Raw genomic sequence first — 144,179 nt, forward strand, 5'->3', positions numbered from 1 at the left:
TTGTATTATACAAGACGTGCTGTCCTCCTAGTTGTTTATCAATTGTGTGAAGAGTGGTGAATCCAAAGCAGTGGCGTAGGATCATAGAAACTTACAGCACAGCAGGTCAGCGAGCACAGGGGTGATGGGTGAACAGGACTCGGTGCGGTCTGCCCAGTAATTCCGGTCCCAACGCGCGAGTACGGACGGGGTACTTGCGTGGGCCCATTGGAAGTGCCGGATTTCAGCATGCACAGCGCATGCGTGGGAAACCGGCATTTCCTCCAAGGGGTTCAGAGGTCCAACGCGTGCGCGCAGGACTCTGCGCGCACGCGTTGAACTTCCTTCTTTTTGACAGGTTTGCCCGTGTGTAAGGGCCTCAACTTTTTAGAAATGTAAAAAGGAGACGTAAGGACTTGATTCTTTAAGGTAAGTGGTCTATTATTTAAAATTATAACATTTTTTCCACAGCTTTATTGTTTTTAAGGACTTTACAGTAAGGTAAGTGTATTTTTAGACCCGATTTCTTAAAAAATTATTTTTTTCAAAAATTTGATTAATTGTTTAAAATAGTTTTTTAAAGTTATTTATAGTTCATTTAATTAGTGGGATGTTTTTTAAAATTTTATTTAAAGTTTAAGTAGTGTTTTGGGCGCCCGTAGTTTTCATGAGTTTGACAGTTCTTACTATCAAACTCATGAATGAAGTTTCCCCTCCCCTGATTGGCTGCACAGTGCTCACCTGATCCCAGCCGGCACATCGAACTAACTACGCCGCTGGATCAGGCAAGCACAGCGCGCCGACAGCTGAACCGGGCCAGTGACAGGAATTCCAAGCAGGCCCAGGCTTCAGCTGTTGGCGCGCCGGGTAAGTGCACATCGGGGGCTTGCACGCGTGGCAAGCACCCGATCCTAATTTCTGGGCCATTAAAGTTGAAGGGAACTGAGAAACTACTATAGACTGCATTTTTGAATAAGAGAACTACATTATCTATAACGATTAAGCTAGTTTATTAAACAACCACATGGGAACTGATTTAGACCTTGTATAGCAGCATACAGTAACTTAATTGACTATGTTTAATAGCATACAGTAACAAATTAAGAAGGTTAAAGCATTTACAACATACTATACCCTGTATTTATAATGTTACAATGGGCAACAATTAAGTCAAAAAAGTCCATTATCATTGCTTGCCTATAACAGCCATTTTTTCTTGTTCCGTGTCACTTTTTTGTGTTTTTACGGTAGATATTTTTACAGGTTCACCTTCACTAGTCATTTCTGTAAGTGAACCTTATGTCCTCTATGATCTGGAGCTCACCTTTTCAGGCCAATACAGTACCTAGTAAAGTGGTAATGAGATCCTAACAGTAAACCGTTACCCTGTATACCAGCTACTGGAACACACCATGATTCTCCACTGTATAATTCTCCTGTCTTTGAAAGTGACCTGGATAAGCACTCTTACCAAATTGAGATGCAGGATTCAGAACAACAAATAGATTTATTTACATAAGATAGCTGAATGAACAGTAAAAAGTATAACAGTGAAATATATATTTCTGTACACAAATACCAAACATAATGAAGGCACCATTCACTTTCCCTCTAAACATAGACTTTAAGCAGTCGTCTTACTATAAACTGAGTCCAGCCTACCTCCCTGGTTAGGCCCAGCATTAATTTAAAAATGCACAGCTTTGCAGCTACAACATTTACGCACTGACTATCCCTGGCTGTTAGCTGGCTCCCAATATAATTCTGTAATATGAGAACTCTGACCTTGAGCTGTCAATCAACAAGTACTCCTTGCAATCAATGACTCTGTTCACTCCTCAAAGGTCTCAGAATGAACTGTCAATCAAGACCACTACATCAGGCTGGGGCCTATCCTTTGATCTGTGCCCAGATGGCATGGATGACCTCCGCAGTCATCCTGACACAAAGGCAGTAGATAGCTGTGTGCCTTTCATAAATACATTAGATGAAACAGCCATTCATCAATATTGAATGTAGGAAATCTTTGACAATGGCAAAGATGTTTGCGATTGCAAATAATGGCTCACTGGAATTAACACTTCAGATAACCATTGTCTGAGCCATGAACAACTTGCACCTTGTAGAAAACCTTGCAGCAAAACTGTTTGTCTTCAAGATTGCTCCTCCTGTCCCCACTAGGGGAAACCTTGGGCCTCCCCTTGCCTCAGCTTTTCCTCCCTTCGGTGATCACAGACTTGCCAACCCTCCGCCTCACTCCCCAAATCCTTATTTACCTTCGCTGACCGTTTCCATGGCTCTCTTGACAGCGGCCCGTCCCCTCCCACACAAATTTTGACCCTCCCGCCGGCTTTGCCGTCATTCCCACCGGCTTTGTGGGGGACTACCTGTCGGGCATGCAAATGAGGCCTGGGAGCTAACATCTCCTGGACCTCACGCTCTGGGGGGGGGCCCGAATGGTTCTCCGTCCACTTCGGCCTCTGCAGCCCTGATTCCCGCCCGAGTTAAAAGTCGGGAGTGTGCAGGGCTTAATGACCTGATAAGATGGCTTCTTTTGGCCTCAGAAATAGATGCCTCAGGGTAACCTTATAAATAAGGAACTTTAATGGGATAGAATTACATAGAATTTACAACACAGAAACAGGCCATTCAGCCCAACTGGTCTGTGCCGGTGTTTATGCTCCACGCGAGCCTCCTCTCACTCTACTTTACCTCACCCTATCAACATAATCCTTCTATTCCTTTCTCCCTCATGTATTTATCTTCCCCCCCTTTAAATGCCTCTACGCTATTCACCTCAACTACTCCTTGTGGTAGCGAACTCCACATTCTCACCGCTGTCTGGGTAAAGAAGTTTCTCCTGAATTCTTTATTGGATTCATTAGTGACTATCTTATATTTATGACCCCTAGTTTTGGACTCCCTCACATAGAGAAAGCAAACCTACAACAATACGTTCAATTGCTTCAAAGTGACATAAAAATGCTGATTTTCGGAAGTCAATAGATCTACAAAATCATGTCAATTAATTTTTGAAGTTGAAGCATGCTTCCTGAGTTATAAGTAGAATGTCATTCTAAATAGGTGATATTAATATATCCATTTTTAAGACTAACAATAACCCACTCGTGACTTTGTCATTCCTGAGTTATCAGGTCATGCTCACTTGTAGATTCGGTGGCCCATCAACAGATGACAACAGAGACAACTGTAAGAAGGAGAGATGTTTTGAAAGTATAAGGCTAGCAATGATGTTTGCTTTATGTGTGGATTGCACAAGTACGGGACCAAAGTCTAAATCCAGATCTACAATACCTCTTGACTTTCCCCAGATTGCTGAAGGCTTCAATGCAAAGCTTTCGAAGGGCTTTATTTTTTGCTACTTGTTTTTTGAACAGTTTCAAGCGCTAGGGTCACAATGCAAGGCCCAGAGTGCGGACAGGGTGTGGTAACTATGGCTACCCCTCGATCATTCAGTTTCCCTCAGCTGAAGAAATGAGTGGCAGTGACATTTAATTTAAGCTCAAGTTTCCCAGGTTTCTTCTTCTTGCCATTCCTGCTGGGTCAGACTGCTGGTGTCTCCGGTTTAAATATTCAGGGTCTACAGGGGAGCACTTTTTGTGTGGATGTGAGTGTTTGTGTGCAGAGCGAATGTCATGATAATGTACAGCCAGTGCAAAACAATAAAGTGGGGACTGGGGGTGGGGGCGGATTGAGCAGGAAAGGGCCTCAGAATTATTGTCAGTTCCACACGATTTATCACAGTGCCAGCCTATATCTTGTTAGAAAGCCTAAAAGTAATAAGGTGATCAGTTGAAATAATCTGACAGAAAAGTAAGACACGGCTTCCTTAAAGTTCTTTCTTTCCACCCGTAGTTCTAGGAACAATTGTTCCTGCACAGTTGAAAGACTAAGAGCAATATCAATTCTGAAAGAAGGGTTAGACTGTTCCACTGCTAACCTATGCAGTGAACATGGAGTACGAGTGCAAGTTTTGTGCTGTGATTGTGCCTGCTTATTACATTGTCGAACGTACAATGATTTCTTTCAGTGATAAGCACAGCCTTGTCAACATTCTCATCCCTTAGTAGAAGAAATCTCTTGGTATTAAAAGAGAAATAAACTCTTGTCAGAAGTCTAACAAATGATAAATACTTACCCCTAGATCAGTGTCACACAGTTAGTTTATTACCACATTTTTTCCATGACTACATTTTCGGTTGTCTCCCTTCTCACCATTTCACCAGACCAATAGCAAAAGCCAAGGCCATTCTTTTGAAGCAAGTCCACTCCTTAACGTAGATATCGACGTGACTGGTCTGTTTTCCTTTTCCGTTTTCCTCTTCACTGACCATTAGCCAAACACCAGGAAATCGGAGACTGAACATAAGGAGCCTCTGACTGGATTAAAGCTCTTGACACTAAAGCTGAGCAGTGCTCCAAGGGCTCTCCTTGTAATAACGTCAATCTCCTGCATCTGCTCCACTGTTTGCTGGAAGGAACTGTGAGCACGAACATAATAAAGTAGTGGGGCCGTCCAGCGTTATCCACCACTCAAATTCACCTATGTGGTCAGCCAATGTGACCATCTGCAGAGAGTTAACCAGTTAAAAGCTGGCAGCAGCTTTGCAGTCTGACTTTCTCTTGTTTGCTCAGATGGTAATCGAGTCCTGGTATCAAAAGAACTCCGTCCATACTTTTCTGCTTGTATTCAAAACAAAGTTTATACAAACATGATCCAACAACACCTAGTGGGCAGCTAGAATGGCAACTGCAACCTCAGCTTCTGAAAATGGGGCCAGGGAGCAAGTATTGTCCAGTTACTTCAGGTAGTAATATCGGGGCAATTACCTCCTGCTAATACCCGGCGTTCACTAGTAAAAGCTATTGTGAAGTCATATCACAGCAGCCAAACCCGCACTGTTTAGGACCTCACCATTTTAGTCCCAGCTGAGTGATCAGTGCACACTGCTTGTTTAATGCATCATTGTTTTCCCCATTGATTGGTAATGTGATGATGGGGAGAGGCGAAGCATGGTGGCCTATTTGTGTGCCTGTTGTTTCTGGAATGTTGTGGGTATATGGGTGTCGACAGCTATTCTCTGGCAGTGTGAATGTGATTACACGGGGGTGAATTTCCTCAGAGTTCAGAATCATAGAATCATACAGCACAGAAGGAGGCCATTCGGCCCATCTTGCCCGTTCCGGTTCACAGAATCACAGAAATCACAGAAACCCCACAGTGCAAATAGAGGCCATTTCGGCCCATCGAGCCTGCACCGACACATATCCCACCCGATCCCCGTAACCCCACGTATTTAATCCCCCTAACACTAAGGGTCAATTTATCATAGCCAGTCAACCTAACCCGCACATCTTTGGACTGTGGGAGGAAACCGGAGCACCCGGAGGAAACCCACGCAAACACGGGGAGAATGTGCAAACTCCACACAGACAGTCACCGGTTCTTTGAAAGAGCTCTCCAATTAGTCCCACTTCCCTTATTTTTCCCCATAGCCCTGTAAATTTTTCCACTTCAAGTATTTAACCAATTTCCTTTTGAAAGTTACTATTGTATCTGCTTCCACCACCCTTTCAGGCAATGTATTCCAGATCACAACAACTCGCTGGGTTTCCTCCTCATCGCCCCTCTGGTTCTTTTGCCAACTACCTTAAATTTGTGTCCTCTAGTTACCAACCCTCTTGCCAGTGAAAACAATTTCTCCCCATGTACTCTTATCAAACCCCCTCAATTTTGAACACCTCTATCAAATCTCCTCTTAATCTTATATAATAGCAAAATACTGCGGATGCTGGAAATCTGAAATAACAACAGAAAATGCTGGAAATACTCAGCAGGCCAGGCAGCATCTGTGGAGAGAGAAACAGAGTTAACGTTTCAGGTCTGGGACCCTTCATCAGAACTGGAAAAAGCTGGAGATGTAACAGATATTAAGCAGATGCAGAGACGGGGGGGGGTTAGGAGGGGAGGAAGGAATAGAAAGAACATCCTGTACTTTTGTAAGAGGCGGGAAAGATAAAATGTTGCAAATGGGAATGGCAAAAATCATACTGCATGAAAAATGGGGGCAGGGATAATTATCTGAAATTGTTGAACTCAATGTTGAGTCCGGCAGGCTGCAAAGTGCCCAATCGAAAGATGAGGCGCTGTTCCTCGAGCTTACGCTGAGCTTCATTGGAACAATGCAATAGCCCGAGGACAGAGAGATCAGAGTGGGAGTGGAGCGGAGAATTAAAGTGACAGGCGACCGGAAGCTCGGGGTCACCCGTACGGACTGAACGGAGGTGTTCCGCAAAGTGGTCGCCCAATCTGCGTTTGGTCTCCCCAATGTAGAGGAGACCACATCGTGAGCAGCAAATACAGTATACTAGATTGCAAGAAGTACAAGTAAATGTGGTGCCCAGAATTGGACACAATACTCCAGCTGGGGTCTAACCAGTGATTTATAAAAGTTTAGCATAACCTCTGTGCTTTTGTACTCTACACCTCTATTTATAAAACCAAGGATCCCGGATGCTTTTTCAACAGCCTTATCAACTTGTCCTTCCACCTTCTAAGATTTGTGTATGTAAATCTCCAGGTCTCTGTTCCTGTACCCTCTTTAAAATTGTACCATTTAGTTTATACTGCCTCTCCTTATACTTCCGACCAAAATGCATCACTTCTCCAACTTCAGCAGAAGGTGAGTTGAGACCCCGTTTAAGGATACAAACGAGTTTTCCAATGAAGTTCTGGGGGTGGAGTGGGAGAACCTCCAAGGAAATTCACCCCTTAAGTATCTAACGTTCCTGGTGTGGCAGGACGGGAAAGATAGAGGCAAGGCCAGGGAGAGCCAGATATCTGGCTTTGGTTTTTTATGGCTGGAATGTTATACTGTGGAAATGCTTCTCCAGTTATCAACGGTTAAGGGTGAAGGGTTAAGGCGCTGCTTGAAGCCGTAGCACCTCATGATTGCTACTGTTACATTGGGTGTATCAGTCACTATGTTTTTTGAACTGTTAGGATGTCTAAATGCAGACGAGAACATGTTTGATTTGTGCCAATTAGTGGATTTCCAGGACCGCACCGGACTTTAATATATCGAATATTGAAGTGTTTCTTGGAAATGTCAGGAAAAGTATTACAGTTGTAGTGAAATCCTTTTTCAAAATGATGGCACAGGCTGGATAATTCATAGATGTACTCCATTGGTGCTTGGACAAAGAAGTTGACATGAGGGAAATTCTGATTTGGTTTAAACTCCGTTATTTTTTTAAAGTGGGCTGTTGTCATGTTGATTATTGCCAATTAAATAAGTCTACAATTGTCCTTAAACTGGTGGACTAAAGAGCTTTATACTGGACTATTTTCATGGAGATGACAACAGAAGAAAGATTTTCAACTGAAGTTACTCCAGTTTTCACCACCCATTTTCTGACCTGTGTCAGCCGTAACATTGTCACTCTCGCTGGACACAGGAAGTATATGCCCTAAATATAAGTATGCCTCCGCAAGATCCTGCAAATTCATTGGCAGGATAGGCGCACCAACGTCAGTGTTTTCACTCAGGCCAATATCCCCAGCATCGAAGCTTTGACCACGCTCGATCAGCTCCGATGGACCAGTCACATCGTTCGCATGCCCGATACGAGACTCCCAAAACAAGCGCTCTACTCGGAGCTCCGGCACGGCAAGGGAGCCCCAGGTGAGCAGAGGAAACGCTTCAAGGACACCCTCAAAGCCTCCTTGAAAAAGTACAACATCCCCACTGACACCTGGGAATCCCTGGCCCAAGACCGCACAAAGTGGAGAAGAAGCATCCGAGAAGGCGCCGAACACCTCGAGTCTCTTCGCCGGGAGCAAGCGGAAGCCAAGCGCAAGGAGCGCACGTCAACCCAAGCACCCCACCCACCCGCCCCCTTCAACCACCATCTGCCCCACCTGTGACAGAGACTGTAGGTCCCTCATTGGACTCATCAGTCACCTGAGAACTCATTTTTAATGTGGAAGCAAGTCATCCTCGGTTCCGAGGGACTGCCTAAGAAGAAGATGCCCTAAAAGAAGTGGATGTAACCACAAAGGGCAGTAAAGAAGGAGTGATGCCCTGCATCACATTTTCTGTCATTACTGCCATGGCAACGCTGACCGTCAGGACCGCCTGCATAGAACAGGCTCTCTGTGTTGCTAGGGCCAGCAAAGGCCTACTCCTCATACTGGCACTTTGCACCAGATCTGTCAGAGGCCAGTAACGTTTCCCTGGCCTGGAGGCAGATGATCCCTTTTAAGCTGTTGCAGATGCCAGAGTCTTGCAGTAGCAGGGATTTTCTATCGTTTCCCCCCACCCCCACTCCCCCGCGCACTCTGGTAGGATCCCTGGCACAGATGGAAGCCCTGTTAGAGCCCACCAAAGAAATATAAATTAGGCCGAATCTGGAAAATGTGCAGAGATTAGCCGCGCATCTGTTGAATGGAAGGAGGTCCCACCCTGCCACACTTACGGAAGTGTAGCTGCCACATAGAGCTGTCTAGGCCCATACAGTCAAATTACTAGAACTACTTTTATTTGCAGAATCATTAGAAGAGAACATTTAGCACTGACCAAAAGTCATTCCTTCTCTGGCAATATATATATGCTATATAATTCCAGTGTGTGCACATTAATTAAAGTGAGAAGACGAGTATTCATTTAGCAATACTAACATGTGCACCATGCCACCAAGCCAAATTGGTTTTAAGCACAATACCACTACAGATTACACTTGCAGTGATGTGAATATCAAAGAAACATTTCAATCTAAAATAAAGCATTAACAAAGTTAATCATAATCAACTTTATTGTCATTGTTAGTGCACAAGTGCAGTACAACGAAATGTAGGCTTGCGGCTCCCGAGAGTGTACATTTAGATTAGTTAAGCATGTTAGACAACATATGCAGCACAGTGGCATAGCGGTTAGCACTGTTGCCTCACAGCGCCAGGGACCCGGGTTCAAATCCGGCCTCGGGTGACTGTCTGTGTGGAGTTTGCACATTCTCCCCGTGTTTGCGTGGGTTTCCTCCGGGTGCTCCGGTTTCCTCCCACAGTCCAAAGATGTGCGGGTTAGGTTGATTGGCTATGATAAATTGACCTAGTGTTAGGGGGATTAAATACGTGGGGTTACGGGGATAGGGTGGGATATGTGTTGATGTAGAGGTTACGGGGATCGGGCGGGATATGTGTCGGTGCAGGCTCGATGGGCCGAAATGGCCTCTATCTGCACTGTGGGGTTTCTGTGATTCTGTGATTGTGATATGCACTTCTAGAAAGAAAGATTTCTATAGCACCTTTCACAGCCTCAGAGAGCTTTACAGCCAATGAAGTACTTTTTGAAGCGTAGTCACTGTTGTAGTGTAGGAAACGTGGCACCCAATTTGTACACAGCAAGCTCCCACAAACAGTAATGTGATAATGATCAGATAATCTGTTTTAATGATGTTGGTTGAGGGATAAATATTGGCCAGGACACCGGGGAGAACTTTGCTGCTCTTTGAAATAGAGCCATGGGATCTTTTACATCCACCTGAGAGGGCAGACGGGACCTTGGTTTAACGTCTCATCCGAAAGATGCCACCTCCAACTCCTGAGTATTGCACTGGAGTGTCAGCCTAGATCTTTGTGCTGCAGTCTCTGGAGTGGGATGTGAACTCACAACCTTCTGACCCAGAGGCAAGGGTGCTACCACTAAGCCACAGCAGACACCTGGTTAGTTTAAAGGATATGTGGAAAAATAACAAATACAGAGAAGTTTGGCTTAGTAGTGTGGGCACATAAACAAGAACAAAACAGTGGACACGAGATATTTCCAATGCATTGACCTAGATGTTGACATGTTAAATCTGAACATGGTTTATGTAACCTGCATTCCGTTTGAGATATATGCTCAGCCGTTTATTTATACGCAAGCCAAAATAAAACAGTTCTGAGATTCAAGGTACTTCTGTTTCGGGGAAATAGTTGGTTTCAGAATTTTAATTTTTAAAAGGGAGAGATGTGTGAGACTGGACACTGCAGAAAGTGCCAGTTAGAAACTATTGCTTCGCAATGACATTGGACAACTACTGCGTACAAACACACAATGGTAGATCTTAAAAAACACTGCCAAAACAAATTCCTACTTTTAAAATTATTGTATTTATTTATTACACTGACATTTAAACATTATTTTTAAAGTGATTAATTACGTGGTAGTGCTTCATAACACTTCTGACTGCAATGACAAAAATAAATAAGGAAGAAATGTTTCCTGACTTGCTTCCATAGTACCACTGTGGCCTCCTTGATGAACAAGCAGCTTCGGAGCTTTATTGTAAGCGACAGCAGAGGACTGTGCTACCTGATTTCTGTCTGCACAAGACACAGATGAATGGTCGCTTACAGTGCATAGGTCACATGTGAGGAGTCCAAGGTCACATGCTTTACATGCAACCTGATGTGTCTGTCACCCTGCAGCAGAGCTGTCCTGTGGTAACATGGCGGCATGACGAGCTGATCACTAAGGCACCAGGTCTGGCATTTAAACTTGCTGCATCGACTCCCACAGTGTCAAATTATCAGTAAATTATTGTAAGGAGTGTAACAACAGCAACAGACTGCCACGACCATAGAGTCTTTTCCAAATGGACCCATGGGTGGCGCCATATTAAATCTTGTGCTGCAATCCAGCTGAGCTGAGTGGGATTCCTCCAGTACTTTACAACAGCAGGAGCTTAATTGGGCAGCAAAGAATTTACATAGAAAATACATTAGCCGCACACTGCTTTCTTGGACCAGGCTCTGCCAAAGGTGACAAATGTGAAGAGTTTCTTGGGCAAATGCAGTTCACAGCGCTGGCTAAATTGAAAAAAAATTAATGAAGATGTCGCCAACTAAAGTTATCGCGTAGACGTTTTGCTAATGGGAACTTGAGTGCTGCCAAGGGGTAAGGATAAAACGGTAGGAATTAAAATGCCATTGCAGGTTCTCGTGAATGCGTGGAGCAAACACGCAGCAATAAGTTGAATTTGGCAGAAATTTATAGAGAATTAAAGGCGGGCGGCGATGCTATACCGGGCCGCTAACTATGGAGGGATTCTGATCACGTCTAAAGCCACAAAGACCTTCAGAATTATGTCCTAATTTTATTCATTGGTCTAACCCACTCACTGCCACCCCCCCTCCACCACCCCACCCGAAGAGAAATACAGATACTCTGCAAACTGTTTATAGTTTGTGTCCGTGTAACCTGACAAATAATTTTGTAATAAAATAATCTAGATAAATACCATACAATATTAGTGCACTCAAACGGTAATCAGAGCTGATACTATTGGAAGGGCTTTGACATGAAAGGTTAAGCTTCTGAGCCGTATGATACGATAATCCTGCCTATACACTCATGGGGTACATTTTGTGAGACTGAAGTCACGGTGCGAAATTACACTCAATGGGAGTGTGAATCAGCCATGGAAGTCAGTTTGCCCCATTTATGGGGTTCCTGATTTTCCAGTCATTAATCATTAATAATTGGCGCTTCACAAATGTTACCCCACCTCGTATTTATTCTCATCTTTCGTTGTGCTTTCATATTTATGGTCGATGCTTTCTGAAGTTCAAGTTCTTTTTCTCCCCCACATCAGCATTCAATTTTTTTTATTTGATGGCATAACTTCATCTTATGAACTCTCACATATCGCTGTTCGTACAGACGCATTCTGCTTCATCATCACTTTGTTTTCACTCCAGTCTTACAAACCTTAGAGCTCCCTCCAAGTGTTGAAATAAATGATTCCCCCACGGACTTGGTGCAGTGTTAGGCATCGACCATTCATGGTCATTCTAATCTAAGACAGGTAATGGGCTAACATTTTCCCCTGTAAAAAGTAGTGGTAAAGGCCCTACATGTAAAGAGTTTAGGTAGGCCCAATCTATTTTCTAGTGGGTACGGTCCCACAGCATAAAACTGTCCGAATTTGACACCAGTTTGGCAATTTCACTCAAAGTCCATGGGATGACTGTGAGAATGGTAAGATGTCAGGCTGGTGCTACAGGGCATAGCTGTTCTGAGGTTGGAACTGAGACTTATTATTGGGCTAAAGTAGAAAGAAAGAAAGTCTTGCATTTATCTAGCGCCTTTCACGACCACCGGACGTCACAAAGCGCTTTACAGCCAACAAAGTACTTTTGAAGTGTAGTCACTGTTGTAATGTGGAAAAGAGCTTTACTCAGCATCTAACCTGACCTGAGTGTGCTTGGTGCTGACACTGGGTGACTGGGAAGGAAAGCGTTCCATTCCCCAGTGCTTACACCTCTCGTGCTTCTGTTTGAATGTTCCCTTAAGGAAAAATACATGAGCAGGAAAACTCTACTTACTTTTCATTATGGTACAAGGGCATGGGATCAAATGCATTTTGCTATAAAGTACTTTTTTGGGCACAGTTCTTGTCCCCCCACCCCCCCAATCCTCAATTTGCTTTGACTTATTTAACTTAGTACAACCATTGTGAAGAAAGTGAAGTTGATGGGGTGATTAGCCAGAATCTTTTACTTATTTTTTAACTGTTGCAGACATTTAAAATGACCATAGTCCTTCTTGTTTGCATGATTCAATACCACGGTTACTTTTCCATAATGGGGTAGGAATGGCATCCATTTTTTTTAATCTATCACGAGAAGATACCAGCACCATGATGAAATGGAGTATGGTTATGTAAAGTGGTCAGGAAACATTGAAATGCCTCATTCATTAATATTTTTGGGGTCATGCAATATGCTACTTTTATTTGCTGAATTAGAATAAGCGCTTTGATTCTCGTATTACAGAGATACATTAAATGTAAATAGAATTCAGCCTCATATTGCTACTGTCACGCTACAAAGCCTGCAGATTCCTCCCTTCACTTCTGTTGTACTAATGTCGCCGTCTTTGCGTTGATACAAAGTGCGACTTGTAACAGGCAATCATATGGTTGGCGTCCATGCTAGGATCTTCGGTGTTTTCATTCCTTTGCCAGCATCAACGCTCCAGTGTTCACCTTGCTGATTCACTTCCATTATCAGCCTATCAATATACACTGACAGATCAACAGTAACGTCATGCAGTGGTGCCATATTGTGCAGGATGTGATGGGCAACAACATGTTTGGAGATCTCCCTTCCCTCCACGACATTGAAATATTAGTTTCTCTTAATATCTGTGGTATTTGACCCATCGGCCTAGAAATTCACTATGGCCCCGCCAGCTGGCTAACGGCCAAAAGTTAGCGCTGGGCGCGGAGCCATGTGCGACCGTCCGATATTCACTTTTTGCGCCCCAAGTCGGAACCGGCCGCTATTCCAGGGTGTGCCCGCCCCTGCTTGGGGCGCTGAAACTGAATTTCAGTGCTCTAAGTGCCGCTGTGCCACCCGATGCGGTGCGGCAGGCTGCGGTGCGGCAGGCTGCGGTACTGCAGGCCTCCTCCTTCTCTTAAGGTGGAGGTGCCTGCAACGGGGAGATCGCCGCTGGATTGTGCCGGCAAATGAGCCCGGCACCACGGAGAAGTGCCGGGCTCACGGAAAGCAGCCGGCAATGCCGCGGGGGGGGGGGGGGTGGTGGAGGAGGCCGGGGAAGGAGGTGCGGGCAGGTGGCCACCGAAAAAGCGGCCGGCCGCACCTCCACCTTCATGCACCCCACTAAGGCTGCAGTAAGGCCCTGGTCTCCGGATGTTAGTAGCGGCCGCCACGGAGGAGGCGGCGGCAGCTGAATATGGGCGTCGGGGCGGAAACGGGGCACTGCGCACACCGATGACGTCATCGGTGCCGGCGCAGCGCTACCAGCTACCGCCGCCATTACCGCTGAGCTCAATATCAGCGCAACCTCCTATACTGGCGCAGAAACCCTCTTTAGGCGGTAACTGGGCGCAAAGCTTGCAGCGCCTTACTGAATTTCTAGGCCATTATACCTTAATTGGCTGCGGAGTTCTGGCACTATAGTATTGAGACATGACAGAAAGGAAGAAAGTAAGAAAAAAAGAGAGAGAGAGATAGATAGATGGATAGATTGATTTGCATTTATATAGCTCCTTGAATAGGCCAATGAAGTACTGTTCTTTAACGTTTTGACATATGTAAATGCTGCAGCCAATTTACACACAGCAAGGTCTCACAAACAGCAATAAGATAAATCACAAGATAATCTGTTTTGGTGATGTTAGTTGAAGATAAATGTTGACCAGGAGACCAGAACTCCCCATCTCCTCTTTGAATAGTGCCATGGGATCTTTTAAGGCCACCTGAGGGGGCAGACGAGACCTCGGTTTAACATCTCTTCCGAAAGGTGGCACCTCCGACAGCGCAGCACTCCCTCAGTACTGCACTGAAGAGCCAGTGTCAAACACAGACAAAGACATTATTATCTTAATTAGCTGCTGTCCGGTAGTTATTTGTCATTCTATAAACCTCCTGCACAGATCCGATTCACCAAGGATACATGACTGTTGCCAGGGAGATTGCCACACAAGGTCACAATGATATTTTTGGTATCTCAAACTGCGTGCAGATTCATAAAATGAAAGTTGCTCCATTATAGTAGTTATACAGATGGACACATGGATTGCAGCCCATGGAAGCCAAGGTTGGGAGGGGGGATTTGCACTGCCAGCAGGTTTCTGGCTGGAAACCAACTGGTTTCAGTTGGTTTCCTGACTACCCGCGGCAATTTTAACTGCTGGGCCTCATCAAGCTGCTGCCGGTTCACTTCCTGCCTGGAATGGGCGGGAAGCAGCTGCCAACCCCTGGAAAATCAATCGACCCTTGGCCGCCCGCTCGCCAGCATTCGGGAAAGTTTAATGCTTTGATACCCAGACTCAGTTCACCATAAGGAGCACATTAAATGATGGTGCACAGTATGATGCACTTTGGTGTAGAACTAGGCCTACTTTTAGCCCAGCTAAGATGGTGCCAATCAGCAACGGATATCAGTCACCAATTTATGGCTGGTTTAAATATATAGGGGGAAAAATTCAGTTGTTTGCGCCTCCTGTTAGCGCCTTAAGAGGGCGCTATTGGGGCGCAAAGCAACTAGCGCCCGGGCGCGGCGATGTTTGCGCCGCTCGCGAAATTAACTAGACATTTTGCGGCGGCGCTAAACACTACCGCCACGATCTCCTGCGCCGGCAGTTTGTGACGTCAGTCGAGTGCGCAACGCCCCGTTAGCGCCCCGGACCGGATATTGAGTGGCGCCCCCTGCCTTACCGCCTGCCGCTAGCAACGACAGGTTGAGGGGAGCGTTTTGCTGTCAGAAAGGGTCTGGGGGAGCGCTATTTAAAGGCGACCGCTTCCTGCCTTTTTTTGTCGGTGACATTTTTGCACCACGCATTCTGAGAGAGAGAGAGAGAGACTTCTGGAGAGATTCAACGCTGTGCGAAGGAGTTTTGTGTACTGAGCAGCACTTTGCAGGTTTATTTTGATTTGCCCTTCCTTGCTTCACCAGCGCTCTGAGGTAGCGCCTCGCTCCTCGGCCTTTAGCGCCTTAAGACAGGTGTGAAGCGCCTGATTTAGCGCTCCAATCACCTCCAGGGGCGATAAAAGCCAAGTTTGCTGTCAGAGGCGATAATTAGCACCAGGCGCTAAACTTTGCGCACAGCCGATAATGGCGTCCCAAACGGGGCGATACTGAATTTTCCCCCCATATAATCCCAGCCCATCTTGTTCAAGCCTATGTTTGTATTAATGATTATAAATACAACACATGTACCACCTGCATTTGCTTTATTTCAGGATTATTAGAAAAAGAACTGAACATTACCATTAATACTCTGCCCCTCCCCACCCCACAACCAAAAAGGTTCTGTCCAATTTAAAAGAGACAAAATTGCATCGCAGTGCCAAATTTCCCCAGGTGATTATTTTATTTATTGGCACAGAAAATATGCTCAGAAGTGTGATCGTTATGTAAGGCGGCTGCAGTTTGCTCCACAAATTGTCATAAAGTAAATGAGAAAAGATGCTGCAAGCTACTTGCATGATATTAAAAGTCTGAAACTAGAAGTTTTCACAAGGCATATTCCACTTGTAACTGGGCGATTTGCAACAAGAATGAAAACTCGGGGTGCGAGATAAAATGGAGTTAAATATTTATGTTCAGTTTGGGTGGTAAATGTATAGAAGTTTATGCTATAATAAAATATATTATGGATTTATGCTACAAATAAGTCATGTTGCATAATTAAAAGTTCATAGTTACAACAGGTTACTATCATCAGAAACACATCATCAGTGAGAATGGAGATTAAAAACCTCTACCTTACCCACAGTGCAAATTAAAAAGTGCAAAGAGCATCTTAAAACTACGCAGAGCAGCTCGAATGTTGTTATTGTCTCTAAGTTAGAATTTCTTTTTTTGCTCTACAATTTGCATAGGTTGGTGGTTGGCTTATTTGGAGACGGGAGTCTTTGAATCTTTTTTTCCCCCCCCTTGTTTCCTTCAGACTCGGATGTCACTGGGGAAGGATAGCTTGGAGGCACCTCGAAGCTTCTCACAGCTGGTGGTCACAGACCTGGACTAATTCAGGGCAGCGCTGTTTAATTAAACCGCAGCCCAGTTGTTTCCCTGGTAAAATGAGTGTGGGAAGGGAATGTGTGTCAAAAGAGACATGCTCCTCGCTGTGTGCGCTTATTGTCATACCAGGCCTAATATATTGTGGGAATTCCCAGAGCTCAAATGATAACAGTATTAAAAATGCCACATAAAAGAGGCACACCACAGCACAGGTTACTGTAGCTCTGAATTGCATTAGTCTGTCCCATTTATTTTATTATAGCTGTATTCAATGTGCCATAAGTGCATTAAACTCTTTTCATTCTGCCGTGGAGCGTTTATTGTTTACCTCAAATTAAGTGTCTTGCTATTTTTTGTTTTTTGTTTTGGACTCTTAAGTTTGGACTTGCACCTAAAACGAAAATAGAATTATTGGGCAAAGAACATAAAGTACAGTTGACAGTTTTTGTTCCAAAGGAACTAAAAGATCTTATGAAAGCTGACAGCCTAGGTGGCGAATTTCTCAGCAGCCGCAATCGCTTCTGTTCCATTTACTTGAAAATTCAGTTTGACTTGGCCGCACTCTAAATAAGTTAATTAAAGCTGAAAAATGTCCAAAATGTCCCCGGTTTTGAAAAGTGCAGAGCCGCTTTTGCAATGTACTTAATATGGATTATACCACATCAGGAATTGTTCATTACTTATCAGAGGAACGCTCTCCAATACTCAGCTTGGCAGGATGACAGCAAAGATTACAGTACTGTTCTGTCAGAAAACAAGAACTGATTGTCAGTGAAGAAATTGTTCAGAGTATCAATCTGCGCATCAGCCCTCCACACACTTTTGATAATGGTTGTGTAGAATGTTTCTGGCTAACAGGACTGAATGTATTGAATAATGTTTTAGTTACTTAGTAATAGTTTTGAAATAGTATTAATGGCTAAGTACAGACACTGTGAATTTTGTATATTCCCATTTTTGGTTAGCAATCGGTTCAGAATGACTGTATCACTGACCAGTGCAAACAACCTCTCGCTATTTACCTTAACACAATCCTTCATAATCCCAAAAACCTCAAGCCACCCTTAATCTTCTGAGTTCAAGTCTCTCTTTATATAACTATATAATAATCTATCAGCCAGGTAACATCCTAATAAATCCGCGCTGCATCTTTCCACGGCTTTTATATTCTCCCTATATTGGGTTCCCATAACAGCACACTGAATTCTAACTGTAGCTTAACTGAGGTCTTGTATAAGTTCAACATTACCTCTTTGCTTTTGTATTCTGTGCCTCTAAATACAAAACCAAGGATTCCATCGCCTCTTTTTTTAACCCTCACTACTTTCATTGCCACCTTTAATGTGTACCAAGATCCCTCGGCTCTTCTATTCCATTCAAAATCTTACCATTTAAAGTATATTTTCTTTCTCTGTTCCAAAATGTACGACTTCACATTCTTCTACAGTGAACATCTGCCACCTATCTGTCCATCTTGCTAGAGTCTGTATGTCCTCCTGCAGTCTTGCTCAGTTCTTGCCACAATATGTCATCCCCGCCCCGTCCAATCTGGTGTCATTGGCAAGTTTTGATATTATTCACTCAATTCCAAAGTCTCGATCAGTTATATGTACTTATATAGTAAATAAAAGCGGACAAACAGAGACTGCTGTGGAACACTACTCATGCCCACTAGGAACAGATGTAAGAAGTCACACAACACCAGGTTATAGTCCAACAGTTTATTTGAAATCACAAGCTTTCTGAGCGCTGCTCCTTCGTCAGGTGAAGTGGAGAGATGCATAAAGACACAGTTTATATAGTCAGAGAATAATGCCAGATAATTACAGGTATTGAGACTGCTCAAACCATTATACCTGGCAGAGAAAGGACACTTTTATCCCATCACTCTGCACTGGACTCAAACTCAAACCTGAAAGGAAAGTGTGCTAATCCACTGCAACACTCAATTCCTATGAAGAATGCTACTTCATGATCTTAAACAGGTAGCAAAGTATACTCTGTTATGACTTGGGCTTCTTCCTTACACTTTTGTCTGGCGTTTACAACTAGACAGTGGTTTCCATAAATAGACTGAATCTCCTATGAACGGAAACTTGTGTTCATATGGGGTTAGTGTTTAACAGTTAACCTTTAATCAAGGTATATTGCTCATTGGAGAATTACCCACCGTGTACTGCAGCTCTTTTCGAAAAGCAGAGTTTTGAGCCTTTAATGGAATCTGTAATGGCTCAGTGGTTTGTGTAGTTTAATATGCGAGTAAATACAGTGTATGAGTAATTTGAGACATGACATGTAGTGAGTGCATCTTACTTAGGGGAAACAGGCAGCGATGGAACCTATGGTTCCCAAAGCTCTCCACCACTGGGGTTTTCCTCACCTCATGTCTGGGTGTGTTGTAAACTGTTCGATAGAGGTTGATTGCTGTGATAAGTCAACAACTCCATTATCGTTGTATCGTGTGATGACCAGGATGGTAGATGGCCTGTGGTCTTCTTTCATCTAAGTATGCTTATTTATCCATAACTGTTATGTCTGTGTGTTGTCATAGTCATAGAGTCATAGAGTTTTACAGCACAGAAAGAGGCCCTTCGGCCCATCGTGTCTGCGCCGCCCATCCATTCCTGTCCAGTCTAATCCCATTTTCCAGCATTTGGTCCATAGCCTTGTATGCAATGGCATTTCAAGTGCTCATCCAAATGCTTCTTGAATGTTGTGAGGGTTCCTGCCTCTACCACCCTTTCAGGCAGTGAGTTCCAGATTCCAACCACCCTCTGGGTGAAAAAGTTCCTCCTCAAATCCCCTCTAAATCTCCTGCCACTTTTCCGCCCATCTGACCAACCCATCTATATCGTCCTGTAGCCTGAGGCTTTCCTCCTCGCAATTTACCACCCCACCAATTTTCGTGTCATCTGCGAACTTACTGGTCATACCTTTTACATTCTCATCCAAATCATTTATGTAGATCACAAACAACAAGGGACCCAGCACCGATCCCTGAGGTACCCCACTGGACACAGTCACAAAAGCATCCTTCGATCATCACCCTCTGCCTCCTGCCACTCAGCCAGTTTAGGATCCAACGCGCCAAGGCACCCTGGATCCCATGGGCTCTTACCTTCTTGACCAGTCTCCTATGCGGGACTTTGTCAAAAGCTTTACTGAAGTCCATGTAAACCACATCCACAGCATTTCCCTCATCCACCCCCCTAGTCATCCCCTCAAAAAATTCAATCAGATTTGTCAGACATGATTTACCCTTGACAAAGCCATGCTGACTATCCCCGATTAATCCTTGCCTCTCCAAGTGGAGACTAATTTTGTCCCTCAGAATTTTTTCCAATAATTTCCCTACCACAGATGTTAGGCTCACTGGCCTGTAATTCCCTGGTTTATCCCTGCTACCCTTCTTGTATAATGGTACTACATTAGCTGTTCTCCAGTCCTCTGGTACATCCCCTGTGGCCAGAGAGGTTCTGAAAATTTGTGTCAGAGCCCCTGCAATCTCCTCCTTTGCCTCCCACAGCAGCCTGGGATATATCTCGTCCGGGCCTGGGGATTTATCCACTTTTTGGCCTGCTAAAACCGCGAGCACCTCCTCCCTCTCGATGCTAATATGTTCAAGTATGTCACAGTCCCCTTGCCCGATTTCTATGTCTGCATCGTCTCTCTCCATAGTGAACACAGATGCAAAAAATTCATTTAAAACCCCGCCTACATCATCTGGCTCTACACACAGATTGCCACTTTGGTCCCTAATGGGCCCTACCCTTTCCCTGGTTATCCTCTTGCCCTTAATATACTTATAAAACATCTTAGGATTTTCCTTTATTTTGCTTGCCAGTGTTATTTCATGGCCCCTCCTCGCCCTCCTAATTTCTTTTTTAAGTATGCCCCTGCACTTTTTATACTCCTCTAGGGCTTCTTCCGTCTTTAGTCTTTTGTAACTGCCAAAAGCCCCCCTTTTATTTCTAATGCATTTTTGTATATCCCTTGTCATCCAAGGTTCCCTTTGCTTGTTGGTCCCACCCTTGACCTTTACAGGAACATGTTGGCGTTGTACTCTCTCTATTTCCCTTCTGAAAGTCTCCCACTGTCTTGATGTGGATTTTCCTATAAGTAGCTGCTCCCAGTCCACTTTGGCCAGATCCTGCCTTATCATATTAAAATCGGCCTTCCCCCAATTTAGAACCCTTATTTCCGGGCCGTCTTTGTCTTTTTCCATGACCACCTTAAATCTCACCGAATTATGGTCACTGTCGCCAAAATGCTCTCCTACTGACACTTCCACCACTTGCCCGGCTACATTCCCCAGAATTAGGTCCAGTATCGCCCCCTCTCTTGTAGGACTTTCTACATGTTGGCTCAAAAAGCTCTCCTGGATGCACTTTAAGAATTCTGCACCCTCTAAACCTTTCACACTCTGACTATCCCAATTAATATTGGGGAAGTTGAAATCCTCCACTATTATTACCCTATTATTTTCGCACTTTTCTGAGATTTGCCTACATATCTGTTCCTCTATCTCCCCCTGACTGTTTGGGGGCCTATAGTACACTCCCAGCAAAGTGCTTGCCCCCTTTTTGTTTTTAAGTTCTACCCATATGGCCTCATTAGAGGAACCCGCTAATATATCATCCCTCCTTACAGCAGTAATTGACTCCTTAATTAATATTGCAACACCCCCTCCCCTTTTACACCCCCCTCTGTCTCGCCTGAAGATTCTATACCCCGGAATATTGAGCTGCCAGTCCTGACCCTCCCTCAACCATGTCTCCGTGATAGCAACAATATCGTACTCCCATGTGTTCAACAACAACTTCAGTTCATCCACCTTATTTGCAAGACTCCTTGCATTAAAATAAATGCCTTCCAGCCCTGCCATATTCCCTTTTGCCTTCGCATATTTGCTCTGCCTTGTTTTTTTCTCTGTATTTGGCTGTAGATCACCCCCTGCTATAGCTCCACTCTGTACCCCATCCCCCTGCCAAGTTAGTTTAAACCCCCCCCAGCAGTGCTAGCAAACCTCCCCGCAAGGATATTGGTTCCCCTCTGGTTCAGGTGTAAACCGTCCGACTTGTACAAGTCCCACCTTTCCCAGAAGCAGACCCAGTGATCCAGGAAACTAAAGCCCTCCCCCCTGCACCATCCCTTTAGCCACGCATTCATCTGTTCTATCTTCCCATTCCTATACTCACTAGCACGTGGCACCGGGAGTAATCCAGAGATTACAACCTTTGAGGTCCTGCTCTTTAATCCTTCACCTAGCTCCCTAAATTCTTGCTGCAGGACCTCATCCCTCTTTTTACCTATGTCGTTGGTACCAATGTGGACCACGACCTCTGGCTGTTCACCCTCCCCCTCCAGAATGCCCTGCAGCCGCTCAGTGATATCCTTGACCCTGGCACCAGGGAGGCAACAAACCATCCTGGATTCACGTCTATGGCCACAGAAACGCCTATCTGTTCCCCTTACTATAGAATCCCCTACCACTATTGCTCTCCCACTCTTTTCCCCCCTTCCTGGGCAGCAGGAGCACCCCCAGTGCCAGGAAGTTGGCTGCTGCTGCCTTCCCCTGGTGAGTCATCCCCCTCAACAGTATCCAAAGCGGCATACCTGTTTGAGAGGGGAATGGTCACAGGGGTCTCCTGCACTACCTGCCTGCTTCTATTGCTCCTCCTGGTGGTCACCCATTTCCTATCTTCCTGTGCAGCCCTTCCCTGTGGTGTGACCAACTCACTAAACGTGTTATTCACGAACCTCTCAGCATCGTGAATGCTCAACAACCCATCCACCCGCAGCTCCAGCGCCTCAATGCGGTTTGCTAGTAGCTGCAGATGGATGCAGATGGATATTGAGAATTAATACACAGACCACAAGAGTAAAAATTAACAGGTCTTTACTAGTCGAAGGTCAGGGCGGAACTGCCCAATAAATCATTACACAGCACTTATATACTGGTGTGGTCACCACCGGTATTACCGTATACAGCAGCCAAGATAAAGTAGTGCAACCCCTAAAATAGTTCTCTTAAAGGTGGAACGGTTACATACACTACAATCCTCCCTTTTTAGCTTAACAGTATATGTTTCCCATTAAACATAACATCATAACATATATACACAACTTCATGTAAAAACAGTTCACAGATTCAGTCTCTGCGGTGGCGCCTCCTGCGCTCCCTGACTCGGTCCGGATAACGCCTCGGTGGTGTAGTAGTTTTCGATGGTGTAGTAGGTTCTTGTTGCTGGGGTGACTCATCTAATAGTCCTTCACTGGACTTAACAGCTTGAACTTTCGTAACTTCAGAACCAGCATTGCTGACTTCTAAAGGCTCGAGTACCTTGGGAAGTTTTTCTACTTCCAGACTGATTTGGCTCAGTTCGGAGGGACCACGTGCGTGACCTGGTAGGGGTGATAATGGTTCAGATGAGTCATCATCTTCTGCTTCTTCTCTATTGTCTTCTATTTCCTCCATGCCCAGCTGGACGTTAGCCAGCTTTTGTTCCAAATCCAGACATCTCTCCTGAAGAGACTTCCTCATGTGTTCAGCTTCATCCAGCTTTTTCTGGGCTTCCTGCAAGTCTTTTACTAATGACATCATTTGTGATTTCAATACTTCAACTTCATTCGGAGATTGATGGTTTGGACTATTCAATCCCTCTACTGGAGCAGCTGTTTCAATAACTTTTGAGAGCTCCGAACCCCTATCCTTTGAAGATTGAAGCTCGTGTTCAAGTTTTTCCAATTTTAGAGTCTTGTCCCTCAGCATATGAAGGAGTTGGCTGACCGTTAACTCTTCTGACATCAGACGTTTCCCAGTATCGCCGTCATGTGTTTTTGACGTATAGGCTGCAGGGCTGTTTGTAACCTTGCACTGGGGCTCCTTTGTTGCTTTTAATTCGCCATCATCCGCAGCCTCCACCATTCGAATTTCAACAAATGAATCGTCCGGTGATGCTGCACCCAACTTCAGTAGGAGCTCAGAATTCATGGCAACCAAATCAGCCTTTTCTGCCTGCAACCTGCTAACAAGCGCCTTCAGTTGCTGAACATCTTGCTCCACCAGATTAGAGCACGCACCTTCAGAAACCGAATCAGCTTTGATTCGTTTGGCCTCCTCGCGCAGACGGTTTGTGTGTTCCTGCTCCATTTTCTCCATCAGCTGCTTCTGCTGTCTTCCCAGATTCTCCAACTCTGTGTCAAAGAACTTTTTCTTTTCATTCATCTCTTGCTCAAAACGGCGAATCATTTGTTCTACTTGCTGTTGTAGTTTGAAATGGAGTTGAGTCCGAGCCCGGTGTTCCTCAGAAATGTGCATGTCTGTAGACTGTACAGACTCAGAATTCTCTGTCAAACTATGTTGTTGTTCAGTGGGATTCTGTTCTGATACTTTGTTCTCTTCTGAAGCATTTATGCACTCCTTCGTTTTTCCATCATTAGTCTGCAAATCCATTTTAGACTTGTCTTTTGCACATGGGCTGGTCTTACCATCATCAGTTCCAGAGTCTGAGCTGATTGTCTTCACCGAGTTCTCACTCTCTGCTTTGTCACTGTCACTGCTGCATATGCCCTCATCCAATATTCTGGACAATCGTGCAGGTTTGACAACTTTTCTTTTTCCGGAATCTACCATCATTGCTTTTAGGGAGTGCCAGTCCATATTTATTTTCCTGATCCACTCCCGTCCCAGAAGTGGTGGACCTCCCTCAGGTAGCACATATAAGTCCATTCCTTGGTGTTCTTTGCCATTGTGTCTCACCTTGACTTTTATCTTTCCGATGGGGTATACTCTTTGCCCCGTGTATGTCTTCAAGACAATCTCGGTATCTCTCAAGGGTATATGTGAGAATAGCCGCTTGTAGTCCCTTCGGTTTATGACTGTTAGGGCTGATCCTGTGTCCAATTCCATTTTCACTTGGACTCCGGCTATCTTGAGCGTGACCCAGATAGTTTGTAGGTCAGCTTCCTTACTCACATTGTGAATTCTCAGACTACCCAGTTCCTGGTTGTTGGAGTCTGAATCCGAATTCTGTTCATCCGAACTCTTCTCAGCCACCTTATGTACCTTTCTGCACTTTTTCTGCGGTGACTTTTTGTTGCTGGTCTTCTTTCCTGACTGGCATACTTTAGCTATGTGACCAAGCTTGCCACATTTTCTACATTCCTGTTTTTTAAACCAGCATTGGTTCTGGTCGTGTGTCGTCTTACCACAACGATAACATTTCGTTGTACCCAAAGCCATTTGATCTATGCTGAGTACTGCTGCCTTCAGCTGCATTTCTGCAGTGCCTCTCGCTGCGGCTTCGTGCGATGCTGCAATAGTGACAGCCTTATCAAGTGTAAGATCATTCTCTTCAAGTAGCCGCTTTTGTGTTCCTTCTTTCGACAATCCGCACACGAATTTGTCTCTCAGTGCCTCTGTCAGACTTTCCCCAAACTGACAGTACTTCGCTAGCTTACGCAGTTCAATTAAGTACTCTGCGTTGCTTTCCTCTTTCAGTTGCGTTCTCACATAAAATTTAAATCGTTCCGCTAACATCAGCAGTGTGGGGTTCAAATGATCCTTCAGGACAGCAACAATATTAGCGAAAGTCTGATCCGTCGGTTTAGCTGGTGATAGAAGATGCTTCAATAGCCCGTATGTCTTTGCACCCATTGAGTTTAGTAAGGTTAGTGCTTTATCTTCATTTGATATTTTATTTGCCTTACAATATATCTCTATGCGTTCTACATACGTGGCCCAATCTTCAACATCGGGATCGAAATCGTTGATGTTATCATGCTTAGGCATCCTCGCAATCTTCTTGAGAAAACACAAAGAAATTTTTCTTTAACTTTTTTTTTTTACATGGCGGTTTCCCGCGCTTGTCTTCTTCCCCGCCTCCGAAAATGGCGGTTTCCCGCGCTTGTCTTCTTCCCCGCCTCCGAAAATGGCGGCTTCCCGCGTTTGCCTTTCTCCCCCGCGGGCTGTCTCTTGTCACTCCCGCTTGCTCGGTCTCGGTCTCCCTCGCTCGGTCTCCCTCGCTCGGTCTCGTTCTCCCTCGCTCGCTCGGTCTCCCTCGCTCGCACGGTCTCCCTCGCTCGCTCGGTCTCGTTCTCCCTCGCTCGCTCGGTCTCCCTCGCTCGGTCTCGGTCTCCCTCGCTCGGTCTCCCTCGCTCACTCGGTCTCTTCTCTCTCTCGCTTGCTCGGTCTTGCTCGCTCGCTCGGGCTCTGTCTCTCCCGCTCGCTCGGGCTCTGTCTCTCCCGCTGGCTGTAACGGCGATTGCCGTATTGCTACGTTCGCCCTCCCCAGCAGTTTTCAATCGTGGCTCCCAGCCCCTCTTGCAGTCCGGTCCTTCCCCCCCGGCTGCGGCTGAGTTCTCCGCGGTTTTTTTTTAAAAATTTATTTTTTTATTTTCTCCCGCGCAAGCGGTTCTCGAATCGTGCCTCCCAGCCCCTCTTGCAGTCCGGTCCTTTCCCCCCTGGCTGCGGCTGAGTTCTCCGCGGTTTTATTTTTGTACTTTTTCCCGCCTTACGCTGACCCGGTCGCTGCGCCTCGTGGCCTTGGTAGCTGCCCGGCCTTTTTTTTTTTTTACCGGTCGCGGTCGAGCTTGCTCTCGACGCTGTTGCGTCTCCCAGCCTGCTTGCAGCCCGGTCTCTCACACCGGCTGCGTTTGCATTCGCTGCGGTCTCTCACACCGGCTGCGTTTGCATTCACCGCGGCTTCCGTGCCTTACGCTGCCCCAGTCTCAGCGCCTCTGGCCCCGACTTCTGTCCGGCTCTTTTCCCCGGCCGTGGTCGAATTCTCCGCCCTTATATCCTCCGTTTTTCCCTCCCCTACTTCACAGTCAACGTGGCCGACTCGTTGTTCGTCGTTGATCGGCTTACCCACCACCGTGATAGAAGGGATGATCCTGCCTGTTGCTGATGGAAGGCTTCGTGTTAGAATTCTTCCGTTGCTCTGCAGACTCGAGTCTTTTCTCAGCAGAATGATGAGGGCGGATGCCTCTTCTCGACGTCCGTCAAACTGCCTTGGATAGTCTCTGCCGCAGGGTAAGATCGTACTCGTCGCCACTGTTATGTCTGTGTGTTGTATTGAGAATTAATACACAGACCACAAGAGTAAAAATTAACAGGTCTTTACTAGTCGAAGGTCAGGGCGGAACTGCCCAATAAATCATTACACAGCACTTATATACTGGTGTGGTCACCACCGGTATTACAGTATACAGCAGCCAAGATAAAGTAGTGCAACCCCTAAAATAGTTCTCTTAAAGGTGGAACGTTTCCTTACACTACAATAACTCTCATCACAGAAACCACACAGTGCAGATAGAGGCCATTTCGGCCCATCGAGCCTGCACCGACACATATCCCACCCGATCCCTGTAACCCCTACATACCCCACCCTATCCCCGTAACCCCACGTATTTAATCCCCCTAACACTAAGGGTCAATTTTATCATAGCCAATCAACCTAACCCGCACATCTTTGGACTGTGGGAGGAAACCGGAGCACCCGGAGAAAACCCACGCAAACACAGGGAGAATGTGCAAACTCCACACAGACAGTCACCCGAGGCCGGATTCGAACCCGGGTCCCTGGCGCTGGGAGACAACAGTGCTAACCACTATGCCACCGTGCTCTCTTCGCAGAGGTCTCACTCACTCTGTAACCAAAATGGAACAGCATTACTTACTCTTCTTCTTCTTAGGCAGTCCCTTGGAACCGAGGATGATTTGCTTCCACATTAAAAATGAGTTCTCAGGTGACTGATGAGTCCAATGCGGGACCTACAGTCTCTGTCACAGGTGGGGCAGATGGTGGTTGAAGGGGCGGGTGGGTGGCGCGCTTGGGTTGATGTGCGCTCCTTGCTGCTGCTATAGAGGGTGTGGGGTTCAAACTCCAATGTGGCTGGCCTCAACTCACTTGGAGATCAGTTACAGTCAACAGTGAGGCCAGGATTCCGAGAAGTTGACAGATTCCCACTGCTCTGTTCTCAGACAGGGCAGCGGACATGGTGAGGAGATGCCCATGTTGTTGTTGTCAATAAGCAGTAGCAAAGATGCAGTTTTACCATCCACCTATAGCGGGAAAATCGTGCTAACACCAACACCACTGTAAGTGGTGGGGTCTGTATCAGCAAACTGTTTCTTATATAAAAGATATTGGCCCAGCAATTCGGGTCTCCACGGGTGAGTACGCACGGGGTACTCACCCGTAGGCCCAGTGGAAGTGCCGGTTTCCTGCATGCACTGCGCATGCGTGGGAAACTGGCACTTCCGTTCCTCTGAACGAAGAGGTTCAGAGGTCGAACGCGTGCGTGGGAGAGGCTGCGCGTGCGCATCGAACTTTGTTTTTTTTTACAGGTTTTCCTGGGAGGGTAAGTGTAGAATTTAGAAATGTAAAAAGCAGGCGTAAGGCCTGCTTTTTACAAGGTAAGTGGTGAATTAATTAAAATTAAAACATTTTTTCCACAGGTTTATTATTTTTAAATACTTTAAAGCAGGTACGTTTATTTTTAGCCCCGTTAGAAAATAAAATTATTTTTTTCAAAAATTTAAATTATTGTTTAAAATAGTTATTTCATGTAATTTATAGTTTATTTTAAAAATGTGATGTTTTAAAAAAAAATTATTTGAAGATTTAGTGCTATTTTGGGGCCGTAGTATTTATAAGTCTTGACAGCACTTCCTGTCAGACTTATGAATGAAGCATTCCCTGCTCCGATTGGCTCCCCATGGTCCACGTGATCCCAGGGGACGCATCGAACTAACTGCGCCCCTGGGATACGCAAGCACTGCGCGCCGGCAGCTGGACCAGGCCCCGGATCGGAATCCCACGGGGGCCCAGAGCTCAACGGCCGGTGCACAAGGTAAGTGCAGATCGGGGGCTTGCACCCGCGGGGAGCCCCCGACCCGAATTTCTGGGCCATTTAATGATGGACCGTGGCCAGAGCCTACAACTGTACTGTGACAGTTGAATGGGAAGAGTTGACATAGCAACTTACAAGGGTAAATGTTGACACAAAAGCTTGACTACAAATTGTGGTAACAGGGAATGCACACCCTGCACAAAATTTTTAAGAATATATAGATGCAAACCGATATTTTATATTTTAAATTTACTATTTAAAAGTGTTGCTCCAGTCATGTACTTTTTATTTGAAATGCCTGCCCATAGGTACTTACATCACCAGATCTGCAGACAGAGGAGCACCTACCTCACACTTTGGCAGAAGATTAACGCAAGCAGAGGCTGCTGTTCCAAAAAGGAAGCAGGCACAGGACACCGCTAACATTTTCTCCTTTTGTACATTTAATACACCCCAAAGGCACAACCTGCCAAGAAATGGAGCAATAAACTTCTATGTTTTATCCAAAAAGTACCTGTAGCTTCCTATGGTTTATATGCCATTAGTGTAAGGATGTGTTTTTCCATTAATTGCGCAACATTTCTTACATTTATACTTAACAAATAAACAGCATAAAGCTGCGTGGGTCAGGACAGATTAAAACATGGCAGAAGCTAAGCAAGTCAACATTTATTGCTGACTGTCAGTTGTGGCATGGTGGGTAGCACTCTCGCCTCTAAGTTGTGGGTTCAAATCCCACTCCAGAGACTTGAGCACAACAGTCTAGGCTGACATTCCAGTGCAGTGCTGAGGGAGTGCCGCACTGTCAGAGGTGCAGTGTTTTGGATGAGACGTTAAACCGAGGCCCCGTCTGCTCTCTCAGGTGGATGTAAAAGATCCCGTGGCACTATTTCGAAGAAGACCAGGGTGTCTCGGTCAATATTCATCCCGCAGTCAACATCACTGAAACAGATTATCTGGTCATTATCACATTGCTGTTTGTGGGAGCTTGCTGTGCGCAAATTGGCTGCCGCGTTTCCTACATTACAACAGTGACTACACTTCAAAAAATAATTACTTGATTGGCTGTAAAGCACTTTGGGACGTCCTGAGGCCCTGAAAAGCACTGTAGAAATGCAAGTTCTTTCTTTTTTTATGTTTCTCTCCTATGCAAATGCAGGGAACTGGATCAGGGGAGGGAGCACAGTGCCTGAACTGACTGTGGGAGTGATCTATTCCTGGGGAGGCTGGCTTCTTTGGCAAATTATTGCACTGTGGTCACTGACACCTGAGACGCAGGCTGCTTGAACCTTCACCTATCCAGTTAACTCTTTATTTGTAGGTGATCCTTCTCACCTAAAGCTGCGACATCTCTTCAGTTTCTGGACAATATGTGCATGGTATATTTACTGCTGTTGCTCGCCTTTTGTAATAACCAACACAATGACACAAATCTCCTTTAAATGTGTTATGTGCATGAAGATGATTTTCCCTCCAAAAAAAGTAAAAGGTTAATTTGAATCTCACTCACCGGGTGGAAAACCATCTCGGCATCCTCCTGAGGGCCTCACCATCACAGAAGCCAGTCTTCGGCCAATTCAATTCACTCCACGTGATATCAAGAAACGGCTGAGCGCACTGGATACAGCAAAGGCTATGGGCCCCGACAACATCCTGGCTATCGTGCTGAAGATTTGTGCTCCAGAACTAGTAGCCTGTAGCCAAGCTGTTCCAGTACAGCTACAACACTGGCATCTAACCGACAATTTGGAAAACTGGCCAGGTATGTCCTGTCCACAAAAAGCAGGACAAATCCAATTCCGCCAATTACTGCCCCATCAGTTTACTCTCAATTATCAGCTAAGTGATGGACGGTGTCGCCGACAGTGCTGTCAAGCAACACTTACTCACCAATTACCTGCTCACCGACGCTCAGTTTGGGTTCCGCCAGGACCACTCGGCTCCAGACCTCATCCCAGCCTTTCTCCAAACATGGACAAAAAAGTTGAATTCCAGAGGCGAGGGGAGAGTGACTGCCCTTGACATCAAGGCAGCATTTGACTGAGTGTGGCATCAAGGAGCCTTAGTAAAATTGAAGTCAATGGGAATCGGGGAAAACGCTCCACTGGCTGGAGTCATACCGAGCACAAAGGAAGATGGTTGTGGTTGTTGGAGGTCAATCATCTCAGCCTCAGGACATCGCTGCAGGAGTTCCTCAGGGTAGTGTCCTAGGCCCAACTATCTTCAGCTGCTTCATCAATGACCTTCCCTCCATCATAAGGTCAGAAATGGGGATGTTCGCTGATGACTGCACAGTGTTCAGCGCCATTCGCACTCCTCAGATAATGAAGCAGTCCATGCCCGCATGCAACAAGAACTGGATGACATTCAGGCTTGAGCTGATAAGTGGCAAGTAACATTAGTGCCACACAAGTGCCAGGCAATGACTTTCTCCAACAAGAGAGGGTCTAACCACCGCCCCTTGACATTCAACGGCATTACCATTGCCGAATTCCCCACCATCAACATCCTGGGGGAGGGTCACCATTGACCAGAAACCACATAAATACTGTGGCAACAAGAGCAGGTCAGAGGCTGGGTATTCTGTGGCGAGTGTCTCACCTCCTGACTCCCCAAAGCCTTTCTACCAACTACAAGGCACAAGTCAGGAGTGTGATGGAATACTCTCCACTTGCCTGGATGAGTGCAGCTCCAACAACACTCAAGAAGCTCGACACCATCCAGGATAAAGCAGCCCGCTTGATCAGCACCCCATCCACCACCTTAAACATTCACTCCCTCCACCACTGGCGTACCGTGGCTGCAGTGTGTACCATCTACAAGATGCACTGCAGCAACTCGCCAAGGCTACTTCGACAGCACCTCCCAAACCTGCAACCTCTATCACCTAGAAGGACAAGGGCATGGCGTTTGGGAACACCACCACCTCCAAGTTCCCCTCCAAGTCACACACCATCCTGACTTGGAAATATATCGGCCGTTCCTTCATCGTCGCTGTGTCAAAATCCTGGAACTCCCTCCCTAACAGCACTGTGGGAGCACCTTCACCACATGGACTGCAGCAGTTCAAGAAGGTGGCTCACCACCACCTTCTCAAGGGCAATTAGGGATGGGCAATAAATGCTGGCCTTGCCAGCGACGCCCACATCCCAGGAACAAGCAAAATAAAATTGGGTGCAATGCCGGTTTTAACACCCCACCTGAGTACTCTCCAGTGGTTTCAACGGGGTGTAAAATCAAGCAGGGGGTGTATAAGCAGCGCTGCGCCCGATCCCAGCAGTTTCCCGATGGATGGGCTTGGTTACAATGGCCCCCTTTAAGACCAATGCAGTGGCCCTTTAATTCATCAACTTTCAAAAGTTATTTTTGTGTTGCAACGAGGCGTCTGCTTTTGCCCTTTCTGCTCATTCTCCTGGGAGTCTTCAAACGGCATTTCAATCTGCTCATCTCTTCACTTTGCCTTGTAATGCCATGTGAATGATTCGTTCAGCATTCTTTACTGCGACTGGTTGTGAAGCAGCAGCAAATTCATTCAATAAAGGTGACTGTGCACCAATTCCATGTGTTTGGAAGCTATTTTCGATTGGTTGATCCAACGCATTCATTTTTTTTTACAAATATTGGACTTACAAGAAAGCACAATTTTTTCACAATGCAAAGTAATTATATTAAAAACTGCTGACGTATGAAATTATGATATTGGTTATGGTTAATTCTGTTTAGCAATAAGCAGCTTTGCGGTTAAATAAACATCACATAAGGCAAAATGATTCTACTTTACAAAACCAAAAATGAAAATCCTTCAGTTATTGAGGAAGCTATATTAACTTAGAACTATGGGGGGGAATTTTCTGTGACCGGTGGCGGGTCGGTGGGAAAAACATTTTTTGACAGCAGGTCGGGACCCCGCTGTCAACCTGCCTTTCCCAAATGTTGGGTCTGTCAGCATTGAGCAGTCCCGACATGCAGCGGCAGGGGAGGCAATTCAGGTCATTATGACCTTGTTAACAGAGGAGTACCAACTATTTTGCACTCTCCTTCAGAGTTTACCAGGTCGCCCACAGGGTCCACATTGCTCAGGGATCATGTCTGTTCAGCTGGGCTGGAGTTGAATGGACATGGAATCATCTCGTTACTTGACAGCTGGAAATGTGCTATAAAAGCTCCCATCTCACAGCTGTTCACTTTCCAAGCTCAGAAGCTGTTGCTTACTGCATTTGGATGACAGAGTGAGCTTTATGCAGGTTGCAAGTGTTTGTAGCAAAGTCTCTATCCAGTGTCACTTCATTGGAACAACCTCTCTCACCATTGACAGATTGCTTCTGTCATCTCAAGTTCACCTGCCATCTATTACATCAGAATGGGTACGGTTTATACTCTCTCACCTTGGTCCTCAGAATATGACCACGATCAGCTGCAACACCAGTAGAACCAGGCACACCAGCAGCACCAACAAGAAAGCCAACCTTCCCCTCAACCATCTGATGCTGTGCAGGGCTGGACAGCACCGGAGGCGATACCCTAACATAGGGTATATAGGCAGAGGATGAGCTTCCTCAACATGACTGAACACCAGTGTCAAAGGAGGCTCACGCCAGGTTGTCGCAAACATTTGCAGATTGCTAGAGCAAAACCTGCAGCCCAGAGGAACGGGTGGACACCCCTTACCAGTAGCTGTCAAAGTCACCCTTGCCCTCAACTTCTTCATCTCAGGCTCCTTCCAGGGATCTGCAGCAGACATTTGCGGCATCTCGCAGTTGGCCGCCCACAGATGCATTACACAGGTCACCGATGCCCTCTTTGACAAGTCCGCCAATTATATCAACTTTTCCACTGATGAAGCCAGTGTTACTGAGCGAGTGCTCAGCTTTGCCGCTCTGGATGGCTTCCCACGGGTGCAAGGCGTCATCAACTGCACACAAGTGGCCATCAGGGCACCCCATCATCACCCAGGAGTCTTTGTCAACTGCAATGGCTTCCACTCCCTCAATGTGCAGCTCGTCTGCAACCATAGGAAGATCATCATGCATGTGTGCGCCAAGTTCCCTGGCAGCCGCCATGACTCTTTTGCCCTGCGCCAGTCCACTGTCCCTCAGCTCTTTGTACCTCCAAACAGACTTACCGGCTGGCTGCTTGGAGACCAGGGCTATCCACTGAAGACGCGGCTCATGACACCTTTGAGGAGGCCAAGAAAAGAGGCTGAGGAACATTATAATCAAAGCCACATCTCCACCAGAAGTGTCATAGAGCAGACAATAGGGTTGCTCAAAAAGCACTTCAGATGCCTGGAGAGATCTGGAGGAGCCCTTCAGTATGCACCAGCCAGGGTCTCCAGAATCATCGTCGTTTCGCTGCACGCTGCACAACATAGCGCAGCAGCGAGGATTAGAGCTGCATGAGGAACAAGGCGCAGAGCGCACAGCCTCTTCGAAGGAGGAAGAGCAGCATGAGGTGGAAAACGAGGATGAGGAAGATCTGGAGGAGCCGGCAGTCCAGATTCCCCCAGTATGTGACCACATTGCTGCCCACGAGGCCAGGGATGGCCTCGTCATGGCCAGATTTACTTAACTTTACGTAGCACAGCCATGTGGCTTGCACAAGCGTAGCCAGGTTGGCATCACGCCACAGCAACACCATAAAGCATTCCTACAATGCCCAAGCCATTCCTTTCATACTCATGACCATTGCGGGGGGGTGGGGGTGGGGGACGTTATGTCTCACCATTCACTGCAACTCACTGAGCCACTTCCAAAGGTGCACACAAACCTGTCCAAGAATGCAAAATGTTGAAAATAAAGATTTCAATGTTTGACACCACATTAACAGAAATTTTACATGAACATTGCATAAAACACCAAAGTGTCTACCCTTGTGTGTTGTTAGTTGGTATGATTGCATTAGGATGAGGGTGAGTGTGAGGGGTGCCTAGTGAGATGGGGAAGTGATAATGTAGATAGAGAGGGATGGGTGGAGGTGCAAGGTAAGTTGATGTGAGTAAGGATGTGCAAGAGTAAGGTAGGGAAGGCAGAGTGATGGGGATGTGATGAGTGGCATAGCAGGGTGAGGTTGAGTGTGGCTTTGCAGTAACGTTTCATGATCTACTGAGATCATTTGAAAGGCTTGCGTCACTGCAGCCTGGTCCTCCTGACAACATCCCTGCCTGTGCAATGTGCAACCAGGCTGCGTTGGTCTCCTGGGGTGGTCTCTTCCACCCATTGGAACAGAAGAGAACCTCCCTGCGTGCTCAGACTTCTTCCATAAGCATATGGAGGGAGTCATGGGAGAGCCTGGGTGCAGCTGTGCACCTCTGTGCAGTGCTTGTCAGTGTTTGCAGCACCTCAATGCTGTAGAACACTGACAGCACAAATGTCAAAGTAAATTTGCGCACGGTCCCTTTAAGGAAACCGGCTGATGACGCACCATCAAATGACATCATCAGACCCGCTTCCTTCAATTGGCCGGGAAACGCGCTGGGCGGGCTTAACAAGCCCAATCAGGGGAAGATCATTCTACACATTGGGCTGAAGCCAGCAGCGAGGCTGGGACCCGCCACCGACATCGCCCGCCACAGACCCGCCAAGGTCGGTAAAATCCAGCGCATGGTCTTTCAGATGAGACGTTAAACTGAGGCCCTGTCTGCTCTCCCAGGTGGATGTAAACGATCTCAAAGCACTATTTCAAAGAAGAGCAGGGGAGTTCTCCCCGGTGTCCTGGCCAATATTTATCCCTCAATCAACATCACTAAAAAATGCAGATTATCTGGTCATTATCACATTGCTGTTTGTGCAAATTGGCTGTCGCGTTTCTTACATTATAACGGTGACTACACTTCAAACATGCTTCACTGGCTGTAAAGCGCTTTGGGACCTCTTGTGTATGTTAAAAGTGCTGTATAAATGCAAGTCTTTCTTTTTTTACATCATTTTTAGTGATGTTATAAAAGAGAAAAAGGAACACATTTTAAAAAGACCACGAAATAAATTCAGCATGGATAGGGTTAAAGTTACTTTAAGGGTTTTTAAAGAAATGTTTTTTTCCAATATACTTACTGAGGTTGAGCAAAAGAATACCTTCAGATCTTTGTTGCATTATTCTTATCTTTCAAATCACTTTTCATGAACAAGATGTTATTTTCAACTTGGCAAAAAAATACTTCCTTTGTTAAGAAACATAAGACACTCATAAATGAATGTGTGTAAACTCCATGTAATATTAAAAGGTTTGCTTATTACATCTGTTTACAACTTCGAAAATATCACGGGCTTTCCACTTATACCACGAAATTGCTGCATTTGAAAATCCAATAAGTGCAGGACTGTCTATATTTCTTGCTTTCTCCACTTTGTATATCTTTGCGCTTTGTTTATTGAATTGTGTAGGTTATCAGCTTCTCTGTAAATCCCCCAATGGAACGTTTAAAGGCTGCCACGGAGAACTTCACCCTGGCGGTCTGTCAGGGGATTGCTGGTCGACATTGATTATGTAAAATGGGCCAGGGTTTGGACACTTTTCAGGTTCACAGATGTCGTGTTAGATCAATTTGCCGTACTTTCCTCGCTGATGGGTTTGTTGAAGCCTCGGAGAAGTATGTCAGTGTGTTAGCAAGCTATCCCCTCTCTTTCTGGGATTTTTAAAAAGATAACTAATGCTACAGCACAAATGCTTTAAGAAAACATCGAAGTCATTTAAATAGCCTGTATTCAAGAACCCGATTGGCTACATCGCTTTTTCAAACAGATATCAAAACATGTCTGTGAATCCTAGAGGATTATTTATTATGAATTAAAAGATCTTACAAGGCAATTTGAAAATCTACGAAGGAAGATTCATTTATAAGAATCGATTTCTATTCAATGCAGTATCTGACAAGGTTTTTCAATAGGGAACCACGGTTTAATACATGGTAAATATCTAACCCAGTCGTTCTCTGTCTGAGAACATGTCTACAGTGTCTCTGCCCATTCAGACGCTGTTGGTTCTTCCCGACTGCAGAGTCAAAAGCATCCCAAATGTCAATGGATTCCTCCGGGCTCCCCCGCTGCCAGGGCTGGTATGGTCCTTGTCTGCACTGAAGCAGCCCTGCCAGGGGGTGGTGACAGCTCTCAGATGCAAACAGGAAAATAAAGAGGTACATGACAGGGGCTGCTGTCTGACATGGACCTCAGCAGCATGGGACAGGTTGGGGGAGTGCACTCTGCACAGCAGGGGACTGGGAGAGTCGCCATTTATTCTGGTTGTCAGACAGACAGTCTTCGACTAACAGACAGGTAAAGACAGACAAAAAAATCTGCATTTTGTTAGGAAATGCACATACATATTGGAAAAGCGAAATACAAAGTGCTTTGTCTGACAAAGGGAGGGTTCCTGTTATAAAGACTATAGAGAACTGACAGCCACTTTTTTTCCTGCCCACCAGACATATTCAGACTTTTCAGGGTGACAAAATACATTCTTCATACCTCTCGTTCAAAAACTTTTTGTAGATAAAAATCACATAAGATGTGTTAGGATATTTAGATCAGTCAATTTGCCCGTGATCCCTAAATAAACAGCTAACTGAGAAGTTTTGCATGATTCAGATATTGGTTGCATAATAAAATATAATATTCTTTATAACAAAATCTAATAGCAATGCGGAGGTTCTGAATATTTTAGCATCCAACAGTGTGCTACATTTTATCGAGGCTGAACGAATAATTGTCCTTTTTCATTAACTCTATACAGCGATTATTCTTTTGGTAAGTATTCTGGTTTATTAATTACTTTTTTTACACTCGAGATCTGGCTGTAATGATTGAAATGAAAATGATGATTGTTAAGAGCTGTTTAGAGAAGTTTTGCAATGCAGATGATCCCATACAGTGCGAGCTGCAACCTTTCGTCTTTACAGAAAAGTTGAGAAGTTCATACTAAATAGAAATGTGTAATGTTCCAATACATTCAGGGTTCAGTATTCAAACATACATTAATGTTTGTGACCCTGACTTTTAATAAGAAACCGGGCAGGATAGGATTTTAGTTTTAAGTTGTAGCTGTCTTCAACTTTATTTTTTTAACATAGATTTTAAACACAGTACAGAATAAACATGATTTTCTTTTTAGAAAGGTTCAACAGGGTACTGAATTTGGATGATCAGCCATGATCTCATTGAATGGTGGAGCAGGCTCGAGGGGCCGAATGGCCTACTCCTGCTCCTATCTTCTATGTTTCTATGTTTCTAGATCAACCATTGCTGGTTTCTGGTTTTGTACAATTGTCATGTTTTGGGATTTATGACCTAGGAGGAATTTTTGGGCCTAGGAGGAATTTTGGTTAATTTTGTTGAGATGTTTTAAGTTTATAAATCACTGGTTAGACCTCAACTAGAATATTGTGTCCAATTCTGGGCACCACACTCCAGAAAGAATGTCAAGGCCTTGGAGAGAGCACAGAGGAGATTTACCAGAATAGTAACAGGGATGAGGGAATTCAGTTATGTGGAGAGACTAGAGAAGCTGGGATTGTTCTCCTTAAGCACACTCCACTCCCTTGCCCTCGACCTTCTTCCTTGCACGCCCTGGCATTTCATCTTGCCACTTGGCTGAGGCGGGTGTCCAAAGTGGAGGGCTCTCTATGTGGGAGTCCCCCCCCCACCGTTCCATTGGGGATCTGGCATGGAGGGTGTTGTATGGAGCAGTCATGTGCAGTAGGGTTTTAGGCAGATTCACGGACTCCCAGGCTTCCTGGAACTTCTGCGGCCTGGAGGAGTCTGTATTTCATGTCTACATGGAGTGTGAGAGGTTGCAGTCCCTCTTCCACTAATTCAAAGGGGCTGCTCCTCAACTTCTGGCTGCACTTTAGTCCCACGCTCCTGATCTTTGGCCACCCGGTGCAGAGGGAGCGGGCAGGTAAGAGGACCTCCTAGAGGGTCTGCCCTTGGGCCTGGCCTAGGTGGCCATTAACAGGTCCAGACAGAGCACAGTCGAAGGGGTCGTTCGACCTGACTGCCTGCCTCTTCTCCACGGTTCTTGTCCGTGCCCAGGTGTCCCTGGAGAAGGAGCACACTGCGCCCGCCGGTATGCTTGTGACCTTCCACAATCAGTGGGCACTGGAGGGACTGGAGTGCATTGTGCATGACGTGCCTCAATAACTCCAAGACTCGAAGTTAGCAGAATAAAACAAAGGCTTTTATTAGCAAAGAAAAGATGCTGGTGGCTGCACCTAGCTTCACCTGGCGTGCTGCTGTTCTACTGCAGGACAAGCCTGGACTTGTCTTAAGTAGGGCCAGGTATGGGCGGAGCCGACACACAAAGGGGGCGGTGCCCTATACACAATACAAGGTACAAACACCGGAGCAGGCAATACAATATATACAGTTAACTACAGAGTCTGATGAATGACATATTTCATCACAGTGCACACTGCAAATAATATTATGATTTAATTTGATACGCTTCCTTTGTTTTTATTTATCATTTGGATTTTATTGTTTGTGCTCCTTTAAATAAGAGGCACTTTTGTTAATTTGATTTTTGATTGCTCATCCAAATCAATCAATCAGAAGAGGAGGACTCCCTTCTTCTGTTTAGTGTTGACTAGTTTCAGAGAATTGCTCATCAGAAAAGCATATTTGGCCCGCTAACCTCGGAACTGAGAATGACTTGCTTCCACATTAAAAATGAGCTCGCAAGTGGCTGATGAGTCCAATGCGGGACCTACAGTCTCTGTCACAGGTGGGGCAGACGGTGGTTGAAGGGGCGGGTGGGTGGGGTGCTTGGGTTGATGTGCGGTCCTTGCGCTGCTTGCGCTTGGCTTCTGCTTGCTCTATTCTAACTATAGTTAGGCTTGCAATCGGCTTTCATCCAATGTGGATAGGCTGGCAGTGAAGCAAGACCCAAGCTTTAAACTGAGAGTGGCTGTGCCTATGTGCTGCTGGGGGTTTTCTTCATGTGGGTAAATCCATTGTGGTTCCTTCAGCCTTAGTCGGCTGTTTGAATGCTTTTGCCCCAGAAACAGTGCTTGTCCCCTTGAAAACCATTGCTTCAATTCAGGTGTTAAAAGGCAGAAAGGCAATCCAGGACAGTGAGAGGGAGAAATAGCACAGTGTGCGACAATGCCCTTTTAAACAATCCAGACAGGCGCCCTGTTGCTTCTCAGGGAAGGAACTTGTTGCTAGAGAACCTTTTTGGGGGTGGGGGGGGGGGGGGGGTGGGGGGTGGGATCAGAGATCACACAAGAGAACTCCCGACTTTACCCACATCACTTCTGGCTTTGGATGGCTAAACATGACGGTGCATAAATCTCCAAGCTAAGAGGCTAATGTGGTGCATTTTCAATTGTCTGGAATGCTTCCCTGCATTGCCCGGCAAAATACAGTTAGTATCTATGCCTTTGCCACGGACTCCTCCGCACTACCCCTTCTGTGTTAGGAGTGAATGAAAGAAAGAGGGATATGGGGGAGGTGAAGGGAAAAGGAAGGACAGTCAGCTTTCAAGTTTACAGAGCAAATAGAATACTGTACTGTGAAAAGTGCCCTAGTCCTTTATAATTCTCAGTTTCAATTTCAAGGTTAGAAAGTTATAGTAAAATATGTTTTTTAGTATAATATCACTGAGGCAATTAAAAATAAACGTTGATTCCTCGATGGTAATCTCGGTAAACTGTGAAACAGCTTAATTACAAAGGAAAACTGACGAACATAGGAACAAGGGTCGGCCATTCAGCCCCTTGAGCCTGTTGGTGATGCGGGTGGAAAACGTTAACAGGACATGCAGACATGTAAAAAAAAAAATTAATATATGATGTAAGAAATTAGAGCAATTTTGGAAGTCACAATCAGGTTACAAGATCAGCTCAGATGCAGAACAACCTTCAGCCTATTAGAGATATTTCTGCCAGAATATCAACCTTGTTTAATGTGGGAATTTTTTTTTGGAATTTGTTGTTCTATGCTGTGTTGCGGTTTCCCTGCTGGTAAACGAAGGCTGACAGAAATGGAGATGAACTAACTATTCCTCTGGTGCTTTTGTTTATACACGCATCCTTGCAGGCTTTTATGGTAGGTTGGGAACTCCGAGCAATTTGGTGGGATAATCACAAGGGGGTGTTAAAGGTGTTTGGGAACTGGCTGGCTGCAGGCAGGCAGAGAAATAGCTAGCAGCTGATGAGTGGCTATCTCTTAAAGTCACTGAACAGCAATGGAAAAGCAGAAATTCAGGCACAACTGGATGGAAAAGGAGGAAGGTAAAGTGGTTCCAAAAATCCACAGCCCTCCGGATGTACTCCCGCCATAACTTTGATGGAGAGTCACTGGAAAGGCCAGACTTTGGGCTGAGACTCTTGGGTATCCAGGTCCCGACCTTGTTCAAGAGTTACCACTCGGCTTTGTAAGAACTTCTGTTTACCCTTAAAGCCAGCGGTGTTATATAGAGGGGACAGGGCCAAGCCAAGGGCAGAGATTCCAAATGTTGGAGTTCCCACTTCCCCGGTCCCCGTCAGTTGACAAAGACAGGCGAGACCACGCATACCAGGCCATTGAACATAAGAATATAAGAAATAGGAGCAGGAGTAGGCCAATCGGCCCCTCGAGCCTGCTCCACCATTCAATAAGATCATGGCTGATCTGATCCTAACCTCAAATCTAGTATCACTGTACATCCCTCCCGAACCCATGTGATCTCCCGGGAGAGGTGAAAAACCAGATAAAAAACCCAATGGCCAATTTGGAAGAAAAAAAAATCTGGGAAATTCCTCTCCGACCCATCTAGGCGATCGAAACTCGTCCAGGAGATCACTCTGTCCCTATATTTTCTACAGTACTTACCTTCTGTAAAAGGTGATCTCCACCCCAGCCAGGAACAGGAATAGAACCATCTCCTGAAATCTAACACATAATTAGAACACAAGAAGTAGGAGCAGCACCAGGCTACACAGCCCCTGGGCCCGCTCCGTTACCCACAGGGCCATGACCGTTCCGAACATAGACTCATGTCCAATTTCCTGCCCGCTCCCCGTAACCCCTAATTCCCTTTACTTCTAAGAAACTGTCTATTTCTGTTTTAAATTTATTTAATGATGTAGCTTCCACAGCTTTCTGGGTCAGCAAATTCCACAGACCTACTACCCTCTGAGTGAAGAAATTTCTCATCTCAGTTTTGAAAGAGCAGCCCCTTATTCTAAGATTATGCCCCCTAGTTCTAGTTTCACCCATCCTCACCACATCCACCCGATCAAGCCCCTTCACAACCTTATATGTTTCAATAAGATCGCCTCTCATTCTTCTGAACTCCAATGAGTAGAGTCCCAATCTACTCAACCTCTCCTCATATGTCCACCCCCTCATCCCTGGGATTAACCGAGTGAACCTTCTTTGTACTGACTCGAGAGCAAGTATGTCTTTTCTTAAGTCTGGACACCAAAATTGTATGCAGTATTCCAGGTGTGGTCTCACCAATACCTTGTACAACTGCAACAATACCTCCCTGTTTTTATATTCTATCCCCCTAGCAATAAAAGCCAACATTCCATTGGCCTTCTTGATCACTTGCTGCACCTGCATACTAACTTTTTGAGTTTCGTGCACCAGGACCCCCAGATCCCTTTGTACTACAGTACTTTCCAGTTTCTTGCCATTAAGATAATAACTTGCTCTATGATTTTTCCTGCCAAAGTGCATAACTTCACACTTTCCAGTATTGTATTCCATCTGCCAAATCTCTGCCCACTTACTCAGCCTGTCTATGTCCCTTTGCAGGTTTTTTTATGTCCTCCTCACTCACTACTTTCCTTCCATCTTTGTATCATCTGCAAACTTTGATATGTTACACTCGGTGCCCTCCTCCAAATCATTAATATAGATTGTAAAGTGTTGGGGACCCAGCACTGACCCCTGCGGAACACCACTAGTTACTGATTGCCAGTCTGAGAACGAACCATTTATCCCAACTCTCTGCTTTCTGTTAGATAGCCAATCCTCCACCCATGCCAGAATATTACCCCCAATCCCATGATTTTTATCTTGAGCAATAATCTTTTGTGTGGCACCTTGTCAAATGCCTTTTGGAAGTCTAAATACACTACGTCCACTGGTTCCCCTTTATCCACCCTGTATGTTACTTCCTCAAAGAACTCAAGCAAATTTGTTAAACATGACTTCCCCTTCATAAAACCATGCTGACTTTGTCCTATTAAATTATGTTTATCCAAATGTTCTGTTACTGTCTCCTTAATAATGGACTCTAAAATTTTACCAACCACAGATGTTAGGCTAACAGGTCTATAGTTTCCAGCCTTCTGCCTACTACCCTTTTTAAATAAGGGTGTTACATTAGCAGTTTTCCAATCTGCTGGGACCTTTGCTGAGTCCAGGAAGTTTTGGAAAATGATTACCAATGCATCCACAATCCCTACCGTCACTTCCCTCAAGACCCTAGGATGTAAGCCATCAGGTCCAGGGGATTTATCCGTCTTGAGTCCCATTATTTTACCAAGTACCACTTCCTTAGTGATTTTAATCGTATTTAGCTCCTCCCCCCCAGAGCCCCCTGCTTGTCCAGTGTTGGGATATTCTTAGTGTCCTCTACCGTAAAGACTGATACAAAATAATTGTTCAGCGTTTTTACCATCTCCATGTTTCCCACCATTAATTTCCCGGTCTCATCCTCTAAGGGACCAACATTTACTTTAGCCACCCTTTTTCTTTTTATATAACTGTAGAAACTTTTGCTATCTGTTTTTATATTTTTTGCTAATTTACTTTCATAATCTAGCTTCCCTTTCTTAATCAATCTTTTAGTTATTTTTTGCTGTCTTTTAAAGACTTCCCAATCTTCTATCCTCCCACTAGATTTGGCTACCTTATATGCCCTTGTTTTTAGTCGGATACTATCCTTAATTACTTTACTTAGCCACGGATGGCCAACTTGAGTTCCAGGCCGAATCACGGCCTGGACCCCTTTTAAACTCTACCTCCACCCCTTGTCCCCCTTACAAAGAGGGCTGCAGATGCAGCTTAGGGATATTTCAGATGCTGGGGAGTGGACAGACTGACACTCCCCACGCCCCCCCCATCCCCAGCGGGCCACTCTTTGGCTGGACCTTCTGGCATCTCCAGATTCCCTAGATGTGGCCTGAGTGGCATGCATGTCCGCCATTGCCATGCAACAAAGCAGGGCACCTTCATCTGACCCCGGGCACTTGGGCAGGGTCAGCTGCGGAGATCCTGAGTGGGAGCAGCTCAACGGTTACCCCTGAGACCCAGCAGATCTACGTGGCCGGTATCGTTAACTGATGGGAATCATAGTCGCTTTGGAAACTCCGGTTCCAGCTAGTCCGAAGGGTTAGAATTGCAGCAAGTCAGCAGATTTTAAAGGCTAACGGAACAGTCATGTACTTGAACTACTATCTGAACATTTAAGTTATTTTGGTGGAATAAGATCCAAATCAGCCATCAAGGATAAGAACATAAGAATTAGGAGCAGGAGTCGGCCATACGGCCCCTCGAGCCTGCTCTGCCATTCAATAAGATCATGGCTGATCATTGACCCCAATTTCACTTTCCCGCCCAATCCCTTGATTCCATTAGTGTCCAAAAATCTATCGATCTCAGCCTTGAATATACTCAACGATTCAGCATCCACAGCCCTTTGGGGTGGAGAATTCCAAAGATTCACAACCCTCTGAGTGAAGAAATTCCTCCTCATCTTAGTCTTAAATGGTCGACCCCTTATCCTGAGACTGTGACCCCTGGTTCTAGACTCTCCAGCCAGGGGAAACAACCTGTCAATCCCCCTCAGAATCTTCTGTGTTTCAATGAGATCACCTCTCATTCGTCTAAACTCCAGAGGGTACAGGCCCAATCTACTCAATCTCTCCTCATAGGACAGCCCTCTCATCCCAGGAGCCAATCTAGTTTCTTCACTCAATCACAACGTTAGTTAATGGCCCAGAAATTCGGGTCTCCACGGGTGAGTACGCGCTGGGTACTCACGCGTGGGCCCGATGGAAGTGCCGGTTTCCTGCATGCACTGCGCATGCGCGGGAAACTGGCACTTCCACTCCTCTGAAAGCAGGGGTTCAGAGGTCGAATGCGTGCGCAGGGGAGTGTGCGCGTGCGCTTTGAACTTATGTTTTTTTTACAGGTTTCTCCGGGAGGGTAAGTCTTTAGAATTTAGAAATGTAAAAAGCAGGCGGAAGGCCTGCTTTTTACAAGGTAAGTGGTCAATTAATTAAAATTAAAACATTTTTTCCACAGGTTTATTATTTTTAAATACTTTAAAGCAAGGTAAGTTTATTTTTAGCCCCGTTAGAATATAAAATTATTTTTTTCAAAAATTTAAATTATTGTTTAAAATAGTTATTTCATGTAATTTATAGTTTATTTAAAAAGTGTGATTTAAAAAAAAAATTATTTGAAGGTTTACTGCTATTTTGGGGCCGTAGTATTTATAAGTCTTGACAGGTCTTCCTGTCAATACTTATGAATGGAGCATTCCCTGCTCCGATTGGCTGCCCATGGCCCACGTGATCCCAGGGGATGCATCGAACGAACTGCACCCCTGGGATACGCAAGCACTGCGCGCCAGCAGCTGGGCCAGGCCCCGGATCAGAATTGCACGGGGGCCCACAGCTCAACTGCCGGCGCGCAAGGTAAGTGCAGATCGGGGGCTTGCACCCGCGGGAAGCCCCCGACCCGAATTTCTGGGCCAATCTTTTTTTTTGCTGAACTTTCATTTGCAACATTCGGAATTTGCACTAAGTTAATATTCTATTTTGCAAAATTTGAATGGTGAATAATAAAAATGTCACAATTAAATGAACAAAGGGCTATTTATTTAAAAAAGTAATTATTTTCTGCCACTAGTTTAATTTACCCTCCCCGCCCCGTCTTCTTGGACCATCTAACATTCCCAGGAGGATAGGCTGCTTACAAGCCTGCTTTGCTTTTGATCTGAACCACGGGAGTTAGTCAAGAATGTCAGGGGTGACTCGTCCCTCCCTTCTGCTTGCTGTATCACCAACCTTATCAACTGGTACTGGAACTTATCCCTCAGAGCACCTTGGGTATGAACCCATGTCCTGCCTTCCTGTCGTACGGCTTATTCGTGTCTGTTTTACGTGTGACGTACATTCTTTTACTTGCAAAAAACTCTTAATAGACTGAGAAAATTGCGGACGTCTTTTGTGTTTACTGTTAATGCCATAATTGCCGCATTAGCTGCTAAAGGGGTTAACTAGAGGCCTCAGAGTATCTCTTAAGCTTTGACACTTCCTTACTGCCCTTTTTGTGCAATAATTCTCAAGAAGCTGATCAAATAGAGAAGAGCAATTATTTGTCTAAATCAATGAATTAAAAACTCTGCGCACAGCACCCGTATGCATTACAGCTGAGGAGCCAGAATTACACTCTGTCTGAGCCCCATCGGAGTTCAAGCACTAACAGAGGACACTGATGCTAAACCTGAAACTAGAGCCTGAAGTAGGCTGCTCTTCTCTTGTTGTCCCTTCTCTTGTCAAACCGCAGGGTCACACATTGTGCTTTCCGTGGGTCATGCGGGTCCTGTCACAAAGCTGCCTCTGTCTACCTACTGTACTTGAGACTTGTACTAGGCAGTAGAGCGTAAACGCTGAAGAGAAGTAACCAACCAAAAGGCTTTTAGTCACAATGCCTGCTGCTATCGGGGCAAGACAATCCAGGGGATCTCGTGGTGGTGTATATTTTCCATCATATGCATGAAAGAAGCTCTAATGGGCCTTGTTAGTCTCTTAACTAGCTTTTAGTGGCCTCTGAAATGGCTCATTATCAGTTCTATCTGTGTTTCCAAGATGTCTACCAGAATGTCATGGAACTCCGGCAATAGTTCTGTTTTTATTCTCCCAATCGGCTTGGAACTGATAAGGTAATTAGCTGGGAAACTAGAGAGGAAAACCATTGGCTTGCCCCAGAATTACCATAATGTTACAAAGATAAACTCCCTAATGTTCGGCTTGTGAGCTCAGACACCTGAACATCTTTAGTTTTGCTGCAATTCAACTGAACCTGGGCAGAAACTCATCCCTCTCAAACCCCAATAAATGACAAATTCGAGAAAAATTCCGACCATGTCTTCAGATCAAGTACCAATAGTGCAGTATTTTCATGTTGGATCTTTTTTAATCATCAAGACACTCCTTATTTATCAGCGTTGTGTTCACTGTATTTCTAATTATATTGTTTCACCAATTGAAAAGTGTCAGCTGTGGCTCAGTGGGTAGCACGCTCGCCTCGGAGTCAGAAGGTCCCACTCCAGAGACTTGAGCACAAAAATCCAGGCTGACACTCCGGTGCAGTACTGAGGGAGCGCTGCACTGTCGGAGGTGCCGTCTTTTGATGAGACGTTAAACCGTGGATGTGCTCTCTCAGGTGGACATAAAAGATCCCATGGCATAATTCGAAGAGCAGGGGAGTTATCCCCGGCGTCCTGGCCAATATTTATCCCTCAATCAACATCACTAAAACAGATTGGCCCAGAAATTCGGGTCCCTACGGGTAAGTACGCGCTGGGTACTCACGCTTAGGCCCAACGAAAGTGCCGGTTTCATGCATGCACTGCGCACGTGCGGGAAACCGGAACTTCCGTTCCCTTAAAGGAAAGGTTTCACAGGTCGAACGCGTGCGCCGGAGAGGTAGCGCGTATGCCTGGAACTTACGTTTTTTTTGCAGGTTTCTCTGGGAGGGTAAGTCTCCAGCAGTTACACTTTTAAAAAGCAGTCACAAGGCCTGCTTTTAACAAGGTAAGTGGTGAATTAAGTAAAATTAAAACATTTTTTCCACAGGTTTATTATTTTTAAATACTTTAAAGAAAGGTAAGTTTATTTTTAGCCCCGTTAGAAACTGTAATTCATTTTTTCAAAAATTTAAATTATTGTTTAAAATAGTTATTTTATGTAATTTATAATTATTTTAAAAATGTGATTTAAAAAAAAATTATTTTAAGTTTTAGTTATATTTTGGGGCTTATAGTATTTATAGTTTTGACAGCTCTTCCTGTCAAATTTATGAATGGGCATTCCCTGCTACCATTGGCTCTCCATGGCCCACGTGATCCCAGGGGACGCATCGAACTAACTGCGGCCCTGGGATACGCAAGCACTGCACGCCGGCAGTTGGAGGAGGCCCAGAATCCCACACAGGCCCACAGCACAACGGCCGGCGCACCAGGTCAGTGCAGGTCGGAGGCTTGTACCCGCGGGAAGCCTCCGACCCGAATTTCTGGGCCATAATCTGGTTATTATCACATTGCTGTTTGTGGGAGCTTGCTGAGCGCTAATTGGCTGCCGCGTTTCCTACATTACAACAGTGACTACACTTCAAAAGTACTTCATTGGCTGTAAAGCACTTTGGGACGTCCTGAGGTTGTGAAAGGTGCTATAGAAATACAAGTCTTTTTTTATTCTCTGCAAAGGTGCATCTCACTACAGAAGTCATAGCATTGACCAGTGGGATATGGACAAAGGACTGTGAAAGTAATTAAATACAATAGAAACCCTTACTCCCAGTTTTCACCTCAACAGAATGAACTAGCAAACTCAGTAGGCAGCACTCTCAGCTCTGAGTCACAAGGTATATGTTTGAGCCCTATGACAGGATTTAAGCACGCAATCTAGGCTGACACTCCCAAAAATCGAGCCCCTTTCACGACCTCCAGACGACCCAGAGCAGTTTACGGTCAATTAATTACTTTTGAAATGTAGTCACTGTTATAATGTAGGAAATGCGGAAGCCAATTTGCACACAGCAAGATCCCTCAAACAGCAATGTGATAATGGCCAGATTTTAGTGATGTTGGTTGAGGGATAAATATTGGCCAGGACACAAGGGACCAAGAGTGGTGGGGGAAGAGAAATAAGTAAAGATCAAAAGTTCACATGTTGACTACTTTCAGTATTACTACTACATGAATAACGTCAGAAGATTGAGAGGGGACCTCATAGAAGTGTATAAAATTCTGACAGGTCTAGACAGACTGGATGCAGAAGGAATGTTTCCCTTGGCGGGTGAGAACAGAACTAGAGGACATAATTTAAGGATAAGGGCTAAACCATTTAGGACAGAGATGAGGGGGAATTTCTTCACTCAGAGAGTGGTGAACCTGTGGAACTCATTGCCACAGAGGGCAGTGTACGCCAGCTCATTAAATATATTTAAGAGGGAATTAGATATATTTCTACGGGCAAAAGGGGTTAAGGGTTACGGAGAGAAGGCGGGGACGGGATACTGAATTAAAGGATCAGCCATGATCTCATCGAATGGCGGAGCAGGCACGAAGGGCCGAATGGCCTACTCCTGCTCCTATCTTCTATGTATCTATGTATATCCTAACATGTTAAAAACAGTCACTAAGCTCAAGAGCGATGATTTTACCACAAATGCTTTATCATAGCATAGAATTGGCCCAATAAACTTCATCTAACTTGCGGGTCAAAAGTTCTATTCAGATGTGACTGTTTAAAGAAATGTCTGCTCAAAACAACACCAAATTAATAATGGCCTGGAAGTTGCGGTCAGCAGTGAAGTGAAGGTGTTCGCCGCAGGCCCCGACATACACTTCACACAAGGATCTCGCGATCCCTGTGTCGAGAACTTCGGGTTTTCCGACCTTCAATTCAATTCAACGGAAGTTAATGGGGATTCCCTTGTGCGAGCTGCTGTGATGTCAACAGGCTGTCTAAGCAGCCAATCAAAAGGCAGAATGCTCACAGACAGTGATCAAGGAAGTGAGTAAGCCCTTAAAATAATAACTCTTAAAAAATGTTAGAGAGAGCAAAACAAAGATTGAGGCTCTCACGGGGAAAAGGCAAACATGAAATAAAGTTGGACAAACTTTCTTTTGAAACGTTTCTTAAAAATGTTTATTTTTTGTTAAAATGGACAAATTTCACACTGCACAAAATTTTAATTAATTTTCTAGGCCCGTAACATTTGTTTAGCAGTAATAATGCTGTTAAAACCCCAGTTACACCGCATCAACAACAACAACAACAACTTGTATTGATATAACGCCTTTAACGTAGTAAAACGCCCCAAGGTGCTGCACAGGAGTATTTTAAGACAAAAAATTTGACACCAATCCACATAAGGATAAATTAGGGCAGGTGACCAAAAGCTTGGTCAAAGAGGTAGGTTTTAAGGAGCGTCTTAAAGGAGGAAAGAGAGGTAGCGAGGTGGGCAGGTTTAGGCAGGGAATTCCAGAGCTTGGGACCTAGGCAACAGAAGGCACGGCCACCAATGGTGGAGCGATTATAATCAGGATTGCTCAAGAGGGCAGAATTAGAGGAGTGCAGATATCTCGGGGGGTTGTGGGGCTGAAGGAGATTACAGAGATAGGGAGGGGCGAGGCCATAGAGGGATTTGAAAACAAGGATGAGAATTTTGAAATCGACGCGCTGTTTAACTGGGAGCCAATGTAGGTCAGTGAGCACAGGGGTGATGGGTGAACTGGACTTGGTGTGAGTTAGGACACGGGCAGCCGAGTTTTGGATGAGCTCAAGTTTACGTCGGGTGGAATGTGGGAGGCCAGCCAGGAGTGCATTGGAATAGTCAAGTCTGGAGGTAACAAAGGCATGGATGAGGGTTTCAGCAGCAGATGAGCTGAGGTAAGGGCAGAGACGGGTGATGTTACGGAGGGGGAAGTAGGCGGTCTTTGTTATGCTGCGGATATGTGGTCGGAAGCTCATTTCAGGGTCAAATATGACACCAATGTTGTGAACAGTGTGGTTCATCCTCAGACAGATGAATCCCTTTGGGTCTAACTTTTAGTGGGGAATTTAACAGCGTAATTACAGCGGAAGAGCTGAAGTTTTCGTCAGTTTACCTGATTTGGGTGATTACACTGATTGCCGGCTCTGTGAGGTGGGGGGGGGGGGAGGAGGGGGTGCATGGTGAGCACAGTGCAGCCTGTTTTGGAGCTGTTAATGACAGACCGCAAGTTCAGGAGTTCCGCATGGGCCTGCACATTCGCCCTCATTCCAACCGCAAATTCTGGGCCAATAAGTCACTTACTTACAACTTCAAGAAGATAAGAAAAAGCTCCTTTGAAAACTAAAAAATAGTCATGCAGCATAATAGCATTGTATTTCAGAGCTGTCGGATGTACTCAGCATAAAGCATTCATAAACAACTTAGCATGTGATCTTGTAGTAATTGACTAGTGGGGGCTGCGTATTACTTCATTGATTTGTCAGGTCTGTTCTGACATTAATTACATAATTATTGGTGCAGAGTTACAATTTCAGCATGTATTAGAATGGCAACAAACGATTTGTGTTGGGGAGATATCTGAACTCACATTAGTTGATATTACATACCCACTGACAAAATAGGTTTCCATGGGATTTGATGACATGAGGTTTGAAATACTCGACAATACAACCTTGTTAATATTTATGGAGCTTTGGCATATATTGAGGGCAGCAAACAGTGGAGGCAGGTAATATGGGAAAATCCAATGGAGGATTAGATAAGTCTTTGAAGGAGTGGGCCTTTTTTTAATTCATTATGGGATGTGGGCGTCACTGGCAAGACCAGCATTTATTGCCCATGCCTAACTGTCTTTGAGAAGATGGTGGTGAACTTCTTGAACCGCTGCAGTCCGTATGGTGAATGTACTCCCACAGTGCTGTTGGGGAGGGAGTTCTAGGATTTCGACTCAACGATGATGAAAGAAATGTACATTGAGGGGTATTAGTTTTTGGGAGTAGCCTGTTGGATGTCAGAATGCTTTGAGATGCTGCACTCTCTTGTGTACCTATACTATTTAGCAGAGCAAAGTGTGGCTTTGTATTAATCATGGGGAAGAGAATCATCTTAAAACATTGGCACTCCACTGTGGAGGAATAGGCGGTTGATATTCTTTTTGCTAGAGACTAGAAGGAATCTGGGTTTGGTTGTTTTCACTACATATTGAACAGCCATATTGTCAAACATGCAGTATCCATTTTACAAGGCCAATATGCCAAGAATAAAATGATGGTGGTCTAGATATGTAAAATGACCGCTTGGTTGACATGCCTAAGTACTGCATTTTCCAAAGAAGGCAGTGCCAGTACATTGTAGTGGATCTGCCAACCTCTAAGAAAGTGGTATATGTTATCTTGCTGGCACCAACATATGGGGGGAAAATTCAGTTGTTTGCACCTCCTGCTAGCGCCTTAAGAGGGCGCCAATTGGGATGCAAAGCAACTAGATATTTTGCGGCGGCGCTAAACACTGCCGCCACGATCTCCTGCGCCGGCAGATCGTGACGTCAGTCGAGTGCGCAACGCCCTGTTAGCGCCCCGGACCGGATATTGAGTGGTGCCCCCTGCCTTACCGCCTGCCGCTAGCAATGACAGGTTGAGGGGAGCATTTTGCAGCCAGGAAGGGACTAGGGGAGCGCTATTTAAAGGCGACCGCTTCCTGCCTTTTTTTGTCGGTGACATTTTTGCACCACGCATTCTGAGAGAGAGAGAGACTTCTGGAGAGATTCAATGCTGTGTGAAGGAGTTTTGGGTACTGAGCAGCACTTTGCAGGTTTATTTTGATTTGCCCTTCCTTGCTTCGCCAGCGCTCTGAGGTAGCGCCTCGCTCCTCGGCGTTTGCACCTTAAGACAAGTGTGAAGCGCCTGATTTAGCGCTCCAATCACCTCCAGGGGCGATAAAAGCCAAGTTTGCTGTCGGAGGCAATAATTAGCGCCAGGTGCTAAACTTTGCGCACGGCCGATAACGGCGCCCCAAACGGGACGATACTGAATTTTTCCCCCATGTTTTTTATACTGTATTTACATCTGTAAAGGTTGCCCTTGCCTGGTGATCGGAAGCTCAGAATGTGGCAATTATAGGTCTCAAGGGGGATATCAGTGGTCATGTCTTGTTGGACTTGTTAGTAATACTGTTATTTAATCTTAAATTCAGGATTGAACTGAGCCAAAATTCAAACATTTGATAGTTTAGTTTGGATTTGGCTCAATTTTTATTTTCTAATTCCTGGTAAAACATTACACATGTTTGGAGAGTTACATACGCTCTTGTGTTACCAGAATTCATTTGACTGTAAATGCATGGGACTCGCATGTAGACCTGAAATAAAAACTGTACAGGATGCCAGTGATTGATTAGCTGGTGACGGTTCCTGTTATATTTGGTGACAGACTTGTATATTTACCAGTTTCCATAGACACAGCATTAGATTATCTTGAAATAACTGATATCCATAAAGAAGATAACAAACTAGAAGATTAGAAAAGCATAAATTGGTACCTCCTTTATATAAATAATATCAGGAAGGAAAAAAAACAAAATTGCAAAAGCAGGTGAACGTGTAAATATAATAGGAGGGCTGGTGGCTTTCCACTCTGCTCAATGTATGAACCCATTTATTGTCAAATTGAAATGGAGTACTAGACACAGTCGAAAACAAAAGTAGTTTAGAGACACAGCGAGGAGGTTATCAATCAGTTATGCAACTTTTTCCCTGCCTACACAATTAAGCAAAACAGTTCGAATTAAATGTCCACTAGGTCACAGGAGCTACACAAGAACCCAGGATTGTAGTCACTCTTAGCCAAAGTCCACAGAGCACAGGAAACTGGAGCAGAGAAACCAAGGTCCATTTCTAGCTCCACTACAAAAGTTAGGAGAAGAGAAAGACCAGTTCTAGAGTCAGAAGTCAAGCGAGACCTACTTATTGGGAGGCATGGTTACCAACTATCCATATTTGGAGCTCATATCAGCTTTTCCGGCCCCCATTTGTACTGTTCACGTGGGGACCGCGAATACAGCTGATTGCTGAAGTTTCCCCAAAATGCTCTGTGACCAATGCATTATGGAGCAACTTCAACAACCTGTTAGAGTCATGCCCCACCCCACCCACACAAACAGGGAATGGTTGTGAACCATGCATCTACTAGTTTGACAATGGTTGAGATTGCTTCTACTTAACTGGGTGAGGAATGTGCAGTTTCCCCCTCATGAATCCTGCAGTCACCTTGTCCTAACGCACCTAAATCTGGCAGTCACCCAAGAAATGTCAGAACCCTAAAATTATCCATTTTGTTCCCCTTCTGAATTCCCCAAATGTATAAGCTAGTTAACCTACAGACTGCTGCTTAGCCATCTCTCAACACACAAATGGCTGACCACAGTAGGAATGGTAACTTCCCTTACTGTTCATTGTTCAATGAAGGTGTTGCTTGCTGTTGGACCGTGAGATCTTAGAAAGAAAGACTTGCATTTATGGCTTTCATGTCTTCAGGGCATCCCAAAGCGCTTTATAGCCAATGAAGTACTTTTGTAGTGTAGTCACTGTTGTAATGTAGGAAATATTGCAGCCAATTTGCACACAGCAAGCTCCCGCAAACAGCAATGTGATAATGACCAGATAATCTGTTTTAGTGATGTTGATTGAGGGATAAATATTAGCCCCAGGACACCAGGGAGAACTCCACTGCTCTTCTTCGAAATAGTGCCATGGGACCTTTTATGTCCACCTGAGAGAGCAGACAGGGCCTCAATTTAACGTCTCATTGGAAAGACGGCACTGCTGACAATGCAGCACTCCACTGGAGTGTCAGTCTAGATTTTTATGCCCAAGTCTCCAGAGTGGGACTTGAAGCACAACCTGCTGATTCAGAGGTGAGGGTGCTACCCACTGAGCCATGGCTGACCATTGGGACGTCCTGAGGTCGTGAAAGGCGCTATATAAATGCAAGTTTTTCTTTTTTTCAAAGGAAGCTTTGGGATATTTCTAGAAGGAGGACACAAATAACCTCCCAGAGATGTCGGGGAACATAGGGTCTGATGAAAGGGAGGAACTGAAAGAAATCAGCATTTGTAAGGAAATAGTGTTAGGGAAATTGATGGGATTGAAGGCCAATAAATCCCCAGGGCCTGATAATCTACATCCTAGGGTACTTAAGGAAGTGGCCCTAGAAATAGTAGATGCATTGCTGATCATCTTCCAACATTCGATGGAATCTGGAACAGTACCCATGGATTGGAGGGTAGCTAATGTTACCACACTATTCAAAAAAGGTGGTAGAGAGAATTATAGACCGGTAAGCCTGACATCGGTAGTGGGGAAAATGCTAGAATCTATTATAAAAGATGTAATAGCAGAGCACTTGATAAGCAGTGACAGGATCGGACAAAGTCAACATGGATTTACAAAAGGTAAATCGTGCTTGACTAATCTACTGGAATTTTTTGAGGATGTAACTAGTAAAATAGATAAGGGAGAACCAGTGGATGTGGTGTATTTGGACTTTCAGAAGGCTTTCGATAAGGTCCCGCATAAGAGATTAGCATGTAAAGTTAAGGCACATGGGATTGGGGGCAAAGTATTGACTTGGATAGAGAACTGGTTGGCAGACAGAAAGCAAAGAGTTGGAATAAATGGGTCTTTTTCCGAATGGCAGGCAGTGACTAATGGGGTACCGCAGGGATCGGTCCTTGGATCCCAGCTATTCATAATATATATTAATGATCTAGACAAGAGAACTAGATGTAATATCTCCAAATTTGCAGATGACACAAAGCTGGGTGGGCGTGTGTGCTGTGAGGAGGATGCCGAGAAACTACAGGATGATTTGGACAGGTTGGGTGATTGGGCAGAAGCATGGCAGATGCAATATCACGTGGATAAATGTGAGGTTATCCACTTTGGTGGCAAAAACAGGAAGGCAGATTATTATCTGAATGGCAATAGATTGGGAGAAGGGGAATTGCAACGAGACCTGGGTGTCCTTGTGCACCCGTCGCTGAAGGTAAGCATGCAGGTGCAGCAGGCGGTTAAGAAGGCAAATGGAATGTTGGCCTTCGTAGCGAGAGGGTTTGAGTACAGGAACAAGGATGTCTTGCTGCAGTTGTACAGGGCCTTGGTGAGACCACATCTTGAGTATTGTGTGCAATTTTGGTTGCCTTATCTGAGGAAGGATGTTCTTGCCATGGAAGGAGTTCAGCGAAGATTCACCTGGCTGATACCTGGGATGGCAGGAATGGCGTATGAGGAGAGATTGGGATGACTGGGCTTGTACTCACTGGAGTTTAGAAGAATGAGAGGGGATCTCATTGAAACTTATAAAATTCTGACAGGACTGGACAGACTAGATGCAGGAAGGATGTTCCCAATGGTCGGGGAGTCCAGAACTAGGGGTCACAGTCTAAGGATAAGGGGTAGGCCATTTAGGACAGAAATTAGGAGGAATTTCTTCACCCAGAGAGTGGCGAACCTGTGGAATTCTCTACCACAGAAGGCAGTAGAGGCCAATACATTAAATAATATTCAAGAAGGAGTTGGATATATTTCTTAGGGCTAAAGGGATCAAGGGGTATGGGGAGAAAGCAGGGACCGGGTACTGAATTTGGATGATCAGCCATGATCGCATTAAATGGCGGAGCAGGCTCGAGGGGCCGAATGGCCTACTCCTGCTCCTATCTTCTATGTTTCTATGTTTCTATGTAAGCTTCCCTGACAGCTATCTTAAGCCATCTTCTATTTGTGACTGTACAGTTGAAACCATTAGTGACTTAATTTGCGTGCAGCTATGAATAATCCTTTGGGCATATCTTTCTTTTTGCCTGCTATCAAGGAAAAGTAAGAAGCTGTTTGGAAGAGACATGCCAGGCAGGTGTGTTTGCACCTTAGACACGCCATTTGACCATGAGTTCATACTGCTGCTTGTTTGAACAAGGCCAGGCTCCTTTATCTGGAGGCACCTGCCTGTGCAGACAAAGATCCCTGTGTGGCGGAGCCACTAAGGGACTCCGATCAATTGTATATAATTCCCTTTAATAATATGTTAGCTACAGCCTGAGTCTGTATCTTTGTTTTCACTGTTTACATGTACAGAGCGCGATCACTTTAATAGCGCGGATAAACACGATGACATCACGCCGTTCATCACGTGATCCCCCACCGGTGGGAAGAACGTGATGACGTGATGACATCAGCCACGGGGCCATCCAAGCAGTCCTCGTGGAGCCTCCGAACTGACTAGACCTATATTCGATGTTCTCCTGTAGTTATCCGTTAAACTCTGTTAGTTTTCATTAAACCTCGTTTAATTGAGCGCCTGAGTGGACCTCAGTCTTTTGGATAGGAACTAGACATTCCTACACCTGAAGGCTATCAAAACAGAGTTGCAGCTGAACCTAGAAATTAGCACAGGGATGGCTGTGGCTGTAGCTATGAAGGTTTTTGGCAGCAAAATCTCAGTGCACCATTGCACCAAGTAGGCCAGCAATGCGTTGTCAGCCATGGCTCACTGGGTAGCACTTTTGCCTCTGTGTCAGAAGGTCGTGGGTTCAAGTCCCACTCCAGAGACTTGAGCATAAAAATCTAGGCTGACACTCCAATGCAGTACTGAGGGAGTGCTGCACTGTTGGATGAGACGTTAAACTGAGGCCCTTTCTGCTCTCTCAGTTGGACGTAAAAGATCCCATGGCACTATTTCGAAGAAGAACAGGGGGAGTTCTCCCTGGTGTCCTGGGGCCAATATTTATCCCTCAATCAAAATCACTAGAAAACAGATTATCTGGTCATTATCACATTGCTGTTTGTGGGAGCTTGCTGTGCGCAAATTGGCTGCTGCGTTTCCTACATTACAACAGTAGCTACACTTCAACAAGGTACGTCATTGACTGCAAAGTGCTTTGGGACATCCGGTGGTCATGAAAGGTGCTACATAAATGGAGTTTTTTTTTTATTGGTGGCCAACTAATGGAAAACAGCCAGCACCAAGAACAAGCTCTCCACCCCCACTGTGTGTCAGGACTCCCACAAGAGCAGAGCATCATTAACTGCACTCATGTGGTCACACATTCCTCAACCTTCATTGAAGCTTCATTCATTAATAGAAAGGGACACAGACTATGAATGTGTAGGGAGTCTGAGACCACAGTAACAGAATCAGGCAAAGCAGTGCTCTTTACCCTGGCCACTCTCATGATTCCATCCTCCTGCGGTAGCTAATGCCGCTAATGTTATTTGAAGGACAAAGAAGACTTCCGGAATGGCTGTTGGGTGATCAGTGCATCTGCAGCTCTTGATACTGCTATGTCACCGATGGACAAAACCTGAGGAAAGGTACGATGTGGTCTACTCGCCTAGCAGCATCATAGTGGAACACCTCTTCAGGATCCTCAAATAGCGATTTTGTTGTTCTGACAGATCAGGGGGGTTTGCTACACTATATCTCAGCCAAAGCCTCCAAAACCATTGTGCCTCCTGTGTCCTAATCGACTTCGCCGTGTAATAAGGGCCTAAATGTGGGACAATCGGGAGAAGAAAGGCAGAAGAAGAAGAAGAAGAAGATGAGGTTGATTCGGAGACAGAGTAATTGGCTGCCCAATGAACTGTTGGGTCTGCCTAGGTCAGCGGACACAATCTAATTGACCAAACCTTTAACTAAGTGTCTTACAAACACCAATGCATGACAGTAAACCCCATACGTGCCCAAACCCCTTTGTGGAAGAAGCTTCTACTCCACTGGGCCCGGTTGTACATAAATACATATGAATGCTGCGTCATTTCTCCCCAGCAACCTGAATCTGCCTCATTCCAGAGGTCATACAAAAAAAAAACAGAACTAAAGGCTGACTCCAGCTAAACTCGCTTCATAGCTGCCTGTTGACCCTGGTGGCCACTTCCTTCCAGGTACGTTGTGCTGCTGCCCCCTAGGGAGGGTCCCCTGTAGTACCATAAAGGACAACCCTCCTCATGCACTCACCAACCAAACAGGCGTTGGATGCTGCGCCATGCTATCACTTGCTCACCAACCCCATTTCCTGCCTCCATATTCGTTTTGCCAGACACTTTGTTTCCTCAACCAGCCTTGAGACAGTCAAATTCCCACGTGCCGCTATCTACCTTTAAGTGGAATGATTTAGCTGTTAATAAATATCATATGTCATGTGTCAGCCATAGTTCAGTGGGTAGCACTCTCACCTCTGAGTCAGAAGGTTGTGGGTTCAAGCCCCACTCCAGAGACTTGAGCAGAAAATCCAGGCTGACACTCCAGTGCAGTACTGAGGGAGTGCTGCACTGTTGCAGGTGCCGTCTTTTGGATGAGATGTTAAACCGAGGCCCCTTTTGCCCTTTCGGTTGGGCGTAAAAGATCTCATGGCAACATTTAGAAGAAAAGAAGGGGAGTTCTCCCGGTGTCCTGGCCTATATTTATCCCGCAGCCAACACCACCAAAACAGATTATCTGGCCATTATCTCATTGCTGTTTGTGGGATCTTGCTGTGCGCAAATTTGCTGCCACATTTCCCACATTACAAGAGTGAATGCACTCTGCTGCAAAGCGCTTTGCGATGTCCTGAGGGTGTGAATGCTATATAAATGCAAGTCTTTCTTTATAAGACATATATACAAAAGAAAATCAGAAAACAAAGTCAAAAATGATTGAAGGACAATCTATTAAATAATACAATCTTGGGTTCAGAAGATAATAAAATGTCATCTGAAGTTACTGACCAGGTTAATACCTTGAGACCCCTTCTCTGGTCTATTATTCCCTATTGCAGCCAATTTGCGCACAATTAACTACATAAGCTATTCCGTTAAGGCATTATGAACAAAATGTCTTTTGAATCAACACATCAGCTATGAGGCTGCTAGAAAAGGAACAGTTTGGAGAAAACTGAACACCGCTTTGGTTGGGTCAATTTGGCATAGACTCCTCCTGCCACTCCCTGGTGCTACAGGTAATATCAGGGGAGGACACAACAAAAGGAGAATCTCGAATAGATGGTCGCTGAAAGGCTGGTTTCAAATGAACTGTCTGTGAAGGAAACAAAACCCAAAACCCAGCATATTTCAGTGTTTCCAGGAGGAAATGTTGGCACAGTTTTGAAGTCTGGCTAAGCACTGGACAGGAGTGTATCCCACTGCACAGATTCTAGCTTACATATGTTATGTTGTAAGTGGGAGACAATCCTAAGTAAGCTAATGCCAAACAACCTTAGTCCTTGACAGGCCAGATGGTAAATGTATATTGTCGATAGACTATTTCCCGGTGTTAGGAATAAGACTCCTTAACAGTGGCTAAAATTAGTGCAGGAAGAACTGATGGCCCTATTATTAATATACTGGTGAGTGGCTGGTCCATTATTCGGCTATTGGTACTAAATTTGGCTGACCCCTAGCGTTTTGGGATGGTGTTTGATATAGCAGAATAGTTGGCTTTAAAGGAGATTTTTTTTTAACCTAAAAGCTGTAGCGTGAGATTTTCTTTCTGGGAAACATAGGAATATAGGTACAGAGGTAGGCCAATGAATCGCTCGAGCCTGTTCCATCATTCAATCAGGACATGGCTGATCTGTACCTCCAAGTCCATGTCCCTCGATACCGTTACCGAGTAAAAATCTATCGGTCTCAGTCTTGCAAATTTCAATTGACGCCAGCATCCACAGCCTTTCATCTCACCTCCAACAAAATACACACAGACACTCACGCACATACAAAGCAATGTATAAATAGGTAGAAAGAAAGAACTTGCATTTATATAGTGTCTTTCACATCCTCAGGACATTCCAAAGCACCTCTCAGCTAATGAATTACTTTGAAGTGTAGACACTGTTCTGTGGTTAAGCATGGAAGTCAACCTGCCTGCAGCCAGCAGTGGGATAAATGACCGGCTAATCTGCAAATGTGGACTCATAGGCTTAGAGCTCAATATTAGGAGTAACATGAAGACTATTTCATTTCAAGACAGTAAAATTGTAAATAGAAAGATAGGGTTTGATGAAGAGGGGTGGGAGGAGGCTCGTGTGGAACACCAACACCAGCATGGACCAGTTGGGCCGAATGGCCTGTTTCTGTGCTGTACATTCCATGTAAGAGAAGGATCAATGCATTAAAAAAATATATGACAAAATAAATGAAAACAAATAGTGAAGGGGTGTAAGGGAGATGAGCAGCGAGCTTTGGAAACGCTAGAATATCTTCACTTGAAAGCCTTCTAATGGAACTTTCATAATTTAATGAAAATAATCTGGGTTTGTTGTAGCAGAGGCTTCATTTGAGATTTTGAGACAGGCCCTGTGTGCGGACGGATAAAACAAACCGTACTGTCTTTCAACTCTTTTATTCACTTATCAGGTACACAGTTAATGTGAAATGTACTCTATCTGCCTCGGTCTGTATACATGATAGTACAGGATACTTAGATACAACCTTAACAATGAAGGTCTGACATTTAAGTAATTCAGCCGCGACTCAGTCGTAGTGTTTTTTTTTAACTTTGCTGCTGGGTCAAATGCAAAGCAACTACATTGTGAGTTGCACCTTATCTTGCCTGCCTGCAGCCTTGAAGGGTTTGTGGCTGGATGTGTCAGGTATCACCCAGGGACTTGGGCAGGAGGCTTTTGCAGTTAACCCAATACGATGACCTGAGCAGCGCCGGCTTTGATTTAAAGGGAGTTTCGTTAACCACTGGATCTGCCTGTTCCATTAAATGGAATCAAATTCTCTTCAAATGTGGGCTTACAATAATTCCTGTTTTTCTTTATAATGGCGTTGGCTTTACTGTGTTACACCTTGCTGCCTTGAGAGCATACAGCCATGCCAATAACAAACAAAAGACAGGTTTCCCATTCGCCTTTTAAAATTTAAAGCACGTCCTTACCATTTTTTTCCTTCTCCCCGCCCCCCCTCTGCTGATATCCTCGCGATATGGCATTTTTGCACTGACTGATTTCATTGTACCTCACGGAAAACCTTCCCTTCGGAGGCAAATATGCCTCTCAGATCACTGAACTGCCTTTCCACAATATGCTGTGTGCTGCAATTAGAGCCAATCGACTCCTTTGACCTTTTCACCATAACTATTACGGGGCGAAGCTTAGGAGTCCCATAACAACAAGGGTGGGCACTTGCCAACCACAATCCACAGAATGCTGTCAAAACAAAGACCTGGTCACTCTTATGTGTCTATCACTCATTAGCATAACAAAAATGCAGCCGTTACTGAGCAGGGTTTACCGTAGGATCACATGTTAATGGAAAAGAAAAAGAAAGACTTGCATTTATATCGCGCCTTTCATGTCCACCAGACGTCCCAAAGCGCTTTACAGCCAATGAAGTACTTTTTGAAGCATAGTCACTGTTGTAATGTAGGAAATGCGACAGCCAATTTGCCCACAGCAAGCTCACACAAACCGCAATGTGATAATGACCAGATAATTTTTTTTTAGCGATGTTGGTTGAGGGGGGGGGTGGGCGGTAAATATTGGCCAAGACACCGGGGATAACCCTCCTTCACTTCTTTGAAATAGTGCCATGGGATCTTTTACAGCCCACCCGAGAGAGCAGACGGAGCCTCGGTTTAACGTCTCATCTGAAAGATGGCACCTCCGACAGTGCAGCACTCCCTCAGCACTGCACTGGAGCGTCAGCCTAGATTTTTGTGCTCAAGTCTCTGGAGTGGGACTTGAACCCACAACATGAGTGCAATGATTGCTGTGAGGAGCGTGGCTGTTCCAATGCCATTGCTACATTTCATCTGCTGTGTTCCACTATCATCATAGAACCCAATCTTGCACATTCTCCCCGTGTTTGCGTGGGTTTTCTCCGGGTGCTCCGGTTTCCTCCCACAGTCCAAAGATGTGCGGGTTAGGTTGATTGGCTATGATAAATTGACCCTTAGTGTTAGGGGGATTAAATACGTGGGGTTACAGGGATAGGGTGGGATATGTGTTGGTGTAGGGGTTACGGGGATTGGGTGGGATATGTGTCGGTGCAGGCTCGATGGGCCGAAATGGCCTCTATCTGCACTGTGGGGTTTCTGTGATTTCTGTGATTTCTGTGACAATGGCCAGGATGTACTTGGGGCAAACCGTTCCTCAAACTGAACTGAAAGAAATAATGAGCAGGTAAGAATTTGTGATGTTTGTTTGAAGCAATTCCTTCAGGCTTGCTAAATCTCACTCCTGGCCAATATAAAGTAAGCATTTACAAGCTGTTAAGCTACAAGCTGCTTGGCTTGTACACATTCACAGGAACACTATCTGCACTGACCAGGCAAAATGAATCTCCCTCTATGCTTCAGAGCAGTGACATTCTTGGCATGGCCTGGCTGCCATTTGCTACTTGGCTCCCTTTTGCCCTCAGCAGACTCTCTGCTTCAGTTGATTCTCGGTCTTTATTCACAGCTTGCAAGCTGTGCGGTGTCAAACAATTGCGGGATTCACGACTGTTCTCTCTCCTTTTCTTGCTCTGCAGCAAAAGAGGCCGATTAAAATCGAATCATTTGCTGGAATGATGGTTTCTACAATTTCCACCACCCCGCCCCCCTTCCCCCCGCCCCAACTCTCTTCCTTTGGGGAAGCATCTTGGCAACTGGCCATTAAATTCAGGAGCTTGCCGTGTGCGGAATTGCTGGCATGGACCTGCATCCCAACTCTTTGTGGTACAGTGTGTCCCAACAGTCCTGAGAGTGGCCCTTGAGCAAGATATCGGTTGGGATTTTGACTCTGGAAAGAAAGTTAGTGAGTAATATCGACTTCAGCTATTCAACTTGTTACAAACTAATGTGGAGAAGAAAGGAATCATTCTTTTTTTTACCCTTTTAGTTGTGTATTTGCCTCCATACCAAATAATATATATTTTTAAAAGGGGTTAATATTCTTCCCCACCTTGTTTCAGTAGAATGAAAATCGGACGGTTGCTATAACGACCGGGTGATCTGCTCTGACAGATTACCACCCAGGCGTTGAAGATTAAAATTTACCCCATATTCTAATGGAGGATCTAGAACCAGGGGTCACAGTCTCGGGATAAGGGGTCAGCCATTTAGGACTGAGATAAGGAGACATTTCTTCACTCAGAGGGCGGTGAATCTTTGGAATTCTCTACCCCAGAGGGCTGTGGAGGCTCAGTCATTGAGTACATTCAAGACTGAGACCAATAGATTTTTGGACACTAGGGGACTGAAGAGATATGGGGATCGGGCGGGAAAGTTTATTTTATTAAAGGAATGTGGGCGTCGCTGGCAAGGCCAGCATTTATTGCCCATCCCTAATTGCCCTTGAGAAGGTGGTGGTGAGCCGCCTTCTTGAACCACTGCAGTCCGTGTGGTGAAGGTACCCCCACAGTGCTGTTAGGGAGGGAGTTCCAAGATATTTTTTTCCCAGCGATGAAGAAACAGTGATATATTTCCAAGTCAGGATGGTGTGTGACTTGGGGGGGGGGGGTAACTTGCAGGTGCTGGTGTTCCCATGCACCTGATGCCCTTGTCCTTTTAGCTGGTAGAGGTCATGGGTTTGGGAGGTGCTGCCAAAGAAGCCTTGGTGAGTTGCTGTTGTGGAGTTGATGTAGAAGTTCAGCTATGATATTACTGAATGGCGGAACTGGCTCGAGGGGCTGTATGGCCGACTCCCGCCTCCTATTTCTCATGTTCTTACGTTATTCAGAGATGCTTACTGCTAATTACAGTCTATTTTCTCACAACTGCCTCCCCCCCCCCCCAATGGGATAATGTAAAACAGTTTGGCTAAAGCCTTATAACGGAGCCCCAAAATGAGAGTAGGTGCCTCCAAAATTGCAGGACACTAGACCCAGGCTTTGTGCCCCTCCCATTGATTTCTCGGTGGATCTGGGGTGGGCAGACACACTTGCCCACTATTTTCCGTGGGCTGGTTCCATTAGGGGAAAGTGGGCTTGCTCATATGTGGATGAGCATATGGTAAAGAGATGCCATGTTTCCTACCACTCGCACCCTTGGAACTGAGCACAGGGGTTGTCCTATTAGGCTCCAGCGTTCAGTATCTGGTGGTCGGCGGAGGGGGTTCCAGGGCAAAAGCTGATGCGAGTTCCCGCCGATTGCGTTCATTCGGGGGGCGTTCTTCACATTGCGGCAAATTCTCAGGCGCACAGGCACCCGTGGTCACATGAATCCAGCTAGTCTTCTTTGAAGCTCATACAAGTGACTTTCTCCTATCTTCACTGTATCATGTCTGCTTTGGGGAGATTCGAACCATTTCCTCAGTTTAAAAAAAGGTCTCTTTTACATTAAGGCTGCAGTGTTACATTAAACTTGTTCCCACTTTATTAAATACATTTACGGTAAATTAGTAACAATGTCTTTGAAGCAGCCTCTAGGTCTCCCTCAGGGAACTACCAGAGACTTAATGGAATTGTGTTGATTTAAGGGCTGTATATAATAAATTCATACACTCTCTACGCGTAGTGCACTTTTTTCTAACACGCTGTTATTGCACAATATTGAGTTTGAAAAGTAAGTCCAAATCTTTAGTGATGTGATTGAGCTGTCCACAAACTAATATTGTGCATTGATTCTTTGATATCACACCGTTCTACCGTCAGAATATAGTGCAATTTCCTTTTTATTATGTTTTTGTTTGTATCTTTGCTGCAGAATTGAATAGAGCGCAGTTTTATCCTGAGTCTCAGAGGACTATCATTCCGAATGTTGACTTGTATTAGCCTGTTGGGACTTCACTGAATACGTTTCAGTTGAAACCTGTATTATTCCAGCTCACAAGCTGAGGGCACAGATACAATTTTTAAAGGTAATTTACTTAGGATGGCGGCTGAGAATTCAAAGTAGTCTTTACCCCTTTGACCTCACTATTCTTGATCTGTGAAAAGCGTTGAGACAACTTACATGAATGCGCTGTTAGCCAGCTTGCTGTTGAATTATATCTTAACTAAAAACATCAAAATATAACTGTAAACGGTATTGATAAGCATTGGTGCACATACACGATTAGGACAAGCACTTTTGAGATATAGAAAGAAAGAAGAAAGAAGTTGTATTTATATAGCGCCTTTCACAACCTCGGAACGTCCCAAAGCACTTTAGAGCCAAAGATGTACCTTTGAAGTGTAATCAAATTCAATATTGTCACTGTTGTAATGTAGGAAAAGCAGCAGCCAATTTACACACAGCAAGGTCCCACAAACAGCAATGTGATAATGACCAGATAATCTGTTTTAGTGATTTTGATTGAGGGATAAATATTGGCCCCAGGGCACTGGGGAGAACTCCTACACTCTTCATTGAAATAGTGCCACGGGATTTTTTATGTCCACCTGAGAGAGGAGACAGGTCCTCGGCTTAACGTCTCATCCGTATTATTATTATATAAATATGTCACATTGACCCTGTTTGTGTTTTCAATACTTGCATATCAGTTGGATGTCATATGATTTTAATAATTTCTTTTATATATCAGCTGCATTTACTGATGTGTTGGCAAAGGTTGGTTTTATCACTAATTCTGAAAAATACTTGCTAACCAGCATTTAGGTATTAATGACTAAAGAACTGTCGCCTGTGCCTTCATGATGCTGAAGAAGTGAGAGTTTATTGTTTAATTTTCTGATCGAATTCATTAATTGCTTTTCTGATCACTATGGCAGTGAGCACTAGGTATTGAACTGCATTGCTGCACAATCAGCAGAGATTTACCTAGACTTCACGTACATGGCCTAAAGTCAGAATAAGTTAGAAATATTGCAACGTTCAGATTTATTGATAAATTTCAGAATTTGTTGCTAAATCTTGGTTGAGAATTCCTTTTCACACTAAATATTAGCTCATATGCAAATGCTAAAAGTTAAGGGCCAAGAAATCAGTCTCGGGCGGTGGCACAAAGTGGCCGGTATCGGTTCGGCCGCCCGTTATACGCAGTGCCTGATATTTAATTCTATTGACCGCAATGGAACTGAATATAATGGCCGGCCGATCCGATACCACCGCCCGAGACAGATTTCAAGGCCAAAAAGTCTTGATATGATCAGTCTAGTCAAAACGCAATTGAAGTTATGAATATACGATTATTTTGCTGAGTTACTTAGCATGGTCACATTATTCCAATAGAAATTATGACAAGCCCTGTGATGTAAGAAAACTACTAAGCATTTGGTTTGAGTATAAAACAAGGCTTTAATCAACTGTTTCACAACCATGAGTTTCTAGTTACATCACTAGTTCCTAGTTACAGAAACATCCTGAGCAAGCTGGGCCCATGCCCGAGTATTTATACTTTCCTTGGACGGCGCCACCAGCTGGCCGCCCAGTGTTATCTCATGAGTCATTTCTACATGAATGGTAAAATTCATGACACCCTGCATATGAGGATGTAGTTTAGGGTGTGTGTGTGTGTGGGCGATACCAGTTTAGTCCACCTTCGAGGCAGTTGATTCTTATTTCCTGATTTAACTATTTAATAGAAGGATAAAAAGATTACATAAATAAAGGTGTAATGGTTTCATTACTTGTGTACTAGTAAGTAAGTATGTAGCATCAATGACAGCGTGGTGCTGTTATCTGTTTCTGGTATTTCACTGTGAGCTTAAGTACTGTACAGGACTGTATTGCAGCTATACTGCTTTAAGCTCTTGAGGATGAAGCAATAATGCTATGTTTAACAGTGTTAATTAAGTTACGATTATTGATCCGTATATCTATTTCTCACTCTGCTTTCTGACACTCGTTGATACAGAATTGCGGAAAATCAATTTTGCAGATCGCACATGAAAAGCGACATATTTAGAACACTGAAAATTATACTGAAACTGGGATGATTGGAATGTAAAAGTACATTCAGATTTTGCCTCTGACCTGTGAAAATAACAGGTTGGATCTCATTCTAACAACCAAATAAATATCTGGCATCCTGCTCAGTAGAAAACAACTATTTCTTCTTGTGCTGAAATCTTGGTTTAGAGTTTGAAGTAGAGAAAGTTACAGCTAACAGAAAATTACTGACCTCTTCAGTGAAATATTTCACTATTCTTTCATCCTGTACAAGTGAATAGACTAGAATTTAGGTAAGAAAGACTTGCATTTATATAGCATCTTTCATGACCACCAGACGTCCCAAAGCGCTTTACAGCCAATGAAGTACTTTTTGAAGTGTAGTCACTGTTGTAATGTAGGAAACACGGCAACCGATTTGTGCACAGCAAGCTCCCACAAACAGCAATGTAATTGACGTGAATCTTGTCATTCATGTGGAAATGACTTATGAAATAATACTGGGCGGCCTTCGGGTGGCGCTGTCCAGGGAGAGTATAAATACTCGGGCATGGGCCCAGCTTGCTCAGGACATTCTTTTACAGGAACTAGTGAAGGACACAACTAGATCTCCATGTTGTAAAACAGTTGATTAAAGCCTTGTTTAATACTCAGACCAAGTGCCTAGTAGTTTTCTTACATCAGTAATAATGACCAGATAATCTGTTTTAGTGATAAATATTGTCCAGGACACCGGGGATAACTCCCCCCTTGCTCTTCTTCAAACAACACCATGGGACCTTTTACATCCACCTGAGAGAGCAGACGGGGCCTCAGTTAAACGTTTCATCCGAAAGGCGGCTCCTCCAACAAGGCAGCACTCCCTCAACATTGCATTGGAGTGTCAGCCTAGATTTTTGGGCTCAAGTCTCTGGCGTGGGGCTTGAACCTACAAACTTTCTGATGCAGAGTGCGAGGGTGCTACCCACTGAGCCACGGCTGATGCAATAAGTAATGAAAGTAGGAAGTAACATAACGGGGAAAAATAGTCATAAGTTTAAATGTAACTATTTGTGACACCGTTATACTGTTAATTTTTTTTAAAGTCCCAAATGGTCTTATTGATGGTGCCATTTGGTTTAAAATGTTTTTTTTTGGAGACTCTTTAAATCCATTAGTGAAAAATTAACAGCCAGCTTTCATTTTCCAATTGGTGTTAACCACTGCCTGTAATGGCTGCTCTCCATTAGAAACAATGAAGGGAAGGGATGTCTGAGAAAGGACTATTTCCTGTTTTCCAACCCAAATTCTTGTTTTGAACACTGACTCTACTAAGGCTAATTTTAAGTTGGCCTTAATAGTCACAAGGCACCATCAAAGTCCTCTCACACAATCAGATCCCATTCAAACCTCACGTGAAACAGAAATTGTACGTGGGGGCGTAATGCACATTTGTGCGGCAAGGTCATCAGGTCATAGCGGAGAACATAGCTAGCATGAAAGACAAAAATTTGCATTTATATAGCGCCTTCATGTAGAAAAATTTCCCAAGCAACTTCACGAGGCATAATCAGACAAATATGGGCCTAGAGCCATAGAAGGAGATAATAAAAGGGTTGACCAACAAAAGCTTGGTCAAATAAATGGGTTTTAAGGAGGTTCTATAAAGAGAAGGAGGTGGGGTGGTGGCAGGATTTAAGGAGAGAATTCCAGAGCATCAAGGCAGCATTTGACCGAGTGTGGCATCAAGGAGCCCTAGTAAAACGGAAGTCAATGGGAATCGGGAGAAAACTCTCCACTGGCTGGAGTCATACCTAGCACAAAGGAAGATGGTTGTCGTTGTTGGAGGTCAATCATCACAGCCCCAGGACATCACTGCAGGAGTTCCTCAGGGCAGTGTCCTAGGTCCAACCATCTTCAGCTGCTTCATCAATGACCTTCCCTCCATAATAAGGTCAAAAGTGGGGAGTTGGGTTTTTCCAGCATTTTCTGCTGTTATTTCGGATTTCCAGCAACCGCAGTATTTTGCTATCGTCAGAAGTGGGGATGCTCGCTGATGACTGCACAGTGTTCAGTTCCATTCGCAACTCCCCAGATAATGAAGCAGTCCATGCCCGCATGTAACAAGACCTGGATGACGTTCAGGCTTGGGCTGATAAGTGGCAGGTAACATTCGCGCCACACAAGTGCCAGGCAATGACCATCTCCAACAAGAGAAAGTCTAACCACCACCCCTTGACATTCAACGGCATTACCATCACCGAATCCTCCACCATCAACATCCTAGGGGCCAGAAACTTAACTGGACCAGCCACATAAATACTGCGGCAACAAGAGCAGGTCAGAGGCTAGGTATTCTGCGGTGAGTGTCTCATATCCTGACTTCCCAAAGCCTTTCCGCCATCTACAAGGCACGAGTAAGGAGTGTGATGGAATACTCGCCACTTGCCTGGATGAGTGCAGCTCCAACAACACTGAAGAAGCTCGACACCATCCAGGACAAAGCAGCCCGCTTAACTGGCACCCCATCCACCACCTTAAACATTCACTCCCTCCACCACCAGCATACCGTGGCTGTAGTGTGTACCATCTACAAGATGCACTGCAGCAACTCGCCAAGGCTTCTTCGGCAGCACCTCCCACACCCGTGACCTCTACCACCTAGAAGGTTAAGGGCAGCAGGCGCATGGGAACACCACCACCTCCAAGTTCCCCTCCAAGTCACACACTATCCTGACTTAGAAGTATATCGACTTTTCCTTCATAGTCGCTGGGTCAAAATCCTGGCACTCCCTCCCTAACAGCGCTGTGGGAGTACCTTCACCACACAGACTGCAGCAGTTCAAGAAGGCGGCTCCCCTCCACCTTCTCAAGGGCAATCAGGGATAGGCAATAAATCCTGGCCTTGCCAGCGGTGCCCACATCCCATAAACAAATTAAAAAAAAAGTTTTGGTCTCCTTATTTAAGGAGGGATATACTTGCATTGGAGGCAGTTCAGAGAAGGTTCACGGGGTTAATTCCTGAGATGAAAGGGTTGTCTTATGAGGAAAGGTTGAGCAGGTTGGGCCTATACTCATTGGAGTTTAGAAGAATTAGAGGTGATCTTATTGAAACATATAAGATTCTGAGGGAGCTCGACAGAGTAGATGCTGAGAGGATGTTTCCCCTCATGGGGGAATCTAGAACCAGGGGGCATAGTTTCAGAATAAGGGGTCGCCTATTTAAGACGGAGATGAGGAGGAATTTCTTCTCTCAGAGGGTTGTGAATCTTTGGAATTCTCTACCCCAGAGAGCTGTGGAAGCTGAGACATTGAATATATTCAAGGCGGAGACAGACAGATTTTTGAACGATAAGGGAGTCGAGGGTTATGGGGAACAGGCAGAAAAGTGGAGTTGAGCCCAAGATCAGATCAGCCATGATCTTATTGAATGGCGGCACAAGCTCGAGGGGCCGAATGACCTACTCCTGCTCCTAGTTCTTATGTTCTTAAGAATAACAAGTTGGGCGAGATAGAAGAGGGTCCTTGGAACTGTACCCAAGCTTTAGTCATCGCCTTCAGGAGAGGAATAAAAGCTAATCTGACAACAACAACTTATATTTATAAAACGCCTTTAACGTAGTGAAACATACTGAAGGCGCTTCACAGGAGCGCTTTCAAACAAAATTTGACACCGAGCCACATAGGGAGAAATTAGGGCAGGTGACCAAAAGCTTGGTCAAAGAGGTAGGTTTTAAGGAGCGTCTTAAAGGAGGAGAGAGAAGTAGCGAGGCGGAGAGGTTTAGGGAGGGAATTCCAGAGCTTACGGCCCAGGCAGCTGAAGGCGCGGCCGCCAATGGTGAAGTGATTGAAATCATGGATGCTCAAGAGGGCAGAATTAGAGGAGCGCAGATATCTCGGGGAGTTGTGGTATATAGAGATAGGGAGGGGCGAGGCCAAAGAGGGATTTGAAAACAAGGATGAGAATTTTAAAATTAAGACTAGGGCAAATAAATTTATGCATTGGGCAGCCTTAGCTATCTAACCAATAATCTTCCTGTCAGGAGGAAGAGCCTGACATGCTGCTTATTTTAAAACTGTTAGGCAAAGGTATTAAGGGTTACAGAATCAAGGTGGGTAGATGGAGTTAAATTACAGATCAGCCAAGATCTAATTGAATGCAGAACAGGCTCGAGGCGCTGAATGGCCTCCTCCTGTTCCCACGTTCCTAGTCCGCGTATGCTTTATTTTCATTAATAAAAGAATCTGAGAAAAAGACTCACTCTTGTGTCTTCTCTCTTGTTCCTTAAACTAGAAACATTAGGATACTCTTGACAATTAGGTTGTAATGCATCAGTAAATTCACCCTCTTGTGGCTGTGGATTAAACAGTGTGGAAAACTTTGCACTAAACTCAGCCTTTGTTCGGTGGGAGATCGGGAAAACTCCCACGAGTCCCCGTCTCAAATTGAAATTGTTCAACACCAGAGCGTTGATGTGAATTCAAAGCCATTGTTTCCAGGACAGGATAGTTAGTGACACTTTCTTTTACTAGGGCTCCCTCTGATTCTTAGCAGACTTACGCTGCAGTCTCACACAGACGGACCAGCTCCTTTCTAGCGACTGCACCTTGACATCAGGTAGGCCATAGTCTCTTTAACAGCGCTGGATCCTTGTACTGAAAGTGGCATCTTTGTGAGGTGCAATACAAAGGGCAGAGGCAGAAACCTATTGGTCACAGCGGATAATGTGGTGACAAAGTAGAGCAATTCATCTGCCACTCTTGTGTCAGTAGTAAGTAGCTTTCAGTAGCAGTTCAATGTGAACACGATAATGACCCCACTTGAGGGACAGCGTGCGTGCATTTTTGCCAGTGCCCCTCAATAATACTGATAACAAATACTTAGCAAATGCAGAAATACAAAGGGGGTTTGAATGGCTCATTTAAGCATGGGAAGCCTTTAACTGAATTTGACTGGTTAAGAATCTAACTATCATGCGTTGGCTTTAACGCCCTTGAGTGTCGTGTGTTTTCTTGTTTTGGAATCAAAGAAAAGGAAATTTTGGGATTTCTACAGCGCCTTTCACGGCCTCAGGACATTCCAAAGCACTTTACAGCCAATGAAGTACTTTTGAAGTGTAGTCACTGTTGTAATGTAGGAAACGTGGCAGCCAATTTGTGCACAGCAAGCTCCCACAAACAGGAATGTGATAATGAGCAGATAATCTGTTTTAGTGATGTTGGTTGAGGGAAAAATATTGACTAGGACACCGGGGAGAACTCCCCTACACTTCTTCAAAATTGTGCCATGGGATTTTTACATCCACCTGAGAGAGCAGACAGGGCCTCGGTTTAACGTCTCATCCGAAAGACAACATCTCCAATAGTGCAGTGCTGAACTGGAGTAGCAACCTAGATTTTTGTGCTCAAGTCTCTGGAGTGGGACTATGAACCCACAACCTTCTGACTCAGAGGCGAGAGTGCTGCCCACTGAGCCACGGCTGACAAGAATCTAAAGCAAAGTTAGCAGATCAGTTTGATATCATCGTTATTCATTACTGATACAGGATTCTGCGTGTGTTCTGGTGAGGCCATCGCCAGACAACATCGTACAAGGCCAGATTTTTTTTTTCTCCCCTCCTTTTCCCTCCTGAAGATGCTGACCCTTGACAGTTCTGCCCTCTGGTAATTCTTCCATTTGGCCATTATTCCTATTTGAGCCCTAAGGGTGAGTCCCAGCAGGCAACCATGGGGAGAGAGGCATCACACGTGACCGCGATCCCGACCTCGCCCCATGCCCACACAGGCATACCTTCCAGTGGGGGGGTCAGTGGGAAAGTGATCGGCATCGGGAATCCTAGGCAAGCTTCCCTTCCCTACCGTAGCATTGCTGAGGCCAACAGGAGAATCCATCGATGTGAAGTTGGCCATTGGCAGAGAATGCAAAAACAGCCAGGATGGCATCGGTCACCTGCTTTACGCTCCGCCCCATATTCAGTTCCATAGACTTCAATCCAACTGAATATCGGGCGTGTCGTATAATGGGTGGCAAATGCGATTCCGCCTGCTTTGCGTTCCCGCCCATGGCCAATTTCAACCCCCATAATATAGAGATCAGCGAACTCATTTTAAAAAATTCATCACAAGATGTGGGCGTCACTGGCAAAGCCAACATTTATTGCCCATCCCTAGTTGCCCTTGAGAAGGTGGTGGTGAGCCACCTTCTTGAACCGCTGCAGACGGGTGAAGGCCTTATTATCATTTCTTGTAGCAGTTTGGTACAACTGAGTGACTTGCTAGGCCATTTCAGAGGGCAGTTAAGAGTCAACCACATTGCTGTGGGACTGGAGTCACATATAGGCCAGACCGGGTAAGGGCATTAGTGAACCAGATGGGTTTTTACGACAATCCGGTAGTTTCATGTCTCCAGATTTCTAGTCCAGTAACACAACCGCTAATGCTACCGTACCCCTGTTACAGGTTACAAAATTAAAATACCAGCTATTCAATGCATGGCTTAAAGATGTCTCAGGACATTAGTGAACCAGATGGGTTTTTATGACAATTTGGTAGTTTCATGGTCACCATTACTGATATTAGCTTTTTTGCCATATTTATTTAGCTGAATTTAAATTCCCCAATTGTCTGTGGCAGGATTTGAACTCATATTTCTGGATCATTAAGTCCAGGCCTACTGGATTACTAGTCCAGTAACATAACCACTATGCTACCGTACCCCTGTTACAGGTTACAAAATAAAAATACCAAAATAAAAATTCAATGCACTGCTTAGAGTTTAAAGATGTATCGGGGCTCATTGAATGAAATTTGATTCCTCGGGGGTGCATTTGATGATAGTGTAAAATGGGTGACAATGAGTCGGCTGCCCGCTTTAAACCTCTCCCAATTTTTGAAGTCAGTGGAAATAAAAATCAGGAGAGATTTGGGCTGCCGATTCGCTGTCAGCCGTTTTACACGATCGTAAAGTCAAAATTACTTCCCCCCCCAGTCTGTACTAAGCTATTTGAACTCAGCTGGGATATCAGTGGGGCCCTACAATTGATCACAGTGCCCCTGGTGTGGAGGAGAAAGTTATGGCTAGAGTTCCCGCTCCTGACTGTTTTAATTTTTTTGGCAGTGTTCAAGGTTCTCTGGTCTAGAAATTAGGTTTGCCTCCGCCAGGGCTTTTGCGCCCGAAATTTTGCGCCCGCGATAATTGCCGCTGCGCCCGCCAAAAATTCAGCTGCCCCGCGCCCAGACGGCAGCGGGCGCTAATGGAGGGTTTCAGCGCCTCGCTATGGGTGCTGAATGCAGGTTTGCGGCGCTAATCCCCCGCTGCGGCACCCGATGCGGTGCGGCAGGCTGGGGTACTGCAGGCCTCCTCCTTCTGTTAAGGAGGAGCTGCCTGCAGCCGACCGCTGACCGGTCGATTCGCCCGACAAATGAGCCCGGCACCTCGGAGAAGTGCCGGGCTCGCGGGCCACACACATCAGTGCCGCGGGGGGGTGGTGGAGGAGTCCGGGGAGGGAGGTGCGGGCAGGCGGCCGCCGGGAAAGCGGCCGGCCGCTACTCCACCTTAATGCGCCGGCGCTACGTGCTGCAACATCCCGTTGAACAATCGTTGGTTGCGGCTGCCACAGGCGAGGCGGCCGCAACTGAATTTGGGCGTCCGGCCGCGTTACCACGGCAACCGGGACGCTGCGCACACCGATGACGTCATCGGTGCCGGCGCAGCGCTACCGGCTAACGCCGATGGTAGGACCCAACGCAATTTCGATCGCGGCTATAATTCCGGCGCAAGGCCCTCTAACGCCTCTAATTGGGCGCTAACCCCACCGAATTTCTAGGCCTCTAAGTTTAAGATTGTTTATGCCTATCAGTCAGTCACTCAGTTGCAGCTGTCAGTACAAGTAGTTCAAAATAAGAGGGAATGTTCCTGTCCAAAAACTTCACGCATATCAGAATGGACAGAAATTAAACAAAATATCCCACTCTGCATGCGCTATAAGTGAGAACTAAACCACATCCAATATGAAAATTGACATGAATATGTTAATTTTGGTCAATTTGCAAATCGGCCAAATTTTGACCAGCATGGACACTTTTGGGTTCATGTTGTCCTATCCATGTGAAATATAACAGTGCGCCTGTAAACAGGAACGAAAGTTCCCTGTCTCTGGACATGCCATCATGGAGTATATCTGCCATTAATCTCCCACCACTGTGGTGGATGATACGTTGTGAGTGATAGTGAAGTGAGCACACCCTTAGTTGGTTCCTTGGTTGTGAGGAGATATTCAATTCCTTATATAAAATGAAAACAGAAAATGCTCAGCAGGTCAGGCAGCATCTGTGGAGAGAGAAACAGAGTTAACGTTTCAGGTTGATGACCTTTTGTCAGAACAATTCCTTATGGTTTGGAATCTGAGCGCCAGTCCCCTATCAGTGGGTATGGGTAAATTTTCACTTATGGCAGAACGCAGCAGTAATCCCTTACAGTCCAGTGGTGACTGGGTGTTGGCACTCTTTGGCGCACTGGTAGAAGTGTCTGTATTCCTTGTCGCCTTTGATGGAGCATGTGTCGCTGGCAATACTGGCAGACTGCAGTTGAATTTTCAGCAGAGACGTAAATATTTGTCCACATTTCTCTGTGGTACAGCGAGAGGGAGAAGGTGTTTGCTGCCCATGGCGGTGTAAGGAAATTTGTGCATTGGCTTGGTTGAGGTCTGATTTTTGACTCTGTAACTATTCAGATCTTCAAAGGTGAAGTCACATTGTGAATGAAGCTGATTCCTCATTTCTGATACAAGCACACCCCAACCGCATTCTAATAACTTGGCCAAAGTTTCGACTCCTTCAGATTTATCTGTACCAGCTAATTTTTGGAAGGACGGAATTCAAACTCATCCCCAGGAGATATGTTGCTTCAGTTTGTGTTAAGGGGAAACGGCACTCCATTTAAAACTGACAGACTATACTAACACAGCCCTCTGCCAGGTAACCTGAACCACATGTTGCTGTGTCACGAGGAGCAACAGTCCAGTTCTGCCTACTCTGCCTCCAGGGAAAGTCTGACTCAATGATATCATGTTTCCAAGGGGAGAAAAGGTCCCCATGTTATTCAATTTACTCCCTTTCAAAACACTGTCCAATGATTTGTTAATATTGTGCTCCCTTGTACGCTAGTCCATGTGTCCTGACTGGAGTCACACTTAGGAGGAAGGTGTCAATAATAGCAGGAAGACGACAAAATGCCACACACATATTCCTCCATACAGCACAATATCTGGAAGAGGCCAGTGTTTCTGTGTAAACTCCTGATTTCCTTATCAATTTTAAACAGGGTAGGGTTCCCCTTATGATAAATAGAATTCTTGTTTCTTTGTCATACATGGGTGTTCTGGACTAGGGAATTAAGCAAAACTAATATGGGGCTGTCTCTGTGAAGGCAGCAGAGCAGCTATAACTACAACTTGCATTTATATAGCGCCTTTAATGTAGTAAAAATTCCCAAGCGCGTCATCAAACTAAATCTGACCCCGAGCTACCCAAGGAGATATTATAACAGGTGGCCAAAACCTTGGTTAAAGAGGTAGGTTTTAAGGAGCGTCTTAAAGAAGGAGAGTGAGGTAGAGAGAGAGAGAGAGAAGGATATAGTAGAGTTGTGTCCCATTTCCCAGCAATGATATCCATAGAAGTTACAACACTGAAACAGGCCAGTCGACCCAAACGGCCTGTGTTGGCGTTTACCCTCCACGCGAGCAATGCACCTTTAATGTAGAAAGAACATCCCAAGACACTTCACGGAGGCACGAGGAGAACAAATGCACGCTGAGCCAAAGAATGAGAAATTAGGAGAAGTGACCAAAAACTAGTCTGAGAGGTGGGTTGTAAGGAGGGTCTGGAGAGGCCGAGGGGTTTAGGGAGGGAATTGCAGAGCTTAGGGCCTACGTGGCCGAAGGCACTGTCGCCAACGATGGGGCAAACGAGGGCAGGGAATGCACAACAGATGGGAATCAGAGAAATGGTGAGTTTGGAAGACTAGAGGAGGAGAAAGATAGGGAAGGGTGATGCCATGGAGTGATTTAAATACAAGGATAAGAATTTTAAACCTCAAGGAAGGGGGATGATGGGCAGGCAGGACTCGGGCGTGATACCACCCTGAACACAAACATTCACCAGCAATATATATATTTTTATAAATGTAATTTAAATGGGGATGGCAGGAATGACGTATGAGGAGAGATTGGGTCGATTGGGCTTATACTCGCTGGAGTTTAGAAGAATGAGAGGGGATCTCATTGAAACTTATAAAATTCTAACAGGACTGGACAGACTAGATGCAGGAAGGATGTTCCTGATGGTCGGGGAGTCCAGAACCAGGGGTCGCAGTCTAAGGATAAGGGGTAAGCCATTTAGGACAGAGATGAGGAGGAATTTCTTCACCCAGAGAGTGGTGAACCTGTGGAATTCTCTACCGCAGAAGGCAGTTGAGGCCAACTTATTAAATATATTCAAGAAGGAGTTGGATATATTTCTTAAGGCTAAAGGGATCAAGGGATATGGGGAGAAAGCAGGGACAGGGTACTGAATTTGGATGATCAGCCATGATCGCATTGAATGGCGGAGCAGGCTCGAGGGGCTGAATGGCCTACTCCTGCTCCTATCTTCTATGTTTCTATGCTTCATCCCTAATTGCTCTCGAGACGATGGTGTTTTAAGAATTTACATACGCAACCCAATTTTGAGAAGCCACTGTGCCTTTTCGGAATGTACATCAATACATTGGGTTGCAAGCATGACTATATATGCTGTGTATTTAAGGTTGTTTGATCTTGGGCCCTAGGGTTTAGGGAATGAGGAATTTTGCGTACATTAACCAGTGGTCTATTGGTTGGAAGGCATGTAGTCTTCATGAAAACATGTTTGGCAGACCTTCTTTAATTTGTTTATACATTACGCAATAACCAAAATCATGTCAAAACACAATCATTTAAATCATGTCAGGACACACCATAGCATCAATGGTATGAGATGTGTGGTTATGAAACTAATACTTCTTCAAACATGCTCTCCAAATGTTTGATTTGCATTTATACAGCACCTTTCATGACCTCAATGTCCCAAAGTGCTTTACTTTTGAAGTGTAGTCACTATTATAATGTGAGAAACACGGCAGCCAATTTATGCACAGCAAGCTCCCACAAACAACAATGAGGTAATGACCAGATAATCTGTTTTAGTGATGCCTATTGAGGGGTAAATGTTGGCCCAGGACACCAGGGAGAACACCCCTGCTCTTCTTCAAAATAGTGCCAAAATAGTTACATCTACCTGAGAGGGCAGATGGGGCCTCAGTTTAACCTCCCATCCGAAAGATGGCACCTCTGACTGTGTAGCACTCCCTCAGTACTGCACTGGAGTATCAGCTTGGACTTTGCGCTCGAGTCCCTGGAGTGAGACTTAAACCCACTACCTTTTGACTCATAGGCAAGGGTGCTACCCCTTGAGCTACAGCTGAGGCCAGTACCCCTTTTTAAAAATACAAGCAACAGAATTGCTGTTATTTTAATCTCATAGGTCCTGCAATTGCGACTATGAAAGCTAAACGTTTGCGAACGTACGAAAAAGACGGACAGGAATAGACCAGCTGGTCCATCGAGTTTGTCCCATTCAGTCACGTTGCAACTAGGCAACGGGTCCCTCAATGTTCTCCACCCACCAGCAGCCATGTGACCTCCAAGGAGAGGTGAAAAAACATTAAAAGAAAACCTAGGCCAATTCAGGGAGCAAAGAAATCTGAGAAATTCCTCTCCGACTCCCGAAGGCGATCAAAAATGAGTTCCAAGTGATAACAGTGACCACGAGGTACATTTCTCTAACCACCTAGAAGGACAAGGGCAGCAGGCGCATGGGAACACCACCAACTCCCAGTTCCCCTCCAAGTTACACACCATCCTGACTTAGAAGTATATCGGCCGACCCTTCATCGTCGCTGGGTCAAAATCCTGGAACTCCCTCCCTAACAGCACTGTGGGAGTACCTTCACCACACGGACTGCAGCGGTTCAAGAAGGCGGCTCACCACCACCTTCTCGAGGGCAATTAGGAATGGGCAATAAATGCTGGCCTTGCCAGCGACGCCCACATCCCATGAATGAATAAATAAAAAAGGTCCCACCTACTTTTCGCACGCACCATATCAGCCTCCTCTAGGAACGCGTACAGTTCTCGTTTCGAACATTTGCAGTGAATCTTCACCCACTGCCTGACCCAGCAACTTATTTCAAAGGTCAATGACCCTTTGGGATAGGAAAAACCTCCTGACATCTAACCTCGACATATGCTTGCGTGACTAGTGTGCATGTCCCCTCCTCTGTCTGAAATGTCTCTCCTTATTTCAGCAGATGTAAGAAGTCACACAACACCAGGTTATAGTCCAACAGCTTTATTTGAAATCACAAGCTTTAGGAGCGCTGCTCCTTCGTCAGGTGAAGTGGTCGAAGGAGCAGCGCTCCGAAAGCTTGTCATTTCAAATAAAGCTGTTGGACTATAACCTGGTGTTGTGTGACTTCTTACATTTGTCCACCCCAGTCCAACTCCGGCATCTCCACACCATGGCTATTTCAGCAGAGGCGTTTGTTTACCTGTTTAAAATGAATGGGTTAACAATACCTTCATTCAAAAAGCAGAGGGAAGAATTTCAGACACATGCTCTAAGTAGTTGCGCACAATTTCAGTGGCGTGGGTTTTTAAGGTGCTTTTATGAAATGATGATAGCAGGTGGCAGCTGAAATCAGGGTGGGCTCTGGAATTAGATTGTTTTGCTTTGTGGATGGTTCAGGTCTGAATAGTTTTCGGAATCCCCCCCCGTAAACACGAGTAATTGGGATCTTTGTACCCTGGCTATGCTGTCACTCACCCGCTGTCCATCAGGAGAATTGCCCAGGAAAGATCGATTGATAAAGGTGGCTTGTAACAACTCTGCTGATGGCCGCTTACAACTGCCCTGTGCCCTTTACCTTTGAGACGCAAGCTCACTGGAAATGTCAATACGCTTTTTAAAAAAAAAATGTGTTCAAGGAAGAAAGAAAGAAAACACAAGAGGAACAAAAGGGTGGAAGATGCCCAATTGCTCTACTGGGAATTTTACACGTCGAGTTAAGATCACCTGACGCGTTTGTTTTAAATTCTAACCTCCCTTTTAAATCTGGTCTGATCGCACCGTCCTGGTTGGTGGTTTTTTTTTGCCCGCTATTTCATCTGGGTGGTTCTGATGGGTCAGAACAGAAGTAACTATCTGTGTAAAACTATCTGCTACATTAACCTTAGCAAGGACTCCCTGCTTTGCTGTAATCTTTGAGCAAGGGCCCAAGGGAGGCTGAAGTTTAGATAGGCCTATTCTCTGGCAGAACTTTGATTCTCTATTAAGTTCCTTATAATGAAGAGAGCTTCTCCATCTCACGTTCATCAGTAGACTCTAGGCGGAACAATACGAGAGCCAGCTCAGATAGAAAGCTCATTGTTCAACGGTCCTTTTTTGTTAAGTAGAACAAGCAACAAAAAAAAAAATCTCAAAGTCCAAATCGAGTTGCTGGGGTTTTAGACGATTCTTTCCACTTTTAAAACACTACTTAAAAAGATATTATTTACAACTCCATAAAGCGCACGCTAACCAAGATTTAATCAACTGAATTTAAATGACCAAGTTTCTGTTCACAGCTCACGTCTCAGCCACTTTGCAGAGTATTTTGTGGGTTTTGTTGATGCCACGAATTCACTTGGGAGCCGGCTTATTGGTGTCGGGAATGTTTATTACACAAGGAATGGATTCATTTGTTCACCTTATGCTAGCTACGGAACAGCCCCTCGCTAGTTTAAAATCTGATGCTTATGTAATGCAGGGAATATTACAGCGATTCAGGAGGACCATTCTCTGCTAATGAGAGACAGTCAAATCCAGCGTTATAGTTGACTCCACTGAAGTGAATGCCTGTAAAATTAATATATGTACTAAGTGAAAAGAAATCGAAGATTCCAACCTGTTTCAGTCTGCCTGTTGAATTCATTCCTGTTAACCGAATAATGTTAGTTTTTTATTCTTGGTAAGTGCTTACCTATTCCCCTGACTGCACATTGTATTGGCTGGACACTGCAGATAGTACAGAAAGTCACCTTCTCGAAGTGCTGCGTGATTTATCTCTGCATTGAAAAAAAAATTGTGAGGCGAGCCTGCAATCCCAGAGCACTGTTATGTGTCTGTACACAGATCTCACATGAGATTTGGGATATAGCTGTATGGGCTTGAAATAGTAAAAGGCACTTCCCCCCCCCGCCCCCCCCCAACCCGGCACGGATAGTGGCCAATGTAGTAATAGGCCCTGGAATTCCCGCTGTAACTCTGGCAGGAGACCGGCAGGACATTAGGTGGACACGGATGGAAATGGCCATTTATGTGGTTCTTGTGGGGGTTCTACTGGTCTCCTGCTGACGATATTGGCAGGAGATCAGGAGAATCCTCGTGGAATATCCAGGCCATAATAATAAATATATATAAATACACATCCAACCGTACATATATCAGACAAACACACACATACACATTCATTATTTACATATAATTATGCATGCATCCATATAGAAGATAGGAGCAGGAGTAGGCCATTCGGCCCCTCGAGCCTGCTCCGCCATTTAATGAGATCATGGCTGATCATCCAAATTCAGTACCCTGTCCCTGCTTTCTCCCCATATCCCTTGATCCCTTTAGCCTTAAGAAATATATCTAACTCCTTCTTGAATATATTTAATGAATTGGCCTCAACTGCCTTGTGTGGTAGAGAATTCCACAGGTTCACCACTCTCTGGGTGAAGAAATTCCTCCTCATCTCTGTCCTAAATGGGTTACCCCTTATCCTTAGACTGTGACCCCTGGTTCTGGACTCCCCCGCCATCGGGAACATCCTTCCTGCATCTAGTCTGTCTAGTCCTGTTAGAATTTTATAAGTTTCAATGAGATCCCCTCTCATTCTTCTAAACTCCAGCGAATATAAGCCTAATCGACCCAATCTCTCCTCATACATCATTCCTGCCATCCCAGGTATCAGTCTGGTGAATCTTCGCTGCACTCCCTCCATGGCAAGAACATCCTTCCTCAAATAAGTCATATATATATCACATATACATACACACATATAAACATGTATATTACACATATATCCATATCAATGTTCCCTCTAATTTTTTTTTGGGTGGGCGGCTCCTTTAACGGGCTGAGTGTCCCATTCAAATTTCCATGCATGCGCAGTTTTTTCCATTTAAAAGCCGGTGATCCGGCTGCGCGGGACCTCCAGAGCGCTGCGCGGCCGGACAGCCTAACGTGAACATTGAACCATGTATATAATCACCGACACGTGCACACAGACACACTATACACATATATATCTATATACACATATACAGCCATACAAATACATATGTATTAACACACACACACACGTTTGTATTAAATTGTGGTACTTGAGGCTGTGATGGACCCATGATCTGTGTTTAGGTCAGTCACTTTTGAACTATGAGTGGCAGCATCCATGCTTGTAACAATGAAAACTCTTTCATTCTAAAACCACACAAGTGTTGTAGAAATAATATGCCACCAGTACAGCTCTCACAGCATTGCTCGCAGGGAGCCCAGGCCTCGACGTGCAGATTTTAATATTTATCATCATTCTGCTGTAGACTAAGCATGGGCACGGTTCACTCATTGCTGTAAAATAGCGAATTGACCGAAACTAATATCACATAGATAGAAAGTACAATGTGGAAACAGGCTGTTCAGCTTAACCAGTCTGTGTCTGTGTCAATCCTCCACACAAGCAGTAGTCCTAGGCTCATGTGTCTGCCTTTTTTCCTTTCCACAAACCACCCATCTAACCTATTCTTAACTGTTGGCGCGGTCTGTGCTTCAATCACTGACTCCAGTAGTGCATTTTATGCCTCACAACCCTCTGTGTAAAAAGGTTTCTCCTGCTCACTGTCCTAAATCTCTTACATTTAATCTTGTGCCTGCATCCCCTCCCTCTAGACCCCTCAATCACTGGAAATTTACTTCAGTGGAAAAGAAAATCGGGCGGGGTGGGTGTAAAACGGGCTGCCGATTCGCTACCGCCCAAATTTAATCACCCCCCCTGTGTGTTTCGATCTACTCTGTCCCATCCCTTCATGGTTTTAAACACCTTTATCAAATCACCCAGTAGTCTCCTCTGTTCAAGAGAAAGCGCCACTACTGGTGGAATGCTGTCATTACAGTTGAAGATGACACTATTGCGCCCAAAGCAGAAACTCTACCCCTTGGTATTGACTCCAGCTAATATCCATATCAGGCGAAAGCTGCTTATTTTTTATTGCAGCTATAGAATGTATCAGAACATTGTAGAATTTATTTTGAAAGTATTGTAGATTGTAACAACTTTTTTGGTAACATTAAAAAGAATGTAGGTAGTTTTGAGTTACGCGCAGTGTGAGTGCGATGTAAAATGTGACTGTGCGAGGTGCAGATGTGACTATCAGAAAGAGTTACTAGAAGCTTTGGATTTAATTAGTATGGTCCTCAATTGTAATATAATATTGATATATTCTTAAACTTTGAGACTGGTTCAATTGCTCCTTTAAGGACCTCCTGAATGACAGTGCTACAATATATAAGAACATAGGAACAGGCCATTCAGCCCCTCGAGCCTGTTCCACCATTCAATGAGATCATGGCTGATCTGTGACCTAACTCCATATACCCGCCTTTGCCCCATATCCCTTAATACCTTTGGTTAACAAAAATCTATCAATCTCAGATTTAAAATTAACAATTGATCTAGCGTCAATTGCCATTTGTGGAAGAGAGCTCCAAACTTCTACCACCCTTTGTGTGTAGAAGTGTTTCCTAATTTCACTCCTGAAAGGTCTGGCTCTAATTTTTTTAGTTACCTTTACCTTTATTGTTTAGCTTAGGGTTTTGTTTAAAATTAAAGATTATCATTTTATTTTTGAAAGAGCCAAGATTATAATCTTTTATAAGCTTTTAATATCTCATAATAGTCAGAGAGAGAGAGAGAGAGAGAGAGAGCGAGCAGAGAAAGAGAGAGGAAAGTGAGGGAAATTAAAAAAATCAACTCAATTGCAGTAACTTTCCCAGAATTCTGTCTTGGACATTGGCAACCAAACTCTGTCAGGGCAACCACTCCAAATAAAAGTTCCCTCCCATTTTACGTCTTCAAAGTCCATCACCAGTGCAGGAAGAGGAAGAGAAAATCCATTTCCTCCTCAGAGGCATTAGTGCTCAGAATAATAGGGGAGATGAGGAGAAATTATTTTACTCAGCGAGATGTTGTGATCTGGAATGCACTGCCTGAAAGGGCGGTGGAAGCAGATTCAATAGAAACTTTCAAAAGGTAACTGGATAAATACTTGAAAAGGGAAAATTTTCAGGACTATGGGGAAAGAGTGGAGGAGTGGGTCTAATACGACTACTACTTTCGTAGGACGGGAAAAGCTTATAATGGGATGTCTAGTTTGGCTATCCATTCAATGGCCTCCAGAGATGCCGAGTGGAGAAAACAGATCTTAGTGAGTGGGTCTAATTGGATAGCTCTTTCAAAGAACAGGCACCATGGGCGGAATGGTCTCCTTATTTGCTGTAGGATTCTAATGAATAGGCCTCAAGTAATGGTTACAAAATTCCTGCTATTTAATGTTTTTTTTGAGAAAGCATTAAATGGATTTGAATGCTTTTGAACATTATCATTCTGGAGATGTATCCTTGTACAAACAAAATCATCTAGCCTTTGGACATAAACAGGGCAGTGCATCCCTCGTCCTTTGTGCGGTAGAGGCCATCACGTATGATACCAACCTTTCTAACAAAGTCGGCAGCCCGTTTAACATCTCTCCCGAGTTCTATGTCTATTGAAGTCAGTGGCAATAAATATTGGGAGAGGTATAAAACAGGCTGCCCACTCGCTATCGCCCATTTTACAAGACCTACCCTAGTGAATCTGTAAAGCAAATGCCCAGAATACAGTCTGGAGGAGAGGATTTCAACCAGTATCCAGCATTACCTGCTGTTCTTGCATCAAAACGTGTAACAGTTGAGCTCCTTTCTGCAACCGATAGCTTGGAACCAGAGCAGCCACTCCAAAGATTCAAAAGGATGATTAATCTTATCGTATCAACTGAGATCTTGAGTGACATTAACTCATATTCCATTCCTGTCACAGCCTATTGACATGATCCCCTAATATTCACAAATCACACAGTATTTATTCCAATGGCAAAGATGCAATCTCCTAGCTTGCAAAAATAGAAGGCTTGAAGGAAGATTGATGAGAAGCAACAGAGCAGGAAGAGCAGCAAGAGCCTGAACTGATGATCACCCTTGAGTACTGGTGCTCAGATTATCATCTGGAGCATTAGCTGTGAAACATCTTGGCAAGAGGAAAAGGATGGGCCTTGTACTAATCTGAAATCTCCAACATCTAGGGAAGAGGATCGGACTTATACCAACTTGGACTGTCCAAGATCAGTTGACATTTTAAAATGCAACAAACTTATAGTCATGCTTAAGGTAGAATTTTTTGATAGGGCACAGTTTGGGTGGAAATGGTGCAATGTAGAAGATCTCTCTAATTTTTCTCACTTGACTGTCCCGGCCTAAAACTTGCTCTGAGGGTAAAAATTACCCTCCAAGTATCGTCCTCATTTTCAGATCCCCACATGATCTTGCCCTGCCGTACGTCCCAGAGCAGCTTTACATTTCTCTGACCCGAATTACTGCTTGTCCCCTGCCACTCTGCTCTGCCATTGGAGCCTGATCCTGGAACCATTATCTGGAACCACTTTGTACTGCTACCCGTCTTCCTGCCTTCAAAAGCCTCCTAAAAACGTGACACTTCTCTTTGGTCTCCGCCCAACACGCCAAACTTTATTTCCTGGTCGGCATCCACCTCTTCTCCTTGTAAAGTTCTCCAAGAAGCTGCTGTTACTAAATACTTTTGTTTTAAAATATAAACTTTTTATAATTATTTGATTTTTAAGAAATTGAAACACACATTGATGCCTGACATGAATCAGTCATTCATGAAAGAAAGACTTATGAAATAATACTGAGCGGCCTGCGGGTGGCACTGTCCAGGGAGAGTATAAATACTCGGGCACGGGTCCAGCTTGCGCAGGACATTCTTAACAGGAACTAGTGAAGGACACAACTAGACCTCCATGTTGTAAAACAGTTGATTAAAGCTTTGTTTAACGCTTAGACCAAGTGCCTAGTAGTTTTCTTACATCAATGCCTCTAAAAATTGAGTCAGCACCCCACGTCAGTTGTCCTAAATCCAGTCTGCTACTTGAAGTTGAGCAAATGTGATGCCTTAACTCCTGTATTTAATGATTAAAATAGTGTCATTTTGTCAACTTTATCTTAAGTGGGCTGACATTAGTAACAGTTATACCCTGTCTGCGCCTGTTATTTGATCACAGATTGGGCATAATGGACCATGAAATTTGGTGGAAATCCATTTCACGCCATGCTAGATCTTGCGGTTAGGTCTACGGAGGGTGGTAGATGTTCAGGTCTGAAGCAACCGCAAGTTTCATTTACGTCCCTGGCTGAAGGGAGTGCTGGACAGCAAATCCAAAGCATGTCCAAGAAACATTGCGTTCAGCGGTAGGAGATGTAATGATCAGTACCATGTCATTCTAGAATGGTACACTAGGTGGAGCTGTATGTTTAGTAAGGGGCTACCCACAAGGCAGCAGTCAAGATGGATGCCTGTACACTAGTCCACATGGCTGAATAAATGACTAGCTCAAGCTAGCTGTTCATAATGAAAACGTCTATTTATTTATGAACATAACATGGTACCAGGATTGGTAATATCTGCTGACTATTGTGAAATGCGACATGGAAAATTTGAAGCCACCAGAGGGTTTGAAACTCACGGGGAATGTCGACTGCAATTGGTGGACTTTCAAACAACAATTCGAACTCTACATTGCAGCCATCGGGTTCGGTACGATGCCAGACGCAAGGAAGATAGCGTTGCTGCTCATGGTTGCAGGCCCGCTGGCGATAGAGGTATTTAATATGTCTGTATTTGATCAAGAGGAGGACAGAGAAAAAATGCACGATGTGCTAAAGAAGTTTGATACACATTGTTCTCCCAAAAAGACCGAGACCTATGAGAGGTATGTGTTCCGTTCACGGACACAGCAGCAAAATGAGACTTTTGATAGCTTTGTGACCGATCTGAAACTGAAAGCACAGACATGTAATTTCTCTGAACTGAAATCATCCATGATTCGTGACCAGATTGTGTTTGGTATTCATGATAAAAAAGTCAGGGAACGTTTGTTGAGAGAAACCAAACTAACATTGGAGGATGCTGTGAAAATATGCCATGCCAGTGAGCTAGCTCAGAAGCACGCGAAGACTTTCAGTGAAATTAATAATAATGCGACTGTAATGAGTGACTGTGCTGCTGTCGGTGCTGTGTTCTGCAAGGGGAAGAAACATGGGCAGAACAGAAATGCAAAGCAATCGGAGGATGGAATTTTTAATTGTAAACGCTGTGGTTACTGTGGTGTATGTGCCTTTAAGAGCAATTGTGGTGTATGTGCCTTTAAGAGCCCCAGGTGTGCGTAATGCCGGTAATTGCCACTTGGGCTATATAAGCCTGTGTATTGTGTATATCCTTTAGAACCCCCCCAGACTTGCTTAGTAAATACCTATGAACCAACTCCTGTCTTCAGTGTCTTTATCTACACACGGATACTACAGTGGCGACGAAGTGGAAACGGACTTACCTGCAATTCGGCAGCACCTCAAGGACATCGATTCCTCCAGCGTCCAGAAGACTCAAGGAAGTAATAGAAACTGTGGTTTCACCAGCTGGCCAAGCTGGTGGCAGGTACTGCGCTAATCCTTCCTGGGCTCTACAGCTGAGACAGGCAGCGAAATCAGAGGCAAGCAATAACAGACTGGGAGGGTGCACTCGGGAGACAGCCGGCGCGGCAAGCAGGTCAGCGTTTAGACCTCCGTCGGGAACGAGTCTCCAACAGTGGGTAAACGGAAACCACAGTAAAACAACGTTGTTATCGATAGCAGCGGCGGGAAAGCACGGGAAGCGCCATATCGTTGCTACAGAGAGAAAAAAAAAAGCGCGGGAAGCGCCATATCTTTTTTGAAATGCCGAAGTCTGGCAATATGGATGCTTTTGATAACGAAACAGAGCCTAACTTTGGCAATATTGATGTTTTTGATAACAAGATAGAGGATTGGACCACATATGTAGAAAGTGTGGAGGTGTTTTGCACCGCAAATGGAATAGAAGATGAAAAAAAAGCTTCAGTGCTTCTGGATCTAATGGGCGCAGAAACATACAAGCTGTTACGCAACTTAATCACTCCAGCCGAACCGATGGACAAGAATTTTGAGGAGATTGTTGATACCCTACACTGCCAATTCGAGGCAGGACTGGCAGATTCTCTGCAAGACAAATTCATCTGCGATCCCCTAAGTGTAGAAACACAAAAAAAGGTATCTTCTGGAAAAGATTTAACACTGGACAAGGCTTTCAGTGCAATAGGAGCGGCAAAGATACAGCAAAGGCCACAGGACTTCGGCACCCATGAAATGACACAGGGTTTCGAGAGATGTTATCGCTGCGGCAGATCCAACCATGACCAGAGGGATTGCTGGTTCAAAGAAAAAGCATGCAGGCGATGCGTAAAGATGGGACACATTCCACGTGTATGCCGATCTGAAAATAAAAGATCCACTAACGGGAAAAGAATCAATAAGGAAAAGCACAGAAAGGTACAAATGATGACGGACAGTAGCTCCAAAGACCAGGAGAGCATTAGCGACTCCGGGAACAAGAGGCTAAGCTCTCTCAAATTACATAATGTAATCGCCAATGAAGATTACCAGACCATTTGGGTTACCCTCATAATAGCAGGGTCCCCGGCTAAAATGGAGCTAGATACAGGATCAGCTCTAACCGTAATAAATCGACGAGATTACGAGAGGCTATTTTCGCATATACCTCTAAAAGACACATCCATTATCTTAAAAACATATACGGGGCAGAAAGTATACACCAAAGGAAAAATAAAGGTGCCTGTGGTATACAACGGCAAAGAAATACAAAAGTTGTATTTATACATTCTACAAGATGGTGGTCCACCGTTGTTGGGACGTGAATGGATAAGGAAGATATGTTTAGACTGGCACTCCATTCAGGCACTGACGGTGACCAATAAGGAAAAAAACAATGATGACATCATACCTGAATGATTAAAAGACATCTTGGCCAACGCCAAAGAAGTGTTTCAAGAGAAACTAGGAACCTTGAAAGGCATCACCGCCTCAATAAAAGTGGATGATACAGCAATTCCCAAATTTTTTAAGGCAAGACCGGTGCCATACGCAATACGTCCGGCAGTCGAGGCAGAGCTGGAGAATTTGGAAAAGTCAGGCGTATTATCCAAAATAGATTGGAGCGAATGGGCAACACCCATCGTTCCAGTCATGAAAAAAGCATTGAAAAATAACTCTGAGGAACAGAGAAAAATTTGCATCTGTGGGGACTTTAAGGTGACTGTAAACCCGGTCCTTCACACGGTACAGTATCCTCTTCCGAGGATAGAAGATATTTTCGCCTCACTATCCGGAGGGAAACGTTTCACAAAAATTGACTTGGCACAGGCATATCTACAGATGGAGGTTGAGGAGACCTCTAAAAAGTATCTCACAATAAACACACACAAAGGCCTGTACCAGTACAATCGACTGGTTTTTGGAGTAGCATCAGCTCCAGCTATCTGGCAAAGAGCTATGGAGCAAGTCCTGCAAGGGATTCCGGGGACTCAATGCTACCTAGACGACATCCTTATAACAGGAAAAAATGACGAGCACCTTGCCAATTTGGAGCAGGTGCTCACTAGGCTGAAAGAACGGGGCCTACGAGCAAATCGCCCCAAGTGCGAATTTTTCCAAAATTAGATATCATATTGTGGCCACATAATTAATAAGGAAGGGTTGCATAAGTCACCTGAGAAAATTGAAGCAGTTATAAAAGCCCCAGCACCTGAAAATGTTTCACAATTAAGGTCATTCCTGGGATTAATAAATTACTATCATAAATTTTTACCGAACTTATCAACTATTCTACACCCTCTTAATGATCTTCTACAGACAGGAGTGATTTGGAAATGGAACGAAGACTGTAAACGTGCCTTCCATAAATGTAAAGACTTAATCACATCCGAGAAAGTTTTGGCTCATTACAACCCATCACTACCAATCAGACTGGCGTGCGATGCATCCCCTTACGGCATAGGAGCGGTGTTGTCCCATAGATTCCCTGATGGCTCGGAATGGCCGATAGCTTTTGCGTCACGCTCATTGAACTCAGCTGAGTGTAACTATGCCCAGATAGACAGGGAAGCACTCGGCCTGGTATGGGGAGTGAAGAAATTCAACCATTACCTACACGGACAAAAATTTACCTTGCTGACTGACCATCAACCCCTCATCTCCATATTCAACCCTAAAAAAGGTGTCCCCATTATGACGACACAAAGACTACAGAGGTGGTCCCTTTTTCTAGGGGCACACCAATACAACATTGAATACAAAGGGTCAAAACAGCATGGGAATGCTGACGGTTTATCGCGCCTACCGTTGCCAACGATAGAAGAGGCACCTACAGTAGACCCAGTAGAGATATTCCACTCTACTATAGTGGAATGTCTACCGGTGACAAATTCTGCCATTGAAAGAGAGACAAGAAATGACCCTACTCTCTCACGGGTCTATGATTTAACAGTGAAGGGATGGCCAGCACACGGCGAGCCACTGTTGCCAGCATTCTCGCAAAGAAGAGAACAGCTGCCAGTGTGCCGAGGAACCTTGATGTGTGGATCCAGAGTGGTGATTCCACCCAAACTCCAGGATAAAGTGCTAAAGGAGCTTCACGAGGGGCATCTGGGTGGAGTGAAAATGGAGAACCTAGCTAGGGCGTTTGTATGGTGGCCAGGTATCGATGGAGACATCGAAGACATGACCAAGAGCTGCCTAGGATGCCAGAAGGTCCAAAATGCTCCGCCACAGGCCCCTCTACATCCATGGGAGTGGCCCTCATCTCCCTGGCAAAGGGTGCACATCGGCTTTGCTGGTCCATTTATGGACTCAATGTTCCTAATCGCAGTTGATGCACACTCCAAGTGGCCGGAGGTAATAAAGATGTCCTCCACCACCACGGAAAAAACCATCACAGTATTAAGGACCATATTTGCCAGGAATGGGCTGCCGGAACAGATATGTTCTGATAATGGACCGCAATTTGTGTCCGAAGAATTCAGAAAGTTCTTAAAGAACAATGGGGTAAAGCACTACACGTCCGCCCCATACCATCCCGCCACCAATGGATTGGCTGAAAGGTTTGTCCAGACCTTCAAGAAGGCCATAAAGGCCATGAGTAATGAAGACATAAAACTTCAGCACAAGGTGGATAACTTCTTATTTGCATATAGGAATGCAACACATATGGTTACTAATCAAACTCCCGCCATGATGTTCTACAATAGAAACCTAAGATGCCGGCTGGATTTGGTCAAGCCCAACATCCGAAGGGACGTGGAGAACCGGCAGTTTCAGGGCATGAATGAAAGGCCAACTAGGACCTTCCAGATAGGCCAACCGGTTTTGGCCCGGGACTACCATACCGAGAAATGGCAGCCTGGAACTATCTGCACATGACTAGGACCACTGATGTATACCGTGGACATCGGAGAAAGCATAATAAGACGCCATGCTGACCAAATCATCAAGTCATCCGAAAAGGGACAACCTACACCACCACTCTATACATCTAACGATGAAGTAGAGATACCCATATCTACCTCCGATCCGGTGATACTGCAACCCGATGAACCCGACACTGGCTTTCAAGCCGAATCAGCCTTGTCAGAAGAACCTACTACACCACCAGAAACTACTACACCCCCGAGGCGTTATCCGGACCGAGTCAGGAAGCCTCCTGAGAGACTAACTTATAATTAATTAATACAGCAATGTATATTATTTTGCATATAACATGTAATTAATAATTACTTAAAATATGATGTACTAGTTAGCTAGAAGGGGAGCAATTGTGGTTTATGTGCCTTTAAGAGCCCCAGGTGTGCGTAATGCCGGTAATTGCCACTTGGGCTATATAAGCCTGTGTATTGTGTATATTCTTTAGAACCCCCCCCAGACTTGCTTAGTAAATACCTATGAACCAACTCCTGTCTTTATCTACACGGACACTACAGTTACCAGCACCAGTCAAGACAATGCCCTGCATTTGGGAAAATGTGCACAAAATGTAATCACAGAATCACAGAAACCCCACAGTGCAGATAGAGGCCATTTCGGCCCATCGAGCCTGCACCGACACATATCCCACCCGATCCCCGTAACCCCTTCACCAACACATATCCCACCCTATCCCCACGTATTTAATCCCCCTAACACTAAGGGTCAATTTATCATAGCCAATCAACCTAACCCGCACATCTTTGTAATGGAAAGAATCACTTTGCCAAACAATGCTTTTCAAAAGTAAAAACAAAGAAAGGGCAACAAGTCAATGTGATTGAGGACACTGATTTAAGTGAGACATTTTTTGTAGGAATGGTGTCATGTGACAATATCAAAAAGGATACAGAAAATGTGCAGCCCTCAGGAATGGACAATGCTGAATATAAAGTTAATGCAGTAAAAGAGGACAAATGGATGATGCCACTGCAGGTAAATGGAGCATTAGTTACATTGAAACTAGACACTGGGGCAAAAGCAAACTTAATCAGTATGAGTGACATTAAAAATATGAAAGAAAAGCCCAAAATACAGAAAAAGTCAGTACTACTGAAGAACTATAATGGACAGAAAATAGATAGCTTAGGTGTATGCAGACTTAAAGTGACAGTCAAAGACAAAGTACATCATCTCATGTTTTCTGTTGTGGCTGAAGGACTTGATTCACTACTAGGTGACAAAGCTTGTGAGGACTTAGAACTGGTCAAGAGAGTCTACCGTATAAACTGTGCCGTAAGCAGACCAGATGACTCGGTGGATTCTGTAGTGAGTAATTTCCAGGATGTGTTCAAAGGATTTGGAGTTCTACCATTCACTTACAAGATCCAGCTAAAGGAGGATGCTCAGCCAGTGGTACATGCTCCACGGAGAGTTCCAGCACCCCTGCGTGACCGGCTCAAGAAAGAACTGGACAGAATGACCACACTAGGAGTCATCAGGAAAGTCGAAGAGCCAACAGACTGGGTTAACTCCATGGTATGTGTAAAGAAAAAGAACAATGATCTAAGAGTATGCATGGATCCAAAGGACTTAAATGCAAACATAAAACGTGAACACTACCAGATTCCCAAGCGAGAAGAAATCACCAGTGAAATGTCAGGTGCCAGATACTTCACAAAGCTCGATGCCTCACAAGGATTTTGGCAACTAAAACTGGATGACGAGAGCACCAAATACTGTACCTTCAACACACCATTTGGCAGGTATTGTTTCCTCAGAATGCCTTTCGGGATAATATCTGCATCTGAAATCTTTCATAGAGCGATGGAACACATAATTGAAGGTCTGGAAGGAGTTTGGGTCTATGTTGATGACATCATCATCTGGGGCTCCACACTGAAAGAACACAATGAGAGACTGACTAAAGTGCTACAGGGCATACGCCGGAATGGACTGAAGCTCAACAAAGCCAAGTGTCAGTTTGGCATCCAGGAAGTCACTTTCCTAGGAGATAATCTATCTGGTAAAGGAATAGAGCCAGATATGGAAAAAGTAAACGCCATACTCAAAATGCCCCGACCCACTGACAAAAAAGGAGTGCTACGCATCATGGGGATGATAAACTTCATTGGAAAGTTCATTCCTAACTTGTCAGCCAAGACAGCCTGTCTGCGAGACCTGCTACATAAAACAAATGAGTTTGCATGGACAGAAAGACATGAACAAGAGTGGATGAACCTCAAAACAGTGCTGACAACCACACCTGTACTCACCTTCTTTGACCCAACAAAGAGAATCAAAGTGTCAACGGATGCATCAAAAGATGGCCTAGGCGCGGTCTTGCTACAAGCAGAGGGTGAAGATTGAAGTCTGTTGCCTATGCCTCCAGGTCTATGACTGATTCTGAGTGTCGATACGCCCAGATTGAAAAGGAATGTCTAGGCTTGGTAGTTGGACTAGAAAAGCTCCATGGCTACATATATGGACTTCCCACCTTCACAGTTGAGGCAGACCACTGCCCACGGTCGCCATCATAAAAAAAAATCTGAATGAGATGTCTCCAAGGATTCAATGACTCATGATGAAGCTGCAAAGATATGACTTTGAACTGATCTACACACCAGGCAAATACATAGTGTTAGCAGATGCACTATCCCGAGCACCCACAATGAGTCATGTGAGCTCTACTGAGGAAGACGTGGATGTTCATGTGAGTATGGTCACTGCTGCGCTGCCCGTGTCAGACACAAAATCAAAGCAAATAGCAGAAGAAACAGTAAAAGATACAGTGTTACAAACAGTAATAGAGAACATTTATCATGGTTGGCCAAAAGGTTCCTGTCCAAAGTACTTTCACATCAGGTCAGAGTTAAGTGTCGCAAGTGGACTATTACTAAAACAGAACAGAATAGTCATTCCACAGGCTCTACATCAAGACATGCTCAAAAGGATTCATGAGGGACACCTCGGAATTGAAAAATGCAAAAGGAGAGCAAGAGACACTGTTCATTGGCCTGGCATAAATAAGGACATTGAGAACATGATAGGCGTATGTGAGACATGTCAGAAACACCAAAACAAACAAGCAAAGGAACCAATGATAGTAGCTGACTTACCAACAGCACCATGGCAAAAGGTTGGTATGGACCTTTTTCATTTGAATGGTAAAGACTATCTAATAGTGATTGACTACTATTCTAACTATCCTGAGATGGTGCTGCTCTCAAGCACATCAGCAAGCAGTGTCATAATGCATGTTAAATCCATCTTCGCCAGACATGGAATTCCCAGGATTGCCGTTAGCGACAATGGTCCGTGCTTCAACTGTAAGGAGTGGCAACAGTTTGCAGCACATTATGACTTTCAACACATCACATCCAGCCCTCTGTATGCTCAGTCGAATGGTAAGGCAGAGAAAGGTGTTCAAGTTCTCAAACAGCTACTGAAGAAAGCAACAGAAAGCAAGTCTGATCCTTATCTCGCCCTGCTGAGCTACCAAGCCTCCTCTTTAGACTTTGGTTCTTCACCTGCTGAACTCCTAATGGGTTGCAAGTTGCGCACCACGCTACCCTGCTGTGCAAAAGAAAAGCAGAGTAAGGAACTGAGCCAGAGACTTCAACTGTTAAAGTTGAAACAGAAATCACACTATGACAAGTCATCCAAAACTCTGAAACCATTGACAAGGGATAATGTTGTCAGGATTGAGGATCCAGATGCATGGAACAGGAAAGCTACAGTTCTTGAGGAAGTAGGACCAAGGTCATACACTGTTAGAACTGAGGAAGGACAGATTCTCAGGAGGAACCGCCGTTCCCTCCTAAAAACACAAGAAACTATCCAAGAGCAAATCGATGACAATGCCGCAACTGAATCTTGTCACTCACCACCAGAACAATCTAACACAAACACACATATAGGCTCTCATGAAAACACATCAGACTTACCTGTGCACCAGAACAATCTAACACAAACACACATACAGGCTCTCATGAAAACACATCAGACTTACCTGTGCTGAGAAGATCCACACGTGAAGTAAAAAAGCCTGATAGACTTAATCTTTGAGTAAAAGAAAACTATAATAAAAGAATGAAAAGCTTAGAGTTCATAAAGTAAAGCTTTGAAAATGTGTTGACTGTTGTGAAGATGTTTATGTCGTTATGATTGATTGATATTGATTTTGTTTAACCTCTAAGGAAGGGGGATGTAATGATCAGTAACATGTCATTCTAGAATGGTACACTAGGTGGAGCTGTATGTTTAGTAAGGGGCTACCCACAAGGCAGCAGTCAAGATGAATGCCTGTATACTAGTCCACATGGCTGAATAAATGACTAGCTCAAGCTAGCTGTTCATAATGAAAACGTCTATTTATTTATGAACATAACAGGAGAGACAGATCTTCAGGTGGGGGGACATTTGAAGGGCCCTGAATTTAATAGGTAAGTGTTTTAGGGCAATTTTGGGGCTTGTTTTCCCTGCTAGCACCTAGGCTTTCATGAGCTTTTCTTTTGCCACTTTTATTTAATTATTAATTGCATTTTGCAGCAATAGTGTATTTAGAAATTAATGAAGCTATGTCCCCCCAAGAAAGTTTTCAGTTTTGAAACTTTATTTTATGAATTTTCCAGAATTGTTTAACCTACTGTATTCCTGTTTTTGAGGCCATAAAATAAGTTCTCCTGAAAAGGTAATTTTAAATATGAAAATTAAAATAATTGTACGGACTTCAAAAAGTCAAAATAAACAGCAACGCCACCATCTGTTAAAATAATAGATAAAGGGATGTCAAACAGAGACATTAAGGGGGAAAAATTGCGTTGCTTTGCGCCTCCCGTTAGCGCCCCCCAGGGGTCGCTAACGGGGCGCAAAGCCCCTAGTACTCGGGCGTGGCGCCGCTAACACCTCCCGCGAAATTCAGCGGGAGGTTAGTGGCGGCAGTAGCCAGTAGCGCCCCGATGGCGTCATCGCCGTGTGCAGCACCCCGCTTGCGCCCCAGCTGCAAACTTCCCTTGCGCCCCCCAGACCTATCACCGGACAATATGTCCGACTGGTTCAGGGGGCGTTTTGGCAGCAGCGGCGGCGCAAATTAAAGGGCAGGTGCCGGGCGGCCATTTTTCTTTTGGTCGACTGCCAGCACCTGCTCCTTCTTACCTCTGTATGCGGGGTGCCGGCCACGACCGCTCAGCCCGGCACTCCTGTTGATCGGGCGAGGAGGCCTGCAATGACATGCCGCCGCGCGTGGCGCTGTTGCACGTTGTGCCGTGAAATTCACTGGTAGTGCCCCAAGAAGGAGGTGGAGTGCTTCCAGTAGCACCCCGCCTCCTGCTTGGGGCGCTACTGCTGAATTTACGGCGCAGGGGTGCTAACTTTTTCGGGGTGCTAAAAGTAGCACCCTGGCGATGTTAGTGCCCTAAAAGGGGCACCACCGAATTTTTGCCCCCAAGTGTTTTTGTGCTATTATTACCAACAGTAATCTGTACTCTTTATTGCTCTATTGAATCTATCATAAAGGTGTAGTTCCCTCTACTAGAAATAAAATATGACATTGTCATGCCTCAGGATTTTTTAACCATTTTCCACAGAGAGAATCTAGATATGAGATATTTTAAGATGTGCTTGCTCTAAAAGGACTAGTTTCTCAGGACAGCTCCAGTTGGCATGTGGATCAAAAGTCAGATGGAAGTTGGTTAATATGCTAAATGGACATTGGCTTTCCCAGAGACTAAACAACAGGTAATTTCTTAACCTCTCACCCATTGTGTTGAAAAGCCCTTTGATCTCTGACAGTCAGTGAATGGGGGTGAAGAAGAGGGACACAAAGAGGTTTTTGAATGAGCAAACCTAGTCAGTTGTTGCTAAGGGAAATTCTGTGAGGGCCTTTGCTGAAGTGAATAGGTGGAGGATAGTTTAAAAACCTCTTATTCAAATTAGGCAAAATGACCCGCTGAAGTGGGGCAATGTAGCATCTTCATTATTTTCATACTATTACACCAAGATAAGTTGTATCGATTAAACTAATTCATAACTACAACTCTGTGTATTCACCTCACTGTGGAATAAAGTAGCTTTACAAATTGAACCAAACTTCACCTCACCAGTGTTAACTCAGTGTGACGTTGGAGAGATTGAAGAAGCATAGAGATAGGAACAGGAGTAGGCCATTCGGCCCTTCGAGCCTGCTCCGCCATTCAATGAGATCATGGCTGATCTTCGTCTGAGATCATAGCTGATCTTACCAGTTCAGTACCCCGTCCCCGCCTTTTCTCCGTAACCCTTAATCCCCTTAGCCTTCAGAAATATATCCAATTCTCTCTTGAAAATATTTATTGAATTAGCCTTCACAGCCCTCTGTGGCAGGGAATTCCACAGGCTCACCACTCTTTGAGTGAAGAAATTCTTCCTCATCTCTGTTTTAAATGATTTGCCCGCTATTTTTAGACTGTGGCCCCTGGTTCTGTGCTCCCCGGCCATTGGAAACATTCTCTCTGAATTCAGCCTGTCCAGGCCTGCCATAATTTTATATGTTTCGATGAGATCCCCTCTCAATCTTCTAAACTCCAGTGAGTACAAGCCCAAACTATTTAATCTCTCTTCGTAGGTCATTCCCGCCATTCCAGGTATCAGCCTGGTGAATCGCCGTTGCACTCTTTCCATGGCAAGAACATCCTTCCGCAGATGGGGCGACCAAAACTGTACACAATACTCCAGATGCGGTCTCACCAGCACCTTGTACAGCTGTAGTAAGGTATCCCTATTCCTATACTCGAACCCCCTTGATATGAAGGCCAACATACCATTTGCCTTCTTAATCGCCTGTTGCACCTGCATGCTCTCCTTCAGTGACTGGTGCACAAGAACACCCAGGTCCCTCTGCACTTCCCCATCTCCCAATCTATTGCCATTTAGATAATAATCTACCCTCCTGTTTTTACCCCCAAAGTGGATAACCTCGCATTTATCCACATTATAGTGCATCTGCCACGTATCCGCCCATTCCCCCAACCTGTCCAAATCGCACTGTAGCCTCCTGACATCCTCATCAGAGCCCACCCCTCCTCCTAGTTTAGTGTCGTCAGCGAATTTGGAAATATTGCATCCAATTCCCTGATCCAGATCATTTATATATATTGTGAACAGCTGGGGTCCCAGGACAGATCCTTGCGGCACCCCGCTGGTCACTGCCTGCCACTCCGAAAATGAGCCGTTTATTCCAACTCTCTGTTTTCTATCCGCCAGCCAGTTCTCTATCCACGTTAATACTTTGCCCCCAATCCCATGAGCCTTAATTTTGCATGATAATCTTTTGTGTGGAACCTTATCGAAGGCTTTCTGGAAGTCAAGGTACACCACATCCACTGGCTCTCCCCCATCTATTTTACCAGTTACTTCCTCAAAAAATTCCAGCAGATTAGTCAAACACGATTTACCCTTTGTAAATCCATGTTGACTCTGTCCGATCCTTTCCCCATTTGTCAAGTGCTCCGCTATTTTATCCTTAATAATGGACTCTAGCATTTTGCCCACAACCGATGTAAGGCTTACTGGTCTATAATTCCCTGCTTTCTCTCTACCCCCCTTTTTAAATATTGGGGTAACATTAGCTACCCTCCAATCCACGGGTACTGTTCCCGAGTCAATGGAGTTCCGGAAGATGATCCTTAGAGCATCTGCTATCTCCAGGGCCACCTCCTTAAGTACCCTAGGATGTAGTTTATCAGGCCCCGGGGATTTGTCGGCCTTCAGTCCCCTCAACTTACCCAACACCATATCCCTAGAGATAATAATTTCTGTCAGCTCCTCCCTCTCATTAGTCCCTATGTTTGCCGATATTCCTGGGAGGTTATTTGTGTCCTCCTTTGTGAATACAGAACCAAAGTATGAGTTTAATTGGTCTGCCATTTCCTTATTCTCCATTATATATTCTCCCGAATCGGACTGCAAGGGACCGACTTGGGATTTTACCAGTCTTTTCCTCCTGATATACCGATAAAAGCTTTTGCAGTCTGTCTTTATGTTTGCTGCAAGTTTACTTTCGTATTCTATTTTCCCCTTCCTGATTAATCCCTTTGTCCTCTTTTGCTGTATCCTGTACTGCCCCCAATCTTCCGGTCTGGTGCTTTTTTTTGCCAGTTGATATGCCCTTTTTTTGGATTTTATGCTGTCCCTAATTTCCCTCATTATCCACGGTTGAGTCACCTTTTTAGGTTTATTTTTATGCCAAACCGGTATAAACATGTTCTGGAATTCTTCCATTCTATCTTTGAATGCTTGCCATTGTCTATCCACTGTCAATCCCCCCAGAAACACCACCCAATCAATCTTACCCAATTCCCGTCTCATACCCTCGTAATTCCCTTTATTTAAGTTCTGGACCTTAGTCTCTGATTCAATTTCCTCACTCTCCATCTCGACTGAGAGCTCGATCATATTATGATCGCTCTGACCCAAGGGGCCTCGTACAAGAAGATTGCTGATAAGTCCCTTCTCATTGCACAATACCCAGTCTAAAATGGCCTGATCTCGAGTCGGCTCCTCGACATATTGGTCCAGATAACCGTCCCGAAAACATTCCAGGAATTCCTCCTCCTCAGAATTTTTACTAATTTGGGTAGTCCAATCAATATGTAAATTAAAGTCACCCATGATGACAGCTGTGCTCTTATCGCACGCTTCTCTAATTTCCCTTTTTATGCCTTCCCTCACCTCCATATTACTATTTGGAGGCCTATATATCACACCCACTAACGTTTTCCTCCCCTTGCTATTTCTCATTTCTACCCATACAGATTCCGTTTCATCCGAGTTAATATCCTTCCTTTCCATTGCATTAATCCCCTCCTTTACCAGCAATGCTACCCCACCTCCCCTACCTTTTTGCCGATCCTTCCTAAATATTGTATATCCCTGGATGTTAAGTTCCCAGCCTTGCCCACCCTGCAGCCACGTTTCTGTAATCCCAATCAAATCATACTTGTTTACCTCTATTTCCACAACTAATTCATCCACCTTGTTCCTAATGCTTCTAGCATTAAGATACAAAGCCTTCAGGCTTGCTTTTTTCACACTCTCATTATGAATTAGTTTGGCCCTTTGTGTTTCTCTCCTTTGCTTATTGCTTCTCACCTTTCTACCATCTATTTCTGACTTCATATGACTTCCCTCTTTTCCACTACCTAGGTTCCCATCCCCCTGCCAAATTAGTTTAAATCCTCCCGAACCGCCCTAGAAAATATTACCCCGAGGACATCGGCTCCCTCACAGTTCAGGTGTAGACCGTCCCCTTGGTACAGGTCACTCCTCCCCAAGAACTGGTTCCAATGCCTCAAGAATTTAAATCCCTCTCCCTTGCACCACTGCTCAAGCCACGTATTTAGCTTATCTATCTTACTCTCTCTAAACTTATTAGCTCGTGGCACTGGTAGCAATCCAGAGATTACTACCTTTGAGGTCCTACTTTTCAATTTAGCTCCTAACTCCCTAAATTCAGCTTGTAGGACCTCCTCCCTCTTTTTACCTACATCGTTGGTACCTACATGTACCACGACAACTGGCTGATCCCCCTCCCCCTTCAGAATGCTCTGCACCCGCTCCGAGACATCCTTGACCCTTGCACCAGGGAGGCAACATACCATCTTGGAGTCTCGGTCTCGGCCACAGAAACTCCTATCTATCCCCCTTACAATTGAATCCCCTATCACTATAGCCCTATCCCTCTTTTTCCCGCCCTTCTGTGCAGCAGAGCCAGTCATGGTGCCCTGAACCTGGCTGCTGGTGCCTTCCCCTGATAAGTCATCTCCCCCAACAGTACCCAAAACGGTAAACCTGTTTTGGAGGGAGATGACCGCAGGTGACTCCTGCACTACCTTCCTGCCTTTACCCTGCCTTTTGGTCACCCATTTACTGTCTGAGCTAGCCTTTACCTGCGGTGTGACCAACTCACTGAATGTGCTATCCACAACATCCACAGCATCGCGTATGCTCCAGAGTGAGTCCATTCGCAGCTCCAGCGCCGCCATGCGGACCGCTAGGAGCTGCAGCTGGACACACTTCCTGCACACATAGTTGTCAGGGACAGTGTCCCTGATTTCCCACATGGCACAGGAGGAGCATGACACGGGTCCGAGCTGCCCTTCCATGACTTAACCCTTACAATACCCTTTTATTTACTACGATTTAGCTTAATTATTGAATTCTACTTAGAATAAGTTTGCGAAAGTACTCACCAACCAGTCACCTACCTGTTTTCTGGTGTTGTATTTTCACTGCCGCCTCCTGTCCTGGAACCTTTTCCACCTAGGTTAGGCTCCTGAAATAAAATAAATTGAACCTACCTTTTCAACTTCCCCTAACCCCTAAAAGGTTAGAGGAGGTGGAAGGGTGGGAGACACTACACTGTAGTGTTTCGGGTTTAGCAACAGCTCCACCTATATAAGAGTTACTGGCCTCCTGCTCTCCCGACTGCACCAGCTGTGAAAGAAAAAGCCCGCGAAAGGTGAGCTTTTAAACTCACCAGTTACTGGCCTCCTGCTCTCCCGACTGCCCCAGCTGTGAAAGAAAAAGCCCCCGAAAGGTGAGCTTTTAAACTCACCAGTTACTGGCCTCCTGCTCTCCCGACTGCCCCAGCTGTGAAAGAAAAAGCCCGCGAAAGGTGAGCTTTTAAACTCACCAGTTACTGGCCTCCTGCTCTCCCGACTGCCCCAGCTGTGAAAGAAAAAGCCCGCGAAAGGTGAGCTTTTAAACTCACCAGTTACTGGCCTCCTGCTCTCCCGACTGCCCCAGCTGTGAAAGAAAAAGCCCCCGAAAGGTGAGCTTTTAAACTCACCAGTTACTGGCCTCCTGCTCTCCCGACTGCCCCAGCTGTGAAAGAAAAAGCCCGCGAAAGGTGAGCTTTTAAACTCACCAGTTACTGGCCTCCTGCTCTCCCGACTGCCCCAGCTGTGAAAGAAAAAGCCCGCGAAAGGTGAGCTTTTAAACTCACCAGTTACTGGCCTCCTGCTCTCCCGACTGCCCCAGCTGTGAAAGAAAAAGCCCCCGAAAGGTGAGCTTTTAAACTCACCAGTTACTGGCCTCCTGCTCTCCCGACTGCCCCAGCTGTGAAAGAAAAAGCCCGCGAAAGGTGAGCTTTTAAACTCACCAGTTACTGGCCTCCTGCTCTCCCGACTGCCCCAGCTGTGAAAGAAAAAGCCCGCAAAAGGTGAGCTTTTAAACTCACCAGTTACTGGCCTCCTGCTCTCCCGACTGCCCCAGCTGTGAAAGAAAAAGCCCCCGAAAGGTGAGCTTTTAAACTCACCAGTTACTGGCCTCCTGCTCTCCCGACTGCCCCAGCTGTGAAAGAAAAAGCCCGCGAAAGGTGAGCTTTTAAACTCACCAGTTACTGGCCTCCTGCTCTCCCGACTGCCCCAGCTGTGAATGAAAAAGCCCGCGAAAGGTGAGCTTTTAAACTCACCAGTTACTGGCCTCCTGCTCTCCCGACTGCCCCAGCTGTGAAAGAAAAAGCCCGCGAAAGGTGAGCTTTTAAACTCACCAGTTACTGGCCTCCTGCTCTCCCGACTGCCCCAGCCGAAAGGTGAGCTTTTAAACTCACCAGTTACTGGCCTCCTGCTCTCCCGACTGCCCCAGTCTGTGTGAATGATCTGAATATCCAGTCCAATCCATAGCAGGGTTGTGGGGTGGTTCAATTGTTGCACCCCTGGGTCCAGCTATCAGACAGGTAGATATAGTATAAGTTAACTCCCATAAAAATAAGATGTTCAGACTACTTACAGGAGTAACTGGTGCCACTTAACCCAAGACAGTATGTACGGCAGGCCTGAATTTGCAACTGTAATAATTAAAAAGAGTAAAGCGTTCTAAAATGTGTCTTCCAGAAACAGGCATGGCAAGTTGAATCTTGTGCTCGCAGATGCACCTGACTGATTGCCTCCAGTCTGGAGATGACAATCTGTTATACTCTTATTGATTATTAATGCAATTCCTCATATTTCCCTGTGGATGTTGATTGCTATGATATGTGTGGCATGGGTTCTTTCTCCAGTTACTCCACAGTAACAAAGGGACCTCCCCATGTGTGCGCAAACACACTAAAAACAGCTAAGTTACATAAGGTAACCAGGCACTTCGACTCACATACAAACAAGCCGGCAATCTGCGTCACACATCTTGTTTCATTCACTCTCAGGGTGTGAGTGTCTCTGACCAGGCTGCCAATTATTGCCCATCCCTTGTTGCCCATAACTAAGGGCAGTTAAGAGGCAACCACGTTGGTGTGGGACTGCAGTTACATATAGACCACACCGGGTAAGGACGGCGGGTTTCCTTCCCTAAAGGACACTAGCAAACCAGTTGGGTTTTTATAACATTCTGATAGCTTCATTGCAGAATTGACTGCTATTTGCATTTGTATTTTTGGATGGAATTTGCATAAGTTCATAACCGTTTATAACTGGTTAGGTTCTGAAGATGAAAATTGGCCTCAAGGAGTTGAGAAAATGCAAACTACTTTGCTTTGGTATTGGTGAATTCTGTTGGAGGTGCTGTTGGAAGTAGCCTTAAATAGTTACCCCAGTAGATTTGTTAAAACATCAAGTAAATCCAAACACCATATCGCTTCTGTGAAAATATATTTCAAAGCATTAGTGAAGTGTGATGAAATCGGTTGATGTGTTAGCAAATATCTTCCTCTTTGCACCGCAACAGTGGCCCTCGTCTACTCTGCTGCAGAATGCCGCTCCGCCTCCTGGTCCTGCAGCCATCACACAAAGATCGTGGACATGCAGCTAAATGCCGCCATGAGGACGGTGCCAGGGACGCTCAAGTCCACTCCAACTGAGTGGCTCCCGGTGCTGTCCCACATTACCCCGCCTGTCACTCGCCGCGACGCCAATGTGCTCCGTGAGATGGAAAAAAATCATGAGCAACTTCGACCTTCCCATTCACCAAGACTTGGAAAAACCCACCACGAAAGCGCTTAAAATCACTCCGGCCATTCTGGAAAACAGCAGCCAATATTCATGCAGCTGGTATCGACCCGCTATCCAGATGGACGGAATCGTGGGACGCACGCAACATAAGGAACCAGCACCTCATCACTGACCCAACAGCAGAGGCCCCTGGCTCCGACCTCCCTCGCAGACAGTGGACGGCGTCCACCCAATCCGCACAGGGCGTGGACGGTGCGGCCATCTGCTCCACAAGTGGAAGATGAGGGACGACCCGAAGTGCGACTGTGGCCATGAGTCCCAGACCATGGAACACATCACATCAACCTGCCCACTGAGCTCTGTTGCGGGAGGCACCTCATTTCTCCACTCGGCATCTCAGGAGGCCGTCGAATGGACAGCCAAACGAGACATCCCATGATAAGCTTTTCCCCGTCATACGAAACAACAACAATCTGCCTCTTCTCTCTGGCTGACTTGATTAGTGTTTCACGGCCTACTTCTGATGGGGGGAATTATCAATATATCAGTATCATATAAAAAAGATGAATTACGCAGAATGTTACTACATAACGAAAAACTGACAAGCCTAAATCATAAATAATAGGACTACAGCTGTTTCTGGTATTTACTTTATAGAGTTCTTCAGCTTCGCACTGGCCAAGTGAATGTGAGCAAGCTTTGTTGCTTTTCAAAATTTGGACATGACTTCTGTGAGTGGATGCTATTTCTTTCTCAGTTTTTATGACTCATTATTATAAAATTATCAGTCTGGAAAAATGAATAGATTTTTCAAAGCCTTTTTTGCCAAAAAAAAAGGTTGTTGTCTCAAATACTGATCATGTTTCTGAGAAATGACTGCATGTAGCAGATCAAGTCAGATAAGGTTACAGCGTTCTGTTTTATCCTTTAGAATTATTAGAACTTTAGGCCGTGATGAAAAGGACACCACCTACTAATAGCGCATGTTCCTATGGTAACGAGGTTATGTAAAAAAAAGAAGATAGCACATGACTGCCCCTTCCCTTTTTACCCATCACTAAGCATTAAGGAGAAACATGAATTCCCAGTGGAGGACAGTAAACTCAACGCAAAGTACACTGTAACACTTGTTGACAGCGATGGCTTTGCAAAACAAAAAGTAGAAACAAATACACCAAAGCCCCATAGTGTGTCACTGAAATAACACAAAGTACTGCAATAATCTTCTCCCAAATAAAGGAGAATGTATTTCCATTTAGTTGGTGGGTGAACAGTCATAGACTTGTGCCTTCTTGCTTAACCTTTCTTACGGGACGTTTTAATAGCCTGGTTTGACAACTATTTCAAATGAAAGGTTTACAATGCTTTATTATCTATTTTCTTTTCAAGGCACCTACTTGAATAAAACTCTGCCCTCCCTTCATTTGCTTTCCTATTTTTAGATACAAAGATATTTTACTGCAAATATACCATCTGGCAAATGCATTAAAAGGAGTTTTATTCTTCCCTCGGATAGATTTTGTAACATGTATTGGCATTTTGCTCACTCAAATATTATTTGTTCTTCCGTTGAACAAACAGCATCAGTTCATACCTTTTAGTGTATTAAAGTCCTTCAACAATCTATAATATATTAAAAAAGGTTCCATCCGCAAAACGCCTGCCAACTTTCTTCAATATAATTCCACTGGTAGGAGGGTGTAATTAAAGTGTGATAAACTTTCATGGGCATAGAAATTTGTAGTGGGCATGTAGAAAAATAAGGACAGAACGCTTGGCTTTCGAATGGGGACTGAATGGCATCTGGTTCAACAATCCCCTACCGTCTAAGCCCTCTTCACTGGAAGATGCATGCAGTGACATGGGAGATTGACTATTAATTTTTTTTTTAAGTTGAAGAACTGGAAAAGGTTAGAGATGTCATTTAATCGCTCCTACCTTCCACGCTATCACAGACCTTCCCTTTTGTTCTTCCCAGATTACAACAGTGACTACACTTGAAAAAGTACTTCATTGGCTGTAAAGCGCTTTGGGATGTCCGGTGGTCGTGAAAGGCGCTATAGAAATGCGAGTCTTTATTTCCTCCCCACCACCCCCCCCAACCCCACACCCGACCCTTGTTTCTCTACCTCTGCACTTGCTTAAAAACTGTTCCATCTCTAACCATTTCCAGTTCTGACGAAGGGTCATCGACCTGAAACGTTAATTCTGTTTCTCGCTCCACAGATGCTGCCCGACCTGCTGAGTATTTCCAGCATTTTCTCTTTTTATTACAGCTGAGCACATTTTTTGGTTATTTAAGTGACATTCTTTGCTATTTAACCTGGGGTGAATTATGAGGTGTTTATAAGTAAATCACCCTTTGGCAGCTATTTAAACTAACAGGTCTTTTTGGTGACTATAGTAAGCCTTCCATCCCACCTCTTTGACCACCTCTTTGACCAAGCTTTTAGTCACTCCATCTAATATCTCCTTCTTTGGCTCGCTGTTGATTGTTGTCTGATTACGCTTCTGTAAAGTGCCATGGGACTACTTTTTTAACGTTAAAGGTGCTATATAAATGCAGGTTGTTATTGTCATTTGATAACCTACCATGTTCTAAATTTCCTACAATTAATCTCCTATCTATGGTCCCTCATTCATGACCTCCTCAACTACTTGAAACAGTCTGTTTCTATCTACCCTGTACCATCATTTTATGGTTTTAAACAGTTCTCTCATATCACTCTGTAATCTGCATTGTTCTAATGAAAAAAGACCCAATTTTTCAAGTCTCTCTACGTATTTGTATTTCCTCACACCACGAACAACAACAACTTGTATTTATATAGTGCCTTTAACATAGTAAAGCGTCCCAAGGCACTTCACAGGGGTATTATATTATAAAACAAAAAATTTGACACCGAGCCACATAAGGTGACCAAAAGCCTGGTCAAAGAGGTAGGTTTTAAGGAGCGTCTTAGAGGAAAGAGAGGTAGCGAGGCGGAGAGGTTTAGGGAGGGAATTCCAGAACTTTGGGCCTAGGCAACAGAAGGCACGGCCACCAATGGTTGAGCGATTATAATCAGGGATGCTCAAGAGGGCAGAATTAGAGCAGCGCAGGTATCTTGGGGTGGCGGGGGTGGGTGGGGCTTTGGGGGGGTGGTGGGGGGGATGCGGGGGGGGCGGCGCTGTGGGGCGGTGGGGCTGAAAAGATTACAGAGATAGGGAGGGACGAGGCTACGGAGGGATTTGAAAACAAGGCTGAGAATTTTGAAATCGAGGCATTGCTGAACCGGGAACCAATGTAGGTCAGCGAGCACAGGGGTGATGGGTGAACAGGTCTTGGTGCGAGTTAGGTCACGGGCAGCCGAGTTTTGGAGCACCTCAAGTGTATGTGTTGGATGACACCAGGCACCATCTTCTCGATATCTTTTCTGTAGTGTGAAGCCCAATGACCCATCGATAGATTTTGCAAAGGCTCAAAGGGGTTGAGAGCTAAGACGAAGACAAGCAGCAATGAAGGGATAGGAAAGCCAAGTTGCAGGCATGAATCTGCAGGCAAATGGCGGAGCATCCTAGCACACACGCTCAATGGCTGCTGAGTTGGAGGTGGTGCTGCATGAGGTGGTTGTAGGGAAGGTGGCCATATTTGCCACTTTACAGTACTGTCTCCATAGGTCAGCGTGGCAGCATCTCTCCATCCCTTGCACCATTCTGGAGAGCTGAGGGAAGGAGGTTGAACTAAAGGATGGGGCTGAAGATTGGGGTCTTCAGTTGGCCTGCTATCCTCGGTTCCCTAGGACAGTGTAGCTGAAGATCGTTATTCCCATTCAGTCACAGTCCCTGTTGCTACCAATTCAGACACTCTTTCAATCCTAGTTTTCGGATCTTTTAGAAACTGCTGGCTGGGCTCAAACAGAGTTCATTCATGCTGAAGGGTGTGATTGGTTCACACGTGCTCCAATGTCACATAAGGTTATCCTGAATTGGGCTCGACTACCCTCAATTATGGTTCAATGTACAGAATTCAGTCAACTGTGTATTGCATTTTCTTGACTAATAACATAACATAAATTAGTGACTTCACATTTGAGTGGGGATTTTCAAATGCCACCCGGCCATTAGTGTTGGGAAACAGGGAGACTGGCAGTTGAAAATTATAAAAAAAGAATTCCCATATATAAAGGCAAGTCTTGTTTTTCTTTTTCAAGTCTTTTTATGTGTGTATCTATGGATGTATACATGTAACTCGCATGTTTTTAATCAATTCTCTCGTCATTCATAAGTACAAATCCCTTGTCATAGTTCAGAAGTGAAATGGAATCTTGCATTCCTATGACTTGTAAACTGCCTGTAAGTTGTGGCCCCGTGCTACGGGTCAGATGTTTATCTCAGTGACATGACATAGCATTAAAGGCAGCAATGAACCTGGATACTCGGGGTAAGTGAGCCAACACTGGTTGGATATTCAGTTAGGACTGAATGCCAGAAGCCCTTTGAGTTAGCAGCTGACAACAGCTAGAACTGATTAACTTCCTATTCTCAGTTAGAAAGTGGAATGTTTGCTCAGCTGCTGGTTCATAGATAATATAAATAAGTAAATAACAGTAAAGTATGCTACATTTTCAGAAGAACTTTAAACTCACGAGGCTAAGCTGAATAAACCTTGGTCTGGCTCCAACTCTGTCAAGGCATCCAAATTCAGATCAACAGGCCTGGATTTTTATTCATCAATATATACGATATATGGCGGTTGTTACTACAAAACTATCTGTAAGAAGACAATACAAGCTCTGCCAGTGGCTCAGTGATAACGGCCCGGAATTTGCGGTTGTTAATAACAGCGCACGAACAGCCGTTATTACCCCTTTGAAAACTGACCGTAACTTCAGGATGTAGCGCCTGCGCATCCTAACGTGGAAATCCTGAAGTTGCGATCAGTCATTCACTGCTCCGACACTGGCTGCGCTGTGGCCTCTCCCTGTCCTCGCCCAAAGCTGGCAATCAGGGAAATCAGTGAAACTAATGAAAACTTGGGCTTTTCCGCAGTAATATCGCTGCTAAATACCCCATTAAAAGTTAGACCCTTGTTGGATTAGGTGTAACTGGGGTTTTAACAGCGTGTTGACTGCTAAGCAAACGTTATGGCCCCGAAAAACTAATTTTAATTTTGTGGTGTCTCAAATTTCTCTGTAATTCTGAAAATTACAATTTTTAAGAAACTTAAAAAAAATTATATTTTTTAAAAGTTTGTTCATCTTTATTTCAGGTTTAACTTTTCCCCATGTGAGAGCCCCAATCTTTGTTTTGCTCTCTATAACATTTTTAAAAAGTCAGAATATAAGGAACTTCTTCACTTCCTGGTTCCCGGTCTGTGAGAATTCTGCATTGTGATTGGCTGCTTAGACAGCTTGTTGGCGTCACAGCAGCTCGTGCTAGGGATTCCCCATTAACTCACACTGATCGCAACTGAACGTCCCATGAAGGCGGGCGGGAATCGGGCGGGAGGGAATCGAGCGGGTGGGAAGGAATCGGGTGGGTGGGGGCTGGGGGTGTGTGGCGGAGGCACAATGTCGGGCGGCTGTTGTCTCAGGTAAGTCACGGGGAGTGGGGTTCATGATGGCCTTGCAAGTGGGAGGCGGCCTGTGCAGGGAGACCTAAACTTCCCTTGTGGGGCCGAGAGGGGCACATCTGCTCCTCCTGGCCAAATAAGGAATGTCAATAAGGCTCTTCTTGTCACTAGGTTGACCTGGCAAGAAAGCCACAGCCAATTCCCCCACTCAGGCCCATGGTTAATAGCAGTCAGGCCCTGATAAAATCACCGGATACTGATTTGCATATTTAAAGAAGGACCCCACTGGTTTCCGCTGGGCAGGCAGGGTTAAAATCGCCCCAGCTACATGTTCTCAGCAGTATCTCAGAATCTACATCGGCATTCATTTCTTTACTTACCTTGGCCAGCTTAGAACATAAGAACATAAGAAATAGGAGCAGGAGTAGGCCAATCGGCCCCTCAAGCCTGCTCCACCATTCAATAAGATCATGGCTGATCTGATCCTAGCCTCAAATCTTCTATCACTCTCCATCCCACCCGAACCCATGTGATCTCCCAGGAGAGGTGAAAAACCAGATAAAAAACCCAATGGCCAATTTGGGAGAAAAAATCTGGGAAATTCCTCTCCGACCCATCTAGGCGATCGAAACTCTTCCAGGAGATCACTCTGTCCCTATATTTTCTACAGTACTTACCTTCTGTAAAGGCGATCTCCACCCCAGCCAGGAACAGGAATAAAACCATCTCCTGAAATCTAACACAGAATTAGAACACAAGAAGTAGGAACAGAACCAGGCTACACGGCCCCTGGGCCCGCTCCACTACCCACAGGGCCATGACCATTCTGAACCTAGACTCATGTCCAATTTCCTGCCCGCTCCCTGTAACCCTTAATTCCCTTTACTTCTAGGAAACTATCTATTTCTGTTTTAAATTTATTTAATGATGTAGCTTCCACAGCTTTCTGGGGCAGCAAATTCCACAAACCTACCACCCTCTGAGTGAAGAAGTTTCTCCTCATCTCAGTTTTGAAAGAGCAGCCCCTTATTTTAAGATTATGCCCCCTAGTTCTAGTTTCACCCATCATTGGGAACATCCTCACCGCATCCACCCGATCCAGCCCCTTCACAATCTTATATGTTTCAATAAGATCGCCTCTCATTCTTCTGAACTCCAATGAGTATTGTCCCAATCTACTCAACCTCTCCTCATATGACCACCCCCTCATTCCTGGGATTAACCGAGTGAACCTTCTTTGTACTGACTCGAGAGCAAGTATGTCTTTTCTTAAGTATGGACACCAAAACTGTATGCAGTATTCCAGGTGCGGTCTCACCAATACCTTGTATAACTGCAGCAATACCTCCCTGCTTTTATATTCTATCCCCCTAGCAATAAAAGCCAACATTCCATTGGCCTTCTTGATCACTTGCTGCACCTGCATACTAACTTTTTGAGTTTCGTGCACCAGAACCCCCAGATCCCTTTGTACTACAATACTTTCCAGTTTCTTGCCATTAAGATAATAACTTGCTCTATGATTTTTCCTGCCAAAGTGCATAACCTCACACTTTCCAGTATTGTATTCCATCTGCCAAATCTCTGCCCACTTACTTAGCCTGTCTATGTCACTTTGCAGGTTTTTTATGTCCTCCTCACTCACTACTTTCCCTCCCATCTTTGTATCATCTGCAAACTTTGATATGTTACACTCGGTCCCCTCCTCCAAATCGTTAATAAAGATTATAAAGAGTTGGGGACCCAGCACTGACCCCTGCGGAACACCACTAGTTACTGATTGCCAGTCTGAGAATGAACCATTTATCCCAACTCTCTGCTTTCTGTTAGAGAGCCAATTCTCCACCCACGCCAGAATATTACCCCCAATCCCGTGATTTTTTATCTTGAGCAATAATCTTTTGTGTGGCACCTTGTCAAATGCCTTTTGGAAGTCTAAATACACTACGTCCACTGGTTCTCCTTTATCCACCCTGTATGTTACTTCCTCAAAGAACTCAAGCAAATTTGTCAAACATGACTTCCCCTTCATGAAACCATGCTGAGTTTGTCCTATTAAATTATGTTTATCCAAATGCCCCGTTACTGTCTCCTTAATAATGGACTCTAACATTTTACCAACCACAGATGTTAGGCTAACAGGTCTATAGTTTCCAGCCTTCTGCCTACTACCCTTTTTAAATAAGGGTGTTACATTAGCAGTTTTCCAATCTGCCGGGACCTTTGCTGAGTCCAGGGAGTTTTGGAAAATTATTACCAATGCATCCACAATCCCTACCGCCACTTCCCTCAAGACCCTAGGATGTAAGCCATCAGGTCCAGGGGATTTATCCGGCTTAAGTCCCATTATTTTACCAAGTACCATTTCCTTAGTGATTTTAATCGTATTTAGCTCCTCTCCCCCTAGAGCCCCCTGTTTGTCCAGTGTTGCTTGGTGAGTAAAGAACGAGAGAAGTTGCATTTATATAGCGCCTTTCACCACCCTAGGACGTCCTAAAGCACTTCATGGCCAATGAAGTACTTTTGAAATGTAGTCACTGTGGTAAAGTAGGAAACGCAACAGCCAATTTGCACACAGCAAGCTCCCACTAACAGTGATGTGTTTTATTCATTTATTTCGCCTAAGCAGACTCGGCGGCTAATTCGAGCCATTTTACAGCATTGTCACCACCAGCATGCAAATCGGGTAGGTCACCAGAAAGTTTAATTAGTGGACACGGTTCACCGACGTGGGGACATGGTTTTTATTTGTCCACAAGGATGTTTGTCGTCGTTACAAAGGCACCATACCTGAAGACTGGAGCCGCACTGTCCCTGTCCCATTCAATATTCGTTGAGAAGTGCCCAATTACGACGTGGCCAGTTGACTCCTGGTTGAGGGCCTGTAGGGTTGGTGATTTACAGGAGCATCTGCTGTCCACTCTTTACACTAGTAAGTCGATGAGGAACATAAGAACATAAGAACATAAGAAATAGGAGCAGGAGTAGGCCAATCGGCCCCTCGAGCCTGCTCCGCCATTCAATAAGATCATGGCTGATCTGATCCTAACCGCCAATCCATTATCACAGAACCATCTCCTGAATCTAACAGAATTAGACACACAAAATAGGAGCAGGATCAGGCTAAACGGCCCTTGGGCCCACTCCGCTACCCACAGGGCCATGACCGATCCGAACCTAGACTCATGTCCAAATTCCTGCCCACTCCCCGTAACCCTTAATTCCCTTTACTTCTAGGAAACTGTCTATTTCTGTTTTAAATTTATGTAATGATGTAGCTTCTACAGCTTTTTGGGGCAGCATATTCCATGGACCTACCACCCTCTGAGTGAAGTAGTTCCTCCTCATCTCAGTTTTGAAAGAGCAGCCCCTTATTCTAAGACTATGCCCCCTAGTTCTAGTTTCACCCATCATCGGGAACATCCTCCCTGCATCCACCCGATCCAACCCCTTCACAATGTTATATGTTTCAATAAGATCGCCTCTCATTCTTCTGAACTCCAATGAGTAGAGTCCCAATCTACTCAACCTCTCCTCATATGTCCATCCCCTCATCCCCGGGATTAACCGAGTGAACCTTCTTTGTACTGACTCGAGAGCAAGTATGTCCTTTCTTAAGTATGGACACCAAAACTGTACGCAGTATTCCAGGTGCGGTCTCACCAATACCTTGTATAACTGAAGCAATACCTCCCTATTTTTATATTCTATCCCCCTAGCAATGAAAGCCAACATTCCATTGGCCTTCTTAATCACTTGCTGCACCTGCATACTAACCTTTTGAGTTTCGTGCACCAGGACCCCCAGATCCCTTTGTACTTCAGTACTTTCCAGTTTCTTGCCATTAAGATAATAACTTGCTCTACGATTTTTCCTGCCAAAGTGCATAACCTCACACTTTCCAGTATTGTATTCCAGCTGCCAAATCTCTGCCCACTTACTTAGCCTGTCTATGTCCCCTTGCAGGTTTTTTATGTCCTCCTCACTCACTACTTTCCCTCCCATCTTAGTATCATCTGCAAACTTTGATATGTTACACTCGGTCCCCTCCTCCAAATCGTTAATATAGATTGTAAAGAGTTGGGGACCCAGCACTGACCCCTGCAGAACACCACTAGTTACTGATTGCCAGTCTGAGAATAAACCATTTATCCCAAATCTCTGCCTTCTGTTAGATAGCCAATCCTCTGTCCATGCCAGAATATTACCCCCAATTCCGTGATTTTTTATCTTAATCAATAATCTTTTGTGTGGCACCTTGTCAAATGCCTTTTGGAAGTCTAAATACACTACGTCCACTGGTTCCCCTTTATCCACCCTATATGTTACTTCATCAAAGAACTCAAGCAAATTTGTCAAACATGACTTCCCCTTCATAAAACCATGCTGACTTTGTCCTATTAAATTATGATTATCCAAATGTCCTGTTACTGTCTCCTTAATAATGGACTCCAAAATTTTACCTACCACAGATGTTAGGCTAACCGGTCTATAGTTTCCAGCCTTCTGTCTACTGCCCTTTTTAAATAAGGGTGTTACATTAGCAGCTTTCCAGTCTGCCGGGACCATTGCCGAGTCCAGGGAGTTTTGGAAAATTATTACCAATGCATCCACAATCCCTACTGTCACTTCCCTCAAGACCCTAGGATGTAAGCCATCAGGTCCAGGTGATTTATCCGCCTTGAGTCCCATTATTTTACCGAGTACCACTTCCTTAGTGATTTTGATCGTGTTTAGCTCCTCCCCTCCTTTAGCCCCCTGTTTGTCCAGTGTTGGGATATTCTTAGTGTCTTCTACTGTAAAGACTGATATAAAATATTCATTCAGTGTTTTTGCCATCTCCATATTTCCCACCATTAATTTCCCGGCCTCATCCTCTAAGGGACCAACATTTACTTTAGCCACCCTTTTTCTTTTTATATAACTATAAAAACTCTTACTATCTGTTTTTATATTTTTTGCTAATTTACTTTCATAATCTATCTTCCCTTTCTTAATCAATCTTTTTGTTATTTTTTGCTGTCTTTTAAAGTTTTCCCAATCCTCTATCCTCCCACTAGATTTGGCTACCTTATATGCCCTGTTTTTAGTCGAATACTATCCTTAATTTCTTTACTTAGCCATGGATGGCTGTGTTTTCTTTTACACCCTTTTCTTCTCAGTGGAATATATATTTTTTGGAAGTTGTAAAATAACTCCTTAAGTGTACACCACTGATCATGTATCGTCTTACCCTTTAATCTATTTTCTCAATCCACTCTACTCAATTCTGTTCTCATACCTTCATAGTCTCCTTTATTCAAGCTTAGCACGCTTGTTTGAGATCCAACCTTCTCACCCTTCTTGAGCAAAAGTCAAAGGAATCAGGGAAGGTCGATCATATTGAGTGTTTCGAAGAGAGCCGCACTGTTGGTGGATAGAATGGATCAGAATGAATTGGCAATATGATTTTGTCACAAAGTTTATTCTCAATTTTGCTACTACATTTGATGCGGTTGCGGTGAGGTAAAAGACCAGATCAATTTTTTCCCCAGTAATGTTGGTTGAGGGATGGCTAGGACACTAGAGCAGCAGAAAGAGCAACACCAACTGGGGGCCTGCAATGACTTATAGGCCAAGGTGTCAACCATGGCTCTGAGTCAGAAGGTATTGGGTTAAAGCCACATTCCAGAGACATGAACACACGTCAGTGCTGTACTGAGGGAGTGCGGCACTGTTGTTGTCATCTTTCAGGTGAGATGTTAAAAACAGGCCCTGTCTGCTCTCTCAGGTGGATGTAAAAGATCCCATGGTACCATTCCAAGAAGATCAGGGGAATTCTCTCAGTTCCTGGCCAACGTTTATCTCTCAAACATCACTAAAACAGATTATCTGGTTATTTATCTCATTACTGTCTGTGGGATCTTGCTTTATGGAAGTTGGCTGCTGTGTTTCCCTCCATTATAACAGTGACTACACTTCAGAAGTACATCATTGGCTGTAAAGTGCTTTAGGCTGTCTTGAGGTTGTGTAAGGCGCTATAGAAATGCAAGTTCTTTCTTTAAACAGAGGAAGTACAACAGGAAAAGGATGGCTCTCGCGTTGAGCTTTGGTGAGTCCTGCAGCTTCATCCTGATCCACTTCCTCTATGTCTGAGGCTCCAAGATGCCAAGTAGGGACAGTTCAAATTGACTCACGGGTCTACAATTAAAGGGCAAAGTTTGCAGCAGTTCTGGTGGACATGCTCTGAAATTATAGCTGGAGTTCCCCGGGACAGCTGAGGAACTTTGGCCCTGTGATTTTTAAAACATGATAGATACATTTGTCTCTGTCAAATATACTTCTAGCTCACCTTCTCCACTTGGTGGCAATAACTGGTAGTAATGTCTGTAAGTAGGATCCAATATTTAAGGAACAGGATACTGGAAAAATAACTCCGTTTCACTTTTCAAATACTAGCAACATTACTATTGACAGTAATACGAACAACTTTAAATCAAGTGGCATATAAGTCACCCTAATACGTGGGGCTGCCCCAATAGTCCTTGCAACTCAATGGTCTGATGCTTCAGAACATTTCTAACAGGGTATGTTGCGCACGTGGTTGACTAGAGATGGACATGTTTGTCCACAAGTTGGCCATATTCAACCAGTTGATCCATCTGATTTGGCTATGTATATACATCACGGCCAAAATGCTGTTCTGGTAGGTAAAGACACTCAGTCTTACACCGTTAGCCTCCTCCAACCCTAAAGTATCCCTCAGTTATTTTGCGCCAGTCACTTCTTTAAATATTATTTAGATGGTCACTGTAATAAGATATTTGATATTCCTGTGTTTAAATCAGCTCACGCACCATAACATCAGTTGTTTCTGAAGGATAGTTTAGAAGGATATGTGGATAGGGTGAGATGAAGTGGTGTGGGAGGAGGCTGGTGTGGAGCATAAACACCGGCAGAGACCAGTTGGGCCGAATGGCCTCTTTCTGCGCTGTACATGCTATGTAATTCTATATCTCTGTAAGTTATGATAGGGTAGACGTAGAGAAGATGTTTCCACTTGTGAGGGAATCCAAAACTAGGGGCCATAAATATAAGACAGTCACTAATAAATCCAATAGGGAATTCAGGAGAAACTTCTTTACCCAGAGAGTGGTGAGAATGTGGAACTCGCTACCACAGGGAGTAGTTGAGGCAAATAGCATAGATCCATTTAAGGGGAAACTAGATAAGCACCTGAGGGAGAAAGGAATAGACAGTTATGCTGATGGGGTTAGATGAAGAGGGGTGGGAGGAGGCTGGTGTGGAGAATAAACACCGGCACGGACCAGTTGGGCCGAATGGCCTGTTTCTGTGCTGTAAATTCTGTGTAATTCTATGAACTGATCAGATGAAAAGGATACTGAAATCTTATATCCCTTACTGGCTTCGGGGATTTAGAGAAGTTTTTATTGCTACTGTAGATTGGTTGCTGAGAACATTTGTATCATACTTTAGTTTTGCAGCGGGCTTTCTTCCGTCGAGTGAACTTTCTTAAATTGTTCGGCTGTGTGCTTCGTTCCCCTGTCCCTGCATTTTCAGTTATCCTCCCTCAGTTTGTTTCCCTGCAGTGTCACGCATCACTTTTACAGTGTTAACCGTGGCTCGGTGGGCAGCACCCTCGCCCCTGAGTCAGAAGGTCATGGGTTCAAGTCCCACTCCAGAGATTTGAGCACAAAATCTAGGCTGACACTCCAGCACCGTGCTGAGGGAGTGCTGCACTGTCGGAGTTGCCGTCTTTTGGATGAGACGCTAAACCGTCTGCTCTCTCAGGTGGATGAATAAGATCCCGTGACACTATTTCAAAGAAGAGCAGAGGAGTTCTCCCCGGTGTCCTGGCCAATACTTATCCCTCAGTCAACATCACAAAAACAGATTATTGGGTCATTATCACATTGCTGTTTGTGGGAGCTTGATGTGTGCAAATTGGCTGCCGCGTTTCCCACATTACAACAGTGACTGACGAAGGGTCATCTGTTAAGTCTGTGTGTTATAATGAGAATTATTACACAGACCACAAGAGTAAATTTTAACAGGTCTTTACTAGTCGAAGGTCAGGGCGGAACTGCCCAATAAATCATTACACAGCACTTATATACCGGTGTGGTCACCACCGGTATTACAGTATACAGCAGCCAAGATAAGTAGTGCAACTCTTAAAATAGTTCTCTTAAAGGTGGAACGGTTACATACACCACAATCCTCCCTTTTTAGCTTAACAGTATATATTCCCCATTAACATAACATAATAACATATATACACAACTGCATGTAAAAACAGTTCACAGATTCAGTCTCTCTGGAGGCTTCCTGACTCGGTCCGGATAATGCCTCGGTGGTGTAGTAGTTTTCGGTGGTGTAGTAGGTTCTTTTGGCAAGGTCGATTCGGCTTGAATGCCAGTGTCGGGTTCATCTGATTCCAGTATCACCGGATCGGAGGTAGATACTATGGGTATCTCTGCTTCATCATTAGGCGTATAGAGTTGTGGAGTAGGTTGTCCCTTTTTGGATGACTCTATGATCTGGTCAACATGGCGCCTTATTATGCTTTCACCAATGTCCACGGTATACATCAGCGGTCCTAGTCGTGTGCAAATAGTTCCAGGCTGCCATTTCTCGGTACGGTAGTCCCGGGCCAAAACTTGTTGACCTATCTGGAAGGTTCTAGTTGGCCTTTCATTCATGCCTTGAAATTGCCAGTTCTCTACGTCCCTTCTGATGTTTGGCTTGATCAAATCCAGCCGGCATCTTAGCCTTCTATTGAAAAACATCATGGCGGGAGTTTGGTTTGTAACCACATGTGTTGCATTTCTGTACGCCAACAAGAAGTTATCTACCTTATGTTGTAGATTTATGTCTTCATTACCCATGGCCTTTATGGCCTTCTTGAAGGTCTGGACAAACCTTTCAGCTAATCCATTGGTGGCGGGATGGTATGGGGCGGACGTGTAGTGCTTAACCCCATTGTTTTTTAAGAACTTCCTGAATTCTTCGGACACAAATTGCGGTCCATTATCAGAACAGATCTGTTCCAGCAGCCCATTCCTGGCAAATATGGTCCTTAATACTGTGATGGTTTTTTCCGTGGTGGTGGAGGACATCTTTATTACCTCCGGCCACTTGGAGTGTGCATCCACCGCGATTAAGAACATTGAGTCCATAAATGGACCAGCAAAGTCGATATGTACCCTTTGCCATGGAGATGAGGGCCACTCCCATGGATGTAGAGGGGCTTGTGGTGGGGCGTTTTGGACCTTCTGACATCCTAGACAGCTCTTGGTCATTTCCTCGATGTCTCCATCGATACCTGGCCACCACACAAACGCTCTGGCTAAGTTCTTCATTTTCACTCCACCCAGATGCCCCTCGTGAAGCTCCTTTAGCACTTTATGCTGGAGTTTGGGTGGAATCACCACTCTGGATCCACACATCAAAGTTCCTCCGCACACTGACAGCTGTTCTCTTCTTTGCGAGAATGCTGGCAACAGTGGTTCGCCATGTGCTGGCCATCCCTTCACCGTTAAATCGTAGACTCGTGAGAGAGTCGGGTCATTTCTCGTTTCCTTTTCGATGGTAGAATTTGTTACTGGTAGACATTCCACTATGGTTGAGTGGAACATCTCCACTGGGTCCACTGTAGGCGCCTCTTCTACCGTTGGCAACGGTAGGCGCGATAAACCGTCAGCATTCCCATGCTGTTTTGATCCTTTGTATTCTATGTCATATTGGTGTGCCCCTAGGAAAAGGGACCACCTCTGTAGACTTTGCGCTGTCATGATGGAAACGCCCTTTTTAGCGTTGAATATGGATACCAACGGCTGGTGGTCTGTCAGCAGTGTAAACTTCTTGCCCAGCAGGTAATGATTAAACTTTTTTACTCCCCACACAAGGCTGAGAGCCTCCCTATCTATCTGAGCATAGTTGCGCTCAGCGGAGGTCAATGATCTGGATGCAAATGCGACTGGCCTTTCCGAGCCATTTGGCAACTTATGTGAGAGTACTGCTCCAATACCATAAGGAGAAGCATCACAAGCTAAACGAATAGGTAGCGTTGGGTTGAAGTGAGCCAACACTTCCTCTGAGGTGATCAATGCCTTGCTTTTGCGAAAGGCCTTCTTACAGTCCTCGCTCCACTTCCATGGTACTTCTTTCTGCAAAAGAGCATTCAGCGGGTGCAGCACCATGGATAGATTTGGCAGAAACTTATGGTAATAGTTAATCAACCCTAGGAACGACCTCAACTGGGATACATTTTCCGGAGCGGGAGCCTTCACAACAGCTTCGATCTTGTCAGGTGACTTGTGCAGCCCCTCCTGGTCAATGACATGACCACAGTACGAGATCCGTTTCTGAAAGAACTCACATTTCTGGCGATTAACTCGAAGGCCATATTCCTTCAACCTGGTGAGCACCAGTTTCAAATTTGCAAGGTGTTCCTCATCGTCATCTCCTGTAATCAGGATATCGTCCAAGTAACATTGAGTGCTTGGAATTCCCTGTAATACCTGCTCCATGGCCCTCTGCCAAATTGCTGGAGCCGAAGCCACTCCAAAAACCAGTCTATTATATCGATACAAGCCTCTGTGCGTGTTGATTGTGAGATACTGGCGCGACTCTTCCTCAACTTCCATCTGTAAGTACGCTTGCGCCAGGTCTATCTTGGTGAAGTGTTTCCCGCCAGACAATGAAGCAAAGATATCCTCAATCCGCGGAAGCGGATATTGCACCGTGTGAAGCACCGGATTAACTGTGATCTTGAAGTCTCCACAGATGCGGACCTTCCCCGGTTCCCCTGGCTTGTTACTCGATGAACGCTTCATGACGGGAACAATGGGCGTGGCCCACTCACTCCAGTCCACCTTAGATAGTACTCCTGAACGTTCAAGCCCTTCCAGCTCAGCTTCCACAGCAGGTCGTATCGCATAAGGTACCGGTCTGGCTTTGAAAAATTTTGGGTTTGCATGTTCTGCAATCTTGATTTTTGCCTTAATTCCTCTCAGTGTTCCCAGTCCCTGTTGGAACACCTCTTTAGCCTCATCCAATATTCTGGACAATCGTTCAGGTTTGACATCTTTTTTTCCGGAATCTACCGTTATTGCTTTTAGGGAGTGCCAGTCCATATTTATTTTCCTGATCCACTCCCGTCCCAGAAGTGGTGGACCTCCCTCAGGTAGTACATATAAGTCCATTCCTTGGTGTTCTTTGCCCTTGTGTATCACCTTGGCTTTTATCTTTCCGATGGGGTATACTTTTTGCCCCGTGTATGTCTGCAATACTATCTCCGTATCCCGTAGGGGAATATGTGTGAATAACCTTTTGTAATCTTGCTTATTCATGACCGTCAATGCCGATCCAGTGTCCAATTCCATCTTCACTTGGACTCCTGCTATCTGCAGTGTGACCCAGATAGTTTGTCGGTCAGCTTCCTTACTCACATTGTGAATTCTCAGACTACCCAGTTCCTTGCTGTTGGAGTCTGAATCCGAATTCTGTTCATCCGAACTCTTCTCAGCCACCTTATGTACCTTTCTGCACTTTTCCTGCGGTGACTTTTTGTTGCTGGTCTTCTTTCCTGACCGGCATACTTTAGCTATGTGACCAAGCTTGCCACATTTTCTACATTCCGGGTTTTTAAACCAGCGTTGGTTCTGATCGTGTGTTGTCTTTCCACAATGATAACATTTCGTTGTACCCAAAGCCATTTGATCTACGCTGAGTACCGCTGCCTTCAGCTGCATTTCCGCAGTGCCTCTCGCTGCGGCTTCGTGCGATGCTGCAATAGTGACAGCCTTATCAAGTGTAAGATCATTCTCTTCAAGCAGCCGCTTTTGTGTTCCTTCTTTCGACAATCCACACACGAATTTGTCTCTCAGTGCCTCTGTCAGGCTTTCCCCAAACTGACAGTATTTCGCTAGCTTACGCAGTTCAATTAAATACTCCGCGTTACTTTCCTCTTTCAGTTGCGTTCTCGCATAAAATTTAAATCGTTCCGCTAACATCAGCGGTGTGGGGTTCAAATGATTCTTCAGGACAGCAACAATATTAGCGAAAGTCTGATCCGCCGGTTTAGCTGGTGATAGAAGATGCTTCAATAGCCCGTATGTCTTCGCACCCATTGAGTTTAGTAAGGTTAGTGCTTTATCTTCATTTGATATTTTATTTGCCTTACAATATATCTCTATGCGTTCTACATACGTGGCCCAATCTTCAACATCGGGATCGAAATCGTTGATGTTACCACGCTTAGGCATCCTCGCAATCTTCTTGAGAAACAAAAAGAAATTTTTCTTTAACTTTTTTTTTCAAAATGGCGGTTTCCCGCGCTTGTCTTCTTCCCCGCCTACGAAAATGGCGGCTTCCCGCGTTTGCCTTTCTCCCCCGCTGGCTGTAATGGCGATTGCCGTATTGCTGCGTTCGCCCTCCCCAGCGGTTTTCAAATCGTGCCTCCCAGCCCCTCCTGCAGTCCGGTCCTTTCCCCCGGCTGCGGCTGAGTTCTCCGCGTTTTTTTAAATTTTCTCCGCGCCTTACGCTGTCCCGGTCGCTGCGCCTCGCGGCCTCGGTAGCTGCCCGGCCTTTCTCACCGGTCGCGGTCGAGCTCTCTCTCGATGCTGTTGCGTCTCCCAGCCCGCTTGCAGCCCGGTCTTTTACACCGGCTGCGTTTGTCGTGGTCGAGCTCTCTCTCGACACTGTTGCGTCTCCCAGCCCGCTTGCAGCCCGGTCTTTTACACCAGCTGCGTTTGCATTCACCGCGGCTCCCGTGCCTTACGCTGCCCCAGTCTCAGCGCCTCTGGCCCCGACTTCTGTCCGGCTCTTTTCCCCGGCCGTGGTCGAGTTCTCCGCCCTTATATCCTCCGTTTTTCCCTCCCCCACTTCACAGCCAACGTGGCCGACTTGCTGCTCGTCGCTGATCGGCTTACCCACCACCGTGATAGAAGGGATGATCACTGCCTGTTGCTGATGGAAGGCTTCATGTCAGAATTCTTCCTTTGCTCTGCAGACCCGAGTCTTTTCTCAGCAGAATGATGAGGGCGGATGCCTCCTCTCGACGCCCGTTAAACTGCCTTGGATGTATCTCTGCCGCAGGGTAAGATCGTACTCGTCGCCACTGTTAAGTCTGTGTGTTATAATGAGAATTATTACACAGACCACAAGAGTAAATTTTAACAGGTCTTTACTAGTTGAAGGTCAGGGCGGAACTGCCCAATAAATCATTACACAGCACTTATATACCGGTGTGGTCACCACCGGTATTACAGTATACAGCAGCCAAGATAAGTAGTGCAACTCTTAAAATAGTTCTCTTAAAGGTGGAACGGTTACATACACCACATCATCGACCTGATACGTTAACTCTGTTTCTCTCTCCACAGATGCTGCCCGACCTGCAGAGTGTTTCCAGCATTTTCTGTTTTTATTTCAGATTTCCAGCATCCGCAGTATTTTGCTTTTGTATTAGTGACTGTACTTCATTGGGGTGTCCGGTGGTCGTGAAAGGTGCTATATAAATGCAAGTCTTTCTTTCTTTTCTTTCTATTTTTGGAAGGTCCACATTTAGGGAAGCCATATGTTGGGTGGTGCCAGCATTGCTATACCTGCGCGCTGTAGCACCAGGTTGCTCTGTGACTGATGTGAACCTTAATATCAATGTGGGCCAGTAGGGGAAAACCTGAGTTAGCTTGCCTCAGCCACGACCAAGCTTTGCCTTTTCAAACTCAAAAGTGGTCTTTTAAAATAAATGTCAGTTATGTGGAGAGACTGGAGAAACTGGGGTTCTTCTCCTTAGAGCAGAGAAGGTTGAGAGGAGATTTGATAGAGGAGTTCAAAATCATGCATGGTTTTGTTAGAATAAATAAGGAGAAACTGTTTCCAGTGGCAGAAGGGTCGGTACTCGGAGGGCACAGATTTAAAGTGATTGGCAAAAGATCCAGAGGCGACATGAGGAAACATTTTTTTACGCAGCGAGTTGTGATCTGGAATGCGCTGCCTGAAAGGGCGGTGGAAGCAGATTCAATAGTAACTTTCAAAAGAGAATTGGATAAATACTTGAAGGGTAAACATTTACAGGGCTGTGGGGAAAGAGCAGTGGGAGTGGGATTAATTGGAGAGCTCCACCAAAGAGGCACAGGCACGATGGGCCGAATGGCCTCCTTCTGTGCTGTATCATTCTATGATTCTATGACTTTAAATATTATTTGCAAGTCTATTAAAGCTTTTTCAATTATTTTGAAAGACTGTGGCACTGCCATTAATCCTGCAAAGATGAAAATGGAAAACAACATGGGCAAGCGGGAGGCTGTGTGGTCTTTTTATATGGCCTAGTTGTTCTGAGAGACATGATAAGATGCAATACAAACAGAGGTTCTTTCTATAGTAGTAATTGCTGTCGGTGTCTGTTACACCTGTCCTGGGAGGCTAAATAATCCTTAAATGTTACAGTATAAATCCTGGGTCAATCCTGGTAGAAACTTGTGCGTGGGCTGTACTGCATTAACCACAAATATAGGGTGGAATTACTTTTTCACGATGCCTAGAGGCATTGACGGTTGTGGGCCGTGGGAATGAGCTGAGAAGACAATATTAATGGAAGCAGTTAGTTTTGGGGTTCTGTAGTGTATGTAGGTTGGACGCCTTGAAGCACTGTGTATTATTCATGACGCGCATGTTAGCATTAGTGCTATTGATCATAATATTGTATTTTAGATGACAGGAAAGGGAATAAGAAGCCTTTAAAATTCTGGTCAGACAGTTGGAACGGCATCAAATACAGCGGCAAAACATAATTTCCTTCTTTTTATTTCCCTCCACGCTACGTAAAAGTTTAAACCATCCTGGAGCCACTCATTCATGTCGACGTATAGGTTTACCACAGTGGAAAGATGGGACTCACCAGACAAATGTCATGTCAAAAGTACACCCATCCTACTAAAACATAACCTTTTCTTTGCAGTTTTTCCCAGCCCTAGGTGCAGCTTCTGATCCTGAAATCATGGTCCTTATCTTTGTTGAAATGAATGGGGTCAGGCATGTCGCTCTAATTGGGGAGGGGGGGTGTAGTGAATAAACTGAAAGCGATATGCTTGTCTGTTTGAACCAAGTGAACTGCCTCCTCCACCCACTAGTTATCTGAGAGACACCGTCCCAGGGGAAGAGCAGGGAAAGGGACGTTCAAAGGACTTCAAGGAAACAAAGCCCAAATACTGTACCTGACTCAAAAGCTCGTGCTTAGATCTGAAACCATATCTGTACAGAGCCAGTACTGTGTGGGATAAACTAATAGAATCACAACAAGCCGACACTGTCCCTGCACATTGCAAAATTCTATCTATAAGCGGAGAGCGGTCTGGTGATCTACATATGACAAGACCGCCTTAGTGTTCTGAATGTGTTATTATAGAAGATATTTTTCACTAGTTTATCAATAAAAAAGATAGAATTCAAAAGAACAGAGGGATTAATAAGGGCACAAACCTAGTTGAGGTGTGTGAGTGGGTGGGTGGGTGTGGAGGGAAGTAGTTACTTGGCAAGAACTGTCAACTTTCTTTGTACACCGTGCAACCCAATGTGCATTCAAAGCCCTGCTCCTTGTGAAATATTATACACGGCTAAAAATAGTGTATTTTCGACTGAAGAATCTGGCTGTGCGAGGCGTTGTCATGGAGCTCAGAAAAAGCACACTCAAATCCTGCATCTTTCAAAGAAATTTTTTTTATCGCCTGTTAGGAGCAGGAAAAGATTTGAGTGCAATCTCAGGTAGTTCAAAGCACAATTACTGTATAACCAAACGGCAATTTTTCTCAATTCCCAAATGAAACCTTCGACTTCGCCCACTGGGGGGAGAAAAAGAAACTAAGGACTCAGCATTTCTAATCACAGAAGATACAGTAACGTCAATACACGCAAACAGAATTACAATTAATAATATTACCCGCCATTTTATAATCTCTGCTACAAAGCATTCTTAATGCAGGTCTTCTGCAGCATTGTTCATGGTGCCCAGAATTGGACATAATTGCTCCAGCTGAAGCCTAACCAGTGATTTATAAAGGTTTACCATAAATTTCTTGCTTTTGTACTTTTATGCCTCTATTTATAAAGCCATGTTTTTTTTTAACGGCATTATCAACTTGTCCTGCTACCTCCAAAGATGTGTGTACGTGATCCCCCAAGTCTCTCTGTTCCTGCATCCCCTTTAAAATAGCACCATTTACCTTACATTGCCTCTCCTCATTCTTCCTACCAGAATATATCACTTCACACTTCTCTGCATTAATTTTTATCTGTCATGTGTCTGCCCGTTTCCACCAGTGTGTCTATGTCCTCTTGAAGTCTGCTACTATCCTCCTTGCTGTTTACTATATTTCCCAGTTTTGTGTCATCTGCAAACTATGAAATTATGCTCTGTATACCCCAGTCCAGGTCATCGATACATATCAAAAAGAGCAGAGGCCCTAATATCAAGCCCTGGGGGACACCACTGTACACTTCCCTCCAGCCTGATAAACAACCATTCGCCACTGCTCTCTGCTTTCGGTGTCTTAGCCAATTTCGTATCCACACTGCCACTTTAATCCCACGGGCTTCGATTTTGTTAACAAGTCTGTTAAGGACAAGGGCAGTAGACGCATGGGAACACCACCACCTCCAAGTTCCCCTCCAAGTCACGCACCATCCTGACTTAGAAGTATATCGGCCGATCCTTCATCGTCGCTGGGTCAAAATCCTGGAACTCCCTCCCTAACAGCACTGTGGGAGTACCTTCACCACACGGACTGCAGCGGTTCAAGAAGGTGGCTCACCACCACCTTCTCAAGGGCAATTAGGGATGGGCAATAAATGCTGGCCTTGCCAGCGATGCCCACATCCCATAAAACGAATTTTTTAAAAAGTGACACATGCTTGAAAGAGTTAAAGGGGGACATCACTTTTTGAGCAACAGAGAGTGCAAGATGCCTGAGGGAGCAGCAATCCAGGGGATAGGGGAAGGCAGTCAGCAGCAGAAAGTGCTCCTAGATTCTTTGGTGCATTGGTGGAGGTGCTTGATGAATTCAGAGCAAGAAGGAAGCAACTATTAGGCACTGAGGGCAGGAAGCCCCATGAGGGTGGTTTAAGCTGTATGGAAGAAGGTAGCAGAAGTTGTCAGTGCTTTCTCCATCAATGACCTCTTAGATATAGCCAAGGTAAGTCTAAACAGTCTTGGCAATTCACATCTTGCACCACCGATAGAGAGTTTATGCATCTCCTTATCTCTCATACTCTTTGTCAGCTCCTGGGTGTCAGGGAAACTCACTTTTGCAAAGGGCAACCTCTGTAAACACTCAAGCAACCATCTGAACTCACAGCCACTCTGCCAGCTCAAATAGACTGCCACAAGGTCTTCTGCTGGACCTCAAGAGCACTTCAATTAAGGGGACAATATGCCTGCCCCTCTTGTCATCATGGGATGCATGCACTCGGGTCTGCATTCCCGTCGCATCTACAAAGGAAAACGTAACATGCCACCACTGTGCTGGAGGGCACCAGCAGACACATTCCTGTCGTAATGCTCTCTATCGATGTTCCTCTACAGTACTTTTGTTTCTGTGCTGTTGTTTTTTTTACAGGACTTTCATTTATTTGCATACGTTGAGATCTCTGACATTGATTTATTTATCTTTCTTTAAATATCTTCAAGAAGTTTTGCTTATTGAGGCGATTAACATCATTGCTAAAGAACAGCTGGACTCTTTGGCCTAGAAATTCAATTGCAGCTGGGGGCACTGGACGTCAATGCTACTCATGAATCTAGGCTGACACTTCAGTGCAGTGCTGAGGGAGCGCTTCACTGTTGGAGGTGCCGTCTTTTGGATGAGACGTTAAACTGAGGCACCAACAGCCCTGTCAGGTGGATGTAAAAATCCCACGGCACTATTTTGAAGAAGAGCAGGGGAGTTATCTTCCTGGTGTCCTGGCCAATATTTATCCCTCAACCAACATCACTAAAAAGCAGATTATTTGGTAATTATCACATTGCTGTCTATGGGAGCTTGCTGTGTGCAAATTGGTTGCATGGAAATTGGATTTATTAGTGACTATCTTATATTTATGGCCTCTAGTTTTGGAGTCCCTCACAAGTGGAAACATCTTCACTATGTCTACCCTATCAAACCCCTTCATAATTTAAAAAACCTCTATCAGGTCACCCCTCAGCCTTCTCTTTTCTAGAGAAAAGAGCCCCAGTTTGTTCAGTCCTTCCTGATAGTTATAACCGCTCAGTTCTGGTATCATTCTTGTAAATCTGTTTTGCATCTTCTCCAGTGCCTCCATATCCTTTTTGTAATATGGAGACCAGAACTCTACATAGAAGTGTGGTCTAACCAAGGATCTATAAAAGTTTAGCATAACTTCCCTGCTTTTCTCATCTACATGCTGCCCCTTGGTGACATCATCCGAAAACACAGCGTCAGTTTCCACATGTACGCTGACGGCACCCAGCTCTACCTCACTACCTCTCCTTCTCTCAACCCCTCCACAGTTTTTAAATTGTCAGACTGTTTGTCCGACATCCAGTTCTGGATGAGCAGAAATTTTCTCCAATTAAATATTGGGAAGACCGAAGCCATTGTTTTTGGTCCCCGCCACGAACTCTGTTCCCTAGCCACTGACTCCATCCCTTTCCTTAACATCTGTCTGAGGCTGAACCACACTGTTCGCAACCTTAGTGTCATATTTGACCCTGAAATGAGCTTCCGACCACATATCCAAGGCATAACTAAGACCGCCTATTTCCACCTCCGTAACATCGCCTCAGCTCATCCATTGCTGAAACCCTCATCCATGCCTTTGTTACCTCTAGACTTGACTATTCCAACGCACTCCTGGCTGGCCTCCCACATTCTACCCTACGTAAACTTGAGGTCATCCAAAATTCTGCTGCCCATGTTCTAATTCACACCAAGTCCCGTTCACCCATCACCCCTATGCTCGTTGACTTACATTGGCTCCCGGTTAAGGAATGCCTCGATTTCAAAATTCTCATCCTTGTTGTCAAATCCCTCCATGGCATCGCCTCTCCCTATCTCTGTAATCTCCTTCAGCCCCACAATCCCTCCACCCCCCCCACCCCCCCGAGATATCTGCGTTCCTCTAATTCTGCCCTCTTGTGCATCCCTGATTATAATCGCTCAACCATTGGTGGCCGTGCCTTCTGTTGCTTTGGCCCTAAGCTCTGGAATTCCCTGCCTAAACCTCTCCGCCTCGCTACTTCTCTTTCCTCCTTTAAGACGCTCCTTAAAACCTACCTCTTTGACCAAGCTTTTGGTCATCTGTTCTAATTTCTCCTTATGTGGCTCGGTGTCAAATTTTTTTGTCTTATAATGCTCCCGTGAAGCGCCTTGGGATGTTTTACTACATTAAAGGTGCTATATAAATACAAGTTGTTGTTGTTTTCAATTATATTCCTCTAGAAATTAACCCCAGTGCTTTGTTTGCATTTTTTCTGGCCTTGTTAACTTGCGTTGCTGCTTTTAATGATTTGTGAATGTATACCCCTAGATTCCTTTGATCTTCTACTCCATTTAGACTCTGATTTTTGAAAGAGTATACGGCCTCCTTATTCCTACTTGAAATGAGGCTGTGGGCTCAAACTGATCATGAGTCACACAAAATGATGCTTAATTAGCAATCTCAACCAAACAGGCCATAAGGAATGCTATTTTGAGCAATTCAAGTGCTATTCGGAAGATGTCATTGGAGTAGAATAGAGGTATCCTTGTTATGCATCTGGCCTGTACTATATCTGAGCTGAGAGACTTTAATATTGACACTGGCTACTTCCCCTGCACTGGCATGCAATGTTCACCGTAATTATTTTTTGGGTGCGCGGCCCCTTTAAGGGGCTGCGCAGTCCATTCACAATTTCGCACACTCGCAAAATTTAACGTGGGAAAAGCCAGCAGAGAGCCGTGCGGCCGTGCAGCTCAGAGGGAACGTTGCTGACAACTTGTATTTATACGGCACCTTTAATGTAGTAAAACAGCCCAAGGTGCTTCACAGGAACGATTATCAAACAAAATGTGACTCTGAGCCACGTAAAGGAGATACTAGGACAGGTGGCCAAAAGCTTGGCCAGAGAGGTAGGTTTTAAGGAGCGTCTTAAAGGGGGAGAGAGAGGTAGTGAGGCGGAGAGGTTTAGGGAGGGAATTCCAGCGCTTAGGGCCCAGGCAACTGAAGGCACGGCCGCCAATGGTGGGGGGCGATGAAAATCGGGGATGCGCAAGAAGCCAGAATTGGAGGAGCGCAGAGATCTCGGATGGGGTGGTAGGGCTAGAGAGCAGAGACAGTCACCAAAAACACAAAACAACGGTAAAGGTAGTTCTCCACAGTTTCCTTTCTTCTTTAAGTAAAAATGCTGTAAAATTGACAAAAAGGTTACTAATACTGGTGTTTATAAATACTCACAGGTGGGAGGCTGTCTCACCTTGCAATGCTGTGTGGAGTGTCATAATACATGAGAGGGAGGTCGTATTGCATTGGATCCCCTTCACAGCAGAAGAGCCAGCATTATGGTCTCGTGTGAGACAGATTACAGGGCGGCTCCAATGTTTTTATTTCGCTCTCTGGTTGCCACCTACAAAGTACCCACCTGAATCCAAAAAGATCGCCGCTCTATCTCCAGGGTGTGTCAGTGCTGCAGCAAATGGATGTAAATCAGACGTAAAAACAGAAAGCACTGCATTTTGCACAGCAGGGCAGTCAGCATCTGAAAGAAATAGATTAAATATTCCTTTGTCAGCTCAGTATATGTAAAGTAAAAGACTAATTTCCTGTGACAGGAAAATTTAAATGTTTGCGTAAACTGCACATCTTTCAAAATGAAGGAAATCAAGTCTGCATTCTAGCCTTCAAATACATTAACGTGTTAAATTAATATTTTTATTAGTCCCAGTCTGGCCCCTTGTCCTAAATGTTATCACATTCGGATTCAGTAGAGTCCCAGTTGGGGTTGTGGAGGGCAACAGTCATTTTTTTTCATTTTCACGTTTCTTAATTGCCACATTTTAGCTGCCACATGGAATCGAGGGCGGAGGTTTCCGACAGAGAACGCCGCTCTCCAAGAGGATCCTGCAGCCACCTGCCCTTTGTTGGCAAGCTTGGCGCTACAGCTGCCAGCTGCAGAAGTGGCATCGGAAGGCAGTATGTGCAAGACTTCCAGCGCTGGGACACACGTTGGCATCTTGTGGTGCTGAGGAGGCACACACATCAAAGGGGCTCGCGTCAGGAGCTTTAGCAAAGTGCTGGCGAGGGTCCAAGAGGGAGGCTTGCTGGAAAGAGAAGAGACAATCAGAGTCCCAGAATATCTGAAAGAGGAGGAAGAGCAGAGAGGAAGAGAGAGAGAGAGAGAGAGAAATAGAGAGAAAGAAAGAGGAAGGAAGGAAGGAAGGACAGAAGTAACTACAGCTCAAATAAGCAACGTTAGCCCATAGCTAAAAGAGTTGTCCAGCTTAAGAAAAACAGACACATGCGAGTGATCTTTAAACAAAGAATTTAAACAGGGAGATGGAGAAGTGGAACTGGTACAATTGAAAGCACAATGTGTTAAAGACAACCCTGCTGATTGACTCAGAAGAATCACACAGCAAAGTTAGGGGGAAAAAAGCAATTTGTTTCAGACTGAACAGCATAGTTAAGGAAAAGTATCAGAAAGAAGGAGAAATGAACACAGGAGAATTATACAGGGCACATCCAGCCAACACAGGGTCATAAGAACATAAGAACATAAGAAATAGGAGCAGGAGTAGGCCAATCGGCCCCTCGAGCCTGCTCCGCCATTCAATAAGATCATGGCTGATCTGATCCTAACCGCCAATCCATGATCACAGAACCATCTCCTGAATCTAACAGAATTAGACACACGAAATAGGAGCAGGATCAGGCTACACGGCCCCTGGGCCCGCTCCGCTACCCACAGGGCCATGACCGATCCGAACCTGGACTCATGTCCAAATTCCTGCCCGCTCCCCGTAACCCTTAATTCCCTTTACTTCTAGGAAACTGTCTATTTCTGTTTTAAATTTATGTAATGATGTAGCTTCTATAGCTTTTTGGGGCAGCATATTCCATGGACCTACCACCCTCTGAGTGAAGTAGTTCCTCCTCATCTCAGTTATGAAAGAGCAGCCCCTTATTCTAAGACTATGCCCCCTAGTTCTAGTTTCACCCATCATCGGGAACATCTTCCCCGCATCCACCCGATCCAACCCCTTCACAATCTTATATGTTTCAATAAGATCACCTCTCATTCTTCTGAACTCCAATGAGTAGAGTCCCAATCTACTCAACCTCTCCTCATATGTCCATCCCCTCATCCCCAGGATTAACCGAGTGAACCTTCTTTGTACTGACTCGAGAGCAAGTATGTCCTTTCTTAAGTATGGACACCAAAACTGTACGCAGTATTCCAGGTGCGGTCTCACCAATACCTTGTACAACTGAAGCAATACCTCCCTATTTTTATATTCTATCCCCCTAGCAATGAAAGCCAACATTCCATTGGTCTTCTTAATCACTTGCTGCACCTGCATACTAACCTTTTGAGTTTCGTGCACCAGGACCCCTAGATCCCTTTGTACTTCAGTACTTTCCAGTTTCTTGCCATTAAGATAATAACTTGCGCTATGATTTTTCCTGCCAAAGTGCATAACCTCACACTTTCCAGTATTGTATTCCATCTGCCAAATCTCTGCCCACTTAGCCTGTCGATGTCCCCTTGCAGGTTTTTTATGTCCTCCTCACTCACTACTTTCCCTCCCATCTTAGTATCATCTGCAAACTTTGATATGTTACACTCGGTCCCCTCCTCCAAATCGTTAATATAGATTGTAAAGAGTTGGGGACCCAGCACTGACCCCTGCGGAACACCACTAGTTACTGATTGCCAGTCCGAGAATGAACCATTTATCCCAACTCTCTGCCTTCTGTTAGATAGCCAATCCTCTGTCCATGCCAGAATATTACCCCCAATCCCGTGATTTTTTATCTTAAGCAATAATCTTTTGTGTGGCACCTTGTCAAATGCCTTTTGGAAGTCTAAATACACTACGTCCACTGGTTCCCCTTTATCCGCCCTATACGTTACTTCCTCAAAGAACTCCAGCAAATTTGTCAAACATGACTTCCCCTTCATAAAACCATGCTGACTTTGTCCTATTAAATTATGATTATCCAAATGTCCTGTTACTGTCTCCTTAATAATGGACTCCAAAATTTTACCTACCACAGATGTTAGGCTAACCGGTCTATAGTTTCCAGCCTTCTGTCTACTGCCCTTTTTAAATAAGGGTGTTACATTAGCAGTTTTCCAGTCTGCCGGGACCATTGCCGAGTCCAGGGAGTTTTGGAAAATTATTACCAATGCATCCACAATCCCTACCGCCACTTCCCTCAAGACCCTAGGATGTAAGCCATCAGGTCCAGGTGATTTATCCGCCTTGAGTCCCATTATTTTACCGAGTACCACTTCCTTAGTGATTTTGATAGCGTTTAGCTCCTCCCCCCCTTTAGCCCCCTGTTTGTCCTGTGAATGTGAAGGGAGAAAAACTATTACAATGGCTGAAGCTCAGCAAAAACTACTGGGCATTTGGTTGTTTTTTTTAATGATTCACATGCATGGTATTACAACAACAACAGCAACAATTTGCATTTATATAGCGGCTTTAACATAGTAAAGCGTCCCAAGGCGCTTCACAGGAGAATTATCAAACAAAATGTGACATGGAGCCACATAAAGGAGATAAAGCTTGGTCAAAGAGGTTGGTTTTAAGGAGTGTCTTAAAGGAGGAGAGAGAGGTAGAGGGGGGGGCGAGGATTAGGGAGGGAATTCCCGAGCTTGGGACCCAGGCAGCTGAAGGCACGGCCACCAATGTTGGAGCGATGAAAATCGGGGATGCTCAAGAGGCTAGAATTGGAGGAGCGCAGAGGTCTCGGAGGGTTGTAGGGCTGGAGGAGGTTACAGAGATAGGGAGGGGCGAGGCCACGGAGGGATTTGAAAACAAGGATGAGCATTCCATGCACTGACACATAGAATTTCTGCTTAAATATATTAGTTTTCTTTCCAAGACCAGCTAATGATGAGGGTATTTAGTTACCCTCCTGCAGCAACATAAAGACACAACAATGGATCGGGAATCAGCGAGAGTGAATTTCAACACATGTACAATAAATAAAACTACTGGCAGAATGAAGGATGCTCCTGAATAATAAAGAAAGGTTGCAGGTTTCAGGCCTTTGATCTAGAAGTTTTGCTGTGCCCCACTCATTTCCAGGCGGATCTGAATAGGATGCTTTCCTTTTCACTAATGATTCGACCTTTCAATTTACGTACAGTAGTCATTAAATCAGGGTTGAGGAACAGCAATACTGTATGATTTAGTAAACGTTTTGCTGTGACACAATCTGCGATAAACTTTCAAAAGGACAAGTTTCTCTTTACAGAACCAGGAACCAATGCTTGAAACATCTTGTTCTATTGTTACAATGTGAATGGAACAGTTACTCAAGACGCCTTCTGTAAGTTCCAGCATTTACTGTGTATAACAGTAATGAAACTTTACACAAAAGGCCATCATAACTTAAGTGGCTCAAGCACTGATATTTGTCTCTGAAATGTGCTTGATCTTTGAAGATTTCAAAAACTTAATACCTGCTACTATAGAAATACACACAATAAAACAGCTCTTCTAACAGGCTGTCTCAGTATATGTAGGCAAATTCCCTTTTGTTCAATGTGCAGAAACCTGCAAGAAATGGCTTCAATGTGCCATTTGTTGAAAGTTGTAGGGCATGAAGTTTAATAGAATGTAACAATTAAATGCGCATCAATGATGTTTGGCGTCACTGTGCGTTGCAACGGCAGTTTTCTGCGTTGTGTCATGGAGGGAGGCGGGCTCTTCGCGCCTTCATTCCGCCGAGTGCCTGATCTCGGCTGTGCTACTGTGATGCAGAGCTGAGGAAGATAAGTGACTTGCTTTCACCTGGGCACTTTTTGGTCAACCTTCGACAGGCAGGCACAAAATACATTGATGGTGGCCTGAGAGCGGGCTGCCCTCTCACTCACGGCTACTGCCTGGCCTGGGAGTGCTAGTAAAGGGAGAAGACTTGAAGGAGAGAATGGGTTAGAGGGAGAGCAATATATTCTTGGACAATGGGGAAGTGTGATATATTGGTCCCTCACTACTGGAGAATGGGGTTGCAAAAGTCACCGCATGTCCAGTTACTGATAAAGTCACTAATAAAGGAAGACTTGCATTTCTATAGCGCCTTTCACAACCTCAGGATGTCCCAAAGTGCTTTACAGTCATTGAAGTACTTTTGAAGTGTTGTCACTGTTGTAATGTAGTCACTGTTGTCAATGTTGTAATCCGTCTTTCGGATGAAACGTTAAACCGAGGTCCCGTCTGCTCTCTCAGGTGGACGTAAAAGATCCCACAGCACTATTTCGAAGAAGAGTAGGGGAGTTCTCCCCGGTGTCCTGGGGCCAATATTTATCCCTCAACCAACATAACAAAAACAGATTATCTGGTCATTATCACATTGCTGTTTGTGGAACCTTTCTGTGCGCAAATTAGCTGCCGCGTTTCCCACATTACAACAGTGACTACACTTCAAAAGTACTTCATTGGCGGTAAAGCGCTTTGAGACGTCCGGTGGTCGTGAAAGGCGCTATAGAAATGCAAGTCTTTACTTTCTTAGAAAACACGGCAACCAATTTGTGCACAGCAAGGTCCCACAAACAGCAATGTGATAATGACCAGAAAAGATGTTTTTTATTTAGTGATGTTGGTTGAAGGACAAATATTGGCAATGACATTGGGGAGAACACCCCTGCACTCGGAAATTGTGCCGCGGGATCTTTTATATCAACCTGAGCGAGCAGACAGGGCCTCGGATTAACATTTCATCCAAAAGGTGGCACCTCCGACAATGCAGCACTCCCTCTGCACTGAAGTGTCAAGCCTCTGGAGCGGGACTCAAACCTTCTGACTTGGAGGCAAGAGTGCAACCAGCTGAGCCACGGCAGATGCCTACTGTTGGGTTTTGGTGGCGGAGATGGGCAGGGCCAGAGGGGACAATCCATCGCCCTTTACATTCAGAGGTGGAGATAGCAGACATGTTAAATTACATTGATTTGTTAGCCCTTGTATAATGAATGCTTGGCTTCTGTCCCCCATTCCCACTCACCAGCTGCCTTGTTCTTTTCATTCTGGTTATTGTTGAGTTCGTACGTGTTTGTACGCGGCCAATAGTTTACATATTGTGGCTGTATCAGTGATGCCTGAAGCTCCAGTCATCAATGTCCAAGGTACCCATAAATCTTCTAGACAAGCCCACTTTCGCTGGTTTTCTGGAAAAAGAATCAGTTTTCTTACATTGCGCAGTGAAACACTACTAAACACACCTTCGCCCACGCAGCATAGAATTTCCACACTTCACTGCCTCACCAGGATGAATGTGTCTGTTCTTGTCCGCTTGGTTCTAACCTGACAAGTGAAATAGTTTTCCCGTATTTTCAGCGGGAGCTCATCCATGGGCTTGTAATGTGTCATGCCTCCCATCTGTAAAGACAACAGTTCGAATTTTACTATTGACACCAATGAAGTGATCAATCTTCATTCATTCATCCCTTAATCTGCTCTCAGATGCTGACAGACATGTAACGTATTTCCAGCTGTCACAGTTTGGGCTTTTTCCCAACGTTTTCTCTTCTGCTCCTGGCTACATGGAAGTTTTCACGAGGAGACCGAGTCCCTTATGAACTTAGAAACATCTGATTGTGCCCAGGGAATTATCGACCAGTCAGCTTAACATTGGTGGTGGGAAAAATAATGGAATCCCTACTAAAGGAGAAAATAGAAGAACATCTAGAAACCAAAAATATAATAAGGAATAGTCAGCATGGATTTCAAAAGGAAAAGTCTTGCTTGAACCAACCTCATTGCATTTTTGGAAGAGGTAACAGAGAGAGTAGACAAGGGTAATGCAGTAGATGTAATTTATCTAGATTTTCAAAAGGCCTTCGATAAGGTACCCCATAATAGACTGATGAACAAGGTCAGAGAATGCAGAGTCAGGGGACAAGTAGCAGAATGGATAGCTAGCTGGCTTCAAGACAGAAAGCAGAGAGTAGGGGTAAAGGGTAACTATTCACACTGGTAGAAGGTGTGGTGGTGTTCCACAAGGATCAGTGCTGGGACCACTGTTGTGCACAATTTACATTAACGATTTAGACTTTGGAATCAAAAACACAATTTCTAAATTTGCGGATGACACCAAATTGGGGGGGAAATAGAGGAGGACTGCAAAAAATGATAGGAGGACAGTAATAAACTTTCAGAATGAGCATATAATTGGCAAATGAAGTTCAACACAGATAAATGTGAGGTACTACATTTTGCTAGGAAGAATAAGGAGGTCACTTATTACTTGGAGGGTGCGAGTCTAGGTGGGGTAGAGGAACAAAGGGATCTCGGAGTACAAATACACAAATCATTAAAAGTTGTGCCACAGGTTAGCAAGGGCATAAAAAAGCAAACCAAGCACTAGGGTTTATTTCTAGAAGGATAGAATTGAAAAGTAGGGAAGTTATGCTAAACCTGTATCGAACCTTGGTTAGACCACACTTAGAGTACTGCGTACATTTCTGGTTGCCATAGTATAAAAAGGATATAGAGGCACTGGAGAGGATGCAGAGAAGATTTACAAGGATGATACCAGAAATGCGAGGGTTTACATATCAGGAAAGGATGAACAGGCTGGGTCTCTTTGCTCTTGAAAAAAGGCTGAGGGGTGACCTAATAGAGGTCTTTAAAATTATAAAAGGTTTTGATAGAGTGGATACAGAGAGAATGTTTCCACTTGTGGGGAAGAGCATAACTAGAGGCCATCAATATAGGGAATTCAGAAGAAACTTCTTTACCCAGAGAGTGGTGAGAATGTGGAACTCGCTACCACAGGGAGTGGTTGAGGCGAATAGTATGGATGCATTTAAGGGGAGGCTAGATAAACACGAGGGAGAAGGCAATAGAGGGTTATGCTGATAGATTTAGATGAGGAAAGACGGGAGGAGGCTCGAGTGGAGCATAAATGCCGGCATGGACTGGTTGGGCCGAATGACCTGTTTCTGTGCCATGTATCCTATGTAATCCTGTGTAACATTATCACTGGAGAATACGTCGGTGAGCACTATAGTCTCCCATCACTTCTGAAGACAGAAAGAAAGAAAGCACTTGTATTAGCTCCCAGTCCGGTAACAATTTTAAAATTCTCATCCTTGATTTTAAATCCTCTCCATGGCCTTGCCCCTCCCTATCCCTGTAACCTCCTCCAGCCCTACAACCCTCCGAGATCTCCAACTCTGGCCTCTTGCGCATCCCGATTTCCATCGCTCCACCATTGGCAGCCGTGCCTTCAGCTGCCTCGGCCCCAAGCTCTGGAATTCCCTCCCTAAACCTCTTTTCCTCTGTATCACTCTTTCCTCCTTTAAGATGCTCCTTAATACTTACCTCTTTGACCAAGCTTTTGGTCACCTGTCCTAATATCTCCTTATGTGGCTCGGTGTCAAATTTAGTTCTATAACACTCCTGCGAAGCGCCTTGGGACGTTTTACTATGTTAAAGGCGTTATATAAATACAAGTTGTTGTTATATAAAACTTTTCATGACCTCAGGGTGTCCCAAGGCTCTTTACAACCAATGAAGTACTTTTGAATTTGGTGACTGTTGTAATTTAGGGAAATAGTACATCTCCAGATCAATGTGTACAGGCTAACACTGGTTGATCAAAGGTACCTACAAGTTAAATAGTGCACAGGAGTCAAGTAAGATATTACAACAGCACAATATTTTAAAACAGTGAAGCCAGAATCAGTGCACAAGTTGTTAATATACCCTTTACAGAATGGTTTTTCTTACAGAGTCTAATAAGCATCAGAACGTTTGGTGGAAACAATCAGATTTGTCTCTTAGTAGTCTTACAAGATGAGATGCAAAATCCAATTTGCCTACAGAGGGTGAATGTTTTTGAAAGAATTGAAAAGCTCAGAGCTCAAGCTGTGATCCATGCCATTGGATTTCTATCTTTCGATTGTCATTTCTTTTCAGATTACATTGCGAAACGGTTGTGTTATAATTTGGAGATTGCCATTTCCTTTCCCCGAGATGGGGATTTCACCCTTTATAATAGAGAGTAGGTTGTTTACATCACTGTCAAGTAAGACTAGAGATTCTAAGGAACGTTCTTTCCCTCTGAGTAATGGTTATGTAAAACAGACTTACAGCAAAGGCAACTAATTGTTTTATTTAACTCCTTCAAAAAGAAGCTAGATAAGTAACTGAATTTAAATTCCCCAGCTGCCGTGGTTGGATTTTAACTCACGTCTCCGGATCATTAGTCCAGCCCTCTGGATTACTAGTTTAGTAACATAACCACTATGCTACCATTCCCATTCCCATTCCCATTAGAGGTTATAGACAGAGGTATAGGCTAAAATTATTAAATATTCCATTGGGAAGTAGGTGAACGTGAAGGCAGAAAGCCAGGGATGGATAGTGGAGAAATAACAACAGAAAATGCTGGAAAAACTCAGCAGGTCAGGCAACATCCGTGGAGAGAAATTTGAGTTGACGTTTCGGGTCGAATCCTTCTTCAAAACTGGAAAGAAAAGAAACTAGATTGAATAGTGGAGATCTGAGAATGGATTCCCATCATCCATGACCTGTCTATGCTCTCCATCTATCATCTCCAGCCTCCCTTTCCTCTATAATATCCATGAATAGCCGCCCAGATCCATGGCCATCTCTTTCATAATTACTTGTTTGCGCTACAGTTTGACCCTTCTCACAGCACCAAGATGCCTCTGGCCAAAGTCACAAATATCATTGTCTGTGAGCGTGACCATGGTCACAGATCACAATCCCTTCTTGCTCTCCTCGACCTTTCTATGATGTTTAATATGATCAACCACACCATTCTCATCCATTCTCTCATCCGTTATCCAGCTGGCTAATGGGACTGCTCTTGTGTGGGTCCACTCTTACAAGTCTGAATATAGACAGCACATCTTCAGCAATGGATTCCATATAGTTCCCTACGTGTCCAAATTTCAGCTTAGTTAAAGCATGCAGGCTACATCTGCATAATTAATGGGTTTTAGAATGGTTAGGGCTCAGGGTAGGATCTACTACCCATGCAGGCTTCTTCCAGGGCCCTGTGCATCCATAAACTAGTTTTGCATTGCAGTTGCCAATGGAAAAGGCACCCTTAAGATCTCTCATTTTCAAGCCATTTAACCTCAGCCATTTATTTCTATGTTTTGGGTCATCGACCTGAAACATTGGGCTGGATTTTATCAATGGAGGCGTGTAGGAGGCAGGACTACAACTTTTGGGGTTGTAGTCCCGCCTCCATCGAGTTGTGGCCAACCCACTCGATTTTTACTTGATTGATCTTGTTGAGCCCGCCCAGCGAGCTCAGCAGGCCAATTAAGGGCCACCCAGCAACAAGTGATGCCACAGATTGACATTTCATCTGTCAAGAGCTTTTGACAGATGAAATATCAGCATTTGACAGCTCTTTGAAGCTGTCAAACACTGACAATCTGTACTCTAAGTTAATTCCTTCCTCTTAGGCTGGTTTAGAGATCTCTCCAGAACAGAAAGCAGAATGCTGCAGATTTTGACAGCTCGCGGCCATTCTGCTTTCTGTGCCGGTGAGATGAGGGACTCCTGAGACCTGAAGGAAGGAAGGCTGCAAATGTTAGTAGAACTTCTTTAAACACTTTACACACACCAAACACACTTACCTCTGCACTCATGCACCCATCACTCACCTGAACACTGGACATCTTGAACCCTCGAAGTCCTTCAGCCCGACGGTCCGCCTCGCTAACTTGGCGTGGTTTGGAGCCGTCGGGAAGCCCACACTTCAGGGATAAAAATAGGGATTAGGCTAAAAACTGCCTGTTAACTACCTGTTAACAGGCAGTTAATTGGCACTAATCCCCTTCCCGTCTCGGGGAGGCGGCTCCCAGCACAGGTCGGGTACCCGCCTCCCGTGAAACGGGCATGGAGGTGGGTTGGGGGCGGGATGGGTTTGTGCCCCCCGATTTCACGATTTTAACCCCCCACACGCCTCCAATCCCGCCTCAACGGCCCGATGAAATTCGAGCCCATTAACTCCGTTTCTCTTGCCACAGATGCTGCCTGACCTGCTGAGTGTTTGCCACCATTTTCTGTTCTTTCCAGCATCCGGGGTATTTTGCTTTAGTTTCTTTCTACGTTTTCACTGTTTTGAATGGGTTTCCATTGTGAGTACTGAACTTGCTGGTAAACATTCCTGATCTGGGAATGCTTATATCCGACACTAACTGCAAAAAGTGGAAAGCTATTCCTTTATCCAACACTAATATCCATCACTTTGACGAGGATATCTTTTTTAATAAATACCCAGATACTGAAAATCAAAATTCAACTTCAAAATACTGCAGCAGCCATTTTATATCAGCCATAACCTGTATTGATAGGGTTCCTGTAGTAGGGAGGGTTAAAGGGCAGAACACAAATTCAGACAGGCATAATTAAAAGGCATGGGTCTTCTCCATGGCTATTTGGGCATGTACAAATGAACTATAAAAAAAAAGGTTGTTTCCACAGTAATATATATTACATATAACACCAACATACCTCATTTTTGTCAAGAATCTTAAAAAATATATAAATCCTCATTGGTCCCATTGATAAATATAAATTAGAAAGTATTATTGGAGATTTATGGTTTAATTCTAGTCGAGGACAATTTTAGGACTTGTCAGGATGTCTTCGTCACACATAAAGTGACCTACAACAGATCCAGGATCCACCTTATTTCAAACCGTAGAGATTCTACACATAATACCTTTGGATATGAAGTTTCTAGATTCTATCTCTTTGTGCTTTTAAAAATATACGAAGGGCATATTGCGACACAAGGTCTGTGATAGGATGGAAGGCGGGAGAGATTAAATGACAAAAGGGATGATGGTGCAAGGCAAAAGGAGATGGTAATGGGACAAGTTAAGAAACAAAAGATGGCTCTAGATGAAGTGTAAATGGCAACGGCATAATGATCGACAGCTGCCATGTGAGAGAGAGAGAGAAAAAAAATGGAAAAAAAGGATAGGGGCCGAGGTTATGGTCCGAAATTGTTGAACTCGATGTTGAGTCCAGAGGGCTGTAAAGTGCCTAATCGAAAGATGAGGTGCTGTTCCTCGAGCTTACGTTGAGCTTCATTGGAACAGTGTAAGAGGCCGAGGGCGGAGAGATCAGAGTGGGAGTGGAGCGGAGAATTAAAGTGACAGGCGACCGGAAGCTCGGGGTCAACCTTCTGATCATTCGCTAAGGGAAGACCGTGTTCGTACGAAGGGGCAAATGATGCAAAACTCTGTGTTATCATTTCCCGAGAAACATAGATGCCAGATGGCAGTATTCATTAACATGGAATGCACCCATTTCCATGGAATGGACTTAATGGGTAGAGTACTAGAGGTGAAAAGCCTGGAATTATTTCAGCAACAGCTGAGTACTTTCATGGGACTATAGGATCTTTCTGGACGAATGAGGGTAGATGGTCTGAATGACATTCCTCATCTGGAGCCATCTTGTGATCCTTGGCTGCCATTTTAAATATGGACATTTTCAAAACCGTTTTGAAAACTTCCAGTGGTTGTGAAATAAACTAAAGCCTATGGTTTTGAATCAACTTAATACAACAGGCCTTGTTCACTGCTGTCCTTTGGAAAATTCCACAATTCAGTGAATAATAAGAATGATGTTTTTCATTCATGCCTGTCAACAATGCTTAAAAGTTAGACGGGAGCCAAAGACAGTCAATGGGCCATTTTGGCTCGCTACTTGAGCACATGACATCACCATGACAGAGTGTTAACAGCTCAAACCTTTTGAGCAACAACAAACAGCACCCGCCCCTTAACTTAGTCCTACCAACCCCCAGAGAATGATACCATCGTACATCTGGAGCACTTCTCAAATTCTTAATTTTAATGTGAGTTGATCTCAGTTTTGCAGGCAGCAGAAGACTTGGGTGTACTTATAAATTTTTTAGTAAGTAAACTACAAAGAGGGGTAATTAACCTCAAATGCAACAACAGGTGTTCTGTGCGCAAATGCTGGCTTTCATCATCAAATAGAATGAATGCATGCCAAATGCAGTCATCAGTAACGGCGCTGCTTCAATATATAAAGTATAGTTGACAGCAAGCCCTGGGGAGAATACCTGACCATCAACGTTATGAGGGTGTGTGTCTCTCCATCTATTAAATAGATAATATATCATGATTTACATAAGAACATAAGAACATAAGAAATAGGAGCAGGAGTAGGCCAATCGGCCCCTCGAGCCTGCTCCACCATTCAATAAGATCATGGCTGATCTGATCCTAACCGCCAATCTACTATCACAGAACCATCTCCTGAATCTAACAGAATTAGACACACAAAATAGGAGCAGGATCAGGCTACACGGCCCCTGGGCCCGCTCCGCTACCCACAGGGCCATGACCGATCTGAACCTAGACTCATGTCCAAATTCCTGCCCGCTCCCCATAACCCTTTATTCCCTTTACCTCTAGGAAACTGTCTATTTCTGTTTTAAATTTATGTAATGATGTAGCTTCTACAGCTTTTTGGGGCAGCATATTCCATGGACCTACCACCCTCTGAGTGAAGTAGTTCCTCCTCATCTCAGTTTTGAAAGAGCAGCCCCTTATTCTAAGACTATGCCCCCTAGTTCTAGTTTCACCCATCATCGGGAACATCCTCCCCGCATCCACCCGATCCAACCCCTTCACAATCTTATATGTTTCAATAAGATCGCCTCTCATTCTTCTGAACTCCAATGAGTAGAGTCCCAATCTACTCAACCTCTCCTCATATGTCCATCCCCTCATCCCCAGGATTAACTGA

Source organism: Somniosus microcephalus, chromosome 2 (genome assembly GCF_052327205.1).
Source record: "Somniosus microcephalus isolate GS21.2 chromosome 2, FLI_Smic_1.0, whole genome shotgun sequence".
In the NCBI taxonomy this organism is placed as follows: Eukaryota; Metazoa; Chordata; class Chondrichthyes; order Squaliformes; family Somniosidae; genus Somniosus; species Somniosus microcephalus.